General features: G+C 36.9%; 4 protein-coding genes, 1 long non-coding RNA gene and 1 pseudogene across 10 annotated transcripts; 3 read left to right on the top strand and 3 right to left on the bottom strand.

Annotated features, from left to right (window-relative positions):
* Nucleotides 1–4118: 4118 nt before the first annotated feature.
* Nucleotides 4119–41844, top strand: LOC141405867 (uncharacterized). Of its 4 annotated transcripts, none has more exons than XM_073990707.1 (3): nucleotides 4119–4306; nucleotides 13682–13933; nucleotides 41200–41828. In XM_073990707.1, the coding sequence occupies exons 2-3, from the start codon at nucleotides 13701–13703 to the stop codon at nucleotides 41210–41212; spliced, it is 246 nt and encodes an 81-aa protein (XP_073846808.1). In that variant the 5' UTR covers nucleotides 4119–4306; nucleotides 13682–13700; the 3' UTR covers nucleotides 41213–41828. The 4 variants fall into 4 exon arrangements, with proteins under 4 accessions (XP_073846808.1, XP_073846807.1, XP_073846809.1 ...); XM_073990706.1 differs by having other exon boundaries at nucleotides 4124–4331; XM_073990708.1 differs by having other exon boundaries at nucleotides 4145–4331; nucleotides 41200–41844.
* LOC141406001 (large ribosomal subunit protein uL4-like) lies at nucleotides 38031–39117 on the bottom strand (annotated as a pseudogene).
* An 8564-nt stretch (nucleotides 41845–50408) lies between the features above and the next one.
* LOC141405864 (uncharacterized) lies at nucleotides 50409–58726 on the top strand. The gene is made up of 3 exons (XM_073990681.1): nucleotides 50409–51617; nucleotides 54158–54856; nucleotides 58401–58726. Exons 1-3 carry the CDS (start codon nucleotides 50443–50445, stop codon nucleotides 58705–58707), a joined length of 2181 nt encoding a protein of 726 aa, XP_073846782.1. The 5' UTR covers nucleotides 50409–50442; the 3' UTR covers nucleotides 58708–58726.
* LOC141405868 (uncharacterized) lies at nucleotides 58386–58794 on the bottom strand. Its single transcript, XR_012413273.1, has 2 exons — nucleotides 58661–58794; nucleotides 58386–58578 (listed from the first exon to the last, which is right to left on the bottom strand). It is a non-coding gene; the product is annotated as an uncharacterized lncRNA (long non-coding RNA).
* Nucleotides 58771–108905, top strand: LOC141405863 (dynein axonemal intermediate chain 1). Of its 3 annotated transcripts, none has more exons than XM_073990678.1 (9): nucleotides 58771–58836; nucleotides 59028–59246; nucleotides 90866–91205; nucleotides 94946–95274; nucleotides 95337–95775; nucleotides 95840–95917; nucleotides 95975–96147; nucleotides 107982–108622; nucleotides 108692–108905. In XM_073990678.1, exons 2-9 carry the CDS (start codon nucleotides 59136–59138, stop codon nucleotides 108873–108875), a joined length of 2295 nt encoding a protein of 764 aa, XP_073846779.1. In that variant the 5' UTR covers nucleotides 58771–58836; nucleotides 59028–59135; the 3' UTR covers nucleotides 108876–108905. The 3 variants fall into 3 exon arrangements, with proteins under 3 accessions (XP_073846779.1, XP_073846781.1, XP_073846780.1); XM_073990679.1 differs by lacking the exons at nucleotides 58771–58836; nucleotides 59028–59246 and adding exons at nucleotides 81788–81897; nucleotides 90461–90599; XM_073990680.1 differs by lacking the exons at nucleotides 58771–58836; nucleotides 59028–59246 and adding an exon at nucleotides 81704–81897.
* Nucleotides 108906–115800: 6895 nt separating this feature from the next.
* On the bottom strand, nucleotides 115801–125539 carry LOC141405862 (ribitol 5-phosphate transferase FKRP). Its single transcript, XM_073990677.1, has 3 exons — nucleotides 124246–125539; nucleotides 124063–124179; nucleotides 115801–117714 (listed from the first exon to the last, which is right to left on the bottom strand). The coding sequence occupies exons 1-3, from the start codon at nucleotides 125005–125007 to the stop codon at nucleotides 116878–116880; spliced, it is 1716 nt and encodes a 571-aa protein (XP_073846778.1). The 5' UTR covers nucleotides 125008–125539; the 3' UTR covers nucleotides 115801–116877.
* Between the last annotated feature and the right edge of the window lie 15202 nt (nucleotides 125540–140741).

Here is a 140741-nt window from a genome sequence, read left to right as displayed (position 1 = left end):
ACTTAGCTCTCATCACTTAAACTTCATAATACAATTTTCTCTTGACATTAATAATCATACATCAATCACATATTTCATATATATAGAGATAATAACCAATACATCGATCCTTTGCAAGGATACACTTTTGTACTTTTATCACATAATTTCTCAATTTTATATGAAATCTACTTTTAATATTCGCTATTGTTTACTCGAGTTTTAAATATAAACACTATGAACTGTTAAGTGGTCTTTTTTCATTTGCGAAAGGTAAAGGTGTTTAAGTAAAGAGGTGTTTTAGGGCTGAGAACATACATATATTTCAGCACGGTAGGGTGGGTATGCTGAAGCGGTGGAATAACATCTGTCACTGCATCTAAAGTAGCATCATCATCGTTTTCTTTTATTCTCACTTAACTTTTCCCAGTTTCCACTATCATTTCCATATCTATTCCTTCTTCTATAAGAGCTACCTTATTTTACTTTTATGATAACGAAACCGAGCCTACTTCTGAAGGAAAAGAACTGCCCCAAGACTGAGCACGGCCGGGGCAAGGAGGTAGCCACTTCCGGAGGAAGTAGGGCCCGCGTGTGGTGGTTCGTTACAAAGTCACTCCAGCGACACTTCTAGAAGATCATTTCCGCGATAGTTCCAGAAATTAAAAAAATATATTTTTTTCTATTTATTTTTATTTAATTTTTTTTTTATTTATTTTTTTAATTTATTATTTTTCTTCTCTTTTAGAGAAATTATTCTTTGCAATTTCCGCCTACATTAATTTTGTCATTTTAAAAATGTTATGTTTTGTTTGCCTGACTTGGGAAGCGAACCCGGACCTTCAGAGTGCAAAGCGAGTATGCTTACCACTCATGAAGAAATTAAAAGGTGGCGTAAAACGACCAGCTGATTGGTTTCAATCTGTCAATTTTTTTATTATTGTGAATATTTTGTATGAAGACGTAAACAAACATTTTGACATATTGAAGAATTTTCGGCCAAAAAAGATTTGTGGTAGTGCTACTTACGTGACCTGATAAATAGATCTTGTTACCACTGCACCACCGCCTCATATAATCATCAGATAGAAAATGTTCTATATTTGTTAAAATGTGTTGAATCATTAAATAAATGTAAACAATCGCCCAGGAAGTCACTCCGAAGTGTCGGCATGCGCGATAAAACATAATCACAATAAGGCTATAGAAATTGTTTGTGTAATTTACCAACGATCTTCCTCGGCGTGTCTCCGGAGTGACCTCTTAGGCGAGGGAGTGCGAAACTCACTTCCAATTGCTGGCAGGGTTAACAAATTTTTCAAATTTTGTGTAAAAATGTGTGAGATAATAGTTGAAATGTGTTGGAAACAAAATAACATGAACAAAAACAAAATATGTATGTATCTGAAATGAAAATAAACAGAAATCGATGATTTTCATTCATAATTTTACAACTGTTTTTGCAGTTGTCTGGACACCTACGTCACACAGACAAGTTTTATGTTTTTGACAATCAATACATGTACTCAACTGTCCTGTCATGTGTAAACGCAGGGTAAAGGAACAGAGCAAGAGATGTATTGGAGCAAACATCATTCAGGGGCTGGATGCTTGTTCTAGGAAAAATTGAAATGAAAAATATTTTCTTTATAAAATTTTTCATTTCATTAAATTTTCACAGAACAAGAATTGAGCCCCTGCTCTTCGTTAAATTTTTATGCGTAGCTTTGGCCAAAAAGGCCAAACCTCAATAGATTTTTCTTGCTTGCTTCGCTTTCTTGGTCTGTCATTTGTGGTCAAAGAACAAAAAACGGCCGAGGCAAATTCGAACTGAGTTGACCTTTGCCCTTTTTTCTTTTATCTCCAGAAATTTGTCAGTATGGGTCCACGTGTTGATATAGCCCCGCATACGGTACGGTACCCAACTTTTTTCGATATTTTGAAGATTTCAGTTACATTATCTTAACAAAATGGCAGAAATTTGGTATATGGTCTTCTTTGGTGCTACAAAATTTTCCCCCAGGAATCTGTCACTATAGGTTCACGTTTTGATATAGCCCCCATAGAACTGTACCTTCCGATTTTCGTGCGAGAATGAATAATGCAAAATCGCCGTTTTGTCCACCAACTAGGATTTGATATTGCATGAACTCCTGGCCGCAAAAATGGGGTGAGTTAGATCCAGCACAATTTGACTATAGCTCAAAAAAAGTATCTTGTCTATTTGTGCGAAGATATTGTGAATAAATACGAACGCGGTGCTTCAAACGATGTTTATAAGATCGTCATGGAATGTTGGATCTCTGCGTATGAGCCCGAAACAAAACAACAATCGACCGTGGCGGTCTTTGAAGATGAGCCAAATGCAAACAAAATTTGATCATGGTAGAAGCACTTCGAAGCAAATGGTCGCCTGTTTTATCGGCTTAACTGACCATGTTGCTATATTACTGCTTGAGGAACGTAGAACGTTTATTTCTGAGTGGTACACTACAATCTGTTTGACTGAAGCCTCTTGAGAAATTCTGAAAACGAACAAGAGAAGACGAATCATTGTGCATCACGACAATAGGTCTGTACGATAACCCAAAAATGTTTACAAATTCGTAGAAATTTTTACTGAATGCTGTTCGATAAAAAATTGTCCAGGAAAATAGTGCGATTTGAGAGAGACTTTTTGACGGTTTTTTGACTGAGAACTTGCAAATTTTTGCTAGGAAAAATTTGTCCCGTAAAATTTTGTATCTTTTGCCAGCTGACTTTAAATTAGCTGTTCAATGTAAACAACTTGAAATGTTAAATAAGAAAGAAAATTTCACAATTGTTCTCTTTTCAAGTTTCACCAAACGAATGGCGTCTCTTTATTCAATATCTTTTCTCTGCACATGATTTCTTAAATCTACTAATACATGGTTGTGTTTTATATACATGGTTGTATTTTTGTGTACTTGTGTATTTTTTTTTAGATTCTGAAGCGATGTGGATAGGATTACTGCTTTAAATAAGTAAAATGTAATTTTAAAATTTATGTTTTTGTTCCATTTGGTTTAAAATATCAAAAGAAACAAAAACTATTTTCGGAAACAGCTGACTTTCTTGCAAGTTCGTACAAAATGTTTTTCGATAACGTTCTGCAATTTTTCTTGCTTGATAGAGTAAAATTCACTGAGAGATGTTGCTGGAACTTGCTGAGTAATTATTGCTGGAAAGTTATCGTAGAGACCTACATAGCCCTTACACATCGAGATCCAATGACTTCATTTGATTCCAGCATATCAAGAACAAAAGGGGTGGTCAACGATTTTCGTAGTCAGAAGATTCTGTAAAAGCGTTCAAAAACCATGTTTTGGAGGTGTCTCAATCGGAGTGGAAAAAGTGATTCAACAATTGGTTTCAGCGCATGAAAAGGTGTAAACAAGTTGGAGACTACTTAGGAAAACATTGTTAGGCCAGAAAGTTATCGAACAGCCCTTGTATGAAGATGACAACTTAAATCCATTGGATTTATTTCACGTAAATGCAGTGAAACGGCGTTTGCACTAGAGCTTTTTGCAGGGATAATCTTCTTTATGAGGATTTATTTGACGTTTGCGCCATGAAATTGACATTTGAAACCCAGTAGGATTATTAAATCAGGTTAAGTGCGAACGGGGTATGAAATTGATCATTTAATTCCACTAGGTTTTTAAATCCAGTACAATGCAAACGTACTATAAGAAAATAAAGTCTTAGGGATATTATTATATTTGTTCTTTTACTATCTGATGGATTTCAAAACGAAAAATAAACCAATTTGGAGGCACAAAAAATATAAATTTTACATTGAAAGTTAATGTTAAGAAGCTCCTCCTTGAAATTCAATTATCACTTCTTACTTTAAGTTACCGGAACGCTATAAATCTGTTCGGTAAATCCGAACTATAACAAAAGAAGATTTATAATAATGGGGGTTAGTCTTTATTCATCAATGGTCCGTCTTGACGAATCTTTCTACTGGGTTACTTACCATATGTATCTGAATATGTATAGCAGTGTGTAGCCTCCTGCTGTGAGAGTATCTTTGAATTGCATTAATACAACGACAACGGCATGAAAGAAGAAGAGTGACACCTTGTATTTTGTTGAACAAGCAGCGAAACAAAACAAATCAGTTTGATCAGAGACTACAAAGAGAGTGGAGTGTTACTGAGCAATTGCTTTGTGTTTATAAATTGAAAAGAAACATTGAAATAAGTTTTTTTTGTTATTTTTTGCAAAATCGAATAGAAAACAAAGTTAATAATAAAAAAATAATACATTAAAGCGACGCATATAATAAATTTTGGAAGTAAACAAAAAATCTAATTTTATTGGTAGGCTAAATTAGAAATCAAAAACAAATATTTGTTCAAATGCTCTTGTTGTTGTATAAAATATACATATATTTACTACTAGGCTGCAAGATAAAATTTGTTTTCATAAACAAATTCTAGAACATAACATACAAAATAACACTGTCGATAAAAAATAAATATACTACCAAGTGATTTTTAAAAGGAGACGTACCTGTTATCTTCTTTGTATACAAAATGAAATAGTATTTTTCAAAGCATTTGTCTGTAGTGAACATATCGGCAAAGCACGGACCAACTTTAGGCACGTTCTGTCCGTTGTGTATTGTGACGGCAGTTATGCTTAATTTGTAAAATTGTCTTTAATTATTAGTCAATTTATTTTGTTTGTTGTTTTTAGTTTTGTATTTATTTACCAGAAGTCATTGAAACCGGCTTTAAAAAATTTGCACTATTTCAATTATTTTGTTTTTCTGCTGTATACACTTCAATTGCTATAGAAATTTGCTCTAATATCTATTCTCGTTTTTGTGTGGCCACAGTAGCGACAGCAGGCCTCCAATTTTCAAGTCACTGATCTATTTGAACTTTATTTTGCAAGATAAGGTGGCGGCGGCAGGCGATACGTCTATACCGGTATAGTCTAGTATTGAAGTGTATTATTGATTGTGACAAAGAAAAACGTAAATTTTTTCAAGTTTATTAAACAAATTCTCAGTACATTATAAACATTTTTAAGCGAAATTATTTCAATTACTCACTTATTGTTTTTTGTTTCAAGTTTTAAGGAAGTGAAAAAGTAAGAAATGTGAAATAGAGTCCAATAACCGATTATAAATTATTTGCGAAACATATGGATTGGCTTGGTATAAGTTATAGGATATCGCATGAACAATTAGTTGAATTCATAATCGCTTAAACTACGGAACTGTACAATAGGAGAAAGGCTTAGAAATATTGTAGGAGGTTTACATTAGAGGTTTTCCTGGTTTATCCTCCTCTATAAGGATTTATTTCTTTAACTAACACTTCCTAACAAAAGGTGTGTTCGTTTACTCAACAATTTGTACACAATTAAAGGTTAAAAAACTTTAAAAATGTGAATTTGCAATTGAAATACTAATAAAATAATAGAAAATAAAAAGGCCTGCGTACATAGCTGCCTTGCCTGCTTACCTTGCTTACTTCTGATAAAAGAATAAAAAAGAAAAGGGCAACCCAGTTCGAAATTTCCTCGGCCTTCTTTATTCTTTTATTTTTATTATGTCAAAAATGAAGCAGGAAAGCAAGTCAATCAAGGCCTGCGTACATAAGCCGCTCGGCTTTCTTGCTTAATTCATTTCTGGTAAAGAAATAAAGAAATGTCAGAACCACATTTCAATTAGGTCGAACTTGGTCTTTGGTCTTTTACCAGAAATGAATTAAGCAAGAAAGCCGAGCGGCTTATGTACGCAGGCCTTCAGGCAGAGCAGCTTATGTACGCAGACCTTAAAGGCCTGGGTGCTGCCTCGTTGCCTGGCTTCATTGCCTTGCTTCATTTTTGACATAATAAAAATAAAAGAATAAAGGAGAAAGGGGCAATCTAGTTCGAAATTGGCTCGGCCTTCTTTATTCTTTTATTTTTATTATGTCAGAAATGAAACAAGGCAATGAATCCAGGCAACGAGCTTGTAAAGGCCTAGGTACATAAGCTGCCTTGCCTACTTGCCTTGCTTGCTTCTGATAAAAGAATAAAAAAGAAAAGGGCAACCCAGTTCGAAAGTTATTAAACAAATTCTCAGTACATTATAAACATTTTTAAGCGAAATTATTTCAATTACTCACTTATTGTTTTTTGTTTCAAGTTTTAAGGAAGTGAAAAAGTAAGAAATGTGAAATAGAGTCCAATAACCGATTATAAATTATTTGCGAAACATATGGATTGGCTTGGTATAAGTTATAGGATATCGCATGAACAATTAGTTGAATTCATAATCGCTTAAACTACGGAACTGTACAATAGGAGAAAGGCTTAGAAATATTGTAGGAGGTTTACATTAGAGGTTTTCCTGGTTTATCCTCCTCTATAAGGATTTATTTCTTTAACTAACACTTCCTAACAAAAGGTGTGTTCGTTTACTCAACAATTTGTACACAATTAAAGGTTAAAAAACTTTAAAAATGTGAATTTGCAATTGAAATACTAATAAAATAATAGAAAATAAAAAGGCCTGCGTACATAGCTGCCTTGCCTGCTTACCTTGCTTACTTCTGATAAAAGAATAAAAAAGAAAAGGGCAACCCAGTTCGAAATTTCCTCGGCCTTCTTTATTCTTTTATTTTTATTATGTCAAAAATGAAGCAGGAAAGCAAGTCAATCAAGGCCTGCGTACATAAGCCGCTCGGCTTTCTTGCTTAATTCATTTCTGGTAAAGAAATAAAGAAATGTCAGAACCACATTTCAATTAGGTCGAACTTGGTCTTTGGTCTTTTACCAGAAATGAATTAAGCAAGAAAGCCGAGCGGCTTATGTACGCAGGCCTTCAGGCAGAGCAGCTTATGTACGCAGACCTTAAAGGCCTGGGTGCTGCCTCGTTGCCTGGCTTCATTGCCTTGCTTCATTTTTGACATAATAAAAATAAAAGAATAAAGGAGAAAGGGGCAATCTAGTTCGAAATTGGCTCGGCCTTCTTTATTCTTTTATTTTTATTATGTCAGAAATGAAACAAGGCAATGAATCCAGGCAACGAGCTTGTAAAGGCCTAGGTACATAAGCTGCCTTGCCTACTTGCCTTGCTTGCTTCTGATAAAAGAATAAAAAAGAAAAGGGCAACCCAGTTCGAAAGTTGCTCGGCCTTCTTTATTCTTTTATTTTTTGTTATGTCAGAAATGAAGCAGGAAAGCAAGGCAATCAGGCGAGGCAGCTCATGTATCCAGGCCTTAAGGTGTTAACAGAATGAAATACACCGTTTTTAAAACGCTCAGTTTCATGTAAAAGATTAAAGGCCAAGTACTACCTAATTCTTTTGAATTAGGTAGTACTTGGCCTTTAAGGCCTGGGTACATAAGCTGCCCCGCCTGATTGCCTTGCTTTCCTGCTTAATTTCTGACATAATACAAATAAAAGAATAAAGAAGGCCGACAAAATTTCGAACTGGGTAGCCCTTTTCTTTTTTATTCTTTTATCAGAAGCAAGCATGGCAGCATATGTACGCAGGCCTTTAGGCTTTAACATGAAACTGAGCGTGAAAAAGCGGTGTATTTCATTTAAGGGTTAGGTATACAATCTGCCTCGCCTTCATGCTTTGCTTGCTTCTGATAAAAGAATAAAGAAGTAAAGGGCAGCACAGTTCGAAATTTGCTCGGCCTTCTTTAATCATTTATTTTTATTATGTCAGTAATGAAGCAGGAAAGCAAGGCAAGCAGGCGAGGCAGCTTATGTACCCTGGCCTGTAGACTCCAAGAGTAACGGTCTCGGTGCATAAGCGGCTGGCATTCTTGCTTAAGTTGAGGTATAAGACTAAAAAGGCAAAGGGCAACATAGATCGGGTTTGACTCGGCCGTTCTTTATTCTTAAGTAAAGGCCTCGACACATAAGAAGCATGGCATTCTTTCTTAAGTCATATCTGGTAAATGACTAAAGACCAAGTTCGACCTAATAAAGATTTCAGAATCACATTTGAATTAGGTCGAGCTTCGTCTTTAGTCATTTACCAGATATGACTTAAGTAAGGATGCCATGCCTCTTATGTGTCGATGCCTTAATAATGCCATGTCTTTTATTTACCAAGGCCTTAAGTTTGCCGAAATTCGCTTGAAAATCTTGTTTAATTTTGGTATATAGCAAGTGGTTGCAGCTGGGTTGATGTCCCGGAAAATATTCCCAGCAATTTTCTAGCCGAGAATCTGGGTTCTCTGAATCGGTGATCCGATTTCCCATGGTTCAGAAAAGTACGTTGATCAGAGGTTTTAAAGTCGGGGTTTCTGTTATCCGTGACAATGATAGGAATGTGGTCTGAGCCAAGCGAATTTACAGGGTGCCGGGACACTGCATTTATCAGATGAGGTGCCAAGATGGTGATGTCTGGCGAGCTGTTGCAATCTCCTCTTATTCTTTTAGGTGCGTTTTCGTTCACCGTGTAAAATGTGAAGCTAATAATTTGCTCGCAATAGATCTGTATTGGACATACTGGTGTATGCGCAAGGCACGTCTTCCTTTTCCGCCTCTTGTACGATCCATCCGCGAAGCCCTTGCAATCTACCTATAGGTGACGGTGAGCTTTGTTTCTTGGATCCCGGCGATCATGATGCTTCACCGACTCATAAAGTCTACAATTTAGCTGTTTTTGTTGCGGAGACCGTTGCTACTGAATTGCAGGAATGATGAATTTCCGGCGTGCTGAAGAATTGGGGAGACTGCGAGGGTGTATCGTATTCTGACAACGAAGATGAATCTAATGACAAAGTTGGAGACACGCTGGGAGATAATCTGGCGCAGTAACAATCAAAGTAACACCTATAGCAATAGTCCTGGAGACGGGTAAAACAGATGCACCCATGACCATTACCGCTGTTTCTTTTTATCCCGGCACGGACCAAAAGAGTTCGGAGTAGGCATTCCGCCATATACTCGTATTGCCGCTACAATGGTGAAAACGTATTCGTGGAAAATGGTTGTTTTTTGCTGTTCTTAGGTTCTGCCTATCGTGTAGAAAGGTGGGTGTTGTCATCGGCAAAGAAAATCGGGTGGGTCCGCATGCATTAAATTTCAGCAAAATTCTAATAATATCGCACGATTTAATTTCTGGTTGCTAAAAGTTTTCCACTGAACTGTTCGGATATGTCCTTTACTATTTTAACTGCAGATCGAATATCAGTTAATGTCATGGTGGTAAGTCGTCTGAACTTTATTGTGATACCAAAGTCAGTTTTAGTACTGTAGATACCTTGGAGACCTCAGACACTGAGGAATCTTCGATTGCGTTTTATTGAATAGCCATTTAATTTAATAATAACCACATGTTCAATGTAAACAAAAATGTCCAAGAATTTTGATAATTTTTAATCTGGACGCAGCAGACATGTACGTATGAATGTTTGTAGACCGCGAGAAGTACTTTTTTGAGTCATATACAAACACTTGACTTGTTGTTGTTGATAATAGCTGTGTTCCAGAACCTGCAAAATAGTACTATGTAGTACTATTTTTAAAATTTTTTGATAAAATGCGTTCCCGTACTACAAAAATTGGCAAAATGTTCTATTCTCTTTAAACAAAAATGGCTCGGAATGGCTTTCTCTTCTACTATTTTCTACTACACAAATTTGGGTGTGTAGAAAGTTGTAAATTCGTCAAACAATATATTTGACATTTGTTGAGAGGAAAAAATAATAATTGGAGAAATAATTTGACTACAAAATAATCAAATTCTGTATTTAACAACGAAATAACACTTCAAGGCAATTACAGATGCAGTGATAACTACAATCCGCGGTGTTACGTATTAAAACTCGCAGGAATTTGTCATTAATTAACAGTTTTTTTCAATTCAATTCAATCAAGGTTTTTCAACTTTAAAAAGTTTTGTGGCGAATGTTTTATAATACGAAATCTTCCACAACTGCAGCATCCACAAGCCGGGTCTAAAACTAGCGTACATTAATATCGATACGTGAAATACAAAAATACGTAATCATTAACGTGACCCTTCGAGGTTTGGACATTTTAGGAAAATGTGTATCTGAAGTACCACTGTCATTTGCTTTTGCAACAGCAAGATCCGAAATGTTGTCCAGACTTATTCTTAACTTTCAGCAGAAATGTCGCTTCTAATGGCCTAGAGATATGTCCTGTGTAGACGCTTCCTATAGAGCAATATTGTAAGAAGTTTTTAAATCTCGTATGATCTTTGACGTGTGCAAGATGGTGATGTAAATTCAGGAATTGTAGAAGAACCTATCGTTGTTCCATCTCGTACCGACTGGAATGTCTGTTTGCAAGGAAACGCAACATGGTGTTCGCTATAGAGCCAAATGTGTCATTATCAAGTTAAATGTATTTTAAATTTTCTTTAAATACCTCATATTTTGTTTCACAATGTAATTGCATTATATAAATCAGATGAACATCATCATACATTTAGCAAAGAAACGCAGGTTTTCATAAAAATATTTTTTTTTTATTTTAAATAAAAAAGGAAAAGCTTGACCAGCAGAATGCCGTTTGCAAACATTGGGTTTTGCTGAAAATTAGTCGTTTCTGAGGCCATTGATGATTTAACACTAAATTTCGATCTCTTGCCTGGAGAGATTTTAATCTTAAAATTTCGTACTACATACAGCTGTATAAGCGATCAGAGGAATGCGTAAAATCGGTGTTGGTTCCTGTAGTTAATTTGCAAGTGTCCTTTCATGTTAAACAATTAAAATAAAACAAATTCTTAAAAATTTATCTTTGTTATGTTTTTGCATGACGTCTGCCATTTTTTATATGACACATTTAAATATTTTTCACAGTTTTTTCGTTCCCATACTTTTTGAAAATATATCTGCTCTGAGGGCAATTTTGACAGTTTGCTCTTTTACTACTTTTGCCATTAGAAAAGTACTGGAACAAAGCTATTGTTGCGATAAAATATTTACGTATTGAAAATGAAGGGTGTGACAGTTGTGTACAAATCAATTTGTTAAACAGCAAATTTGTTAATAATTTGTTGTATCTCCATCGTTGTATGTATACAAGGATGTAACGAAAATAGAATGTCCCAGATTGTGTTTAAATAACCGGTTTTTGTTAGCCAATACCGCATTTCATACAAACTTTTAAACTCAAAATGGCCCAATTTAGTGGAATGGACATTACGCATTAACAAAAAAAGTTTTGAAGGTTTTACAAATTTTCCGAAGGTACTCCTGTGGCCCTTTTTACAGAACCCTTTCTTTCAGAAAGGGCCTATAGGAGCATCCTTTCTTTCAGAAAATGTCTCTAGGAGCATCTTTTCTTTCAGAAAGTGTATCTAGGAGCACCCTTTCTTTCAGAAAAGGTCTATAGAAACACCCTTTCTTTTAAAAAGGGTCTATAGAAGCACCCTTTCTTTCATAAAGGGCCTATGGAAGTACCCTTTCCTTCAGTAAGGGTCTACAGAAGCACCCTTTCCTTCAGAAAGGGTCTATATAAGGACCCTTGCGTTCAGAAAGTGCATTCAGAAGCACCCTTTCCTTTAGAAAGGGTCTATATAAGCACCCTTTCGTTCAGATAGGGTCTATAAAAGCACCCTCTCTTTCAGAATGGGTATATAGAAACACTCTTTCTTTCAGAAAGGGTCTATAGAAGCGCGCCTTTTTTCTTTCAAAAAGCATCTATAGAAGCATTTTAGAAAGGGTCTATAGAAGCGCGCCTTTTTGCTTTCAGAAATCATCATTTCAGAAAGGGTCTATAGAAGCACCCTTTCTTTCAGAAGCGCCCCTTCTTTCAGAAAGGGTCTATAGAAGCATTTCAGAAAGGGTCTTTAGAAGCATTTCAGAAAGGCACCCTTTCTGAAATGAAAGGGTCTATAGAAGCATTTCAGAAAGGCACACTTTTTTCAGAAAAGGTCTATAGAAGCACCCTTTCTTTTAGAAAGGGTCTATAGAAGCACCATTTCTTTCAGAAAAGGTCTATAGAAGCACCATTTCTTTCAGAGAGGGTCTATAGAAGCACCCTTTCACTCAGAAAGGGTCTTTGGAAGCACCCTTTCTTTCAGAAAAGGTCTATAGAAGCACCCTTTCTTTCAGAAAGGGACTATAGAAGCGCCCTTTTTTCAGAAAGGGTCTATAGAAGCATTTCAGAAAAGGTCTATAGAAGCATTTCAGAAAGGGTCTATAGAAGCATTTCAGAAAAGGTCTATAGAAGCATTTCAGAAAGGGTCTATAAAGCACTCTTTTTTCAGAAAGGGTCTGTAGCAGCATCCTTTCTTTCAGAAAGTGTCTATAGAAGCATTTCAGAAAGGGTCTATAGAAGCACCCTTTCTTTCAGAAAGGGTCTATAGAAGCACCCTTTCTTTCAGAAAGGGTCTATAGAAGCACCCTTTCTTTCAGAAAGGGTCTATAGAAGCACCCTTTCTTTCAGAAAGGGTCTATAGAAGCACCCTTTCTTTCAGAAAGGGTCTATAGAAGCACCCTTTCTTTCAGAAAGGGTCTATAGAAGCACCCTTTCTTTCAGAAAGGGTCTATAGAAGCATTTCAGAAAGGCACCCTTTCTTTCAGAAAGGGTCTAAAGAAGCATTTCAGAAAGGCACCCTTTTTTCAGAAAAGGTCTATAGAAGCACCCTTTTTTCAGAAAGGGTCTATAGAAGCACCCTTTCTTTCAGAAAAGGTCTATAGAAGCACCCTTTCTTTCAGAAAAGGTCTATAGAAGCACCATTTCTTTCAGAGAGGGTCTATAGAAGCACCCTTTCATTCAGAAAGGGACTATAGAAGCGCACCTTCTTTCAGAAAGGGTCTTTGGAAGCACCCTTTCTTTCAGAAAAGGTCTAAAAAGGTTCTGAAAAAAGGGTCTATAGAAGCACCCTTTCATTCAGAAAATGTCTATAGAAGCGCCCCTTCTTTCAGAAAGGGTCTATAGAATCATTTCAGAAAAGGTCTATAGAAGCATTTCAGAAATGTTCTATAAAAGCACACTTTTTTCAGAAAAGGTCTATAGAAGCACCCTTTCTTTCGGAAAGGGTCTATAGAATCACATTTTCTTTAAGAAAGGGTCTATATAGAAGCATCCTTTCTTTCAGAAAGGTCTATAGTAGGAGCATCCTTTCTTTCAGAAAATGTCTCTAGGAGCATCCTTTCTTTCAGAAAGTGTCTCTAGGGGCACCCTTTCTTTCAGAAAGGGTCTATAGAAATACCCTCTCTTTCAGAAAGAGTCTACAGAAATCTGCTGCGCTATATGCCGGTCGGTCTTGTCTGGTGTTTAGATTTCCAATAACATTGTAAATCTTCTAAGATAAGAACTCTATGTTTTACTGTAAATTAAGAAGTTCACAAGGTTTATAAATTGTTATTGTTTTTTTCTGCTCTTCCAATTTCATCTTCTTTTGATAAAGAAAACAAAAATATAAACATAAACATTTTTTTTACAACCGGTTACTGTTGATGACTCTCCGACCACTGAGTGACTCTGTTGTCTGAATCGAGCTTTATCAGTTCGTTACAAAGAATGAATGAAATATCAACCTTGACCTTGGCTGAGGTTAATATACTTTTGTGCCAAGAATACTTGATTAATTTACGCATTATCTAGGTGTTATTTGTACAACAACAACGATAGCAAGAACAACAATAACAAATATTTTTTGAAACAAAGAAGAATTTTTGTTATTTTACAATAATTGAATTGTAACGTTTATTCGTTTTTATTACAGTTTTAGCCTTCACACCGCCATGGACACATTCCGCTACTTTTGGTCTGGACAAACAGCTACCAGAGATGCCAATAATTCACATACATCATCTTCAGCGCCAATGACAATGGGTTATCATCATGAATCTCGTAATAGCACCCTGGGATCATCGAGTGGATTGAGGGATGATTTGAATATAAATCAAAAATCCTATAACATAGAGAATGCAAAGGATATTAAGCCCAAGGATGCTGATAAATATTTTTATATATTGTAAGTCGAAATTTCAAAGTTATTTATATATAATTTACGGTATTTTATTTGGAAATTTATGAAATATCTTTATTTATTAAGAGTGTTGGCGTTTTTTTATTTGGGATGAGGACTTGTATTTTGTTTTTCAAAATAGTCAGGCTTAATCCCATAGTCGTTGTTTTAATATTTTATTAAAACAATTTTAATTTATTAGTGAAAAAAAAACGCCAACACTCTTAATTGTGAGACCGGGCACCGTCGAAATGTTATTTATTGCTGTAGTATGCAATACCAACAAATTAGTTGTGTTTTTTCGTTGCGAATCGACGAACGCATAGCAGTGGGAAAGATTTGGTTTTGTTTGCAAGTGAAGTTGCTCGACTTTAGGTAGTTCCAAAGAAATTCTCGATCAGAGTGTTTCTTTGCGCACGTATCTATTTGAGCGAGCAATTGTCACTTGGGTATAAAAAGTTTCTTGTTGAAAAACATATAGTCTTCCCTGCCTTACCCCTTGGTAAACATATCTTTATTTATGTTAAATTTAGTTATTAAAAGGAATGAGAAGTTGCCTATTTTAGAGTCTATAGCGAATAATTATTATTATATTTATTTATTTTATTATATTGTTAGTGAATATGATATTTGTTTCAAATGACACCTTGTTTCGAGGTGAACTCATTCACAGTAAAGCCGAAAACACATCCCACGTTTCAGTAAAGTTGGGCGCCATTTCTGATAAAAAATAAAGAAAAATTCGATATATGTATGTTGCCCTTAAGGCCTGGGTACATAAGCTGCCTCACCTGCTTGCCGTGCTTGTTTCTGATAAAAGAATAAAAAAGAAAAGGGCAACCCAGTTCGAAATTTGCTCGGCCTTCTTTATTCTTTTATTTTTGTTATGTCAAAAATGAAGCAGGAAGGCAAGGCAGCTTATGTACGCAGGCCTTTACTCGTTTATTCTTTTATCAGAAACTAGCAAAGTTCCCGCTACTTTGTATGCGGAAAGGATATACAAAACAAATAAACAAAATGTAGTATGGAAATGGTGAACACTGAAATATTTGTTGTACACATTTTTTGAGATGTTTTTATTAAGCGCTTTCTATCCTCAAGATGTAAAAACCTTCTTGTAAAAAATTGTCGCCTAGGTCTACCTTTCCAAATACACTTACTAAAACGTCCCTAATAATTTTTTTGGAAAGATAGAAACCGCGTTCACATAAAACCATTGGTACAATGCAAGACCAAACCCAGGACCTCATCTCAAATTTTACATCTTTAGCCCTACTTTTTCGCCAAACACCTATGGCATTACATGTGTAATCATAATTTTCATAACCATTCTGATCTAGTCCCAACAGTGATCGTCATAACGAATTACAGAACACTGGATTTACAAGTTCATCCAATATCTGTGCCCCAATGTATTAGTATTATTTAGTATTATTTAGTACATCTAAAACACTAATTGTATATTACTCTTTAGAACTTTTCGAACATTAATTCTAGCTTTATTCCTACACCCAAGACCAATTTTAGTACTATTTAGTACTTTTCGTAGCTTTATAGTTGGTATTTCCAATACAATTTCAGCCCACAGCGACCTTCATACCAAATTTCAGAATTTGTACGTATTTCAAAACACTCCTAATAATATCGTTTATGCAATACTAAAATAGTACCAAATTTAGATCTTTTCGTACATCTGGGTATAACCTTCACACAATTACCTCCTTATATCAACTCTATATACCAGCCGCTATTCCCATTTCCAGTTCTATCTGTTCCCCAAACCAATACTTGTACTATTTTGTACTTTATATATAAATACATAAGTACGAACTTCAGCAACCTCCTCCTAATATTTCAAAATTCCCTTTACACAATAACAAATTATACTAAATCCCGTACCATTTAGTACTTTTCGTATATTTTTGGTACGTATTTTGGTATTGGGTACCACCGTGGTGCAATGGTATACAACCCCGCCATGCACGCAGAAGGTCGTGGGTTCGATTCCCCGGCCTGGCAACATCAAAATTTTCAACGGTGGCAAAATACTGAGTATTTCAGCCATGTAAAACTTCTCTATAAAGTGGTGTCGTAAGACACGCCGTTCGGACTCGGCGATAAACAGTAGGTCCCATATCATTGAGCTAATATGAATCGGGGTGCACTCATTGATATGAGAGAAGTCTCCCCTGTCCCGTCTGGGATGTTTGTGGAACAATTATATTTTTTAAATCTGACATTATTACCAAATAATAACAGTAATTTTAATTCCAAATCTCAGGAATCCAGATCTATCCGTTCGTCCAATACCAAATTGTACCAAACATAGTACAATTTAATACTCTTTGTACCCACAAGTCTACCTAATTCCACATTTCGAGCGCTACCCGTTCACCCAAATCCAAATTGTACCAAATTTAGTGCCATTTAGTAATTTTCGTAAACATAAGTACGAATCCTTCACTTCCACAGTAATCTTAATCCCAGTTTTCAGGATTTCAGCGCAATACGTTCACACAAATCCAACTTGTACCAAATTTAGTACCATTTAGTACTTTTCCACTCCACACTTTAACATTAATGTTAATTCCATATCTCAGGATTCCTGCTCTATCCGTTAACCCAAATCCAAATTGTACCCAATTTTGTACTTTTCGTACCATTAAAGTCGAATTTCTAACACTTCCTCAATCGTACACTCCAACAGTAATTTAATTCCAAATTTCAAGATTCTAGCTCTATCCGTTCGACCAAATCCAAATTGTACAAAATTGAGTACCATTTAGTACTTTTCGAACCCACAAGTATCAATTTGCAAAACTTCCTCAATCCCACAACCCAACTGTAATCCTTATTCCAAATTTCAGGATTGCAGCTCTAGCCGTTCGCTCAAATCCATTTACCATTTAAATAAGGTCAAGGTTTAAAAGTTTAAATAAGGTCAAACCCCAATAAACGAACCATAAAAATACAAAAAAATGAAAATAAAAATTTCTTCGGAAAAAAAAAAAATTTTTTCAACATTTTTTAAAAAAAAAATTAAGTTTTTTCCAAAATTGAAAAAATACTCCTTGGGTTTTTAAAAAGCTTTTATAACTCTTTTAAAAACTTATATATTAAAAAAATACATTTGTGTGAAAAAAAACTATAAATTATGTATATGGAAAACGGTATGGAAAAACCGGTAAGGAAAGGATGAAAGTCGGGCGGTGCCGACTATATAATACCCTACACCACTGGGAATATGTAAAATATATATGGGAGCTAAATCCAAATCAGAACAGATTTCGATATAATTTTTCACATTTGTTTGTAGACCAAATTCCGTCACATAGTCCAAATTTCATCAAAATTGGACATATATAGCGTGTTTCGTGCATCAAATACCTCAAATCTGCCTAATATATATATGGGAGCTATATCCAAATCTGAACCGATTTCGATATAATTTGCAAAAATTGCAAACATTCCAAATTTTATTGAAATCGCACATTTATAGCGCGTTTCGTGCATCAAATACCTAAAATCGGCCGATAATATATATGGGAGCTATATCCAAATCTGAACCCATTTCTATACTAGGCTTAATTTCGTCGCACATTCCAAATTTTATTGAAATCGGACATATATAGCGTCTTTCGTGCACCAAATGCCTTAAATCGGGCGAAGATATATATGGGGGCTTTATCTAAATCTGAACCGATTTTTACCAAAATAAATAGCGTTCATCCTTTGGCCAAAAAAACTATCTTCCAAAGTTTTCATGTGAATCGGACAATAAATGCAACCTGTACTTTGTTTACAAAAATACATGAACAGACAGACGGACAGACAGAAGAAAAGACGGACATGCATAAATCGACTCAGAAAGTGATTCCCTAAAAGGACCCAGCAAAAATACTCATTACAAATTGGCCTACTTTCTCATTATTTTAACACGGGCATGTCATAGGGAGTAAGTTCTTATTTTTTGGGCACTAAAAAAGTAGATAAATAAGTAGCTACTCCCTGGTTACTTCAAGTCGTAACTACTTATTTAAGTACTTATTTATTTACTTTTAAGTGCACAAAGATAAGTACTTACTCCCTATGACATGCCCGTGTTAAAATAATGAGAAAGTAGGCCAATTTGTAATGAGCATTTTTGCTGGGGAACTATGAGTATATCTCGTTTCCTTTTGCATGTTACAGACTAATGCACTAAGACATTATACCGCTTACCACAAGGTGGTGTAGGGTATAAATACACATTTTACCCATGTAATTTCAAAAAATTTAAACAAGTGTTAAACGAACGGAGCGTGACGTGTACCAAAGTATATATGGACTGAAAGAGGATACTCTCGGACATCATTCTGTGAAAACGGACTTTGTTCCAAACTGTTTCCTAAAAGTTCTTGTCCAATAAACTGGGAATTTCACTAAAATGTAGTACCTAAGGAAAAAATAAAATACCTGACGTCGTGTAAACGCTACAATAATTTATTAAAACTACTCTTACCCCCAGTTTTTGTAACTTATTTTTGTTCGTTCGTCTATATTCGTAATAATTTAGGCATTCATAGCTCAGACCCCAGATGACATACACATCTAATTTTTCGTATACCCGTTCCATATATCTTTAAGGATTCCTCATTTAAAAATCAGCGCTCTACATTTGCGCTAAAGTGAGTAAATCGATCTACAAAATTTGACAATTCGTGTGAGAAGAATAAAAAATGTTACAAAAACTGGGGGTTAAAGGCAACAATCCTACCTACCTAACAAAAGAACAACGAACACAATTGCTTCGTTCCAGTACTTTTTTAATGATGAAAGTGTCAAAAGAGCAAACTGTTGAAAATGAGTTCCACATACACATTTTTCCAAAATGTACGGGAACGGAAAAATGGCAGAAACGTCATAAAAACTGAAGCAAATGTCAAAGTCGATGTATCAGCCAATCCGAAGCCGGCAAACATGTTGCACATTTTGCTCGCCCAAATTTGTCGTGTAAAAAGTTTCTAAAGAGAAAGCTATTAAGCGCCATTTTTGTTCAAAGAGAAGTGAACATTTTGCAACTTTTTTGGTGTACGGGAACGCATTTTGGGCAAAAATGTGCAAAATGTGTAAAAACTTTTTGGAACGTAGCTAATAATGTCAGTTATAGTTTTTGAGAAATAGCTGTTTCTTTAGGAGCACGCCACGCCCACACCTTCCAATATTTTGATCTAATGTTTTGCTTTTATGTTTATGTTTTATGTTTACTATCGAATCCCATACAGAAAATAACAACCGGTGACAAAAAAATGGGGGTTTTGGGCATGCAAATCGATTTCTGAACAACTGTGCGTCGTACACTAAGGGCATCCGTTGTGTTTACTTTGCAGAGAGTTCGAAAATCTTTTGTTATTTTATTTATTTTTTATTATTTTCTTAGAATATCTTCACAAATCTAAGGTAGCTGCATATTACTGGGAACTGTAATTCGAAACAAAAAACATTACCACCAAACAATTAGTAAGACTCTCTACTGTACATGTGTTCCATTTGGCCAGCTGAATACCAACTTTGTATCTTTATGATTGTTTGTATCTGTAGCAGTGGCATGACCCATAACTCTATATGCTAGACGTTCATACTTCCAGTTTTCATTGAAACAACAGCTGCAGATGTTATCGCCTAGTTGTTAGCGGAAGTAACGATTAGAATTTGTTTGGTGCGGAGATTTTGTGTACTAACAAAGAAGAGAGCAAAACAAACAGTTCTCTTTTTCTATTTTCCAATAACAATAACATTTGTTATTGAAACGTGATTTTTGAAACATTGGCGCAAGCGTTCCATTGCAAATGAAATCATGAAGTGATAACCGAAAACAACAACTACTGTCCGTTCTCGTGAAGGTTACGGTGTTACCTACATAACTTATCTCCTCCTCTATGGTTTAGAACGCAATGAAATACCGGTTTCAATAAGAAACAAATTGGTTGCTACTAAAAAAATAAATAATAATGTTTTTTCTGAAAAGAGAGGGGAATAACAGAATTAAGTTAATTACAATACCGTCAATAATAACATTACCAAAGCGTTTGTCGTCATGCATTTGACTCCATCGATTTAACGCTTATTGGCCTGTATCCGTGTGAGTTCTAAAAAAACATTATTTTGATTAAACCTTAAGTATTATCAAGTTTTTGTTGTTACCAACGTGTTTATCTGATGTTCGTTTTAATGGATTTGCACATAGTATAGATGTATAGACAGTGGTTTTTACTGTAGTTTTACTGGACATTGATTTTATATCTGTAAAATATAGTATCCTCCAAAAAAGCTATTTACAGACATTAGGCACTTTCCAGGAAGTATTCGATAATCTCAACCGAGATAATCTACAGAACATTTGTCCGATAAGCCGAACTAAGAAAATATTTCCATTGCTCTCTATTTGTTGCTTTATTTCTCCAATTTGGAATACCATGTTTTTCGATCTCGTCTTTATATGCCTTTTTAGCGGGTTCATCATTGCTCATTGGGTGACACCTTGCACACTGAATGCCCGCAAAATACTCCTCAGCGTAATGTTTGGCGACATTTCCTGAGTATCTTAGCCATGTAAAAATTCTCTACAAGTGGTGTCTTGGGACCTGCCGTTCGGATTCGGCGATAAAAAATAGGTCCCATAATATCATTGAGCTAATACGAATCGGGGTGCACTCAGTGATATGAGAGAAGTCTCCCTTGTCCCTTCTGGGATGTTTGTGGAGCAATTATTATCATAGCTCATTATTACGACATGGCCTAGCCAACGCAATCGCTGTGTCTCGATACGTTCAACTATGCTGACTGGCGTTGTAGTCAAAAGACTGGCCAACACCAGATAAAATCCGCAAAAAACTATGCTGATGTCGTTGTATAGCCGATACAGCTCGTGGTTCATACGACGATATACACCGTCAACGTAGATTGTCCCGAAGATCTTTGGAAGAATGCCTTATCTACTTCCGCAGTACCCATGCCTCGGAACCACATATTAGCACGTGTAGTATCAGTGATTTTGAAAGTGTTATTTTTGTTTGGCTTTGTTTTTAAACTGCTTACTTAGGCCAAAGTAGCATCTGTTATCCAGTACGAGTACGTTTGAATGAAATCCGTTTCAGACAACTTGGAGTTGTTTTAGCCATGTCCGTCCGTCTGTCTGTCTGGCTGGCTGGAGCGCACGATAACTCTCGAACGGACCAGCCGATTCGGTCCAAAATTTGGCTTTTGTAATATTTTGTCCAAACTTAGTTTAAGTTCGAAGATAGGTTATATCGATTCAGTCCTTTCGGTACCACCCCCACAAAAGTTCGAAAATGTTCGGAAGCTTTGTGCGCACGATTACTCTTAAAGGGAGTGACCGATTTGATCTATACTTTGTACATCGTAAAACGCAGACATAGATGAGGTTCCAATATGGACTCAATCGGTCCACTCGTTCGGGTACCTCCCACACAAAATTTCGGAATAGTTAAGTTTAGGACCTCTCGAATCGCTTTGATTTGTGTTGCAACAACTTGTGTTCACCGCCCCAATACGATGGTACAATCTTCATCAGGGCCAAGTCCATACAGCCTGAGAAAAATAGCATGAAAGTTTCAAAAAACCCCTATGACACCGTGTGTGTGTTCCGAAAATTTGTGCGCATTATAATACTTGAAGGCAGTAACTGATTTGTTCCATACTTTGCACATCGTGAAATTTGTACCAGATGAGGTTCCAATATGAACTCAAAAATCCACTACTTCGGGTACATCCTACACAATATTTCAGAAAAGTTAAGTTTATGACCTACTCTCGCATCGCTTCGATTTTTATTCTAGCCACATGTATTCACTGCCTCCCATACGACGGTACAAAAAAAAAACTCCCACCTCGGACGGATTTGCCGATTCGGTTCAAAATTTGGCCTTCATAAAATTTTGTCCAAATTTAGTTTAAATTCGAAGATAATCTATATCGGTCCACTCCATCCGGTATCTTCCCCAAAAAAGTTCAACAATGTTCGAAAAATTGTGCGCACAGTAAGTTTTGAAGAGAGTGACCGATTTGGTCCATACTTTACACCAAAGCCGTTCTTTGGTATTGTTGAAGTTACGAAGTTTTTCAGTAATTCACACACACGACCCGAACGCAACGAAAGAGCACACACAAGAGAGCAAATGTTATGATTTGTTTTTGTTTTGCAGCATGCGTGCTTACAACCTTACTAACACACTGTCAAAAGTTGCCAATATGGAGAATTTTGTGTGCCATCTTCTTGGTCGGCAGTGCTTTACACATTCCAATACATCTACCAGATATACATCAGGTTCGAATATGGAGTCAATAGGTCAACTCCTTCGGGTACCACCCACACAAAATTTCGGATATGTTCACTTTAAACCCTGATCTCGAATCACTTGATTTTTATTAAAGCAACTTACATTCGCTGCCCCAATTACGACGGTAAAGGCTTTTCAAGGGCAAGTCTTGAGAAAACAGACCGAAAGGTGTAAAAAACCCTATGGCACCATATATAGTGGGTGAAGAGCACAATAACTCTCGAACTGATCAACCGTTTTGTCCAAAAATTGGCCTTCTTCATATTTTGTTCAAACTTAGTTTCAGTTCGAAGATGGACAATACCGGTCCACAACTTCCGGTACTTCCCCCCAATATCTAAAAAATTTCACTTAAGTGTTATGCACGATATCTCTTGAACGGGGCAACAAATTTGGCTTAAACTTTTGATCTCCTAATATTCCGTCCAGATTTAGTTTAACTTCTAAAATGGCCCATATCGATCTTCTCCTTAGGGTACCTCGCCCTCAAAAGTTCAACATTTGTGTCTATGTACAGTTTAGGGTCTGTCCGAAGATCCTTTGTAAATGTATACCGATGCTGTTCTTTATGGTCCTGTTTAAAGCGATATTATGTTTTCCGTGGACACGTCCATGCTTCCTGGCATACTAGTCCAAACGTTATACGATGACCCACTGAAATGACTGGTGGGCGCGATATCTATCGAAAAGATATGATTCCCAAAATAAGATCCACTTCCAAAATGGACTACGCCGATGCATTCCTTCAGGTACCTCCTCCACAACACTTTTGAACTTTAATCCTAATCTACATTTTTGTCAGCAAGTTCAAATGTCCAAAAAAGCCACAAAATTCTGAAAACTTTCAATTCACATAGGCTGAGGGTATAACTCTGTCGGCAAAGCCGACTGATACTTTTTTACTGTCGATCCATGATGTTAATATCGTCAGCATAAGCAAGTAACATATAGATGTCGGTATATATTGTGGCATTTCTTTTGACTTTTGCATCTCGTATAACCTTTTCCTGCAGGATGTTGAATACATCACACGAAAGACCGTCTCCTTGTCTGAAACTTCTTTTGGTACTGAACTGTTCGGAGAGGTTGTTTCCTATATTAACTGAGGACCGGCTATAAGTTAAAGTCGTTTTACAAAGCCGAATGAGCTCTGCGGAAATACCAAATTTAGACATGGCTTGGAATTCCTTTGAATGTAGGGGGCTGTCTACTCCACAAAAAAATATAATGTGTCGATCTGCCCTTTTGGGTCTTTTCTAGGATTTGCCACAATGAAAATATGTGTTCAATGATGGATTTGCCAGGTCTTAAGCAGGACAATCGGAAGAGTGATGCGAATACGATTAATATATTTGTTCACATAGCCAATCCTCTTCAAACTCCAACCTCATTCACTCGTCTACTTGAGACTTTGGTGTCTTCTGTTCGCGCAAACGAGGCTCTAGCGACCGATCATGGGCGGTATAACCCAAACTCGCTGCTTGGAAGAAATACCTGCAGCACTACCAAAAGTACTTGGGGATTAGGAACTACAAATATCTTCGTTGTTATGGCGGACAAGGCAGTAGGGATGGTAGCGGATGAGCTCATAAAGGTCAACGGTGGCGCCCACAGGCTTCCATAAATTTACGTTCGTTCGTGCTCTTCCTTGTGCTCCTGACGAATTTTGTCACCAAAAACAAGGAAGAAAGAACCGAAATTTTAATCTCCCAGGAGATCACAGGTAGAGGTAGGCAATTTTCGTGTTCGTGGCACTAGAAAACACGACACGTGTTTCCTAGTGCTATGAACACGACAATCGCCACCTCTATTCACAAACATATGGCAAATTCTTCCGCAACTGCGCCAAGTTCTACGTGTATGGGTGGGAGCTCTTCGTGGTCAGACAGTGTTTTAGAACCCTCTACAAATAAGGTAGAAGTCCTACGCTCCTCACGGAGTGAAGCGGAAAAGAAAAAGAAAGCAGCATTGATATTGCCTAATTATTTCGTTGAAACAACTATTTCGTTAGCACAATATCCCTAAAACTATTTTATATGCAATAGGGAGCAGACGTATGCCCCGAGAGTTAGAGCATACAGTCTTACATCCTTTCTTGTTGATGGAACACAGTCTGCTAGGTTCTAATCATCAGGTACGTGTTCTTCGTGCAAAGTGGTGCTAACTAGCTGATACATACACCTTATCAGAGTTCGGATGGTAATCCATCGGCTCCTGCTGCCTTATTATGGATCTTCGGTATCTTCTTCGTCTTCGCTACTATTGAATACCAACAGTTTGGAGAAATATTCTTTCCGTATCCTGAGTACACTATCTATATCAGTTGCCAAATTATATTGCTGATCTCTAAAGGAGGATTTGCCTGTTCCAAAGCCATCAGTTTGATGTTTCTCTCTTTGGTCGAATTTTCGGACTTCATTCTGGCTCCTGTACATTTCGAGTTTTTCCGCTTCAGCTTTTCCACTCCTCCCTTTTTCCTGCGGAAAAGACGTTTCTCTTCTCTCCTTTTCTCCCGATACCTATCTCGTGCGCTACGCATTGCTACTGATTGTGGAGCAGGCTTATATGCAGCATTTTTCTCATCGGTAGCAGTACGACACTCCTGTTCATACCATGGGTGCCTTGGTGGGGATATCTGGTAACCAAATATGAATTTCCGCCTGTTTGCATGGAGTGGGCAATTCTTTGCCACTGTGCTGACAAATTTTGTCGGCACGGGGAATGCTTTGATAAAGCAATTGGTCTAGTTGAGTGGAATATGCATGCAGTGACTACTTGTTGTAATTGCAGTTTACCGATGTCCAACTTCCGTGTTGTGTCTGTTCGTACTCTGTTTGCTACGTTTAATTGTGTACGTACCTTTACTGCAACAAGGTGGTGCTTCGAGTCTATGTTTACTCCTCGGAACGATCGTACTTCCAATCCGCCTAGAATTATTTATGTAGGATACAACGAAAGATTTTTTTCTTACGAAGGAGCCTCGTACAACTCCTCGCACAGAACAAAGTGGCGGAGGCATGCTCATATTCTCGGCCTTAGGAAGGCGGCAAAGTATCCCACCAATATAAGGGAGCGGATAGGCATCACCAATTGTCAAGGAATTGAGTTTTCTTCTATCAAGGCAGATACGGTTTTTACCCGGTTTTTTGTTTAATACCATATATACAGCTGTGTTCAAAATAATAGGAGTGCTCATTCACACCAAGGGAATGGTCGAATAAACATGGTTAAACTTACCCATTTTGGTTTATTTTGAATTTGTTTAACATTGTTGACATCCCAACAGTTAATTCATCAGCAGAAATGTGGTAATCTGTTTTAAATTATTTACTGTTTACACCAACATTATAAATCGCCTTCAAATTTGTTGTTCAAAAAAATAGGAGTGCGGAAGAAAAAGGACAATAAAAATATTTTTAGTTGAGTTTAAGATCAAAAGTGTCTATATTTTAGTTGACAGTAGTGAATCCAATAGATTTTATGAGATTTGATGGCTGTTGGAAAACAAAAGTTCTTTTGGAGGTAGCCTAAAAACAGGTGATTGTCCTTGCAGCGATTTGTTCCATAAATTGAGCACTTATTGGGTAACTCAATGGATTTTGTAGACAGAACTTTAGTGATTAGAGTTTTTTGATGCTCTGACTGTTATCTCGAACAATATATAATGATCAGTATCCCAGAAATTTGTGTATTTTGATCCTTGAGCCAAGTTAAAGCCGGTTTCCGTTACCTCTTTACGTAAGGATCGGTTAAAAAAAGCGAATCTATAAGGCATTAATTTCTCAATCAAGTGATGTTTTGAGGTCCTTAGCATCGTAACTGCACGCAGAATTCATTATATGGTTCATTTTTGAATAATTGGATGATTGGCACATATGAGACATTTTTCAAAACGCTTTGTTGAGAAGGAAACTTTAAAGACAAACTTTTGAAGTTGGCCTAAGAATATTTTTATTAGGTTTTGCATCGTATAATAAACAGTTTTCTAATGCAAATAACCTAAATGAAGTATTTTTGAGTGAAAAACGTAAGTTTATATTGAAAAATATATTACGGCGTATACCAACCTTAGTGCAATCCCAGCCTGCCTATCACTAAATGGTTCAAAGTACATTTCAACCGTTCACGTTTTAAACATTTTTTGAATAGAAGCGAAGCTGATTGCATATACAAGGTTAGCATCCTAAGGACTTTTAAATATTATTTGGTTAGGGCAATAAATTCCTTATAGATACGATTTTTTGGACGATCCTTGCCTTAAGGGCTAATGTAAACTGTCCTTAAACTTGGCTCAAGGATCGAAATACACAAATTTATGGGATACCAATCATTATATATTGTTAGAGATAACATCCATAGCATCAAACAAATCTAATCGTTAAAGCTTTTGTCTACAAAATCCATTGAGTTGCCCAATAAGTGCTCAATTTATGGAAACAATTTCTGCAAGGACAATCGCCTGTTTCTTGGCTACCTCCAAAGGACTTTTGTTTTCAAACAGCATTCAAATCTCATAAAATCTATTGGATTTACTACTGTTAACTAAAATATTGACAATTTTGATCCTAAGCTCAACTAAAACTATTTTTATCGTCCTTTTTCTTCCACACTCCTATTTTTTTGAACAAAAACTTTAAACACGATTTATAATGTTGGTGTAAACAGTAAATAATTTAAAACAGATTGCCACATTTCTGCTGATGAATTAACTGTTGGGATGTCAACAATGTTAAACAAATTCAAAATAAACCAAAATGGGTAAGTTTAACCATATTTTTTGACAATTTTCTTTTTTTGTATGGGCGCTCCTATTATTTTGAACGCAACTGTATATATATATATATATATATATATATATATATATATATGACCAGCCACTCGTAGATTCTTCTATAATCCACTTCGCAATCATCCTGTCAAGCTCCTCATAAATTAGTTTTTCTATGGCCGGCGAAAAAGGAAAATGGCTCTGTTTCACAGACCTGGGGCTCAATTTTGTTTCTATGAAAATGTGAAATGAAAAATATTTCCTTTATATTTTTTTCATTTGACAGTTTTCTCCTTTATAAAAGTGGCGAAACAGGAAAATGGCTCTGTTTCACAGATTCTGGATTCTTGTTCTATGAAAATTTGAAATGAAAAATTTTTCCTTTATATTTTTTTCATTTGACAGTTGTCTTCTTTATAAAAGTTTTCATTTCATAGAACAAGACTCCAGCCCTGGCATTCCCAGTGTCAATCATGGTAGAACAATATAAGGTAGGCGCAACACCCAGCTGACTGAACTGGGCTGTAATGTTAGTGTCAAATTCCATACGATACTTTATATATTTATTTCTATTTTCGATGTATAATAGGGATATCTATTTTTTGAGGAAAAAATATATCATTGAGGAAAGAACTATTTCCCTTAAAGACTTCTTCATATCAATGATATGTAACCTTTTCCAAGTCCGAACAACGTGCCGCACACTATAACACCTCTTATAGAAGCGATACAATATTTCTTAATATATGTGATACTTTGTTAAATTTGAAAAAATTAAAGCCCTAATAAACATGTGCTTCTTTGATTTCAAAAACAAAAGTTTGAAACAACTTCTCCTTTTCCAATGAATTTTTAGCGACCACAAACATTTTTGCAAGACTTCTACTTTTTGCGTGAAATTATCCATTTAGTAGAATGATATGGATACTATTAAATTGAAAATGTGACGTATATACATTCATGTTTTCAAAATATTCAATCAAATGTGAAAAAATATTAAGCGCTGAGTATATAAGCTGCCTTGCTTACTTCTGATAAAAAAGAAAAAAGTAACCCAGTTCGAAATTTGCTCGGCCTTCTTTATTCTTTTATTTTTATTATGTCAGAAATGAAGCAGGAAAGCAAGGCAATCAGACAAGGCTGCTTATGTACGCAGGCCTTTAGTTTTATAAATTCCAATAATTTATAGAAATTTCCTTGTTTTGTTTACATGTACTGGTGACAGTAACGTTACAAACAAAAACAAATTCCTTTGTGGTTGTTGTTGAGTTGTATTTGTTGTAGTATTTACTTTACCTTCTTTGTTCTACCATGAGTGTCAATGATATGGAATAGCACATTCGTTTTGCCCAAACCTTCCTTGACAAAAGAGGGAAATAACCCGAATGTCGTCCATTTTCCATGATTTCTTGTTCTCTTTTTGGTTGTCTCCAGGGTGCCCTTATAAATGTCGAGACGCTTAAATCTGGTACTACTAAACAACATGTTTTTTTTTACCGCTGCGAAGTCTATCAGCCTCATTCCATTGTCAGATGTTTTGCTGTGGAGACTGAATTTCTCGACTGTGAGGCCATACATATTCTCCTTTCCAATTTTGGTATTAAAATCGCCTAGCATAATTTTAATGTCATGGGCGGGACAGCGGCCATATGCATCTTCTAAGCGATCGTAAAATATATCTTTGGTCTGTTCGTTCTTGTGAGAGTGGGAGCATGAGCGCAAATAAAGTCGATGTTGAAGAATTCTGCTTTTATCCGTATTGCAGCAAGTCTGGATGAATGAAGCTGGAGTTCAGATGTTTTAACCTCCTCCGAAAATACATACTTGCGTCAAAACGATCGAGTTCCATATTAAAGTAATATTATGAAATTGCTGTGATGGGGAACTCGATCTAAGAACGCCTAATTTCGTTTAAATTCTTCAGTGAAATCACTGTAGTGTGGACCTGGACTTATGAAGACGTTCAGAGATAGCATTCTCATATATGTACGTACGGCATACCTGCAAATGTGTCATTTTGAAATGTCCTCGGTAAAAGACGTTCATTGTAGCATCGTCGTACTGACCGACCCATCTCTGTTTGGTCCTCAGTGACTACTGTGCTGCAGCAGGTAAATGAGTTTTTTTTATTAACAAACTTCAGAACAACAATACACAATAAATATGTTATGTCTAATTGCATGAGGGCGAGTGAGTGCTTGGGGGTAATCGGCTTCGAGAATTACAGTACAAACACACCGATCAACGTACATACATATGAACATATCTACTATATATGCAGATACGTGTGAATGATTAAGTCCATTAATACCCAGCCGAAAATGGTGAAAACATGGCAAAAAATGGTGTTGGTATTTTACGTGTACTACGACCAACCAAGCAATGACGACAATAACAGCAACAACAATAATAATTACAGTCGAACTTCCCACTAACGAACGTCCCAATGAAGAATAATTTTTTATAGCAAATGGTCTATGACGTAGGAAATAACCACAACAGCTACGTTATAGAAAAGTTTGACTGTATTCTGGCAAACAACAAGAACAAAAAGCGGCCTATAAGCGTGTAAATGAATCATTGTTGTTTGTATTTTTTTGTTTCTGCTCGCTTGTCCAAACATCATTTAGTACCGAATCGTATGGAACAACAAAAAGACGTCGATATCTCTGAACAGCCCAAAAAGACAAAACAAAAAAACGTACATATTCGAAAAACAATAGTGTATATTAAAGCATAATCTGTGGGTATGTACAAAGTTATTTGATAAAAAAAATTATTTAATATTTATGGAAAATATTTATACGGAATATAAAATCAATCAAATTCGGTTGTAAAACAAAAATGTTATAAACTACACCGCAGTGCGTGGAGTGTGTTATAAATGTCGAGTCGATTTGGCTAAATTTTTTACCGGTTTGTTGTGAAATTAAAGTTGGCAGCAAAAAATATCTTCGATTCCATTAGGGCAATTCAAAACTGCTAACGAAAGTAGAACTTCTTACCTTTAGATTGAGGTATAGTAGGTTAGTGCAGGATTTTACCTACAACAGTTAACCGATTTAGCTAAAAAAATAAATATAATGTTTTCTACGATCAAGTAATATCCTTACCAAAAATTGTCCACATCTTGATATAGCCCCCATAAAACTGTACCTCCCATTTTAATGTTATTTAAGGTTTCTGGCCACATTTTTCAACCAAATTGGCTGAAAATTTACATTTTTGGATCTTAATGGGGGAGGAGCATCTCTGGAAAAATAATGCAATATAAAAGATCTCCATTTGATAAACATCTCTTCCAAATTTCATAGCTGTATCTTCATCCGTTAGCATATATCCATTTATGACACAAAAAACACATTTTGGACAAACTGTGGGTTGCAATAAGGAACGTGAAAAAAATTCTGCAAACAAATTTCAATAGATCTGAGACGAGACCTCAAACTGCGCTTTTCCCAAATTTTGTGTGAGGCACGCGAAGGACGGGACTGATATAGTCAATATTTCAACATGATGCATGACTGGAAGATATAATACCTTGTGCAAAGTTTGAACCAATCAGAAACTCTCTGGGAGTTTTATCTTGCGGATTTGACATTTTAGTTGGTGACGTCAGGGTTTCGTGGAGCCTTAGGCCATTATCCCGAAAAATTGTAAAAATTGTACCGTCGCACAGTGTCCGATTTTCCAAAAAACCTGGCCAAAAATCGAAAAAAAAAAATTTATCAATTTACACTAAAAAGGGTCAGATATTGTTTATAGGATCCCAGTGCGTTTAATTATGAAAAAATATATACATTTCTTGTTTAATAAGTGGGTATAAAAGCAGGTCGAAGTGACCCTATTTGGATTTTTTTCTTTTCAATATTTAAGTTGTTTATAAATCTATGATAATATGCAAAATAAACAACGATTTTTAAATATTTTCTTTTTGTAATTGTAATGAAAGGTAGGTGAAACGTATTTTAGATGTTCAGTGTCGCCAATGAATTGTGCGTTCTTTAATAATTGATGTCCGTACTTGTTAATTTTTTTCAAGATCAATTTTCACAATAAATTATGAAAATAGTTGTGAGTAAGATCGAGTTGCGCCGCGTAATTTATCATTTCATAAAAAAGGAAGGGTTTTTTTACCAATTTCCATCGAAACATCCTGCACATATTTGCACTTTTCGTTTTTATGTGATATTTTGTCTTGCAGGTATATACAGATTTTCTTTCATTCAGAATGTCAGAATATAGTATAGGGCCAGAGTTTTGATGTATTTTAAGACCTATAGTAAATTTTTATGGCAAACAAATTTCTAGAATATTTTGGTCTGATCCGACCATATTTGATAGGAGATTTTAAAGATTTGTGGAAAAAGGGACCAAAAGGACCCCTTTTATGACTCGCACGAGGGTTAATTTTTTAAAACAAATATTCCTTGCATTCTTATCAGTAAAGTTGCCAAAGACATTATACTCCTAAAGTGCAAGGATTCCAAGTGATCTTAACTCAAATATTTCCAAAACTGTAGAAATTGTGGAAGCTTGCACCCCTATTTTAGTTTCTTGGTTTTTTGGCAAAATTGATACCGATATTTCCTTGGTATGTAATGCAAATAGAGATTTCATTTCTTTGGTGACTTATAGTGAAATTTAGCTAAGAACATTTTTGTCTTTGACGCCATTCTTCTAAAATGATGCTTTGTATGACAATTTTGCCAAAACTTTGATGAAGTACGACATTAGCCGAAAACATTTGTAGAATATTTTGATCCGATAATATCACATTTTATAGGAGGAGGGACCAAAAAGACCCCTTAAATGACCGCCTGAGGGTTAAATAATATCAAAAACGTAATCAGCGGCCCGAAAAACATAGGAACCAAAGGTTAAGTCAAAGTTCATTCATTTTTAGAGTTTTGGCCAGGTTTTTCGGAAAATCGGACACTTTGCGTCGTTAAGTTCGTCGCAAGGACAACCTGCTGAAAAAAATGTCAAGACGATCCGAGAAAAGCTCTTATTTTCAAATTTTGTGTGAGAGGTACACGAAGGAGTGGTCCGATATAGTCCAAATTCTAACCCGATCTATGTATGTCTGGAAAGAATAGTACGATGTGCAATGTTTGGGCCAAATCGATTGCACCCTTCCAATAATTTTACAGAAAAATTTTGACTAGGAGGGTTGGCGTTTTTTTGTTTGGGATGACGACTTCTATTTTGTTTTGCAAAATAGTCAGGCTTAATCCCATAGTCGTTGTTTTAATATTTTATTAAAACAACTTTAATTTATTAGTGGGAAAAAATTGGCGATGTTTACCAAGGGGTAAGGCAGGGAATACTATAGTTTCAGATCTCGCCACAGATCTTCATTAGTTCTCTTGTTTCTTGTTTTTCAACAAGAAACTTTTTATACCCAAGTGTCAATTGCTAGCTCAAATAGATACGTGCGCAAAGAAACACTCTGATCGAGAATTTCTTTGGCACTACCTAAACTCTAGCAACTTCACTTGCAAACAAAACCAAATCTTTCCCACTGCTATGCGTTCGTCGATTCTCGACGAAAAAAACACATAACTAATTTGTTGGTATTGCATACTACAGCAATAAACAACATTTTGACGGTGCCCGGTCTCACAATTAGGAGGGTTGGGGAATACTATAGTTTCAGATCTCGCCACAGATCTTCATCAGTTCCCTTGTTTCTTGTTTTTTTCTTTGCGCACGTATCTATTTGAGCTAGCAATTGACACTTGGGTATAAAAAGTTTCTTGTTGAAAAACAAGAAACAAGGGAACTGATGAAGATCTGTGGCGAGATCTGAAACTATAGTATTCCCTGCCTTACCCCTTGGTAAACATCGCCAATTTTTTCCCACTAATAAATTAAAGTTGTTTTAATAAAATATTGAAACAACGACTATGGGATTAAGCCTGACTATTTTGCAAAACAAAATGAAAAATTTTGACCTTTTGTGGGGGTGGTACCCGAAGGAGTTGACCGATATATCCCATCTTCGAACTTGATCTAAGTTTGAACAAAATATTGCGACGCCGAATCGGTTAATCCGTTCGAGAGGTATCGTGCGCACCAGCCAGACAGACTGACAGACGGACGGACATGGCTAAATCGACTCCAAATTGTCTGAAACAGATTTCGTCCAAACATATGTACTTGGGGTCTAAACCATTATTGCGATAAGGCACTTTTTTGGTCGTATCAAAGGGTATATACCCTCCTAAGCCTAAAGGCCTGCGTACATAAGCTGCCTTCCCTGATTGCCTTGCTTTCCTGCTTCATTTCTGACATAATAAAAATAAAAGAATAAAGGAGGCCGAGCAAATTTCGAACTGGATTGCCCTTTTCTTTTTTATTCTTTTATCAGAAGCAAGCAAGGCAATCAGGCGAGGCAGCTTATGTACGTAGACCTTAAAGCCCCCATACACTATCAAATTTTGATGTCAACATTTGTAGTAGTATGTGTAAATTTTTAAAAATTTGAGAATGTGTGTGTGAGTTTTATGGATTGAAGAAAATCAAAATAGTTTTGATTTTCAAAATGAAACCCAATCAATCCGATGAATATTGTTTATTTTGAAAATTTCCAAAAAGCAATTTTGAAAAACAGAACATTGTGTTTGTGAAGAAATAAAAAAAATGTAAGTTCATTCATTTTTTGAGGAAAATTTGAAGTTTTCCGTTGCAGATTGAAGACTGATTGAATGCTTTGCCATACACTTATCAAGCTCACACGTACAGAAGGAGTTCATCGGCTTGGCAATCAAATTTGATAGTGTATGCCATGCTTTAAAGGCCTGGGTACATAAGCTGCCTCGCCTGCTTCATATCTGACATAACAAAAATAAAAGAATAAAAAAGGCCGAGACAATTTCGAATTAGGTTGCCCTTTTCTTTTTTATTCTTTTATCAGAAGCAAGCAACGCAAGAAGGCAAGGCAGCTTATGTACTCAGGCCTTAAAGGCTGAGGGTATAAAGATGATCTGAGCTTTGTAAGTGCGAATACCTCTGCTTCGGTTAGATTCATTCAAGAAACCCAAACCAGAGAAAAAATAATTGACAGTCGTAGCTACATGGTCCGACTATCCACTTTGACTTTGTAACCACGCTACTGGTCGGAATTTTGATCGGAAGAGATCACAAAGAGGAAGAAAGCTATCAATTTTTGTGAAGGTCCGATAATATGGAGTGACGTAGGGGTAAGATACCAAACACCGGTCCTGACGGGCTTCCTTTAGCTCAAGTGGATACTGATCACCCCGTGGTGTCACCTGGGGAGCTGCCTTTAACACCCGTTAAAGGTCGTGAGCTAACATGTGCCGTGCGTTCGCCCATAAGAACGTTAACAACATGGGTTGGGCGTTGGGCTCATAACCCATCCCTCCCTCCAAAAAGAAACATACTTTAAAAAAGAAATAAAAAGGAAAAAAACTAACCCTCAAAAGTTGACGACCCCCGCAAACGTTTTAAGGACCATGCGAATCTGCACCTGGCATTGGCAAGTGTATTTGAAAAGTACAAGGCCGATATTACGAAATACGATGGATTGGGAAAGGCATCACAACAACAACTAAATTTGACGCCTATGCACTCGTGCATAGGATTTAGTGTCGCTTTTTCTCTGCTGGCCAACAATGCTATAATACAAGTGAAACATATGACCGTTGCCCTGTCCATGATATTAAATTTATTCTAAGCGATTAAAAAAAAGGATTACGTTGTGATAAATGGAATACATTTATGTGGCGAGTTTCATGTACGATCGTTCCGAGGAGCCAACATATAGTCGGATGACCACCTTGTTGCAGCAAATTATGTACAACGCAGAAGTTAGATATCGGTAAGAGTGACGTAGTTTACCGAAGAAAAAATTACGGCATATGGGGCTACTATATGATCAGTAGCAAAGCGTAGTGCGCGAGAGAGGTATCCGCAGGAAAAAGAGAGAAATGGAAAAGGAAAAATTCTGGGTGTCCAATACTAGCGAAGACGACTAAGATACCGCATATCCAAGAAGATTGTAAGATGAGGTAAAGACATCAATAGACCGGCTGAAGGATAATAAGGCAGCAGGAGTCGATGGCTCACAAAGTATGCTGTTCAAAACCATAGGTGATACGCTGATAAAGTTTATCCATCAACTAGTTAGCACCATATGGCAGGAAGATCGCGTAACCGACGATTGGAATCTGAACAGCGTCTTCTCCCGTCTTCTCCCTATTGCGTATAAGATAGTATCAGATATATTGCGCGAACGACAAAAGCCTATTGTCAACGAAATAATTGGGCCATACCAATGCATTTTTAGACCTGGCAAATCTACCATTGACCAGATATTTACCATGCGGCAACTCTTGGAGAAGACCCAAGAGATACAGATCAACAACTACCACCTTTTTGTCGATTATAAAGTAGCCTTCGACAGCCCCCTACGTTAAAAGGTATTCCAAGCCATATGTGAATTTGGTATCCCAGGAAAGCTCATTCGGCTTTGTAAGATGACTTTAACTGTTAACCCGGTCCTCAGTTAAAATGGGAAAGAACCTCTCGACACAGTTCACTACCCAAAGAAAAAATTTGATGTTTTGTGAGTAAAATATACAAAAACTGTATAAAAATTACCAAATTGTGGAGGGGCGGGCCTCCCCCTAGCTGGTATCGGCTATACAACGACACGATTGTGTTGGTTAGGCCATGTCATAAGAATAAGTGATGATGAACCCGCTAAAATGGCACATAAATACGGGCCACATGGCGGTAGAAGCAGAACAAGAAGGCTAAGGCTTCGATGGAGTAAACAAGTGGAAGAGGAGATCGAAAAACACGGTATTCCAAATTGGAAAAGCAAAGCAACAAGAAATAGAGAGCAATACAAACCATTTCTTAGTTTGGCTTATAGGACAAATGTTCTGTAGAGGACCAACTAAGTAAGTAAGTATTTCGGACATCACTATTTGAACACTATTGGTCTGTTCCAGAACTCCAAGAATCTACTAATTTTTACAATTTTTTTCCGATAACATAAATGAAAAAATGTTATCGTAGTAAAAAGTAGTAGGTTCTTGCATGTTCTGGAACAAACCAAATACCTCTTACAGTTTCTGAGAAATAGCTATTTCTTTCATCAGAAATTTTCAAAAGAAACGTATCAAACGTTTTTTTTCCAAAATGGGGAAATTGTCGTCTTTTGGGGCACCCCACGCCCGCAGTTTCCAATATTTTGGTCTAATATTTTGGATTCCTTAGTTTCAATATATTTACTATTAAATCCGATATAGAAATAAAATATCAGTGACGACAACAAATTTCGATTTCTGAACCACTGTGCGGTGTCCGGATTAGCGAGATTATACACTGAAAGAAAAAGCTACGTAATATGAATGAAATCCTACGTTGTATCAATGAAATTTGTATTTGATTTTGAGCCAACGTAGAGCTTCATTGAATAAATGAAAAAAGTTTCATTGAAGTAAAATTAACGAAATTGTTCATTAATGCAATGCAACTTTTTCATTAATGCAATGAAACTCCTTCATTGATGCAATGAAACTTCTTCATTGATGCAATGAAACTTTTTCATTAATGCAACGAAACTTTTTCATTAATGCAATGAAATACTTTCATTGTTGTAATGACACTTCTTCATTTATGCAATAAAGCCTTACGTTGGCTCAAAATCAATTTTATTGATACAACGTAGGATTTCATTCATGTTATGAAGTCATTTCATACTCACGTAATGAACAAAAATGAAGTCAATGCTAAATATGTTTATTTCATTTTATTGAAATCATGATACAATGATACAAGTTAACCTCACGCTCAGAGCTCACAGAGTTGTATTCGCTCTGCCGTCCCTTCATTGCCAACAAGAGTTTGACAAACTTTGGATGTATATGTTAAAATATACATATGTCAGTTATGTTTACATTTTCAATTTCAACCCCAATTTTACTATTTAAAATTAAATTTAAATTTTTCCTATAATTTGGATTTATTATGTCCAAACTTTGATGATGATCCATATCAGTCCCCATGTACAACCTCCAAAAAAGTTCAATATTTTTCTCTGATACGGTGCGTATATTCCCTAAAAGAAATGTTTACCAGTGAAAAGCTTATGCACAGGGGTAGTGGTGTAGGGTATCACATGGTCGGCTCCGTCCCGACTATAGCCTTTGCTCACTTGTTATGAATGAGACTGACAACATAAGATATACAATCCACAGCAATAAATCTAACCCAATATCACTTAAATACTGCTATAAAAACAGCTTTCAGAAGATGATAGTTTTCCTATGGTTATCGAGTTTGAAGCAATGCAGTATGGTAAAGCTGGGTACACATTGCCATTTTAAATGGTAGCTTAGCTCAAATATCGCTTGCTTGACAGTGTGACTGTCCATATTTGTCCGTACACGTACATTTTGGTTGTTGGGTAGTCGAAAATCGATAAAAATTTTCATTCAAAACTGGCTGCCAGCTTAAAGAAGGCATTTGTAGGAAGTTAATAAAGCTGGACTCATATTTTTTATAACAAAATAAATGTAAGTAATATTTTATCTCGAAAACTTTTTAGGGAAGATTTTCATCTATTACCAAAACTAAACGAAATTTTTCAGCTCATGTATGGTCTGTTCCTTTACTTTTGAAAATGGTAAAACCGGCAAAAGTAGTAAAAGTTGTAAACTGCTCCTATATGAATTTTATGGTGTCTGAAGTAAAGGAACGCTTTTCTAGTAAAAAGTTGTAAAACTTGAAGAGGAACAGAGTTGTAATTTGAATGTGGGGCAAAAACTATGAAATACCTGCGCCTAGATATGCCAGATATGTGCCTAAATAAAGCCAATCCGTCTGGAAATTGCTATAAAACATTAAAAAGCTCAAAAATCGAGTTTGGAACATTGCTTTCCTTAAAATCTCTTGTGAAACTTTGGTCAAAATGTAGTTATCGTCTCTTATTTCATGCATTTCTGGCTTAGGTGAAAAATCGTCATTTTGGACCACAAAATCGTTAAATCGTCATTTTTCAATTTTGGGCCAAAAAATCGTCAAAATGACGATAAATCAGCAAATTCGGCAACACTGCCAACAAAGCCACCATGAGCCAATTTCAACAAGTTCCGCTTGTCAACACTTGTGTTTCAATTCCGGGGAATGTTACGGAAAGCACGACACAAGGATTCGTCTACGCAATATACGATGAGGGGTCGACAGCAGGCAATGCGACGACGGTCGGGCATGGTTCCACAGTCAGCACGGAAGCGTTACACATTTGGTCTTTTGCAACATTTGTACTTCATCAGAAACGACCAATTGCCTTTAGATATGTCATCAATGTTGTGACCCTTAGATTGGACATAGGTTGTCAAGCCGGAAGCAGCGATGACAGATACCAAAGCGTAGCTGGTTTACACGACCTTGGGGAAGTCTTAGTAGGGGCGAACATGCGTGGCGGTCACAAAGCAACTGACAAGAGCGATGACTACAACAACAGCCACTACGGACACGGGGAATACAAGCAACAGCACGACTAGTACACTGTGATTCGGCTGTCTGGTGACCTGTAACAAGCAACACACATTTTATATACATACTAGCGGACCCGGCGAACTTCGTCTCGCTATTAAGGAATAAAATTTCATACAAAAACTCAATTTTCGATTTTTCCAATTTTCCGACTTTTCCAGAGAGATTTTCCAAAATTTTCTTCCGTAAAGACCTTCTCCTCGAAAATACGAATAACTGACAAAAAATTTTACAGAAATCGGCCTAGCCGTTCTCATTTTATGAATTACTATACATTTTTTACACCATTTTTATATATATATAGATAAAAATATAATTCCATACATCAGCGCTCCAATTCAATTACTTACCAGCTTTTTCGCTGACAACGAAATAAGTTATACGCTAGTTAGGGCCATCAATTCATGAATATCGTTGACGACATCAAGGACAATGGCTTCCTTAAACACTGCTGGCAAGAAAACACTCTTTTCCTTGATTCATCCCTTCCCAATATACGAGACCATTCATCAATTAACTTTGGTGTCTTGAGGCATATTGCTTGCCATCTTTCTTGGCAATTTTTCGCACAGTTATTGTATCTGCAGTCCAGAATTACACTAACTAAATGAATCTCGAAAAGGAACACACTTTCTCCCGCAATAGTGCCAAAGATGATGCTACACTTGGCTAATTTAACTAAATTAATAATTGAGATGTATTTGTTCCAAAAAAATGTATAATAGATAAAATGTAAACAAACAATATTTTGTTATTGTTGTCATTGACATACAATAACAACAACTTTCATATTGTTTGGAATGTAGGGTTGTATTTGGCAGCTCAAGGACGGTTTTTTCAAATGAGATTACCTTCTTATTCTGCCATGTATTGAAATTAGTTTTGACCAATAATACAACTGGTCATATTTTATACCTCAGGTATTAAGCACATTAATGATAGTATTGGGCGTTATCATCTGTAAGTAAAATTGAAACAATAAACAAATTGCTAACAAATTGACTGGTTTTCTGAACAATAACCTACCTCCAACTTTTGTGTACGTCCACGATGTTAGGATTTCTTAAGGGAGTACATAGTGCTTCATTCGCCACGGACAGTCTCCGTAATTCCACTGATCATTGGATTTTCTATTTTTATCTCCATTGCAACTATAAATTAAAATTAAAAAAGTAAATAAACGAACACATAAAAACTACAAAAAATAATTTAACCAATATTTGAATTTTCATTTCACATTAATAAACACTTCATACTTACTTTCAGCGAAGTTAGTTATCCTTTTGAGCGTTGTCATCTGTAAGCAAAATTGAAAACCATAAAACATTTCTTAGTACTTTATCTGGTTTTCTTTCTAAACATTAACTTACCTTTAACTTTCGCCGTTGGACAGAAAACTATTCAACAATACAACATTTTCTTTTTCTAAGTGAGAGATGCTTCGTTGGCGAATGGTAACAGTTTCTCCGCCATTCGACTCATCTTTAGATTTTCTATTGAATGCTTCCATTACAAGAAAAATATAAATGAAAATTCACTTAAAAGAACAACTAAACACTTAAAAAATAATATTTACATTTTCTTTTCATGTTAAACACATCACAGTTTTTAAAGTTGAAAACACCAGACGTAAAATAACTTCTTTTCATCAACACTTGACTGTGGTTTAGTGCAAACTAAAACAATGTTCTTGAACATCTTTTGATGTACCTAAGAAAGCGGTGGTTGTTTTGCCAACACGTGTTTTTTTGCTTGTTAAATACCCACACACAACCACAAATGGAATTCAATGAACGACAATACAAACAATAACAAAGAACTGAGAAGAGCATTCTTTTTAATGTGGATGATTATTTATGTATACCAACGCCAATCGGCGACAGTAGCGAATTTTTGTACAGTTGATGACGTTTCTGCTAGTTTTGGCAAATATTCATGCATACAAATTTATGTATGTGATTCTATACATATATACATACATATGTAGCCAATATATAAATGTGTTCTTTTTATGATTGTCAAAAATTTAATTTGTTTAATAAAGACAAAATAATTAGAAGACAAATTTTATAAATTAACAGATTTACAAAGAATGCAAAACGCAAAACGGAATTTCAAAAATGTTTCATTTATTTAACGAAACTCTTTCATTTATCTAATGAAACTCTTTCATTTATTTAATGAAAATGTTTCATTCATCTTTAAAGCAAATAAAACACATCGGATATATACATTTTTCGCCATTTTTTTAAAGATGTTTGCGTACAAGTGTTTTTAGCCCATTCTATTTAGTTTGAATTCAAAACATACATATTTTTCTTCAATTTATAGAAATTAAAAGTTTCATTGCATCAATTAAATCCGTTTCGTTTATACAATGAAACCAAAAATTATTGAATTTTAAATAATGTAAAGCTTCATTGCATGAATGAAACATTTCATTATATTAATGGAACGTTTCATAGCATCAATGAAACCCGTTCATTGATACAACGAAGCATTTTTCTTTCAGTGTACTATATATGTACTCTCTTCAATTATTCAGACTTTAATCTAGTACTTACTTTTTAAATACAAATATATTTGTCTAATTTTAGAGCTAATAATTTCCTTATTTTCTTTCATTTCAGATGGCATTCTTAAGTCCCTTTTGGATACCCCTATAATAATCACCATCCCTTAATAAGAAGTTAAAAGACATAGTTATTTTTCATATTCTTCGCTTATTTTTTTCAAATATCAATGCATTTATTTTAAATTTATTTCTTCATATCTCCAACAAAAGTTACCTGTATTATTTTTCGCATTACTAATTTTACTTATATAACAAATTAGTTATAAATGTAGCTTTTTTTATTCATTTTTTGAATATTTAACATTTAAAACAACTGTAACACATCAGGTCAAGTGATATTATAAATTTAAGATATTTTTTCTTTTTTGAAATTCACCATCAACATCCATAAAGGCATTCATTCAATTGCAGGCTGAGAGATAGAACCGTTTTTGGTTTGACAGTGTGACTTACAGGCGAATGGATGGAAGCCTTTACAATATTTTGTATATATTTTTGGTTTTTATTTTTTCTAATTTTCGGACCAATGGTATTTTTCATATGCATCCATTTGCCAGAGGTATCTGTGCAATATATTAAGAAATTACGTTTTTAAGTTACATTTTTCTGAGAATTGTTTTTATTTAGATTTTTATTAAAAGTAAATAAAACATTTTATAACATTTATGAACAAATTAAAAAAAATGTGTTTAAATTCACTCTGTGAAGTGGTTAAATGGTTAGAATTAACATATAAGGCCATGTTTACCTTAGAGTTTTTTGCCGGCATAACCTTCTTTGGAATTGACATTTGAAATCCCGTGGATTACTAAATTGAGATATATGTAAACGTAGTATAAGATTTATAAAATCTAGCGGTTTAATGTTCTATAATGTAAAACAGTAAAGTCCAAAATATATAATATTCCGAATTTCCTCAAATGTGATAAGTTTGCATTTTCTATAGCATATTTTTAGGAGAAATGGAATACTAGGCAGACATATGGTCTGTTCCTTTACTTTTGAAAGTGGTAAAACCGGCAAAAGTAGCAAAAGTTGTAATCTACTTCCATATGAATTGTATGGTGTCTGAAGTAAAGGAACGCTTTTCGAGTAAAAAGTTGTAAAACTTGAAGATTCTTGCACGTAAAGGAACAGCGCTATATTCAATGCATTAGAGTTGTACTTTAATAAATGCGTGACGCACGATTTTTTCACCACAAAATTTATACACAATGCGACACAGAACAAAAACTGGGTAAATGCAAAAAGGACCATGAAAACGAGACAATATCGAATAGTTGTCAATGAGAGCCGTACCTAAAATTGGCTGAGCGACATTGTTACAGAACATTTCGAAGATGAAAAATGTCGTATTGCGGTACTTTTATTGCGGTTCTTGAAATAAAGGACGAAAAGGACATGGAATGAAGCAAGTTTGAAGGTCGAAATGTTCTACGAAAAGGGTCCTCATTACATTTGACTGAAGAAGTGTCATCTTAAAAATAAGCTAAAATAACTGCGAACAAAGATATACCGCTAGTTTCTGATGGCTTATGGGGTCTCCAGTGAAAAATTCATCACGCCATAACTCAAAAGTTCGACTCACGGCGGATCTGCCCTTTGGGGTTCTGAATATACTCATCAAGGGCTTTCACACCCAAAAGGAATTTTCCACCCCCAAAAATTTCGGTTCACAGTGTTATAAGTCGATATAATTATAGCTTTGTCCCTTTACTGTTTTAATAGTAAAAGTAGCAAAAGAGAGAAGTACTCTCTCTTCTCTCAGAAAACTTTGAAAATTGCTCTCACGTAACAAGTTTTGCACAAAAGTAAAGAAACGGAAAAATAGTAGATCTGGCAGCAATGTCAAAAAACAAACATGGTTGCTTAAAAAACATAACAAACAAAATAAAATTCACTGTTTTTTTATTTTTTTATTTCACTGGTTTAATTATTTATTATTTTATTTTATTTCTTTTTATTTTGCTTTAACAAAGCGCGTAGTTTCCTTTTTTCCGATTGCCTTAATTGTCAAATCAGCAGTTTGACAGATTTTCGACTTTTTACACAACGAAATTTGTCGATCAGAAAGTAGTAAAAGAGAAAGCCATTTTGGCTCTCTCTCCTCTCTCACTCTCTTAAAAATTGCTTCCAGTTTTACTACTTTTTAGGGTTAAGGAACGCTTTCTGAGTTAAAAATGGTAAAACTTGAAGAAACTTTAACGTAAAGGAATAAAGCTTATGTCCATATGTCTGTTGAAATCAAGATACAGCTGGCAATTTTTAAGATAGAGCTTTGTAATTTGGTATTGAGTAGGTTTTAGCTTCATTTATCACACCGAAATGATTGAAATTTGGTATTAAGTTTTTGTTGTGGGTATCAAACTTGTAACGTGGTTTTGTCTTAGGCTGGGGTAAACTTTGTCATGTCCGGAGTTGCCATGATATTTATTGATGTAAAACTAATTTATAATCTACTGATGTTTAAATACGATAAGAAGTATTTAAATAGCAAATGGTAGATCGGATAATTGACTGGTGGATCGGCAACTTGGATTCAGTATTTGTGGTTGGAAGCTTCGTACGAGATAAGTGCCTGGTGGAGTGGTAGGGCCCAACGATCCGTTATTGGATGACTTGGTGTTCAGTAATAGATGGAAGAACGACCGCCTTGGGGACTCGTTGCTGGGTAGTAAATAATTTGATGATGATCGGGAACTCGGTGATTCGTTGTTCGGTAGTGGGCGATCTGAAGATAATCGGGAACTCGATGTTCGGTAGTAGGCGATTTGAATATATGTAATTTGGAACTCGATGATTCGTTGTTTGGTAGTGGGCGATTTGAAGAAAATCGGGAACTCGATGATTCGCTGTTCGGTAGTGGGCGATTTGTGGCTCGAAGTGGTGTAATTCGGCGCTTCGAGTCGTAGGTGTTCGGCCACTCTGTGATTCGTGTTGTAGATGTTCGGCCAATCGTGGTTCGTATGTGTTCGGCCACTCGGTTTTCAGGGTTCGGCCACTCGGTGATTCGTGTTGTAGATGTTCGGTCACTAGGGGTTCGTATGGTTGCTCGGGCCCTCGGCTCTCGTCTTGTAGGGGTTTGGCCACTCTGTGATTCAGCACTCGGCTCGGTTGTTCGGGTCGTCATTCGTTACTGTTAGTTCTAAGTTAACCTACAGTATACTACGAGTACTGACTAGTGGAGCAACACCTGCAGGTGGAGTGGAACAACACCCGAAGGTGGAGTGGAACACCACCCGAAGATGGAGTGAATGTATTAGCAACCGCGCAAAAGGGGTAGCTCTAAAAAGTACATCCCAACCTCTCTACACTCCAGTTTCGGTTGCCTGATTACGAACACACAACTGTACCTAAGCCCGTATGGCTGGCTGCTCCCTGCAGTAGAAAGCCTACCAGTCCCACCACAAACTGAAATACTTAAGTGAACGGTCGCACAAATTGATTCAGAATTACTCCGCTGTTGTCATGTTGGTGATTAACCAAAATGCATTGTAACGCACTGTCCCCATGGTAGTGAATGTACATTGTTTGTTAGTTATGGGTTTTAACAGGGTCGATGGCATTGCGTTGTTAGGTGGTGGGCCTTAATATTGTTGCTAATATGTACGTGACCATTTTATCACTTTACAAACTTTCCATCCGAAATTTGTCGGCACCTTCAAATTGCCCCATAGAACGGTACCTCCCGATGTTTGGTATTTTGAAGGAGGAGGCCTTATTATCATACCAAAATGGCTGAAATTTTGTATTTAGTCTTCGTTGGGGGTATAAAATTTTCCAACTGAAATTTGTCAGTGTAACACCACGCCTTCATATAGCCCCCATGGAGCGGTTTCTTCCGCTTTTGAGTATTTTGAAGGTTGTGAAATTTGTCGCTATACGATACCTTCCGGTTTTCGGTATTTTGAAGGTTTTGGCCACAATATCCCACCGAAATGGTTGACATTTTGGTATTTAGTATTCGCTGAAATTTTGTATTTAGTCTTCGTTGAGGGTATAAAACTTTCCGCCAGAAATTTGTCGGTACATATTGGGCCACATATACTGATCAAAAGGTTCTCTCCCGTATCTCTGTACCCCTCTTTCTAGATTATGACTCTATCCATAAGTTCGAGACAATGACCACTATGTCGATAACATCTAAACAGGTACTTCACTGACATCATTTTTTGTTCCGACGCACGGAAATAATCTTCTGCAGCTCTCAGGGTAGCATTTTGACAGGTTTTTAGTTTCTTCCACTGAGTATCACTAACGTTAGCAGAGCCCGGCTTATGAGATCAACAAGGTTTCTTTATATGCACCCCAAGTGCTGCCAGCTAGCGACTTGAGAACCGTGTTACTGTTCCTTAACTTATCGCAGATAGTTGTGGCATGCTCGTATGTTCTGAATAGACTTTGGAATATGACCCATAAAACCTTGATGTTGATTGTTGTAAGTTTTACTAGGTCCTGTACATTCAAGAAACTCTCCGTGTGCAATGGACATGCGGTGAAAAGTGCGGTTATACATTCGTAGCTAATATTACCAGGTTCCTTGAGTGGAAGCGATTCAGTCAATTAGTTTATCGCATATATCACCCTGTGGTTGTAAAAGCCCAGATAGGTAGAAGGTAAGCAGTTCCGGTGAAATCACCTTACCTTCAGGAACTCAATTTATCACTGACATCACGTTCCTGAACTGCACATAATAGTGGCGACAGTACATGTAATTACGATCCAACATTTCGAACTCTGCTGGAGGTTGGTGGCATTAATGTCCTCAAGCAGGATTGTGTGGCTGACCGTATCGTATATCTTCGGCAAATATAGTGCCACGAAAACTGTCTTGTCACACAACATGTTTTGCTGGAGTCCTTTGCTTAAAGAGCAGTCGTTGTGCTATGCTGCTTCCGGAAAACAACTTATGAGGCTCGGAAGGAGTTAATCCTCGAGTGTCTTTGCTACTGGCGAAATAAAAGAGATCAGCCTGAAAGATTCTACCATACCAGATTTCAGTAACGGGGCCACCCTGTCCATTTTCGCGTTTCGGGGACTATTTGAACACAGATTGATTAAATAGTCTACTCCTAGTTCACCTATTTGTTTCAACATGACCTTACAGATACGGTGTAGGCCAATTGCTTTGAATGACTTTTGCAACTTCAGCACTGGAGAACTGTGGTGGCTAATTTTCGGCTAGTATAGTTTTTGATGCGTCGCGAAACTTTTCCATTTCGTTGAGATTCAATAGATGCCAGGGGTGGAGTCCATGTGAGGGACTTCGCTGCTGTACGCTGTGTGAACACAGTTCCTAGTGAGTCATCGTCATCAAAAAGAGACTCTACCGCATTTCCCCCCAACAGCAGCTGCACATCCAACCAGATCACATTAACGCCAGCCCTTGCTGTTCTAATCCCTTATACTACATCCTTATTGCAATTTCATTGCAATGGACTCCGTGGCAAGATCGAAGAAATAGTGGATTTTATGAGTCTGAAGAATATCAAGGTCGCAGCGGTGCAGAAAACAAAGCTCTAGAGATGTAGAGTTGCTTAACGTATATATCCCGCTGGTAAATAGCTTTATAGGGTTATAGGCCAAATACTAGACCGCCATTGGAAGGTCATAACCGACGGCATTGGGGAAGTTTGATGCATATGGCATTTGGTTCCGAAAATTACAAGAGGGATATAGTCCTGGCAGAGCAGATAGTTAGTTCTACTTTTTGCACGGTCAATCAGGACGACCCGTTATATACCTGCCGGTCGAATACCCGAAGTGAGACCAAATTTCACAGCAGAGCCGACGGGATCAGCAAATGAGCGTGATAATCTTCGTCAACCCAACACCAGTCACCCCAAAGTCAGGGAGCTGAGACTGGAAGGTTGGTCGGTGAGGATAAGCGAAACAAGTGACTAAATCATATAAAGAGATACAATATTAGATACGGAAGAAGTGGTTTGTGGTGAACGGTTAAGCCTCTCTCTCGAACCCTGGAAAAAAGGAAGATGGGGCCGTAGTCACGTTTGGCGACGTTATGCTGCGCAAGTTATTTTAACCGACAGTTTGCAACCCTGGAGTGACATGTCGAAGAGAAGAGTTCTAAGTCGCATTAGATCTCTTCATGCCGAGAATGATCCACCACAATTTACAACGGATGATGCTGCGAATGTCATCAGTAACACTAACGCAACTGCAATAACTGGGCTCTGCTGTAATATCCATGGTAATGCTGAAACAGTTGGATGTGCCGGGAGTCGAGTATCTTACCAAAGTTCTCAACCATTCTCTAGCCACCCACATTGTTCCAGAAGTCTGGAAAATGGGCAGGGTGGTCCCTATACTGAAGCCAGGCAAGGATACCAGCAAAGGTGAATCATACAAACCGAACCGAACCAAAGACTAATGAGTTCAGCGGACCATCTACATGAGGAGACTCTTCCAGTACAGCAACACAATGGTATACTCTCGTTGCAGTACTTGCTAGGGTGTTACCGTCATCTTAATAACCTTCATGATCTAGAAGCGAGATCTGCTAGATCAGCAAGCCTATCAAGTAAGTTTGTATAGCATTCACACAGATGCAGTCGCAGATGCCGTAAGCAACAATAGAATGAATGCGGTCCTCACATAATATCCCCCATCTATCACATTTGAGAAGCGTCAGCTGCCACGACAAACTAGAGTAGTTTTGGCTCAACTACGCTCGGAATGATGGAGCCGTCTAAATTCCTATAGGGCCAGGATTGATGACACCGCGGAAAACATCTGTCCAGCATTCGGCACAGATCCGCACGACACAATGCAAATTTTCTTTCAACTGTCTTGGCAAACCTACTGTCTAGCTTTGTGGTTACAATCTATCGAAGCAGCCACATTCCTAGAAATGGACAGGGCTCAGAGCCTCCACCAAATGTTGCAAAGCTAGCTCGGGAAAAAATTTCTTTTTTAATATCACTGTGCAACAAAATGGAGGTGGAAGTCTGGGGAACGGAAAATTCCTCTTGGGGAAGAAAGGCCTTGGTGAGTATATTAAGAACCCCGAAGGACAGATCCGCCGTGAGTCGAACTTCCGCGTTATGGCGTGATGAAATTTCTGCTGAAGACCCTGTAAGGCATCAGAAATTAGCGTTATATCTTAGTTCACTGTTGGTTTAGCTTATTTTTGAGATGACATGTCTTCAGTCAAATCGAATGAGGATTATTTTCGTAGAGCACTTCCACCTTCTAACTCGCTTCCTTCAATGTCCTTTTCGTCCTTTATTTTAAGAGCCGCTATAAAAGTACCACAAGATCACGTTTTTCAGCTTCGAAATGTTCGGCAAAAATGTCGCTCAGAAAATTTTAGGTACGGCTCTCATTGACAACTAATCGATTTTGTCGCGTTCCTGGAAAGAAGGAAGATAGGACCGTAGTCACGTTTGACGAGCTGCGCAAGTTATTTTAACTGACACATTATATCTTTTCCTGCCGAGAATGATCCGCCACAATTTGCAATGCATGATGTTGCGAATGTCATCAGTAACGCTAACGCAACTGCAACAACTGGGCTCTGATGTAATCTCCATGATAATGCTGAAACAGTTGGATGTGTCGGTAGTCGAGTATTTCACTAAAGTTCTAAACCTGTCACTAGCCACCCACATCGTTCCTGAAGTCTGGAAATAGCTATCCACGTCAGAAATAGCTATCCAGTTTACGATCATTAGCATGTGTTCCATTAGAGGTACAGTACGATAACAGCGCTGCGCCTCATCTCCACACATATTAGTCGAGGACTCAACCAGAGCATGCCGTGTGATAGAACAATGATTATGGCACTTGACTGTCCTAAGCCTTTAATTCTGTCAAGCACTCTACGCTGTTTGAAGACATTGAGCATACTACGGTCGGGCCAAGTTTGAAACGTTGGATAATCAATTATATGTGTGCACGCCAGTCGTACTTGCAACACTGATGATCGAGCACTTCACGATAATTGAGGACATCGAGCAGACATCCCTGTGACCAAGTTTGAAACGTTGGATAATCAATTATATGTGTGGATGTCACTCGTACGTAGAATTCATGAACAAAAGAAGACGAAGAGGAATATGCAAATATCCGCCACTAAAGCTACTGCCACTCTTTTCACCTCATGAACGGCAGAGTTGAGAACAGAGTTGAATGTCATGGTCGATGTTAGCAGAATTCCGACCACAACCTACCCAAAATTCTAGGGGTCATATTCGACAGCATGTTCATGTCGTCCGTGCATTAAATAGCAATCTGAGCTGAGCCGGCAGAAGTTGGGTACAGATAAAAAAACTTTGTTGACCACATATAACGCGATAGGTCGGCCTGTGTTTAGCTATGCTGCGTTAGTGAGGTCCGCGAACATAAGTGAAACGCGATGGAAAAATGTTCAAACCTGTCAGATTGCCGCCGTATGAACTGTAACAGGGTGTCTCCTCATGTCTTCAGTGGGAAGGCAAAGATTCTCCCAGTACAGCAACACAATGACATGCTTTTGTTACAGGTCTTCCTCGGTTGTTACCGTTAGAGACATCCTAATCACCATATGGTGGATATGACCCCCCATCCCCATCCAGGCGTGTTAGGAGGGAACTTCATGATCTGGGGAGAGAAGTCCAAAGTTACAAGAGACAACCCATAGATCAGCAAGCCTATCAAGCAGGTTTGAATAGCATTTACGCGGATGCAGTCGTAGATGCCATAAACAACTATCATGTGAATGCGGTCCCCGGAAAACGCTGAGGAGCGTCAAGTACGCTTTGAGTCAACTGCAACCGTCTGAATTCGTATAGGTAGGGCATATGTAGATCGATGACATCGTGCAAAACATCTGCTCAGTATTCGACATAGGCCCGCATGACACAATGTACTTTTTCAACTGCCACGTAAAACCTTTGAAACTTTGTGGTTACAACCCTTAAGGCCTGCGTACATAAGCTACTCTGCCTGATTGCCTTGCTTTCCTGCTTCATTTTTGAGCTGCCTTGCCTGCTTACCTTGCTTACTTCTGATAAAATAATAAAAAAGAAAAGGGCAACCCAGTTCGAAATTTCCTCGGCCTTCTTTATTCTTTTATTTTTATTGTGTCAAAAATGAAGCAGGAAAGCAAGGCAATCAGGCAGAGCAGCTTATGTACGCAGGCCTTTAGAGCCTCCACCAAATGCTGCAAGCTAGTTCTGGAAAAAAGCTTTTCTTTAATAGGTATAATTTTGCATTTTTTGAAATGTTCCACTGTTTTTTTACAACCTGTAGAACTTTTCCAATTCCTTTTTCTTGAATTTTAATAAAAAATAAAAACATGGAAGAACAGACATCCCTTGAAGAGTTCTCCATACCAATACACGTAAATACATTCGCCTTTCCGAACGAACATCAACTTAGGTTGGTCCATGAAGTCTATAAACCATCAGAGGCAGTGAAGAAGTTGGAAAGGCGGCGCACAACTTTTCCAGAATTGTTTATAGAAAACTACAATTTGGGAACATTGTCCGATCTTTCCGTGCGCTGTTTGGCTAAAGCATATGGCCCTGATCCTTTGCCCATAATAGCCGAAGATCCCCTGAAATTAAAGGTTCATTATGATTCGTTGGATGTGGATATGCCGTTGAAGCAATGCTATCACATTGTTTCCGAACGTTTTTGGAAGAGAGTGGTGCTGAGTAAACATCCGGATAAAAGTTTGCTGCTTCGGTCAAATGTAAAATGGAAAAATTTGGGAATATCATTAAAATTGGTGGAAATGGTGGAAGCTTGTCCCGCTGAATATTGGCCACAAGATGAAATGGAGGAATTGTTACAGAAGATTCAAGAATTTGTCCTTGAAATCCACATTAAACGTTTGCAATCGCTAACGGAAAGGTCTTTTGAGAAATATTATCGCCCTAAAACCGATTCTTCGTCAGAAGATGATGATGTTAGCAATGAAGAGGAGGTGTCCGATTTATCTGTCCCCACATCATATGAAGGGGAGATCGAAGAAAATGAGGAATTTCCACTTGAAACGAAGACCGAATCCCAAATTGCCTTGGCCCAACAATTGGCGGCCGAAGAAAAAGCCAAACGTAAAATTGCCCGACAAATTCTTAGGCAGGAGAGAGAAGAACGACGAAGGGAGAGAGAAGAACGACGACTTAGACGTGAAGCTAAACGTCTTGAGAAGGAGAAGCCACCAGAAAAGCCGAAAAAGAAGAAAAAGAAACAACCGAATAGTATTTTTGAAATTGAATTTTCCGATGAGGATGAAGAGGATATGGAAAAATTTATTGTGGATCGTCGAAACTTGGAGTTATATTTGAAACACTTGAAAGGCTATAATTATCCACCTGAACATTGTCATCATATCGATCTTGGATTTGTACAACATTTAAAGAGCTTGACCGAGTTTACCATAGAATTTTTGGGTCCACTACAGGGTAGGCAATATCATCGGCGTCATTTTAATTTCTCCCATGATGATGTCAAGAGGTTGGCTCAGTAAGTTTGGAATTTAGCTAAACACAGGAATTTTGACACGCTTTGAAGGTGTGTCTTTTCATTTGCTTAATGTTACTGTATACATTTTCTCTCGAGTTGTGCAGTTCCGGAACGAACTAGTTGCAAGGAACTATTGGAACTACATATATCCTGCTATTGCGTTCATTATTTCCTATTTCAGTCTCGAAACTATTTAAAACGAAGTTAAGAACGATGCAAGAGAAAGATTAACAGCCAGTTTCTGTATGTCGAAAGAAGAATGTGTGCGAATGAAACACGCCCGAACTTTGGTTTTCGAAATAATTTTAGCTTTGCTTTTGCTTCAAAACAAAAAAGAAATTTGAAAAACACACAAGAGTTTGGACGTGTTTCTTTCGCACACATTCTTCTTTTGACATACAGAAGCAGGCTGTAATTGAATTTTATTGGCTTAGGAATTATTGAAAGGACCTAGTTCCCTTTTCGAAAAGGAACAAAAAGATCGATCCGCTCCGGTAACAAGATTGCCCAACTCTAATTTTCTTCAGTAACCTCTACCGAATTTTGTCATGCGTACTGCCGGAATAAGTGAATTGTGGACAACGGTTAAGTCACACTCGAAACCTGGAAAAAATGAAGAGGGGACCTCATTAACGTTTGGCGCTGGCTGATTCGAAGAGTTGCGCAAGTTATTTTAATCGACAGTTTGTCGAGCACATGTCGAAGAGAAGTGTTCTACGTCGCATTAGATCTCTTCCTGCCGAGGATGACCCACCACAATTTACAATAGACGATGTTGCGAATGTCATCAGGAACGCTAAATCATCCAAAACTTTGGGCCCTGATGAAATCTCCATGGTAATGCTGAAACAGCTGGATGAGCCGGGAGCCGAGTATCTCATTAAAGATCTCAACCTGTCCCCACCCACATCGTTAGCGAAGTCTGGAAATTGGCCAGGGTGGTCCCAGACCGATTTCTCGTTTGTCACCCGTAGCAGGACTCTTGAGGTTTTTCTCCTCCCCAGCGTCAGGAGTAGCTATCCAGTTGCAGATCATTAGCATGGGCTCCATTAGCAGCACAGTACGACAATAGCGCTGCACGTCATCTCCACACATATTAGTCGAGGACTCAACCAGAGCATGCCGTGTGATAGAACAGTGATTATGGCGCTTGACTGTCATAAGCCTTTGATACTGTCAAGCACTCTACGCTGTTTGAAGACATTAAGCATACTGCGGTCGGGCCAAGTTTGAAACGTTGGATAATATGTGTGCACGCCAGTCGTAATTGGAATTCAGAAACAGGAAGTCCAAGCCCCGTAGCGTGAAACAGGGAGTTCCCCAAGGTGGTGTGATTTCTCCGGACTGTTTCACCACTAACTCTTTATATTCCGCCTCCTCCAGACGGCATTGAGATCGTAACGTATGCGGATGATTGTACGATCTTGGAGTCAAGTACCTTCCCTGATGTCATTTGAAAAAGGCTGAACTACTATTTGACTGATCTTACCACCTTTTTCTACGCGGGAAATATGCAAATATTCGCCACTAAATCTACGGTCACTCTGTTCACCACAGAGTTGAGAACAGAGTTGTATGTCATGGTCGATGTTAGCAGAATTGCGACTACAACCTACACCTAAATTCTAGCGGTCACATTAGACAGCATGTTCATGTCGTCCGAGCATGCTATAGCTATCTGAGCTGAGATGTAGGAACAAGGTCCTCAAGTCCCAAGCTGGCAGAACTTGGGTACATGTAAAGAAACCTTGTTGACCACATATAACGCGATAGGTCGGTCTGGGGTCCGCTATGCGGCGTCAGTGTGCCACGCGAATATAAATGCAACACGATGAACAAATGTTGAAAACTTTCAGATTGCTGTCGTGATAACTTCAACATGGTACCTGCGCTCATGTCTTCAGTGGATCATCTACATGAGGAGACGAAGATTCTTCCAGTGGAGCGACACAATGGTATGTTCTCGTTGCAGTACTGACTCTGGAGTATGGTGGATAGGACCAACCGAACCCAGGCATGTCAGGAGGGATCTTCATAATCTGGGGAGAGAGGTCCAACGTTACAGAAGACCTTTTTATTTAATTGAATTAATTGAGCTATCATGATCGGGATGGTGCAGCCGTCTGAACTCTTATAGGGCAAGGATCGATTACACCGTGCATAACATTTGCCCAGCATGTGACATAGGCCCGCACGACACGCTGTACCTTTTCGACTGTCCTGCCAAACCCATTCAATTAATTCCAGTAGATCTGTGGTTTACATTCCAGCGAAACAGCCACATTCATAGAACTGGAGATGGATCCAGAGCCAGATTAAGCAGAACAACGAACATACAAACATATAAAATACTGTTACAACAACAACCGATTTTTGTCTTTAACAAAAAATTATTTTCAGAATTTCACTACACAGCCACACTTGAATTCTGCCGCCTTTGTCTCTTAATTATTTACGTTCGTCAAAGCGAACAAGAAAACGATATTTTTAAGTTCCAATCTTGAATACCTCAATAATTAATGTATTTCTTCTTCTTCCAGAGGCATTTCTTCACTACCCGAATTAAAGACATTTCGCTTACGCAACAGTAGAATGGATGCCGAAAAACTCTTGACCATGGTACGTGGGTTGAAAGTTTTACCGAGTTTAGAAACTGTAGATTTCGGTTGTGATCAATTAACGGATGATTGTGGCAACGCCTTATACGAACTATTCGAAAATACGTCTGGCATACGAAATCTGGAATTGGAATCAAATCAATTGGGTGAAGAAACCCTAAGGACCTTGGGGGAAACTTTAAGTAATTATTCCTATGGTTCATTGGAATATTTGGGCTTGGCACGTAATCCCATTAATGATTTGGCCCTACATGCCTTGATTTCTAATGTTGTGGGTACCAGGCACATCACTTCTCTGGATTTAAGAGGTATAACTTATTTAACTGAAGCGGGGTTTATATGTTGTGTGGCCCATGAATTGTTAAGTCAACACTCCCCTTTGCTTCGCTTGGACATAACTGGGATTCATATTACTTCAAAGGCTGCGGATCAGTTGATTATATCCTTAAATTCAAATCAGAAAATATTGAATTTGAAATACCTTGGCTGCGGACTGGATAAAGAATCTGAATTGGATATAGCTGTGATTTTGAAACGCAATAAATTCATTGCGGACAATCCATATATTGGAGATCAAACAAAAACCGATGAAGATATTAATGAGTGGTTGAATACAACAAGGTAAGTACAGCTTGTTTACATAAGGTATTGTGTAATGGAATATTCGGCTTATGTGGCTTCAAAATTTTTTGCTGGGATACAGAAAACTGAGACAATTTTTTTATTATTCTATGGGATTTCAAACGTATGGATCACGTTACCGTATATTGTGCAATATAGCAGGACAAAAATATCTGGAGGATTAGCTTTCCTATTGCACCAGTCTGTTAAATAAAGTCCTATCTCGCTTGAGCCTGACTCTAATGACACCTACATGGAATGTATTGGGGTAGCACTCAGCTGTGAAACTGCCGAGGTAGAGTTGCTGAACGTATCCATCCCGCCGATTAATATCTGTACTCAAGGTTATTGGTCCAACATTAGCCCGCTTTTGAAAGGTCATAACCGTTTGCTCTTGGGAGACTTTAATGCTCATCATGAGTTGTAGCATTCGGTTCTTGAAATCGACCAGAGTGGTAAAGTGCTGGCTGAGCAGATTGTTAGCTCTACTTTTTGAACACATATAAGTAAGTCGAGGACTCAACCATAGGAAGCCGAGTGATTGAACTGTGATTGCGGTGCTTAACTTATCAAAAGCCTTTGATACAATTATATGTGTGGATACCAGTCGTATGTGGAATTCAGAAACAAGAAGTCCAAGCCCCGTAGAGTGAAACAGGTGAGGTGATCCTGTATTCCGCCCCTCCAGACGGAATTGAGATCGTAACGTATGCGGTGGATGATTGTACGATCTTGGCGTCAGGTACTTTCCCTGATGTCATTTTTGAAAGGCTAAACTCCTCTTTGACTGACCTTACCACATTTTCCCACGCGAAGAATATGCAAATATTCCCTACTAAATCTATGGCCACTCTGTTCACCATACGGACGGCAGAGGCGAGAACAGAGTTGAATGTCATGGTCTATGGTAGCAGAATTCCAACCACAAGCTACCCTTAAATTCTAGGGGTCACTTTCAACAGCATGGTCATGTCGTGCGCGCATGTCACAGCTATCTGCGACAAGGTCTTCTAGTCCCTAGCCGGCCGATACTGCCTAATAACACATGGAAAAATAAAAACAAAAAACCCAAAACAAATCCCCCACGTTGCAGTCTGGAAACTCGCCTGAGCTCGTAGCCACCCAATTAAGCTCTGACTCACTTCATCAACAAAATACAAAATAAGCAACGACTATGTCCATCCCCAAAGGGCGGAGAATCCATAAACGCCAATTAAAAAATAAAAGTTCGTTTAACGTTCGGAAGGCCCTGTGCCAAAAGCCAAAGTTTATTCTCGGCAAGCTTCCTAAGAATATTGCTAACGGCACAGTGCAAGAAGGCGAACGAGGCGGACAAGTTCAAATACACAAAAAATGATGAGGATTATGAGAAAGGCAAAATCTCGCAAATCAACAATCGCCCATCTACTTCCAAATGAGAACGTTCCCGGATGGAGAAAACAAAGCCCGCGAATCTAAAGAAGTTAAAACACCACACCAGAGCCTCATCTACAACTAAACGACCCTTCACTGATGTTATTGAGGACAATCTGGTGGTTGCCGTAGCTAACGACAAGAACGGTATGCTGTCCCCTCTCAATACTGTGGAAAGGGTTAAGTAGAGTACTCAAAGGGAAAAAAGCATAGCACATCGGCTTAAGGCTGATGCCGGTCCAGGAAATCCCGATGAGACCTTGTACCTGAGTTTGTTTGCTCAAAATACAGTGCGATTGTCTTCAGCTCCTATCTGGATAAAATGATCAAAGATGTTCTAATGGACGAGTGGTCCGAAATCACCACTGAGCTATCTAATAATAACAGCATGAGCTTAGTTCTCTCAATAACTAAGGCCGGGTTAGAAGCACTCGGGAGATTGGAGAAAAAACTATTCTTTGGCATAAGGGCAACCAAACTTAAGATCCTACGCCCGCTTTGCCCGAATGGAGTCGACGAAGAGGATGATATCGTCAGTGCCGGAAAGCTCTTTTACAATATGCCATGCCGCTAGAAGGGCCAACTACATCTTCACCCAATAACAATTATGCTTAAGGTTGTGCAGATTCATTTTAAGCACTCCAAAGTCGCTTTAGATAACCTGTGGATCATGTTTCATTGTTAAATCCACCATAAACAATTTATGTTTAGCACAGCGGACTTCACCGTGGCAAGAGTGGAATTGAAAAACGGTAAGCAGTTCCTTATTGCCTCTTGCTACATGGCCCACTCAAGAAAAGCCACACCAAGCGAGGCCTCGAGCATTATGAGGGTCATTCAACCTCACGCTGTGTGGACTTGAGGACCTTGTTCCTACATTCCAGCTTGTCGCAGATAGCTGTGGCATGCGCGTACACCGTGAACATGGTTTCAAATGTGACCCTAGGATCTTGGGGTAGTTGGTGTTCGGAATTCTGCTACCACCGACCATGACATTCAACTCAGTGCTCACCTCTGCAGTTCGTGAGGTGAACAGAGTGCCGTAGATTTAGTCGCTGATATTTGCATATTCTTCTCGTGGAAAAAGGTGGTAATGTAGGTCTGAGAGGAGTTCAGCCTTTTACAAATGACATTAAAGGAAGGTATCTGACCCCAATATTGTACAATCATTCGCCTGCCTTTCGATCTCAATGCCGTCTGAAGGCGGTGGAATAGAGGAAAGTTAGCGGTTAAACAGTTCTGTGGATATTAATCCCAACTTGTGGAACTCCCAGTTTCACGGAGGGGGGGGGGGGGGGGGGGGGTTGGATTTCAGCTCAATGTCTTCAAACAGCGTGGTGTGCTTGACAGTATCAACGGATTTTGATAAGTCGAGTGCTTGACATCATTGTTCTATCGCACTGTTTGCTCTGGTTGAGTCCTCGATTGACATGGGTGGATATGACGTGCAGTGCTGTGCTGCTTACGGAACCCATGCTGATGATCATGGGGAAGATGATCTGATGGGGAGATGATCTGAGTCAAGAGAAACGGCGGGTTGCGGACATTCGGTGCGCTCGACAAACTGTCGATTAAAATAACTTGCACACCTCTTCGAATCAGCCAGCGTAATGTCACCAAATGTGCTCTCACTTCGTGTATTCGAGCAGCAGGTATATGGCGAGCGGCTGCATTAGTGATTATGTCTCGAACGTCCTTACTGCTACCCGAACATCAAAAGGGCTGGACAGATATCTGAAACGGTGATTAGTAAACTCTCTGAAACTAGGCCAATTAGCTTTCCCATGAATGATGAAAGGGCGGCATTCAGAGGTGATGAAATCAGGCGGTATGGCGATGAGACTATTTTGGGGAGATGATCTGAGTCAAGAGAAACGGCGGGTTGCCAGGTGACGTTGGGTGGGCAATTATCCCATGGCATGTAATATTTTAATTGCTGAACTTGGAGTCGGATAGTCAAAGAAATTTAAAAACTGGTATCCTTAACCTTTGAATCCAAGGCACTAGTAGAATTAACTCGAGAATCTTCTCCGTAAATCAGCTATGCTTCCCCGAGCTTTATATTTGTCAGATTGTAGATTAAAAATAAAATTACGGTTTAATAGCTCGATCTCTCTATTATCTTCCACAGAAATCCAATACTCCTAAGAGTTTTAGAGGAACGGGAAAAACAAAAGGATTGCCTCTCTCGGAAACCCAAAGAATTTATAGCATCACCACAAATGTCACGTTCACACAGCCAGGAAACATTCAAACTAGACACCTATGGAAGTGCGTATGAGCAGATAACAACAAATTCAGAACACAAACTGCAAATGGAAGCAAAAGAACCATTTGTCTATGAACCGAATCAATTTGATGAAAAGACATTTTTGCAACATCTATACTTACCAGGACCAACAAATCGTTATTACTATTTCAAGGGATTAAGAGAATGAAATGGCGAACAACTAACATTAACATGTTAATATAACCTACACCACCACCACTGCGTGTGGAGCAGAGTGTGTGGGTGGTTGGTTTGCTTGCTGGGAGGACAAAACAAATCGATAACCAAAATTTCTATAGTAACTACATTTTTCGATTTCTTTATTTGTTTGATTTTTATTACAAAATTCCTTCTGTTTTCGTTCTTGTTTTCTTTATTCAAAGAAGAACGAAAAAATAGAAATAAAATATTTTGACAAATGTGTTAAATAAATTCCTAAATCTATTGCATTCTTGAATTTAATTATATTTTTATTGAAACGTAATAAAGAGAAAGTCGTGATAGATAGATTTGTATTGTGCAATTATTTGGTATAATTTTATATGTAACTGAAATCTAAAAAACAATCTGTGTGTTAATAAAATTCAAAATTCAATCATGTCTGCTGTTGATAGAAAAGTTAAAATTGGTTTGCAAAGCGTAGCAGGAGCGGTGAACGGGGCTGGTGGTGATAAATTAGCGATGAAGGGCAAAGGTTATCACAAAATGGTAAGTTTTTTTTCGCCTAGATTAAATGCAACGATACAGTCGAACATGGTTACAATGAATGGTCATCCTTATCGCCGAGTACAACACATTAAGACATATTTAGCATTTTCACCACCTCGGTGAGGTGCAGAGATGCTCATATTTTTGAAAAAATGTAATGTTGCAAAATTCAAGCTTCTGCGTTCAAAAATAACGATCCTATTCAAGAGATGGTATTTCGGAAAATGGGCTAACATTGCAGATGTTGTTGTAATGCAGATGTAATTGCAGATGTTGTTGTAATGGCGAATCCCAAAAGTACCGTTGGCGCGATTTTGGTTTCATTAATCCCATTTGTATATGATTGATAATACCCCAAATACTCGCCCTCATTTTATAACGTTTTCTGCGTTTCATGTAAACTTGTGTTTTTTTAATTACGTCTTCGGGCATTTATGGTGCCGATATGTAGGTTATAGAGGTTATTACGGGACACTTATCTATGGAATATGATAAAAAATATTCGGGCATGTTCTGAAATTTACCGTGTATTCGATACACAGTAAACACATTTGTATACCCTCCACCATAATATGGAAGGTATAAGTCAATTTGTCATTTCGTTTGTAACATCGAAATATTCATCGGAAACCCTATAAAGTATGTATATTCTTGATCAGGGTAAATTTCTAAGTCGATGTAACCATGTCCGTCTGTTGAAGTCAAGATACAGCTCACAATTTTTCAGATAGAGCTTTGTAATTTGGAATAGAAGTTTCTATTACTCCTAGGATGTTTGGTATTGCAAATAAGCTATATCGGCCCACGTTTTGTTATAGCCTCCATAGAACGGTACCGCCCGATTTTCGGTATTATGAAGGTTTTAGCTTCATTATCACACCGAAATGGCTGAAATTTGGTATTTAGTCTTCGTTGGGGATATAAAACTCTCCCCCAGAATTTTGTCGGTATAGGTCCTCGCATTCATATAGCCCCCATAGAACGGTACCTCTCGATTTTCAGTATTTTGAAGGTTGTGACAACAATAATCCACTGAAATGGCTGAAATTTGGTATTTAGTCTTCATTTGGGGTATAAAACTTTCCATATGAAATTTGTCGGTATAGGTCCAAGCCTTCTTATAGGCCCCATAGTACGGTACCTCCTGATTTTCGGTATTGTGAAGTTTGCGGCATCAATATTCCAGCGGAATTGTAGAAATTTGGTATTTTGTCTTTATTTGGGGTATAAAACATTCCATATGATATTTGTCGGTATAGATCCACGCATTCATATGGCCCCCATAGAGCAATACCTCTCGATTTTCGGTATTTTAAAGGTTGTGGCCAGAAGAATACATCGGAATGGCTGACATTTGGTATTTAGTCTTCGTTGGGGGTATTTAACTTTCCCCTCTAAATTTGTCGGTATAGGTCCACGCATTCATATGGCCCCCATAGAGCAATACCTTCCGATTTACGGCACAACTTGGCCAAAAATTATGAAATAAAAAAATGTTGTGTAGCGTTATATAAAGCTATTTTAAGGGGCTTTTAGTAAATTTTATATGAAATATTGATACAAAGTATATAATTTCAATAGAGAGAGTTTACAATATTTTAGATATAACTTTGAATTTTGGAACAGAGTATAATAAATAACGAGTAGTCTTTATATTTCAAAGATTTTCAGTATTTCTTCCTCTTTAAAATACATATCCATATATCCCACATTAACTTCAGTCCCATTAAATAAGTTTTGTCTTATTTTTGCCTTATTAAGTTATCAATTTAACACATTTTTACCACGAGGACTGATTCTGATAAGAAAATCTATCTAAAAACCTATTAATGTTATTTGTATACCTTTAATTAATTGAAATAAATAACTCCAAAAAAAGAATAAATCGAATCCGCGAGTGCAGATTGGGCTTGTACCGAACTATTTTTAGAAAATAATATTCTTTTATGTCATAAAAACACCAAAACTTTACTATTTTACCAGAAGTGATAGAGTCCATTCAAGCCAACTAAAAAATTCAGAAAATTACATTTTTAGTAGTAAAAATGTGTAGATTCTTGCAGGTTCTGGAACAGGCATTTAGAAAAAAAGAGAAAACATTTTTATCAGGAGTCGAGCGAAATCAACTACGACTCATAGACTCGGAATTCTACTCGCAATACTGTTTGAGACTACGAAATCAATATTCTGTCTCGGCAAAATTTTAGCTAAGTCCTGACAAAATAGGTTAAGTCGAAAAACTCCATCAGTAGTGCGATTGTCTAACACATTTTTTGAGTTACCGACAAAAATCGGTAAAATTTCAACGCAAAATTATATATGCAAATTTCAATAAATATTGACAACAGTCTTACTATCGGTATAACTTTACGACTGCTTTTTATTCTTCGCTAACTTACCGAAAAAATCGGTAATTACCGAAACCAAAATTTTTGTCCTATAAATTGTGTAGTCAGGGAGTTTCAGAATTTCGTGGCTTTTTTGGACGTATAAACTTTCCGACAAAAATATCGAAACATTTGGGTATAAAACTTCAAGATTGTGGGCGTTGCGATTAAATGCTTATGCTGAGCTCATAAGTTTGACTTCGATAAGGGCGCAAAAGTTTTGCACTTTTGTGCAGAAGATACCTAAGTAATTTTAGGATGTTCAAAGTTTCGGTGAAATCGGATATTGAAATTTTGTGTGCGAGGTACCTGAAGGAGTGAACCGAAATAATCCATATTCGAGCCTAATTTATGTCTCGAAGAAATCGATTTGGACCTTCGAGAGTTATTGTGCGCACCATTTTAGCGAAATATTTTGTAGTCTTGTGGGAAACAGGAATGGACCAATATGACTTAAAGTCCGGTTGATCCGTTCTCATGCGCTCGAGCCCGACAGAAGAACGAACTGGGCTAAATATACGCCAAATTATTTGAAGCGGCTTTTGTCGAAAAATATAAGAAGTCAAAGGTCATTATTTCGATGTTACAGCAGATTTTAATACCATTTGACCAATATTTGAGCATTAATTTCGTTCACGGTTGTTTTCAGCTACAACTTTGTTAATGGTAGGAAAAAAATTCTGGTGGGTATGCTACTTATAGCAGATATTAGCACTTTATGACGCACAACAATAAATTTTTCTCCATTAAACAAATAATAAAAAAATTAAGGTAATAAAACAATTTTCTAATTGGTTTTAGAGATATACTCCACGGAAAACACTTGATATATCGTACACTTTGTCCAGTAAACATGTCATTTCAAGCACTTCCAATCCGCACAATAATAAACTCGTCAGTTTTTAAATACAGAATGAGTTTAAAGCCTCATGACCTTTACTCTAGAATTGCTAGAAAAGCGTTGGACTAAGTGTATTTAAGTTTCAGGAAAAATAAAAATATTTTTGAAAAACTTACTATGCTCTTTCATTGATAGGCTAAGAAGTTTCCGAACCGACCTCGTATATTCATTATAGAATTCCTCGACCTTTATTTTTTGATAATGAAATTACATGAAATAAAGAAGTAATTCAGATTTTACTGGAAGTTTTTCTCAAAAAGTGTATACAAACAAAAAAATTTAAATATTTCTCAGACAACTTGTTCATACAGTACATTTTTAAATGGTTTTATTTAGCTCACCCAGTTTGTTTTATTATTCTTGGGTCAAATTTAGTAATTCAAATTTCACCCTCTTCCTGTCAACCGATTAATCTGAAATTTTGTATACACTTTGGATTTTGGTGACAATACAATTATGTTTATTCATTATCATTATAAATTCAAGATGGCCGCCACTACAAAATGGCGGATAATTTATGTTTTATTAATCCCATCAATATGGGTATCAAATGAAAGGGCTCAACAAGCAGAACATAATATACTATAAAAAATTGAAACCCAAGATGGCGGCCGCTACAAAATGGCGGATAACTTAGGTTTTATCAATCCCCTCAAAATGGGTATCAAATGAAAGGTCTCAACAAGTAGAATACAATTTACTATGCAAAATTGAAATCTAAGATGGCGGCCGCTACAAAATTGCGGATAACTTAGGTTTTATCAATCCCATCAACATGGGTATCAAATGAAAGGTCTCAACAAGTAGAATACAATTTACTATGCAAAATTGAAATCTAAGATGGCCGCCGCTACCAAATGGCTGATAACAATTTTTTATCAATCCCACCAATATGGGTATCAAATAAAAGGGCTTTAAGATGGGTGCAGCCACTAAATGGCGTATAATTAAGATTTAAATTTATAAATTGAATCTGTAATTTACGTATCTGATTAATCCAGCATGAATCCACCACCCAAGTCAAGATTTCGACCGTTTAAATGTCCATTACTCGTGGGAACAAAATGAAAAAAAAAATATAAAAAATACCAACACAAATAAAACAGAAACTGCAACACAACGTAAACGAAGGCTTCAAAAATCGAAAGAAAAGTATAAAGCAAAACGAGCTAAAGAAAGTGAAGGTGATAGAAATAGTCGATTAAAGAAACGACGGGAACAATTAGCGTCAAAAAGACCTGAGCAATATCAGGCCAAGTTAAAAAAGCAACGTCAGCGATATACACAAATGACGGCGTCAGAAACGCCTGAAGAATATGAAGCCAGGTTAACAAAACAACGGGAGCGATACACACTGATGTGTGTTGCCTTTAATACTATAATGGGCTTCTACAATACATAAAATGCAGGGCAGCGCCGTGGATCACGCAGTCGTATACTTAAGTGCGAAACTGTTTGATGAAGGTCAAGCCTACGTGGCTCTTAGTAGAGTAAGATCTTTGCAGGGACTACGTATAGAGGAGTTGGACTGTAATAAACTAACGGGCAAGAAACCTTGCAATAATGAAGCACTAAATGAATTAAACAGAATGCGAAATAAAAACTAAAAACTAGAAATTAAAAATAGGTAAAAAACTTTTTAAGTTAAACGGTTTTATGTTAAGCATACATTGCAATGTTTAAGATAAATGTACAAAAAACCAAAAAATAATAAAATAGATACAGTCGTGGGAATTATAAACATATGCATAGACTAGACTAAAATAAAACCGTGGGGCACGCCAATTGTCTACAAATTATCGACTTAATGTGCGGTAGAAGAATCGTTTAATTTGTCGTTAAGCAGTGCCCCCCCCCCTGCGTACGTCCCTGCCCCCATAGCCCGGTACCTCCCGAATTTCGGCATTTTGAAATTGCTGAAATTTGGTATTTAGTCTTCTTGTTAAATTTTACTTTGATACAACTCTTGGTGGAGGGTATAACAAGTTCGGCCCGGTCGAACTTAACGCCGTTCTTACTTGTTTGCCTACAAATTAAAAGTTGGGTTGTGAGAATTCAAGAAAAACAAATTTTCAACGTCTGCAGTATGTAGAACTCACCAAAATTGGGTGCAATGTGAGTTACAGAAACGTTTTGAGTGTGTACTTTTCACTTGGACTGGTAAGGTGAATGAACAGGCCAGATTACACTGTGAACACAAATTTTGGGGCAGAGATAATTCCCTTTTGTCGCGTTTTCATAGTCATTTTTACATTTACTCCTGTTTGGTCAGAAAAAACCGTGTTTTGTGTTTTTGTATGTTCTGTAACGAATATACAAAAAAAAAAAAAAAAAAAAAAAAAACAACAAAATATACCCCCATTATTATAAGTCTTCCTTTGTTATAGTTTGGATTTACCGAACAGATTTATAGCGTTCCGGTTAACATAAAGTTAAAAGTGATCATTAAATTTCATGGAGGATCTTCTTGGCATTAACTTTTAACGTTTAAATTATATTTTTAATTCCTCCAAATTGGTGTATTTTGCGTTTTAAAATCCATTCAATAGTAAAAGAACACATATAATAATGGCACATAGTCTTTTCCTGAACAAAAACAGAGTAAATGCACAAAACGACCACGAAAACGAGATCACAAAGACTACCAGCGGAGGAGGAACCTGAAAGAATGGACTGATATAATACAGTTCAGAAGTGACCCTACTTATATAGTCCATCTGGATTTAAGTTTGAGAAAAATATTACGATTTTAGTTAGTTACTCCTGCCCACCAGCAATTTCTTGGAGTTTTTTATTATGTCAGGAATCATGGTCTTGCCCACGAAAAACATTATATAGTTCTGAACAGAACCACAAGTGTATGTTTGGACCATCGTAACAGGAGTAGAGAAGACAACCTCCGCATTTTTTTAGTTTTTATGTGGGAAGTACCCAAAAGAGTGAACCATATTTGGATATGATGTATTTTTGAAATAAATATTGCGATATTCAAAGTTTGGACCATATCGGCTGCTTCCTTCGAGAGTGCTTGAGAGAAAAATTCATTGAATGATTTATGGTCCAATCAATGCGAGTCAGTTCACAGTTCGCCAAAGTCAAAACTAGACAATATAACATTTTAAACTACGGATAAACCTCTCAAAGTAATGTGCAATCAAAAAAGTTTTACAATCGTTGAAGTTGAGGTTTACCATTTAATAAATCGCGAACTCTAAATATTAGGGTTATGACTTTTTTACAACCTCGTATCCCTGTATGACATTTTGATGAGTTTTTACCTAAGATTGCATAAAATCTTAATTATAACGTGATTCGATAAAAAAGCTTCCACACAAAAAGCTTTTAAAGTTTTTATTTTTCTGAACTTTTGACATATTTTTGAAGCCACTATATTTCACTGAAAACAATATATGGGGCACACAACATAACCAAAATAACATAACCGTTTGCTTCTCACTAATTTTATCATCGTTTTATAAGTCCCAATTTACATTAGGCGAGTTTACTTGCGGCAATTGTCAGTTTGTAGGTGAGAGAGGGTGCTGAGAGGCAAAGGGTTACCATATGCCTCACCTCTCTCTCCTACAAAATGACAATTGCCGCAAGTAAACTCGCCCAATGTAAATTGGGACTAACATATATCATTTAATATTATATAGAACTTTATTTCATATATCATAAAAATTAAAAGTGGTTTGTGCGGGACCTTTTTTAAAAATTAAATGGAATAAAAGTTATTTTAGTCATTAATAGGCAAAAGGCCATTCATTCGTGCAACAGGAAATAATTTTGTGAGAACATTTTTTTCTCATTTATAGAATTTTTTCAAAAAAAAATTTTCAAAGTGATTTTTGCGAAACCTTTTTTTATAATAAAATAGAATGAATGTTATTTTAGGCATTAATAGGACAAAGTTAATTTATTCTCACTACAGGAAATCATTTTTGAGTAAAAATGTCAAAGAGTAATAACCCTAGCAAATATATTTTATGCAATCTATATATATATAAAAGAGTTGAGTGATGATTGACAGTTCTACAACGCGCAGACGATACGGCTGATAAGACTGGGATTCTGGAAATTTATACTAGAATGATGCGAAAAGTACTAAAATTTACTAAAAATTTTACCATTCGTATGGCTAACCGACTAATAATCAGAAATCTGAAATTTGTATTGAGAGTCACTAAAGGAACGTAGCACAGTGTCCAGTTTTACGAAAAACCTGGCCAAAACTCTGAATATGAACGGATTTTAACCTAACCTTGGGCTCTTATGTTTTTCGGGTCGCTGGTTTCATTTTTCATATATTTTTTTAAAAACCAGACGGTAATTAAAATTGTCTTTTTGGTCCCTTCTCCTATAAAATGTGATCGTGTCAGATCTAAATATTCTACAAATTTGTTCGCCCTCAATTTTTACTATATGTCTTAGAATACACCAAACCTCTATATCTTACCTAAACTCCAGAAATATGCAAAATTAAAAGCAGATTTTAGGGTTAAGGTCGTACTTAATGTGAATTTTGGCAAAATTGTCATGCATAACATCATTTTAGAAGAATGGCGTCAAAGAAAAAATGTTCTAAATTTTACTATAAGTCACCAAAAAATGAAATCCCTATTTGTATTATATGCCAAAAAAAAACTAAAATAGGAGTGCAGGCTTCTACAATTTCTACAGTTTTGGAAATATTTGAGTTAACATTACTTGGAATCCTCGCACTTTAGGTAGTGGTGTCTTTGGCAACTTTACTGACAAGATTGCGAGGAATATTTCTCTTAAAAAAAAATTAACCCAAAAAACGTATGTATTTAGGGTGTTTTAAAAATTTGGATGTATGAACCGACAAAAATGTTGATTAGGATTAAAGATCAAAAGTTTTGCGGAGGAGATACTTAAAGGAATGGATCGACATTGACCATTATGGAAATGGATGTTCAGACATTACATAATGTGCCTAAATGCGCACGACAAATTACAAAAGAGTTCTAGAGCTGACATTTCCAGTAGTGAGAAGCATTTTCGGATATCCGGTAATTTCATCACGATTTTATAAACTTTTTTGTACACTTCGAGTCATAAAAAATTTAATTTTTGGGAAGAAATGCGAATGTTCTGAAGGGGCCGCCATATTCTATAGCGGTATATATTCTACAAAATGTATGGGAATGGCTTATGCATAAAATCTACTATTCTAGTAGACAGTACGCTTTAAAAAAGTAACTTGTTGAAGGAATAAGACTAGCCTTGTCAGGATATAGGGGTGTATTCTTAATCAGGAGGGATACACTTATATTGACTATTACTGAAAATATTTCATTTTCAATATAGAGTGAATATGCGTCGATGTTCTAATGCAATCATTCTGTATACCGAAGTTTTAAAGGGTGGTTCTGTTCAAATGAGTCATATTTATACCCTACACCACCCTGTGGTAAGGGTATTATGTGTTAGTGCATTTGTATGTAACATGCCTAAGGAAAAGAGATAGACCCATAGTTCCTTTTAGGGATATGCATAGAATCACTTTCTGAGTCGATTTATGCATGTCCGTCCGTCCGTTCGCAACGTACAGGTCGCATTTATTGTTCGATTTGACTAAAAATTGGGGAAGATCATTTTTTTAGCCTAATAAAGAACGCTATTGCTTTTGGTGAAAATTGGTTCAGATTTGGATATAGCTCCCATATATATTTTCGGCCGATTTGAGGTATTTGATGCACCAAACACGCTGTATCTGTCCAATTTTGATGAAGTTTGGAATGTGTGACGGAATTAGGTCTATAGATAAATGTGCCAAATTATATCGAAATCGGTTCAGATTTGGATATAGCTCCCATATATATTTTCGGCCCATTTGAAGTATTTGATGCACCAAACATCCTGTCTCTGCCCAATTTGATGCAATTTGGAATGTGTTACGGATTTAGGTCTATAGATAAATGTCCTAAATTATATCAAAATCAGTTCAGATTTGGATATAGCTCCCATAGAAATTTTCGGCCGATTTTTGGTATTTGATGCACGAAAGACGTTATATATGTCCGATCTCAATGAAATATGGAATGTGTGACGGAATTTGGTTTAGAAATAAGTGTGCCAAATTTTATCGAAATCGGTTCGGATTTGGATGTAGCTCCCATATATATTTTCGCCCGATTTAAAGTATTTGATGCACCAAAAACGCTATGTACGTATGTCTAATTTTGATGAAATTTGGAATGTGTGACGGTGTTTGGTCTAGAAATATATGTGCCAAATTATATCGTAATCTGTTCACATTTGGATTTAGCTCTCATATATATTTTACCTATTCAGAATGGTGTAGGGTATCATATAGTCGGCCCCGCCCTACTTTGATACTTTCCTTACTGCTTTTTTACTTGAGTTTTGACTTTATTTTGCTTTCGTTGCATAATTCTTATATAAATCGTATACGAATACAAGTGAATGACTAAGTTTGCTCCAAACACATGGAACAAAATATAAACAAAACTTCAACACTTCATATCTTGTATAAATCAGAAAAAAATGGAGGTTGAAAAATATTTAGTAGGGGGTTTTATTCAAGTGAGCGGCATTGTAGATTAGGTTCAAATATGAATTATATTGGTCCACTATTTCGGGTACCTCGGAAAAGTGCAGTTTATGAGCTGCTAACAAATCGGTTTGATGTTTGTTGTGGCAATTTTTTTTTCAGGGGCTAGTCCATACTTCCTGAGAAAATGGCTCGAAAGGTTCTCGAAAAGTTCTTCTCCACTAAAGTTCAATATTTTTATTAAAGTGCAGTTCAGGATCTGTTCGAAGATTCTTTGGAAAATTATACCGATGCTACTCCTTGTGGGCCTGTTTACAGCGATATTATGTTTTTCGTGGGCAAGTCCATGCTTCTTGACATACTGGTCCAAAAACCACTAAGATATACGGTGACCAACTGAAAGCACTTCTTCACTTGTTTAATATAGAATTTTGTCAATCTAAAGTAGACAATTTTGGCAGGAAATATGTCAACGTTCTTCAAAAGATTTCATGTTTTCACTGTAATCCATTGTAATCGTTTTCGATTGTATTTTGTTTTCTTCACAAAAGTGTATATTTTTTTATTAAAATTCCATGATATCACTTTGAGTTGTTTTTATTCAATGCTTTACTATTTCTATTAGAATGCACTGCTTCCATTTTTTTCCTTTGATATCCTTTTTTTACAAATTACCCTCAACAAATGCCAATTATTTTCGAAGTCAAGTGACTTTTATAGATTTTCCTGACCAAAAATTAAAAACAAAGTATAATATTTCCAACCCTCTGTCCCACAGAGGGGAAAAGGGTTATGAGTGAAAAAATGCTTATTATATTTTAATATGCCATCGATATGAAATTTCATTTAAATGGGCTCTGTAATATTTGATACCCAGCAGCGTCGTTACCACCACCAAAATTGTTGATATTTAATTTTGTCACGGAAGTTATTACAAGAAATGCAAATGTATTATGCAAATGATGAAGGAAGACAATAAATAAATATTTATTTATGTATATGTGTGTCGGCGAAATCATGCAAGGATAACCGATGCAATAATTACACTGAAAGAAATGTTTCCAAATGCAATTTGAATTTAATTATTGGGGCAGATGTGGCAGCAAAGGTTGGTTCTCGATTAAAAGTAGCAAGTCGGACACTTTTCGACTTCTTGTTAATCACAAGGCCATTGATACTAGGCTTTCATACTGTGTATGTCATATTTTTTCGCGGTGGTTAATGACCCTTTATGTACTATATAAGGCAACCATTAAATTTCATTATTATTTTTCACTTGTCTTAAAATGGTCCTGCCTTATTCTGTGATTATTTCACCATTAATTCTTTGACATTTTCACCATCACTGTTTCTGGATACCAACTCCGCGGCCAAGTGCTATTTCCATAACCTCAACACGATGTACATATATGACTAAAGAAACTGAATTCAACGTACTGATTGTTTGTTCAAGTTAATAGGAAAAAATTAAGAGCAATTAAAGCAACAATAAAAATAAAAAATCCACAAAGAATGTTTGCAAACAATTTGAACTCAATAATAAAAGGTGCTGAAGTCGGCATTGTTTTGTTTAATATTTACTTTACTCTTCGCAATTGTTGTTATTGTTAGCTATTATTAACGATTAAAGTACAAAAATAACATTTGACATTACACGCCATATACGAGTACATTCATATAGTCGAGACATCATCGACATTATAATCATCATCATCCAACACATTGCAATTTATTTTACTCCAACAAATATCCTTGAAGCCAAAATTCCATCCCAGACAATTTTTCCATAATTACCACCACCTTTCTTCTGACGACATTCACCAACATTTGGATATTGAATATTGAAAGTTGATAAAAAATATTGACATTTTGCTTGCCATTTGTGTTTGGCTGTTTGCCGTCTGTCAATAAGTCTGTCGAATTGTTTGAATTGTTGTTGTATGCGGTGCTGTAAGTCACCATTGAGTGAAATGGAAGTAGAAACAAATGATGAAAAAAATATTGACTTTAATGAATGCATGCAAATAGAAAAGCGGTAACAACAAGAATAACCCTTCGGCCCAGGGAATGCAAGAAACCCCTTTTTTGTTTTGTTTACAAAGTTACCTCATTATGATGGAGATTGACAGTGGTTTTTTCGTAGGAATAATCGGTGAAGGATTAATTTGCTTATTTAGATGGCCTGGTACAAAGAATTTGTCGAAAAATGCTTACCTTTTAGTCATTGTTAAATACATTACTTAGTAATGCCACCTCATTATCCTCTGCATTAAAAGGTGTTGTTATGGAGGTGTATAAAGGAGTGACTCTAAATATTGTGATTTTCGGGGTCCATATCTCGGGAAGTATTGGCTTCCTCTAGCAACAAAAATATAATGTTGCAATCATGATCACAATGACTATCGCCATTAAAATTCCAACACGGTCCGAGAAGTGACTTTCAACTGGATTAAAGCGCAAAAGTGTTGAACTTTTGTATCTGAAGACAGGGACCGACTTGGTTTGGTTTTAGGACGCGCAGCTACCGTTGTTGGCAGCTACTTCACTCGGAGACCTTGAGGTCCATTGTGATCATCCTTAAGAAACTGTGTGTTGTGGTTGGACTATATGTGATGATGATAGATGCTGGACTATTGCGGATTTGTTGTGAAGTTGAGTGTGTAGGTGATGGTGTGATGATGGATGTGAGTTTATAGGTTGTTGCTGAGGTTGTGATGGTGGATGTAAGTTTGTAATCAAGTTGTTGTGTGTGGTGACTGGTTTATACTGCAGTGATGTGCGGTGGTTGGTCTATTATAGAGATATTCATGTATTGTTGTTGAGGTTGCGATGATGATAGACGCCAGGTGACGGTTTATAGTAAAGATGAAACGGTGATTGGTAAGCATCAGATTTGTTGATGTAGAGTGGTTTTGGTGGGTTGGATGTGATGATGATGGATGCTGATTTATAAGATGGGTGTTGAAAGTGGTGACTGGTCTATTCTGAAGTAATATACGGTGGTTGGTCTATTGCAGGTTTGTTGATGTAGAGTGGTTTGGTGTGATGGGTGCGATGAGTAATGGATATGGATGCGCGGCTGCTGTGATTGTGGCAAAGATGTTGATGTAGTGGATGTGATGTGGGTTTGTTGCCGCTGAGGGTGTTGTTCAGAGTTGAGCCGATTTCTATCCCCCTGTGTGAAGGAGAAAGAAAAACAGTGATTAATTAGTTTTGTTTGCCAGCCGTGTGAGATTTTTGGCAAATTGGTACAAGTAGATGGGGTCTATGTCGGAGAAGAAAGTCAGAGTATTTATCTAATATATACAGAAGAATCGATGTCTCCTCGTGAGTAACGAGGGGCACCTACATGGTAGATGTTCGACCGTCTCTGTTTCTTCTGGATCTTGACATAGCCTACAGTAGTCTACACTACTGTTGTCCCATCTAGAAGTTAGGGACCTGACCATGTTGTGACCGGTAATGAGACCTACAGTGGTCTTTATCCCTAACTTATTTAGTGAGAAAAGAGAGTTGGTTCTATGCTGAGAATAGCTGGGCCAGATTGCCTTGGATACCTTACAGCCAGTTTCCATTTGCCATCTTTGCTCCGCCTTCTCAAGGAAGTAACCGCGAAGTTTCCGGATGTAGTAGCAATTTGGTGGTCTGATAGATGACTCAACTGGTAAGTCAGTCGACTGAGAGCCACCCCGTGCTAGTTCATCCGCCTCTTCGTTTCCCTTTATATCACTGTGTCCTGGAACCCAGCAAAGACCAACGAAGTCGCGTACTTCAAGCAGAGCGTTTTTGCAGTCGAGGATAGCTTTTGAGTTTATAGTCCACGACTTGAGAGCCTTAAGGGCCGCTTGACTATCGACAAAAATAGTCACCGGTCCTTTAAGGATACTCCCAAGTTCTTTGACCATCTCCGCTGCTTTCTTAATTGCAAAAATCTCTGCCTGAAAGACGCTGCAGTTATCATTGAGTTTGAAGGATTGCTTAATTTTTGGGTTTTCGCAGAAGACCCCGGCACCTGTGCCATCCTCCATCTTTGAACCGTCTGTGTAGATGGCCAGACCGCCAAGAGGAGGGCAGGGGACCGACTTAGTCTATCTTGAATTGAATTTAATTTTGAGAGCCATTGACAGTTATCCTGCAAACTAGCCATTTTGGTTGGACACTGTAGGCTTTTTACCACTTTTTCACCATTATGTCAGGAGTCATGGACTTTTTGTATTTTAATCAGTATTACAAGAACTACCTTCGATGAAAATTTCAAAACATTCATCCCTTAAACAGCAATTAAGAGAAAATTGTGATAGAGCTACCGGAAGAGTTGTCAATCTTCGAACTTGATTAAAGTTAGAGAAAGACAAGTAAGAAAGTATCAGCCAGCTGTGCCGACAGAGATATGTATACCCTCAGCATCGGATCTAAAGAAAAGAAGCCAACACAATACTTCTGACGTCTTTAGGCCAATTTGACAGGAAGTATGGATTTGCCTCCGAAAAAAATTGAACCGCCTTAACTAGGGCCGCATAACCAACATGTTGACAAAAATTTAAAAACGATCCCAGACGAATCCTTAAACTACAATCTTTACAAACTTTGTGTGGGAGGTACCCGGTAGAGTGGTCCGATGTAGTTAATATTACACTGTGCAACATTTTTAAGGTGATCTTGTGCAAACAATTCGAACTGAGGATTTTTTGAAAGTACAGACCCAAACGACAAGAAACCCTAGTTGGGTTTTGTTGTGTCAGATCCAGCTCGGATATTTTGGCACCGTCTAAACATGGTTAAATATTGAGTTTTTAAAGAAATTCCGGGCTATATCTCTGAAACCAATGGGAATCTTCTTCTGACCTTTGAAGCAAATTTGTAGATAAGAACAAGAATAAAATATTTTAAGAAATAATAAACTCGAAAAACTACATTTATTGCCTCAAATTTCAAAATATATGCAAAAATTCCACAATTTTTATACATTGCGCACCGTACCTCCAAAACCGTTAATTTTTTCTAAATATTTTCTTTTGGAAAAATATTCCCTGGAATGTAGTACACAACTCTTCAGAACATTTTATTGTTGTAAAATGCCTCTATGCCGTTGTTTTCAGTACATTTTTCATCGACAATTTAATCAAAATGTCAATAATGTAGTGAAATCCGAAATGCGAGAATAAAATGTTGGTGTGAACTGTGTTTGAAATACGTGTTGTAAAATATATGATGCAAAATACCGCTGAAACAACATGAAGTAAGCATTTAAGAGTTTCAGAATGTTCTAAAGAATTGTTGAGAACTTTATTTGGAAGAATTTTGCAAAAGGTTACTTGGTTCAACTCCCAATAGTTTAGCCGATACTGACCAGAATTTCAGCAATTATGTACAATTTTCAATATTTTATAGATTTTGGTGTCCTAGGTGGAGTTTTTCTTATGTAAGTTCTACTAGTTTAGAGCTACAATATTGCTGAGATAAAGGCCTGATAAATGCAAAAAAGTGTGGATTTAGCCCGGTTTAGATGAGGCCATAAAATCCAGGTCTGGATCTGACAGGATAAAACCCTACTAGGGTTTTTGTAGTCTAAATATGTACTTTCAAAAAATCCATACTAGAAGTTGTTTGCATTTTCAGTGTTGCATAGTGCTATTAAGAAGAACTTTTCGAAAAAATTTTCAAAACGATCCAGGGGAGCTGTTATACTGCAGTTTTCCAAATTTTGTGTGGGAGGTACCCGAAGGACGGGACCGATATAGTCCATATTCCACCCTGATACATGACTAGGTGGAATAACAAGATGTGCAACGTTTGGACTATTCAAAGACCCCCGGCGGGAGTTATCTTGCGGATTTGCCGTTTTAGTTGGTACCGTCAGGGTATCTTGGAGCATTTAAGCCATTATTTCAGGAAGTATGGACTTGGCCCCGAAAAAAATTGTACTATCGAAAAGGGGGTTGCAAGGACCACCTTCTGAAGGCCAAATATATAGTCCAATCGATAAGAAAATTTTACCAGTTAATTTCTGCCGCTAAAAAAAAATAAACCTACAGGAAATTTTGAAGATCGGCTGGATTTTAATATAAGGCTATTATTACCTAAAATTGACCAAATAAAATAAATATTTTTTAGGATTCCTTTTCTAGCCACAGCAATAAACTGGTACAAATTTATCATCGCTTGGACAAAAATAGTACCTTTAAAGCAATTTCGTTATAATTCACCTTTGCAACCATACAAATTACTATGGAAACTTGAGGCCCCAGTGTCACGTTAACATTTTCGAACAGTTCTCAAACTTTGGCAATCTTAAAATTTAACAAAACTAAGTACTGAAAAAATCCGACGTTGATTTTAAAAATCTCCCTAGTATATACCCTCTTTAGCCTAAAGGCTGAGGGTATAAATATTAAGATGGGTAAAGGTTGGACCAATGCAAGTCATACCTTTCCGGACATTTTAGTTGGTTACCGTAGAATTTTTAGAGGTTTAGGATATGAAAAACAGTATATCGCTGTAAACTGGACCATAAGGAGTACCTTCGGTTAAAATTTTTGAAACAATCCGTAAACAGCCTCTAAACTGCACTTAAGCGAACATTTTGCCCGATATAGAAATCCTTGTGAAATGTTCGTTCGTACATATGTATATATTTTTCAGATATTTGGTTCAGGTTCGTCTGTGTACAGTTTCAAAAATTCAACAACCTGGACTTGCTGCGTCTATAGAGAATCAGGATACATGTGAGTGTGTCAATTAAACAAATGCAGAAAGTCGTGGGATCACAATCCACACGCAAAGCCTGTATTGGGTATAATGTCATCAATTCGGGCTCAATACGAATTGAGACGGCTGCATTGTCCGGATCTTAACTGAGCTAAAACCAATTTTGTTTGCCTTGGAAGCTGACATACTTTTTCTGCGATGAATTGAGTGTGGATGTCTTTGAATACGGCATTCACACTGCACCTTTGTACTGTCTGCGTAACTGCATCAGTGTGAATGTTATTTAATCCTGCCTGGTAGCCTCGTTGATTTAGAGATTCTCGCTTGTACCTTTGGATCTCCCTCTCTCTCTCCAGATTATGAAGATCTCACCTGCCTGAATGGGGGAAGCCGGTCCACTAGATCGTGTCAGGAATGCCCACTGTGGTAACACCCAAACAGGTACTGCATCGACAAACATATTGTTGTGCTGATGCACCGGTAAAAAATCCGACCCCATTTTTAAAATTTTTTGTATGATTCGTGTTTTAGACACAACAATGAACTGGTAAACAATATTTCATCGATTGGACACTAAATGCGAATTTTAGAGAATTTTCATGAAAATGCACCTTTGGCCCCATACAAATTACTATGGAAACAAAGATCCCTCTGGGGATTAGATCTAACCGATCGCCATAAAATTTCATATATAAGAATTTTGGATCAAACGGAAAAAATAGGGGTGGGGCCGCCCTCGTTTGTTGGGCCGCCTTAATATAGACATTTAACCTATAACTTATGTCATCGACCATAGGACCCCAAGATCGTACAATCATCCGCATACATTACAATTTGTACTATTGCGTGTTTCGTGGTGGTACTTCCTCGGCCGAGAGGCCTCTTATACGGCCCTTTAATTCTCGTGGTGCTTTATAAACACGCACCTTTCCCAGATTCGAGTGTAATTAAATTTACAGGATTAAGTGAATTCTGGGCAACGGCATCAAGTTGCCTTTGATAGCTCCGGTGATACGAATCAGTAGTGTCTTATTCCAATGTGTCTGCCACCAGAAGACCATAGATTAAGATGGACAAAATGGACAGTTACATACAGAGACAATAGAGATCTTGTAGCAGTAAAGTGAAATATGACCTTTCATTGTCCGCTCCGTAATATTCCTTTTCCAGGTCAAGCAAAGGTCTAAGATTGTACCGAGGTATTTAGCATCGTGAAAAAAGCTCTAGTGCAATTCCATCCAGAACTGGAGGCGGGAAATCGGAGAGTTTGCGCTTCCTGGTGGCTCCGTCTACGACGGGTTCACTACAAAGCTATTGTTAATATCTAACGTACCGGAGAGGTAGCCATACTGAGGATATTATCCACTCAGGATATCAGCAACAGGTACGGCCGCCAGGTTACTGCCATCCAAAAGTGAGGCAATGCTATTAAATGTCTATACACGGTGGCGCAAAAGTAATCCTCCTATCCGAAAATGCTATAAATTTTGAGATTGGCCTCTAATGTCAGTTATGTTAGCGGGTACGTAAATAAGCAAAATTTACGCTTCTGGGGTACTGAAAATCCGCGTGTAACCCATGAAGAGCCATTACACCCGCTCAATGTCACTGTATGGTGTGCTGTTTTCGCTGGAGGAGTCATCGGACCTTTTTTCTTCGAAGACGTCGCGGGCCAAAGGGTTACTGTGAATGGTGAGCGCTACAGAGCAATGATCAACGAGTTCTTTTTGCCGCAACTTGATGAATTGTGATTGGAAAACATGTGGTTCCAACAGGACGGTGCAACGGCACACACTGCACGTGCCACAACCGATATGGTGAAGGATGCATTTCCCGGGCGCCTAATCTCCCGTTTTGGCGATTTTCACTGACCAGCAAGATAGCATGATTTGACCGCTGCAGACTTCTTTTTGTGGGGCTTTTTGAAGTCGGTGGTTTATGTCAACAAGCCTCAGACTCTCTCAGCTCTTAACGACAATATCCGTCAAGAATGTGAGGACCTATCGCCGGAAGTTTTGGCCAAAGTGATGGAAAATGCCATAAAAAGGGTTCATATGACAATAAACTGTGGCGGCGGCCATTTATCTGATATCATATTCTCGACTTGAAGTAAAAAAAAAAAATAAAAGACCAAATAAAAATAATCCACAAGAAGAATCAAAGTTTTTCTTTTTTTTTTTAAATTACAGCCAAAAAAACATCGGAATATCGTTTTTCAACAGATTGGTAACAGACTGTAACAGACCCATCATTGCTCGGTCTGCACGCGTCTGTACCTTTGCGGATGGCTTCTCTCTGCCCACCAACTGTCTCAACCCCTTCGCCTGATATGGAGTTTGGAAATTGGGGCATATGAGGGGCCTTGCGAATCCGTATTGAAGAATTTAGGTGCAGCCTTCGCATTTTTTGACTTCTTCAAAAACATTTTTCAACAACTTCTCAACCTCCACTCGCTTAAATTGAGTTTTTACCATAGGATAATCCTCAACCGTTCTAGGTTGCCGATTTGCCAATGTCGTATTGTCACCTGTAGTGGGATTCTGTAACTCATTTTTGAATTACCGACAAAAATCTGTAAAATAAAAAACTTAAAATTATGAATGAAAGGTATCAATAAATGTTGAGAACTCTGTTGCTATCGGTAGGACCTAGCGACAACTTTATTTTGGTTGTTAACTTACCTAATAATTTCGTTAATTACCTAAACTATAGGCATTTGAATTCTACCAATTTTGTTACTCGAAAAATGAGTTAGAGTATTCTACTGCGGAACAAGAGCTTTCCACGGTCGTCACATCAACAGGGGTCTCGTCTCCGAGGTTTCTCCTGCTCTTGAATTGGGAATGTCACTGACGCTCTCTCTTAACGATCTTGAGGTTCGTTCATATCAGCTGAAATTCTCTTTCGCCTTTGATATTCGGATCCTTATTGACGTACCGACTGCAGGAATTAAGTGCACTTCGGTGCAATTGTTTGTCCATTGCTTATGCAGGTTTTGCATTTATGGAAGTCGAAGGCATTGAGGCTAATAGCTCTATCTTATTAATGAATATATGATCGTAACTGCGGTAATGTTGTTTCGGGATTTATATACAATAGGGTTATTACTTTTTGACCTTTTTTCTCAAAAACGATTTCCTGTTGCGAGAATGAATGAAACTTTTGCCTGTTAATGACTAAAATAACTTTTATTCCATTTAATTTTTTAAAAAGGTCCCGCACAAACTACTTTTAATTTGTGATATATGAAAGTTATATAATATAAAATGATATATATATATACATGTGTGTATGTTATAATGCGATGATAAAATTAGTGAGAAACAAACGGTTATGTCATTTTGGTTATGTCGTGTGCCCCTATACCTTGTTTTCAATCAAATATCTGCTTACAGTGACTTAAAAAAATTGTCAAAAGTTCTGAAAGATAAAAACTTTAAAAGCTATTTGTGCGGAAGCTTTTTTATTGAATCACATTGTAATTAAGATTTTATGCAATCTTAGCTAAAAAATCATTAAAATATCATATAGGAATACGCTGTCGTAAAAATGTCCTAACCCTAATGTATGTACAATAGGGTTATGACTTTTTGTTTTTTTTCTCAAAAACGATTTCCTGTTGCGGGAATGAATGAACTTTTGCCTATTAATGCCTAAAAAACATTCATTCCATTTTATTATAAAACAAGTAAAAAAGTATCGGTCGGCTTTGCCGACAGAGATATACCCTCAGGCTGTGTGGATTGGAATACTTTTTTTCCAAAAAAAGAAATGGATGGGCGTATGAACCGACAGAAATATGGATTGGATTAAAGCTCAAACATTTGCGAGGGATATCTATAGATAGGGCTTTTGTACCATACTAGCCTACGAAAAGCATAATATCGGGCCACTAGGGAAACCTTCAGTAAAAATGTCCAAAGGATCCTCGAACAGACTCTCAACTACAAAAATGTGTTGAACATTTGTATGAGTGGTACCCCAAGTATTGGACCGATAGGGCCCAAATTTGAACATAAACTAAGCTTGGACAAAAAATTCCGAGATCGAAAATGTGGACCAAATCGGTTGCTACGTTTGTGAGATATTGCGCTTATCATTTTAGCAAATTTTTTCAAACATTTGTGGGAGAGGTACCGGAAGCAGTGGGCCTATAAGCACTACCATCGAATTTCATATTCGAAGAAATATTACGATACCCAAAGTGTGGACGAACGCAGTATTCGGTTCGAGCTCTACAGCCACTACATATGGTGCCACAGGGGTTTTTTTTACAACTTTCGGGCTGTTTTTTCAAGAAGTATGGACTTTACTGTCGTAATTGAGACAGAGAATGCAAGATGCGTCAACAAAAATCAAAGAGATTCGAGAACAGGTCTTAAAGTGAATTTATCCAAAATTTTGTATGGGAGGTACCCAAAGGACTGAACAAAACAAATATAGTCCATATTCGAACCTGCTCTATATCTGGTAAATATATTAGGATGTGTAAAGTATGGACCAAATCGCTCATTCCCATCCAGAGTTTTCATGCGCACAATTTTTCCGAACATTTTTGAACTTTTTTGGGGGAGGTACATGAAGGTGTGGACCGATATGACTTATCTTCGAACTTAAACTAAGTTGGCACAAAATATTACGAAGGCCACATTTTGGACCGACTCAGTAGATCCGTTCGAAAGTTATCTTGCGCTCCAACCACTTCACACGGTGTCATAGGCCTTTAAGGCTAGTTTCTCAGGAAGTGTGGGCTTGCCCCTGATGAAACTTGTACCGTCGTATGGAGCGCAGTGAATACAAGTTGCTACAACAAAAATCAAAGCGATTCGAGAGCAAGTCCTAAATTGAACTTTTCCCAAATTTTGTGTGGGAGGTACCCGAAGGGGTGGACCGATTGAGTCCATATTTGAACCTCATATTACTCTGGTAGAAAGTTTACGCTATACAATATAGGGACCAAATCCGTCACTCCCTTCAAGAGTTATCGTGCGCACAAACTTTTCGAACATTTTCGAACTTTTGTGGTGGAGGTATCGGAAGGAGTGGACCGATGTAGCTCATCTTCGAACTTAAACTAAGCTTTGGAAAAATATTACGAAAGCCAACATTTGAACAGAATCGGTTCATCCGTTCGAGAGTTATCGTGCGCTCCAGCCAGCAGGACAGACAGACAGACGGACGGACATGGCTAGATCGACTCCAAATTGTCTGAAACACATTTCGTTCAAACATATTTGGGGTCTAAAACCATTATTTCGATGAGGCAGATTTTCATCGTATCAAAGTGTATATACCCTCTTTAGCCTAAAGGCTGAGGGTATAAAAAGGTGGAAAAATACTAAGAAATGAAAAAAATCTCAAAAAATATTTATATTGAAAACGGTCCCGCACATACCACTTTTAATTGATATGATATATGAAATAAAATTAAAAATTGAGAAACGAAAGGTTATGTCATCTTGGTTATGTCGTGTGGCTGCAGCGCTTATTTTCAGTTATATATCTGCTTATAAACTTTTGTAAAATCTATTTGTGACTAAGTTCCTAAATATAAATTTAAGAACATGTCAATAAATAAATAAATAAATCTGCCTATAGCGACTTCAAAAGTTTGTCAAAAAACCTCATATAGAAAATTTTCAAATGACATTGTGCTTTTTTATCGAATCACTTTATATTTATGATTTAATCTAATCTTTAGGTAAAAACTCATCAAAATATGATACAGGGATGATAGGTAGTAAAAAACTAATTACCCTAATATACAAATCCCTAGAATTTGAAAATATTCCTCAACAACATTCTATAGCACCACTGTACATTTATTTTTAGTGGAAAGGTGCACAATTCCAAATAGAAAAAACAACAAAATAAAATAACAAAAACAATAATAAAATCATAACAACCCAACTGAAACTTTAGAATGTTTGCTAACTTTGCAGCGTTCAGGCAAAGGTGAACCAGGTTTCATTTTCATCATATCATGTTAGTTACTCTTGGTACGGAAGAGTCAAATAACTTGAATTGGAATTCGGAAGAAAATAACACTGCAATAAAATTGAAGACGTCTTAGAGAGAAAAAAAATGTGGAAAATTGCAAATAAAGCTGTTGTGGTATAAAAAACAAGAACAAACTAATAACAAAATACATAATAATTAATGACACAAAAACAAAGGCAAACATAAGTACAGTCGAACATGGTTATAATGAACTTGGGATATTGCATTAATTGGTGTTATATTATATACAGTAAACATATCCATGTGATACGAAATTATATTACTTGGAAAACCCATATAAAAACAGTTCATTATAACCCTGTTATCCTGTAGAGGAAGGAGTATTATAATAAAATAACATAACTATTAGTCAAGTGGATTAAAATAAATTAAACAAAACTATTAGCATAAGCAAATTATACACCAAAAACACACACATCCACCCTTATTGTAGATGATACTTTTATGCATTAAATCAAACATTTAACACACACACATACATACATTTACATACATATATTTGGTTTAATATTAAACTTTGTAAATATTTGATTAATTAGACTATGGTAACTTTGTGTTTGTTTTGTTATTAAAATAACATGTGAAAAAAGAAGGATGTTCTCCTTTTTATTGGTTATTACCCAGTATGGTTCCTCCATTGGTTCTTTGTTATATTCTAACCTTCACGAATTGAAATTAAGTGCTAAAAATATCTAATTTATTGCATTTGATTAAAATACGAAAAAAATCAATTCGGTGTTCGTTTATTTTTATTGAGTGAATTGTGACTGGATTAACAGTGTGTTGTAACGGATTAAAATAAGACAAAAATCATAATGGACGACGAAGAAGTGGTAAATAAATGGATTAATTAAAAATTTGTTTTTGAATAGTTTGGATTCATATAACATGTTTGACATTTTCGTGTCGTGCAATGTGATAAGAAATGGTCAATAATTCCAATGTAGTTAATTTTGGAAAAGATGTCAAGCTGTGGTATCCAGTGCCCGGCCTATTATATTACCCTTTTCGTGATGATTATAGACTCCTCAACAAAGTACTGGAAACATTTTCTAAACATTTCGCATTTTCTAAGCACACGTCTCGCCGTGATTCAATGTTGGCCAAAACTCTGTAGCTTTGGTGATGGAGATATTTTAACGCTTCCTCCTAATTTTTGGCCATTTCAAGTTTTTAGGATTGTCATTGGAAAGAAAATCCCTACTACAAAAACTGTCTATGTTGTCCATACACCTTGTGTTTTGGTTCTTTACAGAAAAAAACTTTTGTAAATTAAACAAGAAAAAAATCGTTGCCCTCCACCATAAAATATTCTGAACTAAAATGGCATAATTAGTTTTCTTTCGTGTCCACAATAGGGTTATGACTTTTTTATCCCTGTATGGTATTTTGATTAGTTTTTATCTAAGATTAAATAAAATCTTAATCATAAAGTGATTCGATAAAAAAAGTTTCCGCACAAAAAGCTTTTAAAGTTTTTATTTATCAAAACTTTTGACAATTTTTGTTATTTATGTTATCGGAAAAAATAGTAAAAATTAGTAGACTCTTGCAGTTCTGGAACAGACCAATTGTAAGCAAATAATTCAAGATTTACTTCAAAATTTAAATGGAATAAGAACTATTTCAGTTATTAATTAGCAAAAGGTCATTCTTTCGTGCAACAGGAAATAATTTTGAATGTCTCGACGAGCTGAGTCCATCTAAACCTTGTAATCACGCGATTTCGCAATTTTGATCAGATCGTCACGAAATTTTGGGTGTTGATGTGGGTCCCGGAGGGGAAGAAGCTTATTGATTTTGGTGACGGTCAGATAATAATTAGGGGTCGGAATGACAAAAAAGTTATTTGGAGAAAAAGTCTACATTTTATTCCAAAGCAAATATCTCAGCGTCTATAAGGGTATATAAAAAGCAAAACCTGGCGATGAAAGTAGAAAATATCACCTTTACAACCATGTAACGAAGGTTGTCGTAGGTGGTCAAACAACGAAGGTATCGCAATAGTCGTTAATAGAACCCAACTTTTCATTTTTGCGATTTTAATAATAATGACGGATATCACACTTTTGGTTGGGGACCTTTTTAAAGCAAAACCTGACTAAGAAAGTAGAAAATCCCATCTTTAAAATTATGCAAAGTAGGTTGGCGTAGGTGGTCAAATAATAGAGATATCGCAATAGTCGGTAATGCATCCCTTTTTTCCACTTTTTCTGCAATCACACTACAGGTCGGAATTTTGATAGGATCATCACGAAATTTTCTCACAGAGATAGAAGCATATTGATGTCGGTGATGTCGATAGTAGTCAAATATAAAATTAAATATTAATTATTTTGGTTCAGTTCGCATTAAGTCATTTGGTATAAAAGCCAGATAGGTGAAAACTTTCGTATCTCCCTAAAAGAAATGTTTTCAAGTGAAAATATTATGCACAGAGGGAGTGGTGTAGGGTATCACATAGTCGAAACTTTCGTGAAAAGAAAGTGAAAATATTATGCACAGAGGGAGGGTGTAGGGTATCACATAGTCGGCCCTGTACCGACTATAGCCTTTTCTCACTTGTTTTATAATACAAAAGTTCATTCATTCTCACTACAGGAAATTATTTTTGTGAAAAATGCCAAAAAGTCATAATCCTAGTCCACAATTTTAGTTGGAGATATTTCATGAACATGGATATGCCAAATGCCTAAATTATGTCAGAAAATTTATCTAAAAATGTCTTCAAAAAAATCCTCAAAATAACGAAAATTGGGAGATACCGTTATATGGGGGCTATACCAAGACATGAGCTTCTTTTCACAATTTTTGGTGGAGTAGTTTTGTGACCACTGGAAACTTGAAATTTCAAATTACATCGTGAACCGGGATGTAAAACTTAGTGTAGAGGTGTTGTGATCACTGGGAATCTCAAACGTCAAATCACAGGTATTTTGATTAAAGAAAGTAGCTAAAATAATCACAATACCGACAATTGGGAGGACGTACCGTTTTATGGGGGCTATACCAAAACATGGACATATGTTGACAATGTTTGGTGGAGAAACTTTGTAACCGATGGGAAACTCAAGTGTCAGTAACTGGTAGTTTAGTAAAAAAATTAGCTAAAAAACAAGTAAGAAAGTATCAGTCAGCTGTGCTGACGGCGATATACCCTCAGCCCCTGACCAAAAAACAACCAAACCAAACCAAATACAATACTTATGCCGTATATAAAATATATTGATTTTGTATCTCGAGTTTGCTTTAAAATATGTAGGTACCGTAATGTGGGACTATACCAAATCATTGACATATACCAAACATTTTTAGTAACCAAACATCTTCATAAAGGACTCGAAATATTTAATTACCTTAAACTCAGTTTGAAAGAAATTTTTCAAAAAGTTTTAGCGTTATCTTGCACAATAGCCATTTTAGTATGTGCCGACAGGGTTTTGGAGCTTTTAAGCCGTTATCTTAGGAATTATGACTTATTCCAGAAAAAAATGTACCGTTGTAAATGAGGCCGCTCGAACAACTGAAAAACTGAAAAAAGAATCAAAACGATGCGAGAGGAGCTCTTAAACTTCACTTTATCCGAATTTTGTGTGGGAGGTATATAGTCTATATTCCGACCGATCTAGTCTATATTCCGACCTGATACATGACTGGATGAAATAATACGATGTGCAAAGTCTGCACCAATCAGAAGCTCTTGCGGATTTGCCATTTTTGTTGCTGCCGTCAGGGTTTCTTGGAGCTTTTAGGCCAATATATCAGGAAGTATGGACTTGCGCGAAAAAAAAAATTGTACCGTCGTAAAGAGAGCAGCAAGGAAATCTTACCGAAAACTTTACCGGAATTTTCAAAACTATCTGAGGAGCACTTAAACTTCACTTTTTCTGAATTTTGTGTGGGAGGTACCCGAAGGAGTGGATGAAATAATACGATGTGTACAGTCTGCATCTATCAGAAACTCCCTGCGAAGACTATTCGCGGATTTGCCATTTTGGTTGGTGCCGTCAGGGTTTCCTAGATCTATTAGGCCAATATCTCAGGAAGTATGGACTTGCGCAAGAAAATAATTGTACCGTCATAATGGTAGCCGCAAGGAAAACTCACTGAAAAAATTTCAGAACTATCCGAGATGAGCTCTTAAACTTCACTCTATCCTAATTTTGTGTGGGAGGTACCAGAAGGAGTGGACCAATATAGTATGTATTCGAACCCGAAAGAATAAGGAATAATACGATGAGCAAAGTTTGGGCCAAATCGATTGCTCCCTTCGACAGTTATCGTTTACACCATTTTACAGAAAAATTTTGAACTTTTGTGGGAGAGATAACCGAAGGAGTGGACCGATATGGCCCATCTTCGAAAACTAGGTTTGGACAAAATATTACGAAGGCCAAATTTTGGACTGAATCAGCAGATTCGTTCGAGAGTTATCTTCCGCTTCAACCACTACACACGGTGTCATTGGGGTTTTTTGCACCCTTCAGGCTATTTTCTCAGGAAGTATGGACTTGCCCCTGATGAAACTTGTACCGTCGTATAGGGGACAGTAAATACAAGTTGCTACAACAAAAATCAAAGTGATCCGCGAGAAGGTCCTAAACTGAACTTTTCCAAAATTTTGTGTGGGGCGTACCCGAAGGATTGGAGTAATTGAGTCATATTGGAACGTCATTTAAGGCTGGTAGAAATTTCACGATGTGCAAAGTATGGACCAAATCGTTTACCCCGTTTAAAATTTTCCGAACATTTTCGGACTTTTGTGGGAGAGGTACCGGAATGAGTGGACCCATATAACAAATCTTCGAACTTAAACTAAGTTTGGTCAAAATATTACGGAAGCCAAATTTTAGACCGAATCGGTTGATCCAAATTGTCTGAAACGGATTTCGTCCAAACATACTAGGGCTCTAAAACCTTTATTTCGATGAGGCACGTTTTGCCCGCATGAAAGTGTATATGGCAAAAACCAAAAATGTTTTACTATCGATGAATCCGAGTTTCACCCATTCAGAATATTCCATATTCCACATATTATGGCTGAAATTCTTTAGAATGAAGTGTTTTAGGATGGATCCCATAATATCGACCATACAAATTAATTTTCGTGGAAGCTGTGTTGTTGTTGGCATCAATGTAGAAAAATGGGTAAAAATGGCTTGAAGCCAACAAGTTTTTTATGTTCTCTTCCGATTTCTGGCTTAACCTTAGGTTTTATAGACCTATGCTCAAAGAAAGAACCGCAGAATACTCCATGGGCAACATGATACTAGTGTATCATTTTTCGATATATCCACTGCATCCACCTAAAATTGATGCTGACATTTTGAAGCCGGAATTTCCGGGTTTTTGACTTTATTTAATAATCTGGACGCACAACAAGCATCCGTAGAGCATCCTAGAAATTGGATTTGATGCGTGAATTTTCTTAAAAAAATATTTTTTAGGTGTTAAATTTGCAAGTGTCATTAAATTTCCTTTGAACCCCTCGTGAATTTAGTTTTTCTACGCGACGGATATAACGAGCCCTTCGAATCCATTCACTAAAACCGCGAATATATACCTTGGAAATACAAAAATCAGAAAAAATATATTTTGGCAAATCTAAGTACGCAGATTTTCTTTAACAAAAATTACATAAATGGAATCCTTTATACGTGATTATAATATTTGCGTAAACGCGTGTCATAAATTACAGAGATACGCGAGTAATATGAGTTTTCTACGTAAAAATAATGTGGAGGCACATCCGCGGTTCTTGAAGAATATATTTGATGTAAGCGGCACACTTGGCAGCTGAGTGAAATATCGAAATATGCATAGATATTGAAAGAGATTGATTTGCTGTGTCGAAAATAGGTTGCGCATCAAGCGACTTTAATCAATTCGTGAATAACAGGCTTTTTAATTTTCATATTTATTGAATGATTGTAATTTCAATATTACTCTTAATTTCCTATCCTTATAAGTTATCACAGTCAGCAGTTGAGCTTTCGCGATGGTAAACCATATTCCTTGATTAAGTTATAGCAGTATAAATTATTTATTGCATCGGATTTCAGCGAAATAGTTGGAGCTTTCCCAAATATTTTTTTTTCTAATTTTATTAATCGAACCAAAAAGTATATTTGGAATAATATTTTAACAAGTTTATTCTCTTTTGTTGTTGCTATAATATGCAATTTATAAAGCCAATGTTTATAATTTTGGTTTCATATTTTTACGCGTTGTTTAGATTGTGTACGAATTTTTAATTTATAGAGGTATGACGTATAATTTGCTCCCAGATTTTTTTAATTTTTTGATTTTCCGCGAAAATAAAAACAAATTTTAGAAATTATGGTGGATCTACGGATGGATATCAAATGCCGTTATTGATATATGCATACATTTTCTCAATATAACAAATAAGTAATTTTAAAATATCTTTTCTTTATAAGAGAATAAAAACCGCTATAACTTTTGCACTCATCGGCAAATTTTGTGAATGCGAGCAGATTTGAAACCAGATTTTTTTCCTTAACCTCTATACCAAAAATTGTAGATGTGCCCGCAAAAAATGTTTTAATTTTTTTCAAATGGAACTGTAAAGGAAATTTAGTTTTTACCATATATGTACTGTTACGGTATTAGAGTTTGACTTAATCCCGTGAAGACGTTGTTTTATTCCTCGATACGATTTGTATCTAATAAAACGAGGGTTCGTTCTTTATCTCTCTACTAGCACACAGCTTATCTCTAGTAACTAGAAAGCACATAGCTTTACTCTATTCAGGTTACTTCTTTACTCTTTAGATTACACTGACGACTTAGTTCGCGAATAGATTTACAACTGAACTACCACCCACTCGTATTTATGCGTATGTATAGATGTACCAGTACCCTTCCTTTGGGAGGTTCTCCAATGTTCAAACGAGATCCAGATGCACATACACACATACTCGTATACAAACAGACGAATAAATGTAAGCAACGCATCAATGCACCAGCGCACGGTGGTCGAAAGCACTGATCTAGCGGCGCGAAAATAATAACTTGCAAACGAATGGAGATACGTCACTGAAACGTTGTACAAACTCAACTTGTACCTGTGGGTAATAATGGGCCAAATATGAACAATATCGGCTAATGTTTTAGTATAGCCCCCATATAACGGTATCTTCCGGTTTTCGCTATTTTGAGGATATAAGCCACAATTTCGTAGCAAATTAGCAGTAATTTGGTACTTAGGGTTCCTAGTGGTCACAAAATATTTCCACCAAAAATTATGGACATAGGTGCACATTTGACGTGGTATTATGGTGTCTCCGGGTGTAGAACTCCTCCTTGCAACCATTTCTCAAGATCGTGCCCAGTTTCATTACGAATTTATTTAACATTTAAACAAATATGAAGTTAATTTTTTTGCTACAATTTTTTAAAATCTGAAGCAACAAAAACTCTTGTATTTGATAGTGAATAACTGAGTAAATATTTACAACAACAAAAATGAAAAAACAAAATCTTTGTCTGCAAAGTGTCTGTAATCGATACAATGGAAAATATTTCGCAATGTTATAGTTCGATTTTTTGACTTTCGCGCCGCTAGATCAGTGGTTTCGACCAGTGTGCAGCAGGGAGATTCTCAAATGTTCAAACGAGATCCAGATGCACATACACACATACTCGTATACAAACAGACGAATAAATGTAAGCAACGCATCAATGCGCCAGCGGTAATAAATACGGGGAAGTAAGAGGGGTTACAATGACGTCGCAATGTAAAAGCATAATTGAATATTCAAAATGAATGAGAGAGGGAGAGAGAGTACAGAAACAATTTAGCTAAGTAAAGTGTATCAAAGATGTAAATATTCTAAGATGGGAAAAGTCAATTGTGAAAAATAAACTGTTCTTACGATATCATAACAACATTCTGTTAAACGAAAACTGTTATTCATTGGAATAGTGACAAGAAACAAATATAAACTCAAATTTGACGGCATTCACCTTTTTATTAAATTAAAAACAAATAAAAGTAAAGAAAAAAATTTTAGCCGCAAAACACGACGTTTATGTTTTCTATGGCGACAAATATAAATCAAAAGCGATTGACATTGCTAATATCATATGTTTTTGGAACTATTATCATATGTTTTTGGAAAATGCATTTGTTCAAGTCTTTATTTCTATACGTCTTTGATAAGATTCTAATCCGATACAACGATGCTCGTCTGTCTGTTGGAATCAAGATATAGTTTTGGTTGTGGAAGATGTATTCGAATCTGCATCTGCCAAATTTTCCAAAGGCTATTCGACGGATTAGGGAAATAAATGCATACGATTAGATACACACCTTTAATCCACGGATTGAAGGTCATTGGTACCGGAAACACTAAACCACATAAATCTTTGTTTCCATCTACATATGTAAAATTTGATAGAAAATACATATATACAATAAAAATACGATTACAATATGATAAACGATTTTTGATTTAATTCGTAATATGCAAAATGTTATTGTAATTTTTTAAGGCCATACTGGGTAAACATAAATAAAATATTATTTAACTTCAATAAAAATGCTGTAAATACAACTAAAATCTTAGCTTCATAATCTGTTTGTTAATGTAATATTTTTTTATTTAATTCTATTGTAAATAATTTTTTTTAGTTAATTTAGATAGAGAAAAATAGTTAACTATAAAACAGACTCCATGGCTTCTGAATCAGTCTTAAACACTGAGACTGAGTCCATAGAACTTGAAAACAAAATAGGTTCGGTGGTCATTGATAATGACGATGAGGACGAGGTAAAAATAACAAATATAAAATCAGAAAATTGCATGTGGCATGACACGTTTTTTTACGATTTTTTGAAGAAAAACGTTTTTTACAACTCTGTAGTTCTATAGCTTAGGCTAGGTACATTTATATTTATGTGTTTTTCTGCTTCTTGTGGTGAGTCTAAAAATAAATGCACACAATTTTTTTCTCTGGCACCAATTTTTTTTATCTTTAAACATTTCTAACTTTCCTACTTCTGTGTGATAATTTTATGATATATCTTACTTCTTAGCTTAATCGTGCCTCAGTAGCAAAATCAAAGCCGTCATCAGATGGTGCTGGCGGTGGAGATGCAGATGATTTGGATGCCTGGATGAAATCTCGCCAGTTGGTTAAACCCGATAACCAATTAGAGTTAACCGAAGCTGAATTGTCGGAGGAAATAACCAAAGTTTTAACAACTACCAATACAAATGTGGTCCACAATTTGGTGGTGTATAGTTTCAAGGAAGAGGCCTATGTACCATTGCCGCCGGCTGGAAATACTGTAACTTTATTGAAGTTCGATGGCAATTCTCTGCACATAGATTCGGATGAGGCTAAATATCAAATGGAGGAGAGTGGTGAAATTGGTGAGTTTAATGCATGCAGATCAAAGTGGATAAACTGCCGATAAATTTCTTTGATAACTTGGTAAATTATTAAGAAACGTGTAAAAGTTATCACCAACGTGGAATAAAAGCATCAACATCGATAATTTATCCACAAACGTCGGTATATATTCACCAGATAGTAGATAAATTACCCAAATGATATCATAATGGATAAAGTTTGCCCCAATGTAGATAATTTACAAACCTAACTGGATAATTTACCACCAAAGTGGACAATAATTCCACCAACGTGGATAATTGATTCACCAACGTGGATAATTTATTTACCAACGTGGATGATTTATTCACCAACGTGGATAATTTATTCACAACGTGGATGGTTTATTCACAACTGTGGATAATTTATCCATCATCGTGCATAATTTATACACCAACGTGGATAATTTATACACCAACGTGGATAATTTATCCACAAACGTGGATAATTTGTCCACCAACGTAAATAATTTATCCACCAACGTGGATAATTTATCCACCAACGTGGATAATTTATTCACCAACGTGGACAATTTATCCACCAACGTGGATAATTTATCCACCAACGTGGATAATTTATCCACCAACGTGGATAATTTATCCACTACCGGATAATTTATCCACCACCGTGGATAATTTATCCATTACCGGATAATTTATCCACCACCGTGGATAATTTATTCACCAACGTGGCTAATTTGTCCAGCAACGTAAATAATTTATCCACCAACGTGGATAATTTGTCCACCAACGTAAATAATTTATCCACCAATGTGTATAATTTATCCACCAACGTGGATAATTTATCCACCGACGTGGATAATTTATTCTCCAACGTGAATAATTTATCCACCAACGTGGATAATTTGTCCAACAACGTGGATAATTTATCCACCAACGCGGATAATTTATTCACCAACGCGGATAATTTATTCACTAACGTGGGTAATTTATTCAACAACGTGGATAATTTATCCACCAAAGTGGATAATTTGTCCAACAACGTAAATAATTTATCCACCAACGTGGATAATTTATCGACCAACGTGGATAATTTATTCACCAACGTGGATAATTTATCCACCAACGTGGATAATTTATCCACCAACGTGGATAATTTGTCCAACAACGTGTATAATTTATTCACCAACGTGGATAATTTATTCCCCAACGTGAATAATTTATCCACCAACGTGGATAATTTGTCCAACAACGTGGATAATTTATCCACCAACGTGGATAATTTATTTTGCAACGTGAATAATTTATCCACCAACGTGGATAATTTGTCCAACAACGTGGATAATTTATCCACCAAGGCGGATAATTTATTCACCAACGCGGATAATTTATTCACTAACGTGGGTAATTTATTCACCAACGTGGATAATTTATCCACCAAAGTGGATAATTTGTCCAACAACGTAAATAATGTATCCACCAAGGTGGATAATTTATCGACCAACGTGGATAATTTATTCACCAACGTGGATAATTTAACCACCAACGTGGATAATTTATCCACCAACGTGGATAATTTGTCCAACAACGTGGATAATTTATTCACCAACCTGGATAATTAATTCACCAACGTGGATGGTTTATTCACAACTGTCGATAATTTATCCATCATCGTGCATAATTTATCCACAAACGTGGATAATTTGTCCACCAACGTAAATAATTTATCCAATAACGTGGATAATTTATCCACCAACGTGGACAATTTGTCCAACAACGTGGATAATTTATTCACCAACGTGGATAATTTATTCCCCAACGTGAATAATATATCCACCACCGTGGATAATTTATCCATTACCGGATAATTTATCCACCACCGTGGATAATTTATTCACCAACGTGGCTAATTTGTCCAGCAACGTAAATAATTTATCCACCAACGTGGATAATTTGTCCACCAACGTAAATAATTTATCCACCAATGTGTATAATTTATTCACCAACGTGGATAATTTATTCCCCAAAGTGAATAATTTATCCACCAACGTGGATAATTTGTCCAACAACGTGGATAATTTATCCACCAACGTGGATAATTTATCCACCAACGTGGATAATTTATCCACCAACGTGGATAATTTATCTACCAACGTGGATAATTTATCCACCAACGTGGATAATTTATTCACCAACTTGGATAATTTATCAACCAATGTGGAGAATTTGTCCAACAACGTGGATAATTTATTCACCAACGTGGATAATTTATTCCCCAACGTGAATAATTTATTCACCAACGTGGATAATTTATTCCCCAACGTGGATAATTTGTCCAACAACTTGGATAATTTATTTACCAACGTGGATAATTTATCCACTACCGGATAATTTATCCATCACCGTGGATAATTTATTCGCCAACGTGTCTAATTTGTCCAACAACGTGGATAATTTATTCACCAACGTGGATAATTTATTCCCCAACATGAATAATTTATTCACCAACGTGGATAATTTATCCACCAACGTGGATAATTTGTCCAACAACGTGGATAATTTATTCACCAACGTGGATAATTTATTCCCCAACGTGAATAATTTATCCACCAACGTGGATAATTTGTCCAACAACGTGGATAATTTATCCACCAACGTGGATAATTTGTCCAACAACGTGGATAATTTATCCACCAACGTGGATAATTTATCCACCAACGTGGATAATTTATTCACCAACTTGGATAATTTATCAACCAATGTGGAGAATTTGTCCAACAACGTGTATAATTTATTCACCAACGTGGATAATTTATTCCCCAACGTAAATAATTTATTCACCAACGTGGATAATTTATTCCCCAACGTGGATAATTTGTCCAACAACTTGGATAATTTATTTACCAACGTGGATAATTTATCCACCAACGTGGATAATTTATCCACCAACGTGGATAATTTGTCCAACAACGTGGATAATTTATTCCCCAACGTAAATAATTTATCCACCAATGTGTATAATTTATCCATCAACGCGGATAATTTATTCACCAACGCGGATAATTTATTCACTAACGTGGGTAATTTATTCACCAACGTGGATAATTTGTCCAACAACTTGGATAATTTATTTACCAACGTGGATAATTTATCCACTACCGGATAATTTATCCATCACCGTGGATAATTTATTCGCCAACGTGTCTAATTTGTCCAACAACGTGGATAATTTATTCACCAACGTGGATAATTTATTCCCCAACGTGAATAATTTATTCACCAACGTGGATAATTTATCCACCAACGTGGATAATTTGTCCAACAACGTGGATAATTTATTCACCAACGTGGATAATTTATTCCCCAACGTGAATAATTTATCCACCAACGTGGATAATTTGTCCAACAACGTGGATAATTTATCCACAAACGTGGATAATTTATTCACCAACTTGGATAATTTATCAACCAACGTGGAGAATTTGTCCAACAACGTGGATAATTTATTCCCCAACGTGGATAATTTGTCCAACAACGTGGATAATCTATCCGCCAACGTGGATAATTTATTCACCAACGTGGGTAATTTATTTGCCAACATGGATAATTTATCCACTAACGTAGATAATGTATCCGCCAAAGTGGATTATTTATCCACCTAACCGTATAAGTCATCCGTGGATAATGTGTCCATCCACGTTGATATTTTCGAATAATTTATACTCCTAAACTGTCTCCGGCCATTTTTTCTCTGATTTTAGGATATCCCTTGCCAGCACCCCGTTATTCATTGATGGAAGCTGAAGCAGCACCACCCAAAGCTGACGAAGGGGAAGGCGCAGAAGGAGGTGAAGGTGAGGATCAGGAAGCTAAAGAAGGTGAGGAAGGTGCTGAAGAAGCCGAGGCGGAAGAAGAAGCCGAAGAAGAGGCTGCCGAAGAGGGAGGAGAAGCCGAAGAAGGTGAGGGTGAAAAGATTGAGGAGGCAGCTGAGGCGGCACCAGCAGCAGCCACTGGTGGTAAAAAACGCAAACTTATCAATCAGTTTAATTTTTGCGAACGGGCGGCGTTGACATTTACAAATCCGACCAGGGTTAGTGGAATAAATGTTCTTTTGACTTTAGCATAACAAAATATAATTTTTATGATTCACAGAATGTTGACACCCAAACCGTACCACCACCACGCTCCCAGTATGGTGCAAATGTCTTACAATGGGTCATCTATGATAGTTATGCCGAAGATTTTGAGCGACAACAGAAGGAACGTGATAAAAAGGATGATAAGAAAGCACAACGTAAGGATGAGCTGAAAATGAGTAAACAAGAATTGAAAGCAGCCCAGGCAGAAGAGTTGAATAAAAAATATTTGAAATGTTGGCAAATTTTGGAGCGAATGATTAATCAAAATATCTATAAGGATATTGCTCACGACTATCGTTATTGGGAAGATCCGGCAGATGAATTTCGTGATGGTGAGGGTACCCTGCTACCCCTGTGGAAATTTCAATATGAGCGAACAAAAAAGATGAGCGTTACTGATGTTATGTTTAATCCGCATTACTATGACTTGTTTGCTGTGTGTTTTGGATCACGTAAGTGGAAGGGAAATGTATTTGATTTTATCGAATTGGAGATATTGAGTTTGTATCTTTGCAGACGATTTCATGAAACAGCCCAGTGAGGGTTCGATTTGCTTATTTACTGTCAAGAATCCCTCTTATCCGGATTATATAAGTGGGTGTTTATATTGAAAATTGAGTTTATGCTAATCCGAGTTTCTTTTGTTTCCAGTCATGACCGAAAGTGGAGTTATGTGCTGCGATATTCATCCAAAATATCCCTTTTTGGTGGCCATTGGTCTTTATGATGGCAATGTCCATGTCTATAATTTGAAAGAGAACTATCGGGAGCCTTTGTATGTTTCAATGGGGGTTGGCGATAAACATATCGAATGCGTTTGGGAGGTAAGTTTTAGAAATTCAGTTTTAATGAGGCGTATTTGATTTCTAAAGGAGTCAAGTATAATTTTGAATGGATGTATTAAGGTAGGTTACTTTCCGGGCCCTAAGGTCCATACCTATATACGTCCGTATAAAAGTAGAACACATGTATTCTTAATACGTCGAGCGTATACTTTTTGTAAGTTGAAAAAATTTAACTTTGACAGAACGTTATTGTTTATATGTGTGTGTGTGTGTTTTGTATTTTAAAAACAAAAGCCCAACAAAACATGATTCATTGCAAAGGAAAATTATTTGTTTTACAAATGAAGACATTTAAGTAAGTTTCGGTCGCGGATTTTGTGTATTAAATGTGATTTTGGACTCAACGTATATGGGTAATACGGACGCTCAGAGAGCGTTGTTGTGGAGGTTGTTGAATAATTTTTGTACGTCGCGCTGAGAGTTAGGTATAGCTATAAGAAATACTTTAATACATTTTTGTATTAAAGTTACCAGATCGGTTTCGGAATCCCGTCGCCAGTATAGAAACATAATACATTTTTCAGGTCTTGTGAAGGTGCTGGACATCATAAAGCTTATAGATGTTTTACTAGGAGTTTTCTCCGTATTAGTTGGGATTTTTCGAAGATTGAGGTAAAATGGACACAACTGTATGGATTTTACAGACGTATTCATCTCGCATACATGGGGTAACCTAGCATCTGGAGTAGGGCTTGGATTCCTAACTCGGGTAGGGTCTCTTGGCTTTGGGGTGTGGTTCATCCATTGACCTAACTCTCTTCGCCCTGTTCTTGATGAAGAAGGATTGGTTTTGGCAGGGGCCTCATGTCGAAGTACAGAGGCCGTTGCTGAATCAGACCTCTAAGCTTTCTGCATCCTTGATTTTTCCCAGTGTTTATTCATCCCTTTAGCCTTCAACTCCTTTAAGGGTTGTTCTTTCTGTGTAATGGCAAAACCTCTCTTTGGAGAAGTCAAGAGAGGTGAATCGTTCGAGGAAGCTGATTGCAACTACCCACCATCGCTCCTAATTTGGTTGATGTTGTCTTTGAGCTCAGCTTGGCCTCTTCAAAAGTCTTCTGCCTCGGAATGCTAGTTTTATCGGCTATGGCCGATGAACAGACCTTTTTTTACTTTCGACGATCCTGGTTTCAAGGGATTAGTAATTTCAACTGAGGCCTAGACTACTTTATCGGCAACTTCAGGCGCTGGAATGGCTGTGGCAATTTCAACGACGCTCCGTTCTAATACATTTGGTTAAATGTTAATTGGATTCTTCGGGCCTATGTCCCACTCACCAGTGACATTGTCAGCTCCTCCTTCTGTTTTCATCGCTGCGATCACTAGTTTGGATGGGGGAATCCTGCAGTTAAGAAGAAAGCTTACTTTGACCTACACCATGACTTCACAACATGGGGATCGCCCACTCGATTCTACAATATGGTGTAAACGGTTTTTGTATTACCTAGCCCGGAATTAGACGAAGTGAAATGGAATCAATCACCAACTGCTTCTTCGAAACCGGATTCACCCAGTACCATACAGCAGCCGTGTTCCGGCCAGCGGCTGCAGCCTCAGTATACACATGTTTGCATATGAATAGTTTTTCTACGTTTGGATCCCCTTAACCGAAGTGCCTGCCCCGGATTCATTTGGTCCGTGCGGGAGAAAAGGAGCATCCAGGAGCAATATTGATTTGTTCGGTTTATCACATCCGCATCCGCATGCCGGGATTCGGTGCATCGTCACATCACATCGTCCATGTGAGGGGCTACGACTGAGACTATGTTGCTACATGCTGCGTGAACACAGCCCCAGTGAGTCGTCGTCGTCCTCATCAGAATACGAGACTCTCCCGCACGTCCTCCAACAGCAGTCGCATAAGCAGCAGTTAACACTAGCCGTTGTTGTTCCAATTCCAGAAAATGCATCCTTTTTGCACGTCCACCAACAGCAGTCGCTCAAGCAGCAGTTAACACCAGCCGTTGTTGTTCCAATCCCAGAAAATGCATCCTTTTTGCAATTTAATCGCAATAGACTCTGAGGTAAGATCGAGGAAATATTGGATTTTATGAATCGGTAGAATAACATGGTCGCGGTGGTGCACGAAACTAAGCTCAACAACAGCAGCTTACATCTATTGCCCCAGCCTGTTTAATACAGACCTATCTCGCTTGAGTCTATCTTTAATGATCCGTATATGGAAGTCAGGTCTGGAACTGCAAGGGCAGAATTGCTTAACATATACATCTAGCCGATAAATAGCTGTACTTTAGGGTCCGAGTATAATGCTCATCATGAGTTGTGGCATTCGGTCCTCGGCAATGAAGAGAGGTGCTGGCTGAGCAGACTGATGATGAGGACGCCCCTACCAGAATTAGTGGAGATTACAGTTCGCCAGATGTAACCATCATGTCACCTGGTCTGACAAAATACATCATCGGCAACCCGTCGTTTCTCTAGGTTTGGGTTAGACCATACCTCCGTACGCTGACTGACCCGAAGAAGTGCGCAGGTAATTTTAATCGATAGTTTGTCGTGCACCCTTGGAGTTTCAGAATACGAAGCAAAGAATACTACGTCGCATTAGATCTCTTCTAACCTTGCGAATGCCATCAGAAACGATAAATCATCCAAAGCGTTGGACCTACATGGAACCTCCATGGTAATGTTGAAAAAGATATATAAGTCGGAAGTTGAGTAACTCACCAAAGTTCTCAACATGTCGCTAGCCAGGAGTCTGGAAAATTGGCAGGGTGGTCCTGCTACTGAAGCCGGGCACGGATGTCTGCAAAGGTGAATCGTACAAACAGATTTCGCTTTTGTCGCCCGAAGCAAAGACCATTAAGGCTTTAATCCTCCCAGCTTCAGTAATAGCTATCAAATTGCCGATCATCAGCATGTCTTCTAAAAGCAGCATAGCACGACAACAGCGCTGCACGCCAATTCCACACATATTAGCCAAGGGTTCACCCATATCAGGCCATGCGAAAGGACAGTGTTGATGACACTCGACTTATCAAAACCTTTGATACTGCCAAGCACTACTCGCTTTTTCTGCTCGCTTAACGAGCAGACTACCCTCTGGTCAAGTTTGAAACGTTAAATAATTCATTATATGCATGCACGCCAGTAGTGCGTGGAATTCGGGAAGTGCAAACTCCATAGAGTGAAGCAGGGAGTTCCCCAAGGTAGTGTAATATCTCCGGAGCAGTTTAACCTCTATCTCGCGAGGAATATGCAAACATCCGCTACTGTTACTCTGTTCACCACATGGAGGTCAGCAATGCGTTGAATGTCATGTTCGATGGTAGCAAAATACCGACCATGTGACCTAAGGATCGCCTTCGATAGCATGTTCATGTCGTCCGTGCATGCCACAGCTATCTGCGACAAGCAGAAATGTAGAAAAAAATGGCATCAAGTCCCTATCCGGCAGCTATAGGTAGGTTTGTGGTATGCTATGAGGCGTCAGTGTGGTCCAGTACAGCAACACAATGGCATGCTCTCGTTGCAGTATTTTGAATAGAAACGACCCGCCCAGGCATGTCAGGAGGGATCTTCATGATTCCTGAGTTGAATGTCATGGTCGATGGCAGCATAATTCCAATCACCAACTAACCAAACATTCTAGGGGTCAAATTCAACAGCAAGTTCACGTCGCCCACACATGCCACAGCTATCTGCGACAAGCTGAGATGTAGGTACTGGGGTACAGAAAACTTTTTGACCATATATAACGCGATAGGTCGGGCTGTGGTAAGCTATGCGGCGCCAAGGGTGGTCTACGAATATAATTGCAGCACAATGGGAAATTATTTAAACCTGCCTCCTCATGCCTTTGCCTACCTGAGAAGGCAAAAACTCTTCCAGTATAGCGACGCAATGATTTGCTACAGTATTTTGGATACCGACTCACCCAGGCATGTCAGCACGGATCTTCATGATTTAGAAAGAGAGGTCCAACTTTACAAGAGAGAATCCCTAGATCAGATATCAAGCAGGTTCGAATAGCATTCACACACATGCAGTCACATATGCCATATACAACTATCGTGTGAATGCGATCATCTATGCTCGGGATGGCGCAGTCGTCTAGATTCCTATAGGGCCAGGATTGATGACACTGTGCAAAACATCTGCCCAGCATGAGGCAAAGATCTGCACATCACACTGCAGCTTTTTAACTGCCCTGCCAAACCTACTCAACTAACCCCAGGAGCTTTATGGCTAAAACCCTTCGAGGCATCAACATTCCTAGAATTGGAGATAGATCCAGTGCCAGATTAAGTAGAAAAAAGTACGCAAATATGAGGTTACAACAGCGACTCTTCCAGTCCCTGATTGTCCCGAAACCCAAAATGATTCTCGCAGTTTCGCAAATTTTAGAAAAAAAACTTTTTGCTTAGAGAGTTTTAGAGATATCCTCAATTCTGCAGCTGACTGGATGCTGGTAGAATAAACGAAATAAGAACTAATTTGCCAACAGACACTCCAGAAATAACTTTGGAATGTGATAATCTCCAATTTACTAAAACAGGTGATCCCTTAGCAAGGGAACTGGCGCTCGAGATCAATAGGTTGGTAGACGAGCACAAGCCGATACAAGTGGCTAGAATAGCCGATACAAGTGGCTAGAATAGCCGATACAAGTGGAAATGAATTCCATAGACGAAATAAATAAATAAAAAATAAAATAACAAAAAAAAAAATACATAAAGAGCTGTTTGAACCAGGGTTTCGGAGTCGGAGTCTACGAGTCGGAATCGAGCAATTTTGCTGGAGTCGGAGTCTGAGTCGAAAAAAATAACTCGACTCCGACTTCTTGCAAAATTTTTTTCACGTTATAGAAATATAACATTAAATTTGGAACAAGAACTTTTTTAAAAATCATTATTTATTTTAAAAGGTATAAGAAAATATATATGCAAATTATACATTATACTAAGTTAAAGGACAATTCACAGGATATTTACTATCCTTTGAAGTGTAGTCTATTCATCCCTATTTTGTTGATCCAATTGATTCGTTACATTTTTGCAAACAAAATAAAGTTCTATGACAATCGAATTAAGATTGGACCTTTAACCTCTTTCGTCAGAAGTCTTACTGGTCTTCTCACAAAGGTCTATTCCTTGTCTTCTATTAAAGACATTGTGGTCTCTATGAGAAATCTTACTGAATACCCTGTGACACCAAATGGATGTCAAGATCTGGGGGAGGAAAATTCCTTTTCGGAATGAAAGGATCCCATAGCTGCAATTTCTGAGTCATGACATAATGATTTTTTTTATTAAACCCCATCAATCATTGAGAAATAGTTTTATATCTCTGTTTGGAGATATTGTTTCATCATTTTTAGATGACGTGTTTTCAGTTAAATGGAATGAGGAACCTTTCTGTCAAATATGCTGCTTTTCTAGCCCAGTTCCTTCCATGTCCTTTTTGTTCTTGAACTCAACAAGTAAAACAAAATGAAATTTTCTACAAAAATGTTCCACTGAAAATTATGTGTACGTTTCCCGTATCCAAGAAATCGATATTGTCACGTTTTCATTGTCCTTTATCAGTTTTACCCGTTACTTTCTCAAAAAACAGTATGTTTATGTATTTCTATATATGAAATTCAGATGGTTACGCTTCTGAATTAGGCCATCATAAATTCTTTGTTGGTCAACGACAGATTAGAGTTGTACAATCTAGTTCATTTGAAAGATCTAGTTTAATAGTTCAGCTCTTTTAACTGAACTAGTTCAGTAATCTAGTTCATAGTTCACTATCCAGTTCAATCATTCGGATCTGAATCGTTTAGAGTTGGGCAATATAGTTCCTGGAGCGGATCGATCTTTCTAGTTCCTTTTGCCAAAAGGAACTAGTTCCTTAATATAGTTCCATAGTTCCAAATAGTTCCGAGAGCGATATAGTTCTATGAATCTTTCTCTTTCATCGTTCTTTCGGTTTCCTTCGTTCCAAGACTGTTATAGTTCAATGCATCTTTCTCGTTCCTCGTTCTTTTTTTTCCTTCATTCCAAATAGTTCCGAGAGTGAAGTAGTTTAACGAATATTTCTCTTTCTTTTTGTTTTCATCTTTTGTTGGATTAATTGACATACAAATAAATAAATTGCAGCAATGTAACGAGGATGTGATTTACGTTTATTTAACAATGTGGCGCATCTGAATGATGAAGGAATCGAACGAGAAAGATCGAAGAGAGAAAATGAATTATATAAATGAAAGGAATTATATGCACGGCTGGAACTATATAAACGAAAGGAACTATATAATTGAAAGAGCCGGATATAGTTACAATAGTTCCTTGTCCGGAATAGTTCCTTGGAATTAGTTCGTTCCGGAACTACACAACTCTAGAATCATTCACCGGCTCTTAATCGTTCGTTTGATGAAAACGCATACATACATACACCAAATAGAAACAAACAATAGAATGATATAATTTAACTATTCCAGGGGCTGGATTCTTGTTCTATGAAAAGTTGAAATGAAAAATATTTTCTTTATAATTTTTTTCATTTGACAGTTTTTTCCTTTATAAAAGTTTTCATTTCACATTTTCATAGAAACAGAATTGAGCCCCAGAACAAAAATATTACATTTGCATAGCTTTATTCCATTCATAAAGAAGGATTAAGTTGGTGTAAATTTAAGAAAAAGCGTCCTTCATTTAAGTGGCTGGCAAAAAATCTTATGTGTGTGTGTAGAAATTGTCATTGCAATTGTGTGTATTTTTTTCTATCCAAAACAAGGCACATTCAATAGGTACATAATGGATTCGACATATTGGAATATGTTATGTCTCTATATTTTTGTAGAAATCTTCATTTTCGAACATCTATTCCATGAACCTTGATCCGAAACGTAAACAAACTCATCACATAACGAAGGTATCACTTACACAGACGACGGCGTCACTTCATGCATTTGTTAACGACATGTTGAACTAGATAGTGAATCGTTCGTTCGTTGATCGTACGGTCACCGACTCTGATTATAGTTCAGTGAACTATTGAACTATAATGAACTATATCGACTGATCTAGTTCATACGCTCTTTTCAATGGATCGTTCAATTGAACTAGTTCGTTCATGAACTATACAAGTCTACGACAGATTCATCCCGCTATAATTCAGAAGTCTGACAAACACCGAATCTTTCTACTAGGATTCATTATATACTCAATGAGTTCTTTAGATGTAGACTTTAAAATAACCGGATCTGTCTGCAAGGAACAGATATAATTCATGTGTATCCGAGTTTTCTACACAATCAGTAACATATGCGAAATTCATTGAAATACATAATCATAGAGTTTTCATGAAACAGATCGGGTAAAAGTGATAAAGGACAATGAAAACATGACAATATCGATTTCTTGTCCTAGTGGACCGACCCTACATACAATTTTCCTAGCAACATTTTTGTAGAATATTTTCATGGACGAAATCTCATCGTTTGCTAATTTTTCAGTTCCAGAAAACATCCATCTGCCTACGCGCTGAGTGGTGTACACAATATATCTCAAATATTTCAATAAAATTATCCACACCACACCAAAGTTCAAAATGTGAGCGCTGAATTTTAGTTTAAGGGATGATCCCTACTTATAAATTTCAGAAAAATGTAGAAAGTATAAGTAGCATAGAATATTTGGTCAAATTTTTAAGTCGATCGGAACAATATTGCCTCAGTATGAGCGTTGGATGGGAACAATTTATTTTATTGTGTATGCAGCATATAAACTGTGTTTTTCTCGAAATCGGCCGCAAAAAATATATGACAATTGATTTATTAGTTTTTCGAGATAGAATTGGCACTGCAAAATGCTTTAATAAAAACAAAGTTTTGTAGACGACCTCAAAACTTGTTAACATTTTTCTCTTTCAGATGAAGAAAACAAGTAAAAAAGTATCAGTCGGCTTTGCCGACAGAGATATACCCTCAGCCTGTTTATATTGAAACAATTTTTTTTCCCAAAATACGTATGTATTTAGGGGGTTTTAACACTTTTGGGCGTTTGAACCGACAAAAATGTTGATTAGGATTAAAGATCAAAAGTTTTGCGGAGGAGATACTAAAAGGAATGGATCGACAATGGAAGTGGATCTCCAGCCTCAACATATGGTGCCATAGGGGGTCTTTACACTCTTCGGGCTGTTTGCTCAAGAAGTATGCACTTGCTCCTAAAAAAAACTTTTACCATCGTAATTGAGGCAGCGAATGGAAGTTGTTTCAACGAAAATCGTTATTAGGTCTTAAAGTGAACTTATCCGGAATTTTGTGTGGGAGGTACCGGATGGAGTGGACAAAATAGTCCATATTTGAACCTGATCTATATCTGGTAGATATATTTGGATGTGTAAAGTATATACCAATTCGGCCACTCCTTTCAAGAGTTACCGTACGAACAATTTTTTCGAACATTTTTGAACTTTTGTGGGGGAGGTACTTGAAGGAGTGGACCGATATGGCTTATCTTCAAACTTAAACTATATTTGGACAAAATATTACTAAGGCCATATTTTGGACCGAATCGGCAGATCCGTTCGAGAGTTACCTTGCGCTCCAACCACCTCACACGGTGTCATAGGGTTTTTTTGCAATTTTTATGCTGTTTTCTCAGGAAGTATGGACTTGCCCCTGATGAAACTTGTACCGTCTTATGGACGGCAGTAAATACAAGTTGCTAAAGAAAAACCAACGCGATTCGAGAGATGGCCCTAAACTGAACTTTTCCGAAATTTTGTGTGGGAGGTACCCGAAGGAGTGGACCTATTGGGACTATATTGGAAACTCATATTACTCTGGTAGAAAGTTTACGCTGTACAAAGTATGGATCAAATCGGTCACTCCCTACAAGAGTTATCGTGCGCACAAACTTTCCGAACATTTTCGATCCTTTGTGGGGGAGGTACCGGAAGGAGTGGACCGATGTAGCTCATCTTCGAACTTAAACTAAGTTTGGGCAAAATATTACGAAGGCCAAAATTTGAACCGAATCGGTTCATCCTTTCGAGAGTTATCGTGCGCTCCAGCCAGCAGGACAGACAGACAGACGGACGGACATGGCTAGATCGACTCCAAATTGTCTGAAACACATTTCGTCCAAACATACTTGGGGTCTAAAACCATTATTTCGATGAGACACATTTTCATCGTATCAAAGTGTATATACCCTCCTTAGCCTAAAGGCTGAGGGTATAAAAAATCTGCCAAAAAGTTACGTAGTTTTTCTCGAAAAAAAAAAAAAAACATGAAAAATGCCTTTTATCGAGCTTTACAACTGGGGATCTCCTTTTAAGGCTAAGCACACTAAAATGTTGGCTTACATCCAGTTTGAAACTTGGTCGTGAATTGCTTAAAGTTTTTATTGCACGTAGTCCTTACGATTTGTATTGCCCCATCATTTTCACATATTTTGAAGGATTAAAGATTTTCTCACGCGGAAGAATTCCGTCCAGAATATACTCGTGCAAAAAAGTAAAACCGACAAAAACTTTCTAACTTTGCTATTTGTCAAGGTAAGATTCGGCAGAAACAGTATTGATGTGTTCGAATGTTTCGAACGAATGCCCTTTCTAATGAGTATGTAAGGAAAAACGAACAAACAAGTAAAAAAGTATCAGTCGGCTTTGCCGACAGAGATATACCCTCAGCCTGTGTATATTGAAACAATTTTTTCCAAAAAACGCATGTATTTAGGGAGTTTTAAAAATTTTGGGCGATTGAACTAACAAAAATGTTGATTAGGATTTAATATCAAAAGTTTTGCGGAGGAGATACTAAAAAGAATGGATCTCCAGCCACTACATATGGTACCATAGGGGTTTTTTAGTATGAACTTGCCCCTGAAACAACTTTTACCATCGCAATTGAGGCAGCAATGCAAGTTGCTTCAACAAAAATCAAAGTGATTCGAAAGCAGGTCTTAAACTGAACATGTATCCGAAATTTTGAGTGGGAGGTACCGGATGGAGTGGACAAATATAGTCCATATTTGAACCAGATCTATATCTGGTAGATATATTAGGATGTGTAAAGTATGGACCAATTCGGCCACTCTCTTCAAGAGTTATCGTACGCACAATTTTCCGAACATTTTTGAACTTTTGTGGGGGAGGTACCTGAAGGAGTGGACCGATTGAGTCCATATTAAAACCTGATCTAAGTCTGGTACACGCTCCACGATGGGCAAAGTATGGACCAAATCGGTTACACCCTTCAAGAGTTATCGTGCGTACAAATTTTCCGAACATTTTCGAACTTTTGTGGGGGAGGTACCGGAAGGAGTGGACCGATATAGCTCATCTTCGAACTTAAACTAAGTTTGGACAAAATATTACGAAAGCCAAAATTTGAACCGAATCGGTTCATCCGTTCGAGAGTTATCGTGCGCTCCAGCCAGCCAGACAGACAGACAGACGGACGGACATTGCTCAATCGACTCCAAATTGTCTGAAACACATTTCGTCCAAACATACTTGGGGTCTAAAACCATTATTTCGATGAGGCACATTTTGCCCGTATGAAAGTGTATATACCCTTCGACCCAAAAATTGGTAAACTGTTGTCAACGGTTACATCGCTTTCCATCCCTGGTAGGAGGAACGAGAAGACATCTGTCAAAGCAATTGCACAGGCCGGTTCTTCATGGTCATGTTTAAGCAGTTATTTGAACCTGGACTGAAGTATTTAACCAAGGTACTTAATTCTTCCTTACCCACCCACATAGATCCCGAAATCTGGGTGGTCTCGCTACTGAAAACTGAGGAAAATTAGGGACAATTTTACAAGTTGATACCTCGCCAGTAACCAAGACACTCGAGACCTTACTCCTCGCGACCCACAGACGCAGTTGCCGAATTGCCGATCATTAACACATGGCTTGCAGAAGTAGATAGTACACCGACTGTCGATGACATCATAACCACACATGTATAATAGCGTCAGGTTCAACTATAGATGATATATGCGGTAAACTAAATGACTACATCGCTAATTTTGTCAGCGAGTGAGGTAGCTCCTTCAATGTACAGGGCCACGGAGTTATAATTCCGACCACAAATGACCCCAAAAGTTTATGGGACACATTTGACAACCCTTTCTGAAATAAAGGTTGCTTCTATAGACCATTCCTGAAAGAAAGGGTGCTTCTATAGACGCTTTCTGAGAGAAAGGGTGCTTCTATAGAGAGAGGGTGCTTCTATAGACGCTTTCTCAGTGAAAGGGTGCTTCTATAGACCCTTTCTGAAAGAAATGGTGCTTCTATAGAGCCATTCTGAAAGAAATGGTGTTTCTATAGAGCCATTCTGAAAGAAAGGATGCTTCTGTAGAGCCTTTCTGAGAGAAACGATGCTTCTATAAACCACTTCAAAAAAAAGGGCGTTTCTCTAGACTATTTCTGAATGAAAAGGAGCTTCTATGGAGCCTTTCTGAAAGAAAGGATGCTTCTATAGTGCCTTTCTGAAAGAAAGGATGTTTCTATAGAGCTTTTCTGAAAGAAAGGATGCTTCTATAGACCATTCCTGAAAGAATGGGTGTTTCTCTAGGCCATTTCTGAAAGAAAAGGTGCTTTAATATACCAATTCTAAAAGAAAGGGTGCTTCTATGGGGCTTTTTTGAAGGAAAGGGTGCTTTAATAGACCCATTCTTCTATAGGCACCTTCTGAAAAAGCGTTCTGAAAGAAAGGGTTCTTCTATAGGCCCATTCTGAAGGAAAAAGAAGAATTTCATGGCTTTTTCTTATTCCATTAAAAAACTCAGCTGTCTTCTTTGAAAAATAATCTTTAAATTTTTTTATTAATTTTTGATTTATTTTCAGATTAAATGGGGACCAGATATGGCGGATGGTGAAATTAATTTCTATTCCGTATCGTCGGGAGGTCGTGTCTTCAATTGGGTTCTCATGCAAAATAAACTGATGGTAACAACAATAATAACCCTCTTCCTAGAGAATGGCATTGTTTCGGGACCCGACGGCACCGAATTGCGTTTACGTAGTTGTGGATCTTGTATGAAATTTCATCCCGAAGATCCGGAAATATTTCTAATCGGTACCGAAGAAGGTTGCATCTACAAATGTAGCATTGCCTATAGCTCTAAATATCTGATGACATATCGGGCCCACAATTTATCAGTTTATCGTATCGATTTTAATCGTTTCAATTCGAATATTTTCATTTCGTGTAGTGGCGATTGGCGTGTAAAGATTTGGGAAGATATGCGCCCAGAACCATTATTTATATTCGATTTGGGTTCAGCAGTGGGTGATGTTAAGTGGGCACCCTATTCGAGTACGGTATTTGCAGCGGTGACCAATGAAGGCAAGGTCTACGTTTTCGATTTGAATGTGAACAAGTACAAGGCAATATGTATCCAGGCTGTGGTGCCGAAGAGAAAGAATAAGCTGACCCGTTTGTCGTTTAATGAGAAGTTACCCTTTATTATTGTGGGAGATGATAAGTGAGTGCTAGGATTTTTAGTTAATTATAAAATTTGGATTTGAATTTTTGTTGTTATTTTTTTTTTCAGGGGCACTGTCACCTCTTTGAAGCTGTCACCCAATTTACGTCTGATGGTCAAACCACCTAAGAAACAACAAAACCTGGAACAATCTGTGTTGCAGGTACAAAAATTAGAAAAATTACTTTCTTTGGTGCGAGAACTACCTGAGGGAGAAATTATCAAAGACACCACCACAACTGTCCAAAGTTGAAAAATAAATTATATTGTTGTCATAAAGAAAGATTCGTTTTATTTGGTGTGGTTGCGTACGGGTTCAAAGGCAATTGTCGTTGGTTCTAACTAGCTTGGGTAAGGACACCTCGAGAGTCAAGTCGGATACAACAGGGTTCGGAAGCGATGGTTATCAATGCCTATGACACAGGAAACGCAAGGATTACGATCACCTCAAGAACTGGGATACGATGAACCCAAGCTTACAAACTCCTCAAGGGCTGGAACACGAGTAACCCTAGGATTACGAATACCTGAAGGACTGATATGAAAACAACCGCTGTTTTAATGCACTGAACGAAATTTTAGTACTTTTTAAAAGCAACTTACGCAACCTAACACCTCAATTTCCATGAACACAGTAATTCCAGCGAAAACGGGGCTTTTACATGCGAGTTCAGTTAAAAAAACGACTAATTCGTAAGATCCGTAAGATTGGAACATAACACTACAAGATTAAAATCGTAGATTCATTCGTTTTGGGATAAATATGCTAACATTAACAAAAATTTAGGTGTTCTATTCTACTGACGTGGAGTGTATGTGATAGGTTATTTACATAGCTGACTCACTACACTGACGCTCACACGTTTCACTGTTCCATTACTCCTAGGACGTTTGGTATTGAAAATGGGCTATATCGGTCCACGTTTTGATACAGCCCCCATAGAACGTATTTTGAAGTTCTTAGCCTCATTCTCAAACCAACATGTGTAAAATATTTCCTTATTATTTGTCCGAACTTACATTAGGCGAGTTTACTTGCGGCAATTGTCAGTTTGTGGGTGAGAAAAGGTGTTGAGAGGCAAATGGTTACCATATACCTCACCTCTCTCTCCATCAAACTGACAATTGCCGCAAGTAAACTCGCCTAATGTAAATTGGGACTTTCCTTTATATTTTATTTCATTTTACAGTTTTTTCCTTTATTAAAGTTTTCATTTCACATTTACATAGAAACAGAAGCACAGTACACAGCAACAATGGTTGGTGTTTCTGCTGGGGATAACGACGAGGAAGAGGGACTAAAGCTACAACAATCTACTTGATTGCAATTAATGTTATCGCTTGTATGGCTGTTAAATTCCTCAAACGCAAGTGCTGTGTGCTCAAAGGCAGCCATTCCCGACATATGGGTCTTATATTCATGGTGTCCGTATTACTTTGATATACATAGCTCCCTTAGAACGGTAGTGGCCGAATTTCGGTGTTTTAAAGGTCTTAGCCTCGTGGTAAGCGTATCACACTGAAATTGCTTAAATTTCGTACTTAGTCTTCGTTGGGAGCACCAAACTTTCCTGCTATAAATTTGTTGTCCACATAGAACGGTTGGAGATGCTTAGTGCTATCGGATGGAGAAGCTTAGTGCTATCTTAACCTAAAGGAAACTAATTTTTCCCTTTTACTTCATACAACTCGTGGTCGAGGGTGTAAAACGTTCGGGCCGACCGATTTTAATGTGTTTTTACGTGTTATACCCTCCACCATAATATGGAGGATATAATTAAATTTGTTATTCCGTTTGTAAAACATCGAAATATTCGTCGGAGACCCTATAAGGTATACATCAAGGTGAATTTAACAAGGTGATCCAATAGTTGACGTTAGGTTGTAGTCTTCATTTGCTGTCAAATTTTTTTTTGCGCGAAATATCCACAAAAGTTAGAAGAAAACGTTAAAATATTATTCGCGAAGCTTAAACAAAGATGTTGTACACAAATATTTTTTATAGATGCGAAATATTTGTTATTTATTTTTGATTAAAAATATGTTTTGACAGCAAATGAAGACATATGTATGTAGGTTGCTATTAATTGGTTTGTCTTTTTACGTACTGAACTTTACTGAACATTTTTTCTTCAGTAAAGTTTTGACAATTGTATAATTGAAATGTTGCTAAACATTACTGAAGAAACAATGTTCAGTAAAGTTCAGTACGTAAAAGGACAAACCTATTGTATCACCTTCTTTCTTACACCATGGTATACATATTCTTGATCAGCATAAAATTATAAGACGATATAACCATGTCCGTTCTTCTGTTGAAATCAAGATACAGCTCGCAATATTTAAGATAGAGCTTTGTAATTTTGTACAGATGTTTGGTATTGGAAATTGACTATTTCGTCCCACGTTTGTATCTAGCCCCCATAGAGCGTTACCTCCCAATTTTTGGTATAGAGAAGGTTGAGACATGACTATTCCATTGATATGGCTGAAAAGTGGTACTATGTCTTCTATGTGGGTATAGAACTTTCAACCACAAATTTGTGGGTATAGGTCTACATCTTCATATAGCCCCCATAGAACGGTGCCTCCCGATTTTCGGTATTTTTAAGGTAGTGACCTCAAAATCCAACCCAAATGGCTGAAAATTGGCATTTAGTCTCCGTAAGAACTTTCAACCAGAGCCGATTTTTGGTATTTTTAAGGGTTTAACCAAGATGACTGAAATTTGCTACTTCGTCTTCGCTAGGGTAAAAACATTATAATAGGTATAAAACATCCTTTGCAAATAATCAGACATTATAGGTCCACGGTTTGGTATAGCCCCCATATAAGGGCACCACCAGATTTTATTTTATGTATTCTTTCTCATGATAGAATCTCTCAAATAAATCGCTTGCCGTTTAATTTTGCCACCATTTATAATTTAAATGCAAGCGTTTTATTTGAGAGATTCAATCATGAGAAAGAATATATTTATTGAGGCTTAGCGACAAATTATTTCCTAGTTTTAAGTGCATTTCTAAACAAAGCACTGAAACTTAATTTTTATACCCTACACCACTATGTGGTAAGGGGTATTATGTCTTTGTGCATTTGTATGTAACATACAAAAGGAAACGAAATAGACCCATAGTTCCTTTTGGGGATATACATATAATCACTTTCTGAGTCGATTTATACATGTCCGCCCGTCTGTCTGTCTGTCCATGTATTTTTGTTCGCAACGTACAGGACGCATTTTTTGTCCGATTCACCTGAAAATTGGGGACTACAACTTTTTTAGCCATAGGAAGAACGCTATTGATTTTGGTGAAAATCGGTTCAGATTTGGATATAGCTCCCATATATATTTTCGCCCGATTTCACGTATTTGCTGCACCAAACACGCTATATACGTCCATTTTTTATGAAATTTTGAATGTGTGACTGAATTCCGTTCAGATTTGGATATAGCTCCCATATATATTTTCCGCCGATTTCACGTATTTTCTGTACCAAACACGCTATATATTTCCGATTTCAATGAAAATTTTAATGTGTTACTGACTTCTGTCTAGAAATAAATGTGCCAAATTATATCGAAATCGGTTCAGATTTGGATATAGCTCCCATATATATGTTCGCCCGATTTCACGAATTTGCTGCAACAAAAATGCTATATACGTCCGATTTTGATGTAAATGGTGCGTAAATTTTCTATAAAAACCTATTTTTTGGCTTCAAAATTTACAACTGTGGCTCAGGTACCCTAGAACCCCGAGTGATTTTAGTTTTTTTAAGCGCCGGATCTAATAAACCCTTCCGCGTTCAAATCCATCCACTAAAACGGCGGTTATAGATACCTTGAAAGTAGGAAATTCTGCAAAATTATATTTTGATGATTGCGCGCATTGAACCGCGATTTTCTTTGGTTATTTTTACATAAATGGAATCCTTTATACACGATTATATTATTTTCTAAAACCGTGTGGCATAAATTACCGAGATTCTGGAGTAATATTCGTATTTCGTATAAAATAGAATTTGGTAGCACATCCGCGGTTCTTGACGAATTTGTTTAAAATTTGTTATAATGACGTATTTTTTATAGGCGGTCACTGAAATCGGATGCGCCTTATAATCTTATGTACATCGCGCTATTTTTACCCACATAAAGGTTTTTTGAACAGTAAGATGCAGCTGACGGCACACTTTGGCCGCTGAATGAAAAGTGGAAAAATCGCTACATATTGATAGAGATGCACTCGCTGTATCTGAAAAGCGCATGCGCCTTTAACGAATTCGCGAATTATACGTTTTTTAACTTTTATGTTTTTTCTTTGGTTGCAATTTCAATATTACTTTCTATTTCATAATCCTATTGTTTATCAAAGTAAGCAAATACACTTTCCTGTTTGTCATCGCATTTTCCTTGAAGAAGTTTCAGCGAAGTCGGTCAGTCCTTGCATCGAAATTTAGCGAAATAGTAGAATAACTCCCAAAAATGTTTTTTTCTATTTTTCGTATTAAACAAAAAAATATATTAATTATGGATTAATCGAGCTCATGCCCCGGCTGAGGTTTGAACCTGGGTCCTCTCCAACAAATAGACAATGTTGTCGAGGTCCTAGCGCTCTAGGCCACAGCCAATCTATCATCATAACTACTGAAAAAGTAGGCATTGCAATTCATAAAGGAAAACCCCCTTTGATTGTACGTGTGTATGTATTGAGAAATTGATTTCTAGAAAAGACACTAGGGTGACTTGATAAAGAAAAATACTTCATATCTACACATTTGTAAAAATGTTTGTATAAATAGAAGGTATCAAAATCAGCCTTTGTCTTCTAGCCATCAATTAACATTCAAAATACCCCTGACGAGCTTTGGCAACCACCAAGCGAAACGGTCCGTAGGGTAATTGGTTGAATGTGTGTTGTGGTATAACGCTAGAATCCATTTTTCAATACAAAAAACTCCTTAGGCCATGTTAGCTCGATTAATCCATAATTAATAAACTTTCATAAATAATTGGCCTTCGTCCTAAAAAGGTAATAATAAAAACAAAAAAATATATTTTTGAAATAATATTCCAACATTAAGTTTTCGTCTTTTGTTGTTGCTGTAATATGGCAGTTATAACTCCTATCGTTAAAATTTTGGTCTAATATTTTTCTACGCGTTGTCTAGAATCTGTACGTATTTTTAATTTATTTTTTCGAGTTTTATTTGGACTCTAAATTAGAATAAATTAAATTTACTCCAAGATTTTTTCAGTATTTCTTGATTTTCCGCGAAAATAAAAATACATTTAGTAAATATTTAGGCATCTACGGATAGATATTAAATGCTGTTAACGCTTTATATATACATTTTCTTATTACAGAAAAAATGGAATTTTTAAATATTTGTTCTTTATAAGGGAATAAAACCCCCCATAACTTTGGAGCGCAGCATCCAATTTTGTGAACGCGAACAGATTTGAAACCACGACTGTTTTCTTAATCTATGTTCCAAAAATTGCGGATGTGCTCGCAAAAAATTTTTTAACATTTCTTCCAATGGAATTGCAAAAGAAATTTGAAATTTACCATATACACTTTCATACGGGCAAAATGTGCCTCATAGAAACAATGGTTTTAGACCCCAAGTATGTTTGGACGAAATGTGTTTCAAACAATTTGGAGTTAATTTAGCCATGTCCGTCTGTCTGTCTGGCTGGAGCGCACGATAATTCTCGAACTGATTAACCGATTCGGTCCAAAAACTTGGCTGTCGTAATATTTTGTCAAAACTTAGTTTAAGTTCGAAGATGGGTTATATCGGTCCACTCCTTCCGGTACTTCCCCCACAAAAGTTCGAAAATAATCGGAAATTACGATAACTCTTGAAGGATCGATTTGGTTCATACTTTGCACATCGTGAAATTTCTGCCAGACTTAGATTATGTTCCAATATGGGCTCAATCGACCCACTCCTTCCGGTACCTCCCACACAAAATTTCGGAAAAGTTTAGTTTAGAGCCTGTTCTCGAATCGCTTTGATTTTTGTTGCAGCAACTTGTATTCACTGCCAGCCATATGACGGTACAAGTTTCATCAGGGGCATGTCCATACTTCCTGAGAAAATAACCTGAGAGGTACAGAAACCCCTATGACACCATGTGTAGTGGTTGGAGCGCAAGATAACACTCGAACGAATCTGCCGATTAGGTTCAAAATGTGGCCTTCGTAATATTTTGTGCAAACTTAGTTTAAGTTCAAAGATAAGCCATATAGATCCACTCCTTCAGGTACCTCCCCCACAAAAGTTCAAAAATGTTCGGAAAAATTGTGCGCACGATAACTCTTGATGGGAGTGACCGATTTGGTCCATACCTTACACATCCTAATATATCTACCACATATGGATCAGGTTCGAATATGGATTATATTTGTCCACTCCTTCGGGTACCTCCTACACAAAATGTTGGATAAATTCACTTTAAGAACTGCTCTCGAATCACTTTCATTTTTGTTGAAGCAACTTGCATTCGCTGCCTCAATTACGACAATAAAAGTTTTTTCAGGGGCAAGTCCAAGCTTTTTAAGAAAACAGCCCGAAAGTTGTAAAAAATCCCTATGGCACCATATGTAGTGGCTGGAGAGCTCTAACCGAATACTGCATTCTTCCACACTTGGATGTTGTAATATTTCTTCGAATATTAGATGAAAGGTGGTGCTTATAGGTCCACTCCTTCCCACAAAGGTTCGAAAATATTCGCTAAAATGGTACGCGCGATTTCTCATAGACGTAGCAACCGATTTGGTCCAAACTTTGGATTTCTAAATATTGTCGAAACTTAGTTTATGTTCAAATTTTGGGCCTGTCTGTCCAATCCTTGTGGTACCACCCACACAAATGTTCAACATTTTTGTGAGGTTAAGGGTCTGTTCGAGGAACCTTTGGGCATTTTTACCGAAGGTTTTCCTAGTGGTCCTGTTTACAGCGATATTATATTTTTCGTAGGCTAGTGTGATAAAAAAGCCCTATCTATCGATATGCCCGCAAATTTTTGAGCTTTAATCCTATCCACACTTTTGTCGGTTCATTTTTTGGAAAAAAGTATTTCAATACACACAGGCTGAGGGTATACCTCTGTCGGCAAAGCCGACTGATACTTTTTTACTTGTTAAATATAAAGAAAACTCAAGTGATTTACTTTTGAAGTGTTTTATTTGCTGTTGTTGTTTTTCTTTATTATTTATTCCACATAGGTAGGTTGGTAGGTAGTGTTATTTCTTTACAGATGATCAATCAATTAGGAATATGTATGTATGTTTGTAATAATGTATTTCATAATATATCTATATATTTAACTTTATAGGTAGGTGTAGGTGTAGATGTTTTAAACTCACTATAATATCTTAATGACAATATAAGGCTTAACTTTTTTCAAAAAACAGAGGCTTTGAGAATGAGGACCTAAGGGAAGGGATAAAATTTAAGAGGATAGTAATTTAATTACAATCAACAACTGAGCGTCAACTATTTATAAAATTAGATTCATATAAAAACTAATGGTTTGTTCCAGAATTGCAAGAATCTACTAATTTTTACTATTTTTTTTTCGATAACATAAAGAAAAAATGTTATCGTAGTAAAAAATAGTGGCTTCTTGCAGGTTCTGGAACAGAGCATGAACTAACACAATAGTCAGACACAGAAACATGTTTTTGCATCTGACCTCTGGTTAACCTAAGAGATACTTCATTGTCAAAATGACAGCGTTTTCGATGGGTAAAAAAATTTGAAATGTAAAATATAAAGGCAGTGTATTTTGTGGCACACATTGTAAATTTAAATTCTTCACAGGATATTTTAGCTGACCACCTGAAGGATTCCTTACACCAGAAAAAGGCTATGGTTACTGCAACTTTTTTATGCTTTCTGGCACAATAACATTTTTGCTGCAACCAAACATATTTCTATATGGTTACCATAACTATTATCTACAATATGCTTCTTATGGCCACGTAAAAAAAGAGAAATATTTTTCTGGTATTTAAAAAAATATATATAGTGCCAATTTCGTATCTAAAAACTAAATTTTACAACAAAAATATTAGTAATAGTAATCTAACTAAATCTAAATAAGCTTACTTGTTCTACACTAGGTTTGATAGGAGGATAGTTACATAGTTACTTTATGGTGTACTTAATTTCCTAAGTCTATTTAATAAACTCAACTCACAGTACTTCACTCCTCCTCTATCGGCATCTCCTCGCACTGCTTACGGAATATTCTTAAATTCTAAATAATCCCGCACATTATTGGGACACATAATATTTTTACCCAAAAATAGCACCGTTGACATCGGATGCAAAAAATCCGCTGAAAATGGTTTTGCCTTCCAGCCAAAGAATCCATTTGGTTTAACCACATTTCCGCTTATTTCGAAGGGCAAGAGATTTACACCAATTTGATTTATTTTCGAAAACTGCACCTTAAAGTAGTGACCATCCGTTGCCTTGATCCAATAGAAACCCTCATTATCAACATAGGGTTTATTTTGCGACTTCTTCAACGAATTCGAACGCTCCAAATCGTTGACATTAAAACTTATGTCAATGTCATAAGCATCCGGTGATAAACGATTCGTATCGATTGCGGTGCGCAATGCCTGATTGTCTAGCCAATATCGAATGCCGACATTTTCAAATTCCTCCAGGACATGATTAAAGGTACTCTTTAGCTTATCCAAACAACAGGGCGGTGTATGTTTACCCAGATAGACATAAAATGGACGTTGATTGTAGACAGTGCCCACACAGGATTTGGTGGTTCTTTCACAACCGATTAAATCGATGTCGGTAACTTGGGGTAGGGAGAAATTCGACGAAGAGAATTGCGTGTCCAAGACCAAATTATGTTGAGCATTATAGGAGGCGGAATCCTTGGAATCAGTTTTAATCGAAACTTTATGGGAACGCCGCACAATTCGTTTTATTTGTAATTTTTTATACATTTCTCGAAATTGGCGACGCCTAATATCGGTACGCCTTTGTTTGGTGTGATACGCTGCAAATAGCCGCCTGCCATCTTGAAATGATTGGGGAAATACAAATTTCTGAAAAAAAAAAACAACAATAGAGATGAATATGTTATATTTCAACGTTGCACAGTGCGAAATATGGGAAGTTTAGTGGAACTTTAAGGAATTTTGAATGTACATAAAATTAATTAAATTTTAATTGAATTCGTTAGCTAAGTACTCCACTGCAAATGACCCATACTCAGTTTGGCGATTTACTCCGCGATATGACTTAAAAATGCACTTAAAGTTGCACTTTTGTTTGATAATTTTTTTTTTCTAAGAAATATAATTTGTATTCAGTAAAAAAATAGCGTGGCGTGGACAAATGGTAAGTCAGTATGCCATGATTTATTTTTCTTAATATTTTACAAAACAATTATAATATTTTACTCTTTAAAAAAATGCAAAAACTCTTATTGTTTCCGTGCAATCCTAATCGAAAAGAAGTGCTTTTTTGAAGTCTTCAAAATTATTTTTTTTATTTTCCGTGGATATTTCAAAAGTGAGTCACGTACATTCACGTTTTAAGATATATATGATCTATAAGATTGGGGTCTCCTCTGTTCGCAGATCCATAAAACAGCTGCGGTAACGTGCGGTCTTCGGAGAAATTCAATTTTTTTAAATGACTTCGGAAATTTCATTTAATTGCATTTTCCAAAGTGGAAGGTAAACGCGGCGATTAACGCCGTTGTTGACTGTGTTTTGAAGAAGTGAACTCAATAATTTTTACAAATGATGATTTCTGTTAAATTAAGAATCCTCTCGCAATTTTTCATAGTTTTGACCTGTAAATATTGGTGATTTATATATAGTGCAACATTTTTGAATGCTGTGGTGCAAATACCAATAAACGTTAAAAATTGTAATGCAGTTCCAACCTGAACTCGATCTGAGAGATATTATTAATAAAATTAATGTTACAGACCTGCTAAATAGCCCAATAAACATTATAGATACAAATGAAAACAAAAAATTATTGACATTTTACTCTTTTATGGATGTGCAGGGTTGTGAGGCTTCACCCAGAAGTGGACCTATGTTGACAGCTTTTATGTGAGGAGGATTTTTATTCGCTAACATCTTAAAATTTACATTTGCATCAAAATCTGTTGCAATTTTTGTCTTCAACATTTAAAATACCTAATATGAGGGAGCCCGTCATATGGGGGCTATACCAAAAACGCGTACCTACGATGTTAATATTTTGCACAGAGGTTTTCTATCTACGAAGAACATAAAATGCCAAAATACAACCAAATACGTTGGAAAATGTGTCGGTAACATTTAAAATATGTTCCATCGATCGGTACCGTTCAATGGGGTCTATACCAAAACGCGAACCTATATTGAAAATATTTTGTACATAAGTTTTCTATCCGCTGAAAGCTCAATATACCAATTTGCAGCAAAATAGATTCAAAAATGAATGTAAAACGTGAAAAAGAGAGCCGCCGTTACATGAACGCTACGGGAAACCGCGGGCCTATGTGGCCCAATTTGAGCCCCACACTACCCACTAATATAAGAAACATTTTTGCAAAATTTTAGGAATCTACGCCCTTTACTTTAAAAGTTATTAGTAAAGTTCCGCTAAAGTGCTCATATTTCGCACTGTGCGTTGGGTAAAAAAATTTGCTTAAGAAAATAAAAAACTCGTGACTTCCGAAGAGTACGCTAAGCGTTTGTCATGAATGGACAAATATCCATCATAGTAAAAAACAAATTGCATTTGAAAGAGGTAAAGTTAGATGATACCGAAGCCGCTCCACAGCCGATATGTCTTATGAGCCTCTAGCAAAGGCGAAACATGTCACATAGTGGTGGTTGTGCGGGTTCATCTGTCATTAAGCTCGGCTCCAACGAGAAATTAATTAAAACAAGTAAAAAAGTATTAGTCGGATTTGCCGACAGAGATATACCCTCAGCATATGTGAATTGAAACTTTCACCTACGGACATATCGAATATACATATATAGGGTTTTTTCAGGATTTTTGGCCCTTTTTTTGACATTTGAACTTGCCGACACAAAATGCGAATTAGGATTAAAGTTCAAAAATGTTGCGAAGGACCAACATTTTGGAAGTTTATGTTAGCGAAAATTTGTTATTTAACATTACTAATTATTTATTTAACAATTTGTTATTTAACCTTGTTGTAGACTTATATAACTATTACTAGTACTATTATTACTGTTTTAACATTTTTATTGAAATAGAGTAAGACTTCTTGACCAATTTCCGCATTTTTAGAGCACTTTGCACAATAACACGGAGACCCCCTGTCAGAATACTTCAGAAGTAGGTTATAACTCCTATCTACAGTATATAAGTATCATTGAACTCAGTGATATCACTCGGTAAGGTCAACGTAGTTTAATGACCAAAAGAAAGGGAATACAGTCGAAAAACCTTAGAAATATTTTAAAATTTTAAAAAAATGTTTTTTGTTTACCATTATTTATTTCAGCATAGAGAACATAGCCAAAGCAGTTGTAGCGCTTTGGATATTATAACCCCAGGCCAAAATTGCGTTATATATGTCTATGGAGAGGTCAGGTCGTTTCCTTTGTTACGTACTTCAAAAAAGTAAAAAATATGGCTTCAATTTCGTACTCCAATTTTTTTTGAGGACTTTATGAAAAGAAGATGGAATTAGTTGAGAATTGACCTATGCAGTGGCAATTTGGGGACATCGTGGCGTCATCCACATGTTTTTTTGGTATTGAAAGTAGAATTCAGTTATAAAAGTGATGGAAACGTTCCTTCTTTTTTGTCCCTCTATCACGATGCGGTGTCAGTGATATTATGGTTTCCACGAGATCCTGTTAAAATAAAATTTCTAGCGACAAAACGTGGGTTTGTTAGTACACCAATTCTGGAGGCCAATCGTGGGAGTGTTTATTGGCAAATTCTGACTTCCAATCACGGTCATGTTTCTATTAGTATTCTGGATTCCAAACTGTATCTTTTAAATATACATATTCTGGCGACTAGACGTCAATTTGTTTATATAAAAGTTATGGCATCCAATCGTGTTTATTTTAACAAAGGAACTCTGGGTTGATATTTTTATTGACAAATGCTGGCGACCAAAGATTGGAATTTCATGCAGAAATTCGGGCGTCCAATCATTGTTATTTTCATAAAGAAACCAATTGTAGTTATTACCTCACATATATGGTGGATCCCAAACCTTGAAAAAAGAAATTTTTGTTCCTAATCGTAAATCGTATCATAAAGAATGTCTAAAATCCAATAGAGGTTGTGTGATAGAGAACTAATGCTGAGCAATAGTGAGTCTACCGTCATGAAATTCTGGCGCTCAATCGTGGGTTTCTTAATGCTCAGTTTTGTCGTTCAATCGTGCGTCTGGCAATACTTATTGTGACATTCAATCGTTGGTCTTCTATTAGAGAAATTCTGGTTAATCCTCGTGGATCCTTTGAATTGCTCAGGAGCAGGCACAACTCTGGCAACCTGTCTTGAATTCTTTTAAAATGAAATTCTGGCGCCCAATCCAAGGTCTAAACATTTCTTCTTTTAGCAAAAATCCATGTACACAATTTTGACCAATCTACATTTTTTATATCCTCAGCCATTAGGCTAATGAGGGAATTTATACACTTTCCTACGACCAGAATGTGGCTCATCGAAATAAAGGTTTTAGGCCCCAAGTACGTTTGGACGAAACCCGTTTCAGACAATTTGGAGTCAAGTTAGCGATGTCCGTCAGTCTGTCTGGATGGCTGTAAAGCCCGATAACTTTCAAACGGATCAACCCATTCTATCCAAAATTCGGCCCTCGTAATATTTTGTCCCAACTAAAATCAAGTTCGAAGATGGACTATATTGGTCCACTACTTTGGAAACCTTCCACAGAAAATGTCCAAAATTTTCAGAATAGTGCAGTTTAAGACCTGTAGTTGGATTCTCTAGGGCATTTTTTGCTTACCGACAAAAATCTATCAAATTAAAACGCAAAATTATGAACGAAAATTTCAAATAAGGGCCCCTATTACGACAGTACACAATTTTTCAGGTGCAAGTCACTACTTCCTCAGAAAATGGCCCGGCAGCTGTAAAAGAAACTCCTACAGGCACCATGTGCAGTGGCTTGTGCGTTGATCCAAACTTAGAATATCGTAATATTTCTGCGAGTCTTCGATAAAGTTCGAAGATTGTGCTTATCGGCCCAGTCCCTCCGGTACCTGCCTCACAAAAGTTCAAATATTTTCGTTATTTTTAAACGGAGTAAGTAAGTAAGTAAGTAAGTAAGATTTGTTCCAAACTTTGGGTTATTAATACTTTGTCCAAACATGGTTTAAGCTCGAAAATGGGCCGTATCGACGCGCTCCCTCACAAAGGCTCAACATTTTTATTTAAATGCAGTTTAAGCTCTGTTCGAGGATCCTTTGAAAATCGTTACCGAAGATACTCCTTGTGGTCCTGTCTGCAGCGATATTATGTTTTTCATGGGAAGTCTATCTTTCCTGACATAATGGTCCAACAGCTCTAAATTATACAGTGACCAACTGATACTGGTGAGCGCAATATACATACACTCCGGTTCATCTGAATAGAACCAACCAATATTTGTCTACAAACACCGTTATATCCGACGAAAGGAGAGGAATTGTAAATTATAATTTTTTTAGATGTGTATTGTATATAGTAGCCGATATTTTTAATACCTAAAATGTCAAAATATTAGCATTTTTTAATGGTTCACCAGGATAGAACCACCCTAAGAATTTACACAAATCCTTTGTCAGATGTGGTAAACTTTAACAAAAAACTATTTATAATTATAAATAAATGCCGTTAGTGTTGATTGCCAACAAATATTGTGCAAAAATTTGTATTAGGGTCTTGAAATTTGATGAAAATCCAGGCTTAGAGCTCCAAAAAATATTTTTATGAAGAAATCGGTAGAAACAATTTATAAAGACAAAATTTTATACTGAATTATGTTCAAATTTTTCTACACTACAATAAAATTACAAAAAAGTCACATTTGATAGGTTTATGAGTCCGAAACAGAGGAAATATGGTAAAGATAATTTAAAATTGTACCTTTCCAATCCAAAATTTGATATTTTATCTCAGGAAGGTGAATGCAAATCGATGGGTTCCACCCAGTTTCGTTAGCTGTGGACATCTACAGGTCCAAAAAATAAAGAAAATTCCACCGCCGAACGCTCCATCTTCGCAAAGTCCTTTACCGAAGATGGAAAAAGAAAAGTTTCTAGAAATATGCATCCATTGGAACTGATGCCCATCTTCGAACTGAAACAAAGTTTAGACAAAATATGACGAAGGCCAAATTTTGAACCAAATTGGTTAATTGGTTCGTGCTCTCCAACCTTTCGGGCTGTTCTCTCAATAAGTATAGACTTATCCCTGAAAAAACACTTTTACCGTCGTAATTGAGGAAGCGAATGCAAGTTGCAACATCAAAGCGATTCGAGAGCAGGTCTTAAAGTGAACTTATCCGAAGTTTTGTGTGGGAGGTACCCGCCAAATTTTAAACCAAATCGGATAATTCGTTCGAGAGTTATCGTGCTCTCCAGCCATGTGGGGTTTTTACACCTTTCGGGCTGTTTTCTCAAAAAGGTATGGACTTGTCCCTGTGGGAGGTACCCTAAGTAGTGGGCAGATATAGTCCAGCAGACTCAGATGGGGTTCCAATATGTACTCAATCGGTCCCTTCCTTCGAGTTCGAATATGGACTATATGGGTCCACTCCTTCGAGTACTTCCCACACAAAATTTGTGGAGTGTGCAGTTTAAGGCCTGCTCTCAAATCGTTTTGCTTCTTCTTGTAACAACTTGTATTCGCTTCCTCCTTTACCGACAGTACAGGTTTTTTTCGGGGAAAGTCAATACATCCGAAAAGTTTAAAACATCCCTATAGCAACATGTATAGTGGCACGATAAAACTCGAACGGATCAGCCGAATTTGGTCTTCGAATCTCTTTGGTTTTTGTTGTAACAACTTGTATTCCCTTTCCCCATTAAGACGTTACATGCTTTTTCACGGGCAAGTCCTTACTTCTTGAAATAATGGCCCAAAATAGCCTGCCCAGCACCAGCCGGCACCAGCTAAACTGGGTAGATTATAAGTTAATCCTCTAAGGGAGAAACCGACTTGGTCCAAGCGATGCATATGGTATTATATTGACGTCAGAGGTATTGTGTGTTACTTATTTTCCTTACTTCCGAGGCTGAGGGTATATCTCTGTCGGCCAAGCCGACTTATACTTTTTTAATTTTTTTTTAACTGCTTTAGTTTCAATATGCCTACTACCGAATCCGATCATGTTTTAGAAATCGGTGAACTTGAAATCTGTAGGCATTTCTTCATCCATTTCTACTTACCGTTACATTACTAAGCTTAGCTTGTATATAGAACATTTCTGGGAATGGTGCAGCTAGGGGTTCTGGCATTTCTTTGAGGACTCCAATATCCACCAACACAGCATGTTTTTGCAAAAACTTCAAAATAAACACAAAGTTGCAATTAAATTGAAAAGATTCTCTAAAAATCATCTACGGACTTACCAAATCACATTTATCACTTGTACTATTCACGGCCGTGTACTGTATAGTCCAATTTGGCAAATCCAAAGTGATTTGTATGCAGCCAACAAATGATTTCAGATTTCCAGCAAATGGTACAATAATTACCCTGCGCACCACTTCTTCTGGAGCTATCATGGATTTCGATTTTTGCCCAGTTTTAGCATCTTTAGCATCCCAGGTATTTGTGTTGATTTCCCGCAAAATCTTCTGCAAGAGATTTTTACTACTCAAACGTACACTGTCCGGCATAAAGAGAGCATATTTAGTGTGTATGGCGGAGAGAGGGTTAAGTTCCAGCACCGGCTTGGCAATATCAAATCCCAAATTAACAAAACGTACACTTGTCTCTTGATTACCGGCACTATTGTTACGTTGATATATCAACGGTGGATAGGGTATACCCTCCAAGTAGACCACAATCGGCATATTTGGTATAACATCAAGGATGCTATCAATCGAATCCTTTATATCATTTTCAAAGGTATAAAAGGTACGAAAGACAATGGTAATGGATTTGCGTATGTGCTTAAAGGCATTGCGGGCCTTTTCCTTGGGGGATTTCTCCACATGTGCTTGTGCGGGTTTTTTGAGCAAATCATACGTTTCCATGCTGGGTAGGGTGAGGGAGGCAGCAATATTTTTCCACAACGTCGATTTCCATGAATAATAGAAGAGTATCAGATTGGCAATGACGATTAGGACCACAATTAACTTGGCATGCCGCAAACGCATTATTTTCATGATGACCGACTGACTGGTAGGAGGAGGTGGTGGTTACACAAGATGAGCTGAAGGTGGTGTAATTTTATGTTCTTTGCAACAACTGTTTTTTTGTTTATCGGCTGATGGTGATTATTCAACTGCCAATAAAATAATTCCTCTATTCCTGTGGCTTTGGTTGAGCAACATTTTTGCAAGGCTATACTTGCAAGGATTCCATCTACTCTGTATGTTGAATGTCTAAGGTTAGTTCACTTATCACTACATTGTTATGTGCTTTTTATCACTCTGATTTTGTTGTTATTTGTGAGTTTTAACTAATATTTACTACACTAACACCTAAGGTCTCAATTCATTTTTTTGCTTAAATAGTTTATAGTTCAAGCTATATTATATATTTAGCCGGATTCTAAAGTTTCTTTTTTGCAATTTTTTCCTTTTCCGTTTTCTTCCGTTCTGCAGCGTTTTTTTTTTCACATTTTGACAGCTAAAGTCAATGCAAGGATAATAAATGTTATTGTGTTGTTGTATCTACCTATCATATGTTTGTTTTGACATTTCAGCATACGCACACATACACACACATGCAGGCAAAAAGCTTAAAAGGACATAACAATTGTCAAGATAGAAGCTTTCAGGACATAGGAAAGCTTTGAAAGCTTTATTATCAGCTTTTGAACCTTATCTGTGAAAATGTTTATCTGGTATGTTATGAAAAGCTTTGTCAACATTGTGGACTGTTATTTGAAAGATAAAAGTGGTTAAGTGTAGTAACTGATAAAAAACATCAAGTAAGAAAGTAACAGTTAAGGCCTGGGTACATAAGCTGCATCGCCTGCTTACCTTGCTTGCTTCTGATAAAAGAATAAAAAAGAAAAGGGTTACCTAGTTCGAAATTTGCTCGGCCTTCTTTATTCTTTTATTTTTATTATGTCGGAAATGAAGCAGAAAAGCAAGGCAACCAGGCGAGGTAGCTTATGTACCCAGACCTTTAGTTTTGCCATTCGAAATTTACACTTTGTAACAGTAGTGGATTGCCTAAATTGTACTATGGACAGTAATGTGATGATTTTTTTTTTTCAAAAATTATTTCCTGTTGCCCGAATGAATGAACTTTTGCGGAGATACCAATCATGGCTTGGAATACCTTTGAACGTATGGGGCTGTCGGAGGTTGCTTTATAATCGATAACAAGTAAAAAGGGGCGTTAAGTTCGACCAGGCCGAACTTGTTATTCCCTCCACCACGAGTTGTATTGAAGTAAAACTGAACAATTGGTTTCCTTTCCTTTATAAAGAAGACTAAATACTAAATTTCAGCAAGTGCGGTAAAACAATGCGGCTAACTTTCAAAATACCGAAATTCGGCAGGTACCGTTCCATGGGGGCTATATCAAATCGTCGATCTATACCTACAAATTTCTGGCGGAAAGTTTTTAGACATAAAGAATTTTCCGATATTTCGGTAAAAACTTCAAAATATCGAAAATCAAGAGGTACTCTTCTATGGAAGATATAGAAACCCGCGGACCTATACTGATAATTCTGGAATATTTTATTACCCCATGGAAGACTAAATAATACATTTCAGTCTTTTGGTGGGATATTGACGTCGCAATCTTCACAATTACGAAAATCAGGATGTATCGTTCTGCGGGGGCTATATCGAAAAGTGGACCTATACCGACGAATTTCTGTCGGAAAGGCATATAGCTACAACAAAGCCATTTTGGTGGGTTGCTGTGGCCACAACCTACAAAATACGGTACTTCCCGTTCTATGCGGGCTATGTGATAGTGTGGACCTATCAAGAAGACCAAATGCCAAATTTCAGCCATTTCGGTGGATTATTGTGGCCACAAGCTTCAAAATACGGAAAATCGGGAGGTACCGTTCTATGGGGGCTATATGAAGGAGTTCTGTACATCCCACAAAGACTTAGTACCAAATTTCAGCTATTTCGGTGTGATAATGAGGCTAAAACCCTCAAAATACCGAAAATCGGGTGGTACCGTTCTATATATAATTGTTCCACAAACATCCCATAAGGGACAAGGGAGACTTCTCTCATATCAATGAGTGCACCCCGATTCATATTAGCTCAATAATATGGGACCTACAGTTTATCGCCGAGTCCGAACGGCGTGTCTAAGACACCACTTTTGTAGAGAAGTTTTACATGGCTGAAGTACTCAGGAAATGTCGCCAACATTACTGAGGGGTATTTTGCCACCGTTGAAAAGTGTTTTGATGTTGCCTGGCCGGGGAATCTAACCCACGACTTTATGTGTGCAAGGCGGGTGTGCGTACCATTGCACCACGGTGGCACCCCGTTGGTACCGTTCTATGCTCTATCAAAACGTGGACCTATACCGACAAATTTCATATAGAACGTTTAATACCCCCAATGAAAACTTAACACCAAATTTCGGCCAATTCGGTGGATTATTGTGGCCACAATCTTCAAAATACCGAAAAACGGGAGGTACTGTTCTATGGGGGATATATCAAAACGTGGACCTATACCGACAAATGTCATATGGAACGTTTAGTACCCCAAGTGAAAACTAAATACCAAATTTCGGCCATTTCGGCGGATTATTGTGCCCACAATCTTCAAAATACCGAAAACGGGAGGTATGGTTCTATGGGGGCTATATGAAGGCGTGGACTTATACCAAGAAATTTATTGAGGAAAGTTTTGTACCCCAAACGAAGACTAAGTACCAAATTTCAGCTATTTTGGTGCAATAATGAGGCTAAAACCTTGAAAATACCGAAAATCGGGAGGTACCGTTATATGGGGGCTCTATCAAAACGAGGACCTATACCGACAAATTTCATGTGGAACATTTAATACCCCAAATAAAAACCAAATACCAAATTTCAGCCATTTCGGTGGATTATTGTGGCCACAACCTTGAAAATACCGAAAATCGGGAGGTATCGTTCTATGGGGGCTATATGAAGGAGTGGACCTATACCGACAAATTTCATATGGATAGTTTAATACCCCAAATGAAGACCAACTGCCAAATTTCAGCCGTTTCGGTGGATTTTTGTAGCCACAACCTTCAAAATAACGAAAATCGGGAGGTACCGTTCTATGGGGTCTATATGAAGGAGTGGACCTATACTGGCAAATTTCTAGGGGAAAGGTTTGTACCTCCAACGAAGACTTAGTACCAAATTTCAGCTATTTCGGTGTGATAATAAGGCTAAAACCTTCAAAATACCGAAAATCGGGCGGCACCGTTCTATGGGACTATATCAAAACGTGGTTTGTATAGAGCTGGCAAACCATCGATAGAAATATCGATAGTATCGATATTTAATATCGATGAATAGTTTTTTATATCGATACTATCGAAAACCTTGGCATCACTAAGTGAGCAAATTTGACGTTTGGGATGATTTCGTGTAACACCTTCTTATTCTACCATGTAACAGACGCGATTTATTCTACCTGTAAGCTTTTTGTGTAAGCGAATAAAAAGATTTTTAAAAGCTTAAAGTAAATGGCATGGATGGGATCGGTTAAGATGCGGCCAACATTTGCCAAAACACCTAGGAGGTTGATGAAGAAGTTAGTTTGATGGGGTAGCTGCTGTGTTGACCGCAAATACGGTCAGACGGAAACCCTGGAAGTAGATGACGAAGACAAAGTTGGGCAAGTTTTGATGGTAGAATGCATCACGCAAAACACGAACCTTTTCGTTACGTGAGGCCAAGGCAATAACGGCACCTTTTTTGTGAAAGGCCCTCCCAAAAAAAGGTTTCGCAAATGTTGCAACAATTTGTCCAAAAACAGCACAATCAAACCGGCGGCAAATGATTGGATGATGATCAACAAACAACAACACCTATTTCAGATGGATCACCATACATGCCAGTCATGACATAAACAATGATTTTGGCACCAGCCAATTGCATCTTGGATCTTGCGTTCGGGTTTGGCAATTACTGGCATACTGCAGAAGGGCTTTATGACCTAGAGGAATTTAATTCGAGATGAGTTTAGCAATTATACCCACCATATCTCACACTCCACCGACCAGTCAGTAACAAAATGATTTCGTCAAATTGGACTGGAACAATTCTCTTAAAACTCACCTCGAGAGCACGCAAACTTAAAGTACCGACGTTTAAAATTGAGTTTTAGAAGATACTTCAATGACATACGAAATGTTAACAAAATATGTTTGTTGGCCATTTTGGATTGTAAATAAATAGGGGTGATAATTCCACGATAGTATCGATTTTATCGATATTTTGAAACGGAAATATCGAAAAAATCGAATGGGGCCGATATCGATAGTTTGCCAGCTCTAGGTTTGTACCTTCAACGAAGACTTAGTACTAAATTTCAGTCATTTTGGTGTGATAATGAGGCTAAAACTTTCAAAATACCGAAAATCGGGTGTACCATTCTATGGGACTATATCAAAACGTAAACCTATACCGACAAATTTCATATGGAACGTTTAATACCCCAAATGAAAACCTAATACCAAATTTCAGCCACTTCGGTGGATTATTGTGGCCAAAATACCGAAAATCGGGAGGTACCGTTCCATAGGGGCTATATGAAGCGTGCCGAAATTCGGGAAATCGGGTACCGTTCTATGGGGGCTATATGAAGGTGTGGACCTATACCCACAAATTTCATATGGAAAGTTCATTACCCCAAATAAAGACAAATTGCAAAATTTTTGCCATTTTGGTTGATTTTTGTGGCCACAACCTTCAAAATACCGAAAATCGGGTGGTACCGTTCCATGGGAGCTATATCAAAACGTGGACCGATATAACCGATTTGCAGTACCAAACAGCCTAGGATTAATAGAACCTTCTAAACCAAATTACAAAGCTCTCTCTTAAAAATTGATTGATTGATTTCAACAGACGGACGGACATGGTAATATCGACTTAGAATTTTACCCTGATCAAGAATATATATACTTTATAGGGTCTCCGATGAATATTTCGATGTATTACAAACGGAATGACAAATTTAATTATACCCTCCATATTATGGTGGAGGGTATAAAAAGATGGTAGGTGTCGATTTTTATCTCTTGGGTCTTCTTCAGGATTTGCGCAGGATTTCTCAGGTATAAATCCACATTGGTATAGCCTTTACACAATATCCCTGACACTATCTTGTAAGCTATATGGAGCAGACTTATGCCCCTTTCTTGTGGATGGGACACAGGATGCAAAGGTTACAAATGCCGGGTACGAGTTCTTCCTGCCACATGGTGCTAACTAGCTGGTGCATACAACTTATCAGTAGACATCGGATTTTTGCATGTTTTTTATTTCTCATCCGATTGGACTCAAATTTTGGATCTAGGCGTTTTAAGGGTCAATTTTTTGATATTTGGGGTCATATCAAAAACATGCAAAAAATATGCAAAATATATGCAAAAAATATGCCAAAAATATGCAAAATATGCAAAAAATATGCAAAATATGCAAAATATGCAAAAAATGCAAAATATGCAAAATATGCAAAAAATATGCAAAATATGCAAATATGCAAACAGATTTTGGCCAAAAATCGTCATAAAAGTCGTAAAATTGTCATTTAAAGTTGGAAAAACCATCAAAAAATACATAACAGTGTTCTAAACTAAGACTGTTGACCGTTTAATGTCGATTTTTTCAGCAGATTATTACGTTATTGAGACCATTTACGTCGGTGTGATGTAGGGTATAAAAATATGGTATCGTAATACCATTTTTTTATTATTAAACTATGTAAAAATGGCATATTTGATAAAATATGAAACGTTCTATGTAAAATTCAATATTTTCTTTGTCATAATTTGTAGCATTGCGCTGGTAATTGTTCAAAAGGAACAAATCGATGTCGGATTTTTTAAGGCGGCACCCACATAAAGTTTTTAATTTGGTCAGATTTTAAGACTGTCACAGTTCGAGCACAACTGGAATATGTTAACACGTGCCACTGGGGCCTCGAAGTTATGAAAATCTATATTTTTTGCTATTTGGCGACTTCGACGACCCATATATGAGGCGCTCAGTGCACACTTCGACTAACTCCACTTTTTGAAAAATTTGAGATTTTAGTGTCAAAGCCTTTGATATCGCCATATCTATTTATGATTATAATATCTTTTCTGAATAATAAAGATGAGCACCTTTAAATAACAAGTTTTTATTGACCACTGAATAATATGCAACTTTTTTCAGTGCACACTTCGATTAACTCCACATTCAAATGTAGCTCTGCTCGCAACGTGTACATTTTTACATGCAATGTCCTTTCGGCTTTTGTTGAAACCATAGATGGCCTTATTATGACGTATATAACATACATTTTTGACGTATATTACATACGTTGGAAACGTCGTAAACCTAGCCATGAAGAATGAAGAATGACGCTAACATAAAGCTAACATGAATTAATTACAAATATTGTTTTATAACTGAACTGCCAACATTAATTTTTATGTAAAACCTGTAATATACATATGTGCAAAAAACTAAGTTTTTCGTTAATAAAAAAAATCAAGACCTAACCTTATACTTTTTTCAGTGCACACTTCGATTAACTCCACCATTACCACAACATTACTAACGATTGTTTGTTGACTATTGTTTTTATTTTATTTTATATACCGTTAGATGAAAGCTATACCTGCTATTATGCATTCTACATTATATATTTGAATCCATATAATCAGGGGAATTTTAAAAAACAATATACATTTCATCATTGCTTTTCTCAACTTTTTGTTTTATGGAGTTAGTCGAAGTGTGCTCTGAACGCCTCATATGTGGAACGGTTAAAGCTATTTGCCCGTATTATGCATTCAATTAAAGGCCATTCTGTTCTTGCTGAACAACAAACTAGGTAAGTGTTACTGAATTCGATATAATAAAGCCAATGTCCCGTAAAAATGTGACTAAGTACGCCTTTGCGAGAAAATGGAGTCTATTAAAAAAACATCTTCCTTTTTATCAATTTTTGAAATGAAAGCAAATGTCTTTTACATTTTGTTATAATTTAAATTTATTCAAGAGTCAGACATCATGTGGTTTTGGAGCTATCCTATCTGGGTACAGCTGACTACTTGAAGAACGCTCTGCTATGTAGTTTGCAACTTTCAAGTTGTTTACCATCCTTTGCGCCTCCTGAAAATTCGGACTTATGTTTAATCTCTTGAACAACAAGAATTATGCCAGACCTTTTTCTAGGAATTTCGGCAGTTGCTCTTTTGGAAGTTTGGATCGAATATTTCTGAAGAAATTGGAATCTTTGCTTTGTTAAGATTTTTGTCGCCTTTTGGCTCTTTACTGCGTTTTGCACCGTTGGATCAAACAATGCCAGGTCAGCAAGTTCAGGACTAGGATACCACAGATTATTAATCATGTTGTTATTTCCTTTTTCTGAAGTTTGTGCGTCAATGTTTTCATATTTCAATACATTTTCAAGGAGGGTTAGGTCTTGTTTTGATGCTAAACGTATCGTAGAATCTGAAGAACCATCTGCCCGAAAACAATGAAGCGTGGCTTCAAGAAAATCGTAACTATAAAATTGTCATTGGTGCTGGACGCCTGTAAGGTGTATAGGAACGTTACTAGTATCATTTTGGCTACAGTAGAAGCTATCGGAGAGGATCCCTACAATATAAGATCTCTAGAAGCTTTATCCGTGAACAGCGGAGAATAAACCGTGAAAAATACAAGCAACAGCTTCAAGGAACGAGGCTATTTGCGTGCACTGGCATGGAAATCTATTACCAGATGTTTAAAAAAATAGAAAAAAACGGGTTGCTGTTCTGGTATCACATGGAGCTAAAGAACAACTCCTAGGCGTTCCTGAAACTGACAGTAGATCATGGGAGAAACAAGAACTAGCAGTGTGCAGATGCCTAGAATAATAGGGTCTCAACAGCTCAAGCAGATATTAGGTCGAGAGCTTCTGTACCACTGTACAAACTTGTTAGAAAAATTGTTGATTATGTTTTTTCACTGCAAGTTTGGAAGCACATCCGGACATCAACCAAACATATTCAAGCGATTTCTATAAGAATAGTCTGCGATTGACAAATCGAAGTTCGAAGTAGGCGAGAGTGTTTTAAAACTACTGCCCAGCTCACTTTCCAAGAACAAGAGGCCGTAGAAGCACCTTGCGTTTTAATCGTTCGAGACTGGTTTAACGTCCCCAGAATGTTTTTTCTATTTTATTTATTTATTTGGTATCCCACACGACAACAACTGAGTGTTATAGGTGAGAGTTTGGGTTATTGATTTTACAAAACGTATAATGAACAAGATAATGTTTATATAAAGGGTGTTTTTTTAAGCTAGATAGAACTTTAAATTGTAAAAAGTAACACAAAAAATTAAATTTTGATCAAACTTTTTCTTTTATTTGTTTCAGTATTAAAATTATCCAAATTTACTTTGAAAATCAGTCGTCGATTCGAGCAACTTATAGACGACTTCGTCATTTGTATGGCGTTCAGCGATGAGGCGCATTTTTGGCTTAACGGGTTTGTTAATAAGCAAAATTGCCGCATATGGAGTGAGACCAATCCACAAGAGACCCTACAGACTCCATTACATCCAGAAAAATGCACCGTATGGTGCGGTTTTCACGCTGGTGGCATCATCGGACCTTATTTCTTCAAAAATGAGGCCGGAGCTCGCGTTACGGTCAATGGAGATCGTTACCGCACCATGATCAATGATTTTTTGTTTGAAAATATGGATGACATTGATCCGGAGGAGATGTGGTTTCAACAGGATGGCGCTACGTGCCAAGAGATTAAACTTTAACTCCGAATTTCTTGAAAAAGATCCTGCAACTTGACCACAGAACATCAATTACCAGGAGGGGTAAAGGATGGTAAACAATTTGAAAATTGTGAGCGACATAGCAAGGAGTCGAATTCATCAACAAGTTGTCGTCTGTACCCAGATGGCTCCAAAACCACATTATGTCAGTCCCTTATGTAAATTTAAATATGTATTAACAAAATGAAAGCGTTTGCCATTGAAGCCATACAATGAATGTACAAATGTCCATCTTTGTAAAAACAAAATTACATTTGAAAAATGATGTGTTTGATGGATAGCGAAGCGATTCCACGGCCGATATGTCTGATGAGTCTCTACAAAAGGCGAAACATGTCACATAATGGTGGTTGTTTGGGTTCGAATCTTCGGCTTTCCTTTTTCACTTGAAAACATCATCGACCATTAAGCTCGACTCCAACGAGAAATTAATTAAAATTAATATTAAAATAGATCTTCGCCTTAAAAGGCAACATTTTCAAATGAAGTAAAATATATTCGTGTTCATTCCCAAAAATTGATAATATAGGAATTTTTTTTTTTTTTAAATAGACTCCATTTTGCCCTTAGGTGTCCCGAAAAAGACATTGGCTTTATTATCTCGAAGTCAGTTACACTTACGTACTTTGTTGTTCAGCAAGAAATGTTAAGATGAGAATGGTCTTTAATTGAATGCATAATACGGGCAAATAGCTTTAACCGTTCCGCATATATGGGTCGTCGAAGTCGCCAAATAGCAAAAAATCTAGATTTTCAAAACATCGAGGCCTCACGTGTTAACATATTCGAATTGTGCTCAAAATTTAGCAATCTTAAAATCTAACAATACTAAAAGGTTTAGGCGACTCCCCGGCTAAAAAAATCAGAGGTCGATTTGGTTCTTTGGGTTAAAACCAGCCCAATTCTACAAATTAGGACAAAGAAAATATTGAATTTTACATAAAACGTTTGATATTTTATTAAATTTTATATTTTTGCATAGTTTAATAATAAAAAAATGGTATTACGATACCATATTTTTATACCCTACACCATACTGTCGTAAATGGTCTCAATAACATAATAATCTGCCGAAAAAATCGACGTTAAACGGTCAACAGTCTTAGTTTAGAACACTATTATGTACTTTTTTATGGTTTTTCCAACTTTAAATGACAATTTCACGACTTTTATGACGATTTTCGGTCAAAATCTGTTTGCATATTTTGCATATTTTTTGCATATTCTGCATATTTTTTGCATATTCTGCATATTTTTTGCATTTTTTGCATATTTTTTGCATATTTTGTGCATATGCAAAATATGCAAATATGCAAAATAAATACGAAATATGACGCTGCCATTGAATTTAGATTTCTTTGAAACGAATTTTGGTCCAATCAGAATTTTCGTATCTTTAATATTAAAAAATATGCAAATATGCAAAATCCGATGTCTACTTATTAGTATGTAGCCTCCGGTTTCGAACAGCTCGGCTGGTAAGCTGCTGTCTTTACCTCATATTGCTCGATCGATATGAATTCAATAGCATCTTCTAGGATTGAATATGTGGTATTTTCTCTTCGCTAGTATTGGATAACAACAGTTTGAAAAAAATGCTCTTTCCATATCCCGAGCACACTATCTGTATGAGCTATCAAATTACCTTACTGGTCTCTACAGTAGGATGTACCTGAACCAAAGCCATTTGTAGTTTTTCTTTTACATTTCTCTCATTTTACTGCGAAAAAATGTTTCTCCTCTCTCCTTTTATCCCAATACCACTCTCGTGCGCTACGCGTTGCTATTGATTCTAGAGCAGCCCTTTATGCCGCATTTTTTACTTCGGTAGCACAACACGTCTGGTCATACCATGGATTCCTTGGTGTAGGCCTATGGTCAGAGGCCTCATACCGTTGTCAGATGTTGTATTGTGAAGGCTGTATTTCCCGACTGTTGGGCCAAAGATATTCTCCTTTCCAATTTGTCATTAAAATCCCCTAGAATAATTTTAATGTCATGGGCAAGGCAGCGGACATATGTTTCTTCTAAGCGCACGTAAAATATATCGTTGATCTAATCGTCTTTGTCCTCGGTGGGAGCAAAAGCGCAAATAAAACTGATGTTGAAAAATTAGGCTTTTATCCGAATTGTAGCAAGTTTTTCATTCACTTCGGGTGAAGCTGGAGACCAGATGTTTTAACCTCCGACTAACTATAAATCCGCAACCAAATTCATGCTTTAAATCATGTCTTTGTGACGCCTTTCCCTATCCATCGTATTTCCTGTATGGTAGTAACGCACCTTCTCTATAAAGAGTGCGAACATTCCTGGTGCAGATTCGCTGTTCTTGGTCAAACGTTAAAACGTTTGTGGAGGTCGTCAACTTTAGAGGGGTTTGTGTTTCTTATTCTTTGTTTTTATTATAGTAGGATGCTTTTTCTAGGCATGGGTTACTAACCCGACGCCCAAACCCAAGTTTTTAACGATATTATGGGTGAGCACGCGGCACATGTTGGCTTTCTACCTTTAACGGGTTTTAAAGGCAGCTTCCCAAGTGACATCACGGGGAAGTTAGTGTCCACTTGAGATGAGACAGAGACCAAGAAAAATCCTTGGCTTTGCCATGTTAAATCCGGTCAGAACCGTTGCTTAGTATCTTTCATTTCCCAACGTCACGTTCAGTTGAATAATGTGGCTTAAAATATCGGGAGTACAGCTCTATGGAGGCTACATATATCAAAACGTGTACCTATACCAAAAATTTGAAAGAAAGTTTTATATGTACGTGTAATTTTTCTTTGACAAGATGTGGTTTTGTTTTTAAACTGCTTACTAAAGCCAAAGTAGCATATGTTAGCCAGTTCTATTCCTCTTCTTATTTCACAAATGGGGCTGGATTCTTGTTCTATTAAAATTTGAAATGAAAAATATTTCCTTTATATATTTTTTTTCATTTGACAGTTTTCTCCTTTATAAAAGTTTTCATTTCATATTTTCATAGAATCAGAATAGGTACCCTGTAGGCATATTCTGTAACACTTCTGTTACACATGCCAGTGAATTGGTGCCAATTGAGTACATGTATTATACTCGAAAATGTCGAAAAATGTTCAATTGTCATACAATTTTCTTGTCCGTTTACAAAGGATTGTGCCAGTTCATTTTCAAAATGTTTTCAAACAGAAAACAACTCATGAAAATTGCTTTACTTCTGGAATTAAAAAAATTAAGAAAGGAAGAGCGAAACAAAGTTTGCAGACGAAAGAAAAAAATTGAAAAAAGGAAATATTGGGTCAAGCCCCTATTAATAAAAAGGTTAGATTTTGACCTGGAAGCGCATTTGCTAAAAGATTTGTTATGGGAGGATGATGACAATGATTTCAATAATTTTTGCCGTCTTCACAAGGAGCAATTTGAAGAAATTTTTGGTCTGGTAGGTAAACGCATCCGGGATGTAAATTATTATGATTGTTACAAACATATGCAAATGTTCTCATTCATAGGTTGAACATAAAATCAAGAAAAACGACACACACATGCGATTATCTATTTCTGCCAGAACAAAGTTAGCAATAACTCTTAGATTCCTGGCTACAGGTGATTCCTTCGGGTCTCTGGAATATTTGTCGAGAGTTTCTAGGAGCACCATTTCTATTTTTATGCCGTGTGTGCTACTTGCAATCTATGAAGCTCTTATTGATTCTCATTTGAAGGAAAGTACATGTCAAGTCATGAAAAATACTATTGCATATCTCAAAATCTTCACGTTTTAAAAATTCGTCATAAGTTGTATTTTTTATATGATCTAATTCATTTTTCCAGATTCCAAATTCTGTAGAAGAATGGGAAGATATTGCAAAAGATTTTCAAGATATATGGCAGTTTCCACACACCCTTGGGGCCCTCGATGGAAAACACATTCGCATCAAGGCTCCAGCGAATTCAGGGTCACAATTTTATAATTTTAAGGGTTTCTTTAGCATTGTGCTTTTTGCGGCAGTTGATGCACATTTTCGCTTTATTTTTGTGGATGTTGGATCAAATGGCAAGGCATCCGATAACACAATATATCAAGATTCTAATCTCTACAAGAGTTTGCAAAATGGAACCCTAAATATTCCCTGCAGCAAAGAGATTGTTTCCGGCCAAGGGAACAAAATCCCTTATTTCTTCATTGGTGACGATGCCTTTTCCCTTGACAAGCACTTAATGAAACCTTTCAGCAGGTGTTTAAAATTAAACATACCACAAGAAATATTCAATTACCGATTGTGCCGGGCTCGAATGGTTGTTGAATGCGCTTTCGGAAGACTGGCCAAAAGATTTGGTATATTTAATCGTCCTATGGAAGTGCAAACGTCAACGGTCGACTTAATTGTAATGACCGCTTGTACTTTGCATAACTATTTAACGAAGAAGAAAAACATTTCGCAAGAGTCTTTAACAGAAAGCAGCGCCACAACTTTTTCAGCACTTGGTCATCAAGAAACCAGAACCTACAAATATTCTAGCAGAATAAGGGATGATATTTCTAAGTATTTAATATCGGACGGCAATGTTGATTTCCAATGGAAAAAGACTAACATTGAACCTGTTTTTTTAATTAAAGCGTATATTATAATGTTATTAATAAAAACATTACTTTATAGCAACAGACATGTGTTTATATTAATATCCTGGTTCATTTCGGTGAAGTTATGTTATGTTATCATGCGCATATTTTTCCGAAGATTTTTTGAATTTTGTGAGGGTGGTACCTGAAGGAGTGGACCGACATGGTTTATCTTCGAACTTATACTATGTTTGGACAAAATATTAGGAAGGCCAAATTTTGGACCGGATCGGTTGCTCCGTTCGAGAGTTATCGTGCGCACCAGCTAGCCAGACAGACGGACGGACATGGCTAAATCAACTCCAAATTATCTGAAACACATTTCGTCCAAACATATGGGAAGATAAGCAATCTATCACCACACCTTCAAGAGCCCCAATACGACTTTTGAAAGTGGTATATGAACTACAAAATCACTGGCAGACCTATCCTGGTTATTTAAAGAAGATAATATCAAGTGATATATTATTAAAAAGTTTATTAATAATGTTTAATTATATTTAAAAAGTTTTTATAGAAATGATGATATATAAATCCACTAAAGCTATTTAAATAACACATAGAGTAGTAAATGGAGGGAAAAGGCAAAAAGTCTGTGTTTACAATAACTAGATTTGTCCGTAATGAGTTCATTCGTAACAAAGTAAATCTGTATTAGTAGAGCATATTAGAATCTTTTAATTCTCGTCATTTATTCCAGCGAAGGAAATGGCATAGCTTAAAATATCCCCGTTTGTTGAAGTGGATGGCATTGAGTTTTCCAAATCCAAAGGTAATATTTCGTTATCCGAAAGACTGGATTCCTCAAGAGGAATCCGAGATTTTGACCCCTTGTTAGCTCCCTTCTTTTTAACTATCAAATTTTGAATCTCGCCCATCAATTCATAAGCCTCTCCTTCTGAAAACTTTTGCAACTGATAAGCGATGCTTGTAGCAAACGCTGTATATTCGTTCTCCTTCTCGCCAATATTTAATAATTTTGACAATGCAGTATCAAATTTAGATTCTTCTTCTCCTTCCCTGAGCCCTTTTGTTACTTTATTTGTGATGTTGAAATTTTGTTCATTACCATCATCTGAAATTTGCAGTGTTTCTATTCTCTGAAATTCGTTTATTTCATTAAAAACTATTAGAAGACCCAGAACGCACAGACACCAACCTTTTCCGAATTATCCGTGGATTTTCGTACAGATAGGCTTTGATCCAGAAACTGCATTTCATTGAACCAAAACAACGAAGGCTGATAAATGTCTTCTGTGGCTGATCCCGACTTCTTATTTATCTTATTTTTTTCAATTATGTATGTTCCACGGAGAGAACGGATTTTCTTTTTGGTTATTTCGGGCGACATACCCATTTGAGATCCGATGTCTTCGATAGCTTTTCTCTTTAAATCTACTCTTTTGTAGCATTTGCTGTTCATGTTCCACAAGCACTCGTTGGAGCGGTATAAAGCAATTAATTTGATAATTTCTTCTTTGTTTAATTTCTTTTCCATATTGCACTGAATGTTCCTTTCTATTTATTTTTTTATTTATTTCTTTTTAATTATATTTTTATATTTTCGATATATGTCACTTCAAATTAAATATCTTCACTCATTTGACATTTTATTGGCAAGCCAATTCAAAAATATGCTGGCACTGAAAATTTAATGCCAGTGGAGTTGATTGTTCGAATATTTTGAATGTGTATGTAAAAACGTGTGAATGTATTGAGTTTTTCGAACTGTCACTGGCATGTGTAAATGGGGGGTTACACTTCCGTTACACATGCCAGTAAATTGGTGCCAATTGAGTACATGTATTATACTCGAAAATGCCGAAAAAGTGTTCGACTGGCATGCAGTTTTCTTGTGTGTTTACACATGCCAGTGCAAGTTCAATTTCAAAATTATTTTAAGTCGCATTAACACACAAAAGTGCATTATATTTCAGATTTAAAACACAATTCACAACATATTTAATTACTTTTTATTTTATTTCGTTTTAAAAAGATTGTTTTCAATCATAAACATAATGAATCTGGTATTGCCGCCTTTTCAATATTGTATAATCCCAGAGGGGAAATTATTTGTCAACATATATTTTCATGAAAAATATCAAAATTATGTCTTTATTTACCACTAATATATTGCAGCTACCGAGATGTATTATTTGTGTTTCCTAATCTTTTTGAAAATATGCATTAAATCTTTGCATTCTTAAAAGAAACAAAAATGTACATGGATTTGAAAATAGTCTCGGCAACTCTTTTTTCATTTTCGACATATCATTGGCAGCCAACTCAAAATTTTGCTGGCATGAAAAATCTAGTGCCAGTGGAATCGA

Source organism: Musca autumnalis, unplaced genomic scaffold (assembly GCF_047663935.1).
Source record: "Musca autumnalis isolate F117 unplaced genomic scaffold, ASM4766393v1 scaffold_5, whole genome shotgun sequence".
In the NCBI taxonomy this organism is placed as follows: domain Eukaryota; kingdom Metazoa; phylum Arthropoda; class Insecta; order Diptera; family Muscidae; genus Musca; species Musca autumnalis.
This window is presented reverse-complemented; position numbering and strand designations above follow the sequence as displayed.

Excerpts from the sequence above, each read along its gene's own strand:
- LOC141405862 (XM_073990677.1), bottom strand. The coding sequence starts at position 125,007 with ATGAAAATAATGCGTTTGCGGCATGCCAAGTTAATTGTGGTCCTAATC. Across the intron at positions 124,180-124,245 it reads CAAGTGATAAATGTGATTTG|TTTTTGCAAAAACATGCTGT; the intron begins GTAAGTCCGTAG and ends TTTATTTTGAAG. Across the intron at positions 117,715-124,062 it reads CTAAGCTTAGTAATGTAACG|AAATTTGTATTTCCCCAATC; the intron begins GTAAGTAGAAAT and ends TTTTTTTTTCAG.
- LOC141405867 (XM_073990707.1), top strand. The coding sequence starts at position 13,701 with ATGGACACATTCCGCTACTTTTGGTCTGGACAAACAGCTACCAGAGAT.
- LOC141405864 (XM_073990681.1), top strand. The coding sequence starts at position 50,443 with ATGGAAGAACAGACATCCCTTGAAGAGTTCTCCATACCAATACACGTA. Across the intron at positions 51,618-54,157 it reads GATGTCAAGAGGTTGGCTCA|AGGCATTTCTTCACTACCCG; the intron begins GTAAGTTTGGAA and ends TTCTTCTTCCAG. Across the intron at positions 54,857-58,400 it reads GAGTGGTTGAATACAACAAG|AAATCCAATACTCCTAAGAG; the intron begins GTAAGTACAGCT and ends TATCTTCCACAG.
- LOC141405863 (XM_073990678.1), top strand. The coding sequence starts at position 59,136 with ATGTCTGCTGTTGATAGAAAAGTTAAAATTGGTTTGCAAAGCGTAGCA. Across the intron at positions 96,148-107,981 it reads ATATCGAATGCGTTTGGGAG|ATTAAATGGGGACCAGATAT; the intron begins GTAAGTTTTAGA and ends ATTTATTTTCAG. Across the intron at positions 108,623-108,691 it reads ATTATTGTGGGAGATGATAA|GGGCACTGTCACCTCTTTGA; the intron begins GTGAGTGCTAGG and ends TTTTTTTTTCAG.